The following is a 133,931-nucleotide window of genomic DNA, read 5'->3' as shown; positions in this document are numbered from 1 at the left end:
CACCCCGACTGCCGCTTCAACAGTTCCAACGTCTGCGGGGATCCGGATCAAACACGGCCTTGTCCTGCCCAAAACAGCTTCTTTCCCGCCCGATCTGCGTCTTTTTCCACCACAAAGAAAGCCAGATAAAGGAGGCGTACACCCACGGCGCAAACAAGCCATCAATTGGCACGCCCGCCTCTCGTATTCCACCCCTTTTAGGAATCCCAGCTCCCGGCTCCCAGCTCCTAGCTCCCTCGTTTTGGTGGTGTTTGCCAGTCCCGCCGACCCGCCGCTTCTGCCTCCGCCCTCTTCACCCCACCCCGCCATTTTAGACCGTCGCCTTCTCCGTTGAAGACACAGCGTCAGCCCCAACCCAAAGACCACCGAGCTTGACCAAGGGAACCAAGACAGGAAAAGACAAGGCCAAACCCGCCCGCAGCTTGCTTCTCGAGCCCCTCCTTCTCCCGCCGCTACAGGTTCCCATCCGACCCAAAGCTCCCTTCTTCCTGCTCTCGCTCGTGTCTCCCAACGCTCTCCGCCAGGCCACACGCACACACACTCGGGACAAGATGGCGGATCTGCAAGGACGCAAGGTCTTCAAGGTCTTCAACCAGGACTTTATCGTCGACGACCGCTACACCGTGACCAAGGAGCTCGGCCAGGGCGCCTACGGTATCGTCTGGTACGTCGAAAGCGAAAGGGGAAACCCCGCGACACGCAGACGCAGAAGCAAACCGCATTTCAGCCCTGCGTGTTTCGCGATCCGCCCAACCTTTGACAAACCGCCTGACTGACGCTCTTCTCCCCCCCCCTAAATACAGTGCCGCCGTCAACAACAAGACGAACGAGGGCGTCGCCGTCAAAAAGGTCACCAATGTCTTCAGCAAGAAGATCCTCGCCAAGCGCGCCCTGCGCGAGATCAAGCTGCTGCAGCACTTTCGCGGCCACCGAAATGTAAGCGCCCGCCGCAACCACGCGCCGCCCTGCCCGGCTCCCTACGAACAAGACACACCACCACGAAGGCGATCAACGGCTCGCATCATAGCACAACAGAACAAATGCTGACCTTTTTTCTCTTTTTGCCCGCGTGGCTAGATCACCTGTCTGTACGACATGGACATCCCCAGACCAGAGAACTTCAACGAGACGTACCTCTACGAAGGTAGACATTACCCCCCTCCACAGCGACGCAAAGAACAAAGAGAAAAGAGACAGAAAAAGCTAACGCACAACCTCTGCCCGCACCGACAGAGCTCATGGAATGCGACCTGGCGGCCATCATCCGCTCCGGCCAGCCCCTGACCGACGCCCACTTCCAGTCCTTCATCTACCAGATCCTCTGCGGCCTCAAGTACATCCACTCGGCCAACGTCCTGCACCGCGACCTCAAGCCCGGCAACCTGCTCGTCAACGCCGACTGCGAGCTCAAGATCTGCGACTTTGGCCTCGCCCGCGGCTTCTCCATCGACCCGGAGGAGAACGCCGGCTACATGACCGAGTACGTCGCCACGAGGTGGTACCGCGCCCCCGAGATCATGCTGAGCTTCCAGAGCTACACCAAAGCTAGTACGTCGCCGCTACTGTTGTAACATCTCTCCCCTCCCCGTACTTTTCCACAATACTAACCCGTTCGGCCACCCCCCCCCAACAACAGTCGACGTCTGGTCCGTAGGCTGCATCCTCGCCGAGCTCCTCGGCGGCAGGCCCTTCTTCAAGGGCCGCGACTACGTCGACCAGCTCAACCAGATCCTGCACATCCTCGGCACGCCCAACGAGGAGACGCTGTCGCGCATCGGCTCGCCCCGCGCGCAGGAGTACGTCCGCAACCTGCCCTTCATGGCCAAGAAGCCCTTCCCGCAGCTCTTCCCCAACGCCAACCCGGACGCCCTCGACCTGCTCGACCGCATGCTCGCCTTTGACCCCTCGAGCCGCATCTCGGTCGAGCAGGCCCTCGAGCACCCCTACCTGCAGATCTGGCACGACGCCTCGGACGAGCCCGACTGCCCGACCACCTTCAACTTTGACTTTGAGGTCATCGACGACGTCGGCGAGATGCGCAACATGATCCTCGACGAGGTCTACCGCTTCCGGCAGCTCGTGCGCACGGCGCCCGGCAGCGGCGGCGGCGGTGCGGCGGGCGCGGCGGCGGCGGGCCAGCACGGGTCCGGCGGCGCGCAGGTGCCGCTGCCGACGGCGGCGGCCAACGGCGGCGCGGCGGGCCAGCAGTGGAAGGCCGAGGACCCCAGGCCGCAGGAGTATGTGGGCCAGCAGGGCGGGCTGGAGCAGGAGCTCGCGGGCGGGCTGGACGCGAGGAGGTAAAGGAAGAGGAGTGTTGGGATATCATATATATTAAAAGCGGGAGTGAGTGAGTGAGTGAGTGAGTGAGTGGAAGGGAGACAGGAGAGAGAGAGAGTGAGTGAGATAGGGGGTTGTGATGTTTCCGGTTCCCTGTTTATGAATGACCTGGGGGATTAGGGGGGGATGATATCTTCTCTCTCGCAAAGGAGGAGAGGGAAGACAGGCGAGAGAGAGAGATTTACAGACACCTTTTTTTCCATATCATGTTGGCTTTTTGTTTTTTCACAATCCCCCCTGATGACCAGAATACAGCACGCACGATAATGAGAATGCCTTTTTCTTTCTTTTCCATTCAAGATATGATATCTTCTTGGTGGCTAACTAATCTGTGCTGTTGAACCGTCTTAGAGACCTTGTTCTCGACTTAATTCCACCTTGCGGATTCGAGGGACGGAACCCCATGACGCCAGCCAGAGGTCGGCAGTGACGTGACTCGGCAGTGCTAAAGCACGACGGGTATCACGGCATTGTGTAAGCGCTGCCACTGTGGCGGGGGGACACACACTAGTCTCTCGTGTCTTGGAGTTCCTGTCTTGAGCAGTCTGTCTAGGTAGGTACTCTTCTTAAGCGCGAAGGATGGTGGCCTTCTTCTGCTCTCATCTCTGGGCACATGGTCCGGCAATGGTGAGTGGTGGACATGTCGATGGTGTCTGCCCGGCACTGCCTTTCCGACCCCCCCTCCCGGCGTCAAGGACCTACGTGTACGGAGTAGGTCGGTCCCTCGTGACGGCGGTGGAGATGTTTCAGGCACAGCCAGTCAGGTGGAGCAGAACTGTCGCCCTCGTCGAGGTCAAACTTCCCCGTCTTGCTCCAAACAAACGGAAAGGGCCAGGCATGACATTCAGCAAGAGGCACGGAGAAGGTGTACGCAACACTTGGTAGTCGGACAATGAAAATTATTGATATCACTACTCCCACTGGAACAATATGACATAACCTGCTCTAAGATGCAGACAGATGACCCCAAAGTTATGCAGCTCTCCCAAGTTTGATCCGTCGTGCCCATACATTATCATCACCATCACACTCCCAAAGGAATCAAACAGACCAAGACAACGTCAACAACAAGGTAAATCTTCTTTTCTCCTCTTAAGACGTCTCGCCTCGTACGGGTGGGGGATCCAGCAGGTAAAAAACGAAAAAAAAAAACAATATGTACAAATACACCCGAAACCCTGGGACAAGAGAGAGAAACATACGTGTATCTCTCCCTTTGTATAGACAATCAATCCCGGAAAGATGTCTTCCAACACACCAATAAAAATAAGAAAATGCTTCCCAAATGCAGGTCTGATCCACCACCTTGTACCAATAAACCTTCCTCCCTTTTCTCTTCTTCTCTCTCATTCGTGTCTTCCAGTCAATGATAAAGGGTCATCGACAAGCCAAATAAGTCTATGCAGATGCAAAGAACCCCATTAAAGTTATCCAAGCAGCTCCCCAATACCAGCGTACACGTGCAATCGTCAAACTCTCGCCATCTAAGCGTAGAACCAGTAGAAAGCAGTGTACGGCACGCTGCCGGCGCCAGGGGCGCCCGACACGCTGCACGCCTGCGGGTTGCCGCCGGCCGTGATGACGCGGTAGACCAGCGTGATGCCCTTGCTGTTGCCGTTGTTCTTGAGCTGCAGCCAGTCGACGGCGCCCGTAGACAGGATACCCTTGTCGGCTGTGGCGGGTGCCGCGACGCCGCCCGTCTTGGCCACCTTGCCGAGCAAGCCGGGTGCCGAAAGGTCAAAGGTCGGCACGCCCGCGGTGTCAAAGAAGTGGTGGCCGAGGAAGGGCATGGGGCCGACGCTGCCGAGCGTCAGGTCCGACGGTGCGGGAAACGGGTCCTTGGTGGCGCCGTACTGGGCCTCGGGCAGCACGTTGGGCGCGTCCGGGGTGCCGGGCCCCTTGGCGGCGCCGTTCTCGAGGTTCAGCGGGATGTCGGTCGTCCAGAGGGCCGTGGTGGTCAGGGCGTTGAAGCCTTCCTGGGTCAGGCCCTTGGGCTGGCCGGGGAAGAAGCTGGTGACGTCGTAGAGGACGGCCAGGGCGCCGAATAAGCTGGGCTTGGACGTGGTCTCGTTACCGCAGGTGTAGTTCTGAATGCCGTGGCCGAGAGCGACGTGCAATAGCTTGAGCGAAGGGTCCGGGTTGGGCAGGTCGGAGGCTATTTTTAGAACAGTTAGCGATGTGCTCCCAAAAAGGGAAAAAAGAGGTCCTCTATAGAGGGGAAAAGTGCGAATTTTGCACGTAAAAAAACACACGTACCACCAGTGCTTGGAAGAGTAGGAACGCCAGGGATGGGCGGCGAGGTAGGGTCGGTAGGGCCCCCCGTGGTGGAAGCCGGAGGAGGAGCGCCGGTGTTGGACGGTCTTGGCTTGCACGGGCCCGCAGAGGCGAGAGCCAGCAGGCCGGCGACGACAAAGGACTTGGAGAGCATCGTGACTGAGGGACGACGACGAAAGAAAAAGGGATCAAGACGAGAGAAGAGGAAAGGAATTCGAGAAGATGTCGGGAATAAAGAGCCTGGAGATATCTTGTAGTAGATTACGTGGTGGTTGGTGGTAATCTACTGTAAGCGCCGAGCTTGCTTCAGAGGCGGACACGGGAACGGGCCAGGCGAAATGAGTATTGGTGAAAGCTGCCAGAGCTTCGAGGGTGAGACCACACAAGAGCAGACAAAACTTATTTTCGTGTTTTGAGAGGGTTTCGAAGAAACGAAGCAACTGTCGAATGCCGCAGAGGCCAGAAGGCAAGCAAGGAAATACGAGAGGACAAAAAGGGAAAAGAAGAGAGACCTCGAGTCCTTGGCTGGTGTTGTTGAAGCTGGATGGGGGGACAGGAACAGACGAGACTGAAGCAAGAGGAATGATTGGGGGTTTATATCTCGGGGCTTTCAGGTTCCCAAAGAGAAGGACGACGGTAGACTGGATTCAGTTTAACCTGACAAGGAGAAGTGTTGGTCTCTTGCTTGGGACGAAGGATGCGAATCGTTGAACGTCTGGGTGGAGAACGGGGTCATGAAGGAGGAGGACGGGGGCTTCTTGTAAGTCCAAGAACTGCAACCTCGAGATCCTAAGCAAAGCTCGGACAGCTAGGCGAGACGAGGGGGGCTACAAGGCTAACGGCTAGACAAGAAGGAGGGAGAACGGGCAAGCTGACGGCGAGCAAGGAAAATACCTACTAACAGCTCTGGCCGCCATGTCTTGGATCATGTAGCTACCCTCCCCTGGCGCATGTATCCCGTACCATGGATGCACACATGGAGCTGCACCCTACTGCACTGCACTGACAAGGGTGTCCGGGAAGGACGAAAAGGAAGAGGCAAGAATCACAAAAGCAACGGGCGGCGGAACAAAAAAAAACAGAGGCCGGAAAAGCAACGGTGATGGAGCCAAAAAAGGGCCTGAGCTGCGGCGCTGATGGGAAAGCGAGGCTGGTGGGGGAGGGTGTGCCCGCGTAGCGCAACGCAACAGCGGGAGGCGTAGTCTAGCGCAGCTTGGATGTAACTGTGTATGAGCAGTGGTGCCCTCTTTTGCCCTAGTGGGAAAGTGGGAGACAGTGGGCAAAGGAATAATGAAGGAGGGGGCACAAAAGAGAGAGAGAGAGACCTGAGGGACACAGAGCAGAGCGGCGAGGAAGGCTGCGTCTAGAGATGCGACAGGGATGCTTCAAGATGGTGTGGACAGGGGTGGAATGGCTGGCTCTTGCAGGGTTCTTGGGGACTGTGTTACCGCAGCGCAGTAGCGTAGAAAGACCAAAAAAGAGGCTGGACGGGGATGTGGCCGTTTGCAAGCGATTTGTCGCAGGGGTCTGGTCCTAGTCCAGGCTGGTTGAGAGGCATGGGCATGTGTGCTGACGAGCCCGTTGCCCGTTTGAATTTTCACATCTCGCCAGCTCGCTCTCCTCGCCAACACACCACCCCGCTCCTCTCTGACTTACAGTAGCGCTTCCTGACAGAGGGCTAAGACCCCAGTGGCAGTCCAGTCTGTCAATGTCAGCTCGCTTTCCCCTCATTGCCATTTCCATTGCCGCCGTGCTGCGCCTATCCGGGGAGGATGATATCCGACAGGAAGGATCTGGCGCCGGCCGTCTTCTGGAAGACGTCTTTTCTTCTCCCACCGCCATCGAGGGATTCTGTTGTAAGCGCTACTAACATGGCGATGCGTATCCTGGGTTCGTAGTCATGCTCCCAGAAAATCCGCACCCAGACGGATACGAAGAGTGAGATGTACTCGGTACACACATCCACCACCAGAGACAGGGCTCTCGGTCCGGGGGCGGAACCAAGGGTAGGTGCTTAGCGCAGCGTGGGTAAAACGGCTTCCGTCTCCACAGAATCCCCCTTTGAGGCCCTCGCGCTCAGACCAAGTCGTTCTTGTCCGTGTTTGTGGTTTCTTCCCAGCACCGACACTCGGGTTCAGGGTCGGTATGTTGGATCCAGATGGTGGTATTCCAGGAGGCCGTCGTTTCGTATTGCTGCATAGACCTGGCACAGATCGATCTGGAGCAGGCAATATTGGCCTCCGGAGTATGTGCGGCGGGCCATTTGCCATTGTACCGTTCCATCACTAGAATCCCTAGGGGACGCGGGACGAAAGTGGAGGGCAATGGAGGTTCTGGCCTCCGCCACCACGGGGAGAGCGAGCACAGGCCGCATTGCGCACGCTTTGGTTGCAACGACGAGAGTAACTACGGAGTAGTAGTCATGGTCGTGAAAACGTGGCTCTCAGAAAGCTGGAGGGCCCCATTGGCACGCGGAATCCTTGTGTTGGCCCTGGCCGGAGGCAGTCCCCAGAAGACGCTCCCAAGCCTGATAACCCCCGCTCCCGCGCGTCTAAAGTCTTGGTCATTGCAGTATTATTTGGTGCTGCTTCTAGTTAGAGGCGGGCTTGAGGCCGTAATGCAGCACCTGGCCGCTGGGAGCGGCCGCTGGGAGCGGGTGGCTGATTAGGCGATCCTTGGTGCTGAAGCAGCGCACCACCAGAATCAGGCCATGTGTCGTGCGTCTCGATGGAGGGGATCCTTCGGACCACGAGGTTGACTGACTGCTTCTCACGTTGACGGATAGAGAGCATGCAGCTGAGTGTTCGGCTCCGACTTGATAGTAAACGTGAACTTGAATGCCAGTGAAGATGGAAGCAAAGATGAGAGGGGACCGGTCCCTTGCTAGTGTTTGAGGATAGCTTGTCTGGCAAATGTTTCGTTTCCTCGCTTCGGCCCCTGGGACGTCAGCACTGACCTTTCCCAATCCAGCAAAGCATCTCTTTCCGGTAGCAACAACGACCGTGCACTCTCTCTCTCTCTTTCCTTCTTGGTACTTGCACTCACTGTGACGACCTGCTCTGTACAATACGGACAATGCCAACCCGGTCGACCAGTGTTTGATCTTCGAAACATCATCTGAACTTATTTTTCTCCTGGCTAGCGTCAGTGCGAACACTGCCAACAGCAACCGGGACAGCCTAAGAGGGCGCAAATCCCCACTCTCATGCACATGGCACGGGGATCTCGTTGACGTTTTCGTCTCAGGTTGATCTGTGTTTCCGAACGCGATGTGATGATGATGATGTGACCGTACGAACCCTGTCGTCGATAACAGCACTCGAGCCCGGACACGAGGGAGGCGTCGGGCGTCGCGTCGGGCGTCGGCATCGATCGCCGGTGCAGCTGAATTACATCCGGTGGGCTGCAGATTCGTCACCAATCATCCGACGTGTTCCTCCTTTCTACTGCATATGCAGGGCGTCTTTCTGACGAAAGTCGTCCTCGTCCTTGAGTACGGCCACTTGCTTCAGCACCAGCCACCGGACGATAACTACCCACCCCAATTTCATCGAGACAGAGGCAGTCGCACAAGCTGCAACCACCTGTTGCCTGTCCACGATGCGCCATAACGCCATCACGACGATTGTTCAGGCTGCCGTCCCGAAGGGCCGGGTTAGCAGTACCTACCAAAGCCCCCAGTGATTTTCATGGCGAGTGCTGGGTAGGGCTAGCAAGGCCTGCAGATCTAACACTCGGCAAGCTTTGTTCGGATCCTCCCTCTCTTTAGTGGCAGGGTCTGCCTGTCGCTCTGGGTATGTACAAGTGTACAAAAACATCCTCGTCGAGCACTCCCTGCATTTCCACCAGACCAAAGCCCTTGCGAAATGAGACGGTTGCACTGCTTCTGGGGGTTGGGACCGGCCCTGTAAGGCTAGTCTGTACAGACTTTCCAGGGCATGATATCCGTACGTATCATCCCAGAATCCCCCGTGCAATCCCTGTAGGTGATTCTCCGCCCGCTATCAGACCCCACTGAGGCCGTCAAGTCCTCCGCGCAGAGCCGGAGACTGTTCCTGCTACCAACACCGCTTCGATTAGATGAATCTGGAGCCAAAGGCGAATACACCCACCTTCAATCCTCTGTTTCACATCGTCTAGGATAGGCCATGCCTTCAGCCAACATGACTTCCCTCTAGGCTAGTTCTTGGGCAAGAGGATCATGGCCCAAGACAGTGGACTGATGACGGACTCAACGATGTCCACCCCGTCCTGGAAGTCTCCATGAACCGGATCACACAGCCTCTCAGGATGCCTATGCGCTGTGGGCTCGCCACTGACGTATCCGGAGGGTGCCCTGAAAGCTTGGAGTGCCGTTGTCAGGTCTTTCCGCGTCCCATTGTTGGTGTCTGAAGTCATTAACGCGGCCGCCATTTTCAAGTTGTGCTTCTCTCTCGATACCAACTGCCAGCTGCGAGACTACGCTGCATCCGATATTGGTCAGATCTTCTCTCCTACCTCCATGTCCTTCGTCTTGCGGGCATCCAAGCTGAGCCACCCCTCGAACGCCATGGACAACAGGCTCTGGTCGCTCTGGGCAGCTGTCTCGTGTGGCCAGACACATGCTTCCCAGCATCTGCTCGCGTGGGTGTCTTGGTATTGACCCTGAAGCTGTTATGCGTATGCTGACAAGTCTGCTTAGAGTACTACGAAATTGCTCCCACATGCGCTGTGCTAGGAAAGGTTGACAGAGCTCTGCCACAACTGGCTCCGTGCTCTACAAGTCCAAGTTGCTTGGTGTTCGCATAGACTGCCGGCTCTGTTGGCGGCATCACCTTCCCCCTTTATGCTTCGGGCAGCACTACCCACGCTTTACTCGCCTAGAATATGCGTCTCTCTTGTTTCGTCCTCATGTTTCTCGTGATACCGGTACACGAGCTCATGCGCACTCACCTGCCACCTGTCGACCAGCTCCGCTTCATCTGACCTGCCTCATCATGGTAACATTGTGCATCCTTTTCCTTGGACACTTAGCCGACTCCTCTTGACGGCCATGTTCTCTGCCAGCTTTGGCACTTTGACTGGCACAGCTACTGAGAGTTTTTGTTGGCCATTCGCGACAAGAGCACACGCTGGACGGCATTAGTTCTGTTTTCCTGCCCCCCCATGCTCCCCATCCTTTGCCTGCTCCGTTTTTGCAGGAGCTTACTGTAGAATGGAGGCCGGTAGCCATCTCTACTCAATCCCAGGTTTGAAGCCGTAGTGTTAGCGTAGTTTCAGGCTCTTCTTCAGCCCTCGAGAGCATTGTGTGTCAGTTGAGATCCTACGTGTCAGCCCTGGAACCAGCCCAATTGGTCTCTGCGCGCAAGTTACGCAGGATGCAGACCCGGGATTCTGGAAGCAGGACCAAAAAGCCCCGGTAATTAAACAAGCCTTGCCATGTGCCGTGCCGTGCCAACATCCGCGAGAAGCGAGGTTTTAGAAGTCAGTCTGACAGGATCGCATGAAGCTCCTACGCAGGAATACGCGAAAGGATTCCTCATGCTGCAGCGTACCACTGGCACTCAAGTTCTCTGGTAGTCAACCAGGCAAAGACCACTGTCAATGTCGGCAGCATCCACAATTTTGCCATGACCGTTTTACTACATCGGGCTGGCTAGCTTTGAGATTACTATCCCTATATCGTCATCTTGATGTGATATTTCCGAGTAATTTCGGACCCTCGAAGTGCGGACAAGTCTGCCAGGGTTCCTGATATCGACTGGACTCCTGGTTATTGTTTGCTACCTCCCCAATCCTAAATTGGAGATATCTCTTGGAGACGGGCGGGACCTTTCAAGCGCGTACAGAAGTGCACAATGGCGGCAAGTCGGAATTCGGCTCTGGCATGCAGCAAATTGGTCAAAAGTTCATCACGCGTAGATGCACGGCGTCACGAGGGTCACTTGCCATTCAACGTACATTGTGTGGTTGCAGCAATGAACCCAATATCACTCAATACGTCTGCCATCCACAAACTTGCCTTATTTCCGCTCAAGTGTGTAAAGTCGGTGTGTCAATAATTGCTTTCCCGGATGCTCCCCCGCCATCACGGCGTGTTTCCTCCCTTCAGCAGCTTTGTCGAGCTCCCCTTTCGAGCACCGTGCAGCTCATCAAGATGGTCAGATTCCACTAGACTAATGCAAGCCATGTCCTGACAGTCATCTAGAACCGGGCCTTACTCTTCTCTCGCACCTCTTGTACCATTGAGACCACGACGTGCCCGCTGCAAGTCGGAACGGCAACACCCACATTTGTCAGTACACAGCCACCACATGTTGTTACATTCATTGAGGGCAATCTAATTATGCGTCTGCTCGGCTGCACGGCGTCTCCAGCCCTCGCCCTCCTGTTGGTTCGACAGCCACCCATCTCCATTTATGGGCCGCCAGAAGCGGCCGCATGTCCAATAGTCGCTGCTCGCGTCGGTCGTTGGGCGCTTATCAGGCAATTTCTGCGTCTGCATGTCCAGGGGCCAACCGCATTCGGCATCCGCACGCATTTCCATCCTCGCTTGCATCTCGCATCTCCTCCTTGCATTGGAAAACTAGACCGATCAACGCTGGGTAGTTTTGCTTCTTTGCTTCCATCCTCAACATGAACACTCGCCATCTCATACCCTCCCTCACTCCACTCCCTTCCCGGCCCTTCACCCTTCCGTCTCATCAAGCCTCCTCCCACCCTTCCGCAGAGGCTTCATATCCTCCCCAAGCTCGTACAGAATGGGCACGCCCGTAGGCAGATCCAACCCCACAACCTCCTCGTCGCTCAGCCCGTCCAACTCCTTAATCAACCCCCGCAACGAGTTCCCGTGCGCCGCGACGAGCACCGTCCTGCCCGCCCGCAGGTCCGGCACGATCCCCTCGGTCCAGTAGGGCAGCATGCGCCGCACGACGATCTCGAGCGACTCGGCGCCGGGCGTCTCGACCCCGGCGTACCGCGGGTCCGCGTCCTGCGCCGCGCGCTCGGCCTCGCCAAGCGGCGGCGGCACGGCGGCGTACGACCGCCGCCAGACTCGGACCTGCGCCTCGCCGACGCGCGCCGCCGTCGCCGCCTTGTCGAGCCCCTGCAGCGCGCCGTAGTGCCGCTCGTTGAGCCGCCAGGTGCGCCGCACGGGCACCCAGTGGCGGTCCGCGGCGTCGAGGGCCGCGTCGGCGGTCGCGATGGCGCGCCGCAGCAGGGACGTGTGCACCACGTCCGGGAGGCGGGCCGACCGCTTGATCAGCTCGCCTGCGTGCCGGGCCTGGGCGAGGCCCAGCGCCGAGACGGGCACGTCGACCCAACCTGTGAACAGGTTCTGTTCGTTCCAGGTAGACTGGCCGTGGCGAAGGAGGACGAGGGTGTAGGGCATTGGGAGGGATGTTGTTGGGGGAGGCGGGGGGCGTGTAAGGTAAGGTTGGGTAAGGTTAAGGTAAGTTGCTCGAATGTAGAGTTTTCGTAGCGATGATTCTTGCTGGTGAGATGCGTCAGGATGAATTCGTAGAATGTCCACCTTGGTGGTCCGTATTTACCTCTCTTAGATATCCTTTGGAAGACTGCGTCATCAGACCACCTTCCTGACTCAAGACCGACAAGTCCGGCTCCAGTGTCTGTTGTCTACCACAAGCACACCAAAACTAGAGATCTTGTCACGCTGTGTCGGACACATCCCTCGGAGACAAATTGGTCTCAGAAGCTTACACCCTGTTGGACTTTAATTATACGCTAAAGCTCTATGTCCTCGGCCCCGAAATCTCCGGCGTGTGTACACGGACGAACCGGCCGGAAGATGCACCTCTCCCAGTGCCTCTCTAACTTTTGGCCGTCGGCTCTTGTCCCTCTCTGTCAGCATTCTCCTAAATGTGGTGAAGTAGCCATAACCCATACAATTACCCATCTACACAAGGCCATCTTTTTTATTGTCCTGGCGTCTGCCAGCAACGCACCTCGTTTTTTCTATTAATGAGTCTTGCATGCATCCATCCCACCTCATCTGTCAAGGTATTCTGTCAACGGTAACCGAATGCAAGCGGCTTACGCCCTCCTTTACACGCGGCATCGCAGATGCCTTCCCGACAAGGGAGTGCACTTAATTTGCACGCGCCTGCATATGCAATCTCTCGGGTTGGTTTACACTTTGCAGCATCTCATTCGATGCCGGATGGGTGTGGACCAGCCGGCCAAGATAATGATTTTATTTGCAGATGTGCACTTGGGCAGACGGTTACCATAGATTGTGAGTAGCTGAATGATTTCACCCGAAGACCCTGCTTGCATGACTGTTGTAGCTTTCTCAATGTCTCGATGTACCTTTGACATACCGAATACACACTGCACCCTCTCTCAATTTTGACAAGACTTGTTCTCGCAGCTAACAAGGGTTGCGCGTCGCGTTGTAGTCCACAACCCTACGCGCACTACTTCTCGATTCGGACACGTTTGAGCATGTAAACACTCGTTCACAGGAACTCTTGCATTGCGAAAGGCCAACCAAACCGCTTACCCAACCAGTTCAATGCTATGCGAGTCTGTGGTCGTCATACCCTCGTCTCCTGAATACCAGTCTAGACTTGGAGACTCTCTCGGCGGATAGGCTTCAGCGTTGATTGCCACCTGAGTACCGTGGATTCTGTATCACTGCAAGACGAGTAACATACATACCTGGTCACGAATCACCCTCTCCTGCTTGGTAAAAATAACGTGGGCCATTTGGCAAAGAGTAATTATAGATACAACTGCCCGTGCTCCAAAAGCGTTTAACCATTAACTTTCAAGTAACTCTAACGTCCAACGTTTCTAGTGAATAGAGGACACGAGTTCATGCTGGGTCGTGTCTAAGATAGATAACCACCTGCCTGATAAAACCTCCTGGCACCCGCATGCAAAGGAATTGAGGGCTTTGCCATCGCCACAGGGTCCAGCGGATACGACAGAGGGCTTCTCTCTGGCGGAATGTGGGCGTACTGAGCCTCAAGCTCGTGGCGACGCTCGACCAGACACCAGGTCAGCAGGTACGCGATATCCTCAGGCATGTCCTCCCGCACAATGATCAAGAAGTCTGAGAAGTCAATGGTCGGAATCTCTTGGGGGATGGTCTCCCAGAACCCAGCCCGGATTGAAGCTCGCCGAAAGCCTTCCTGGGCAATGAGCCTGGCGACGGCACCGTCCTCGCTGGGAATGGGTTCCAAGCTGTGGTTCTCCATCAGGTTCCTCCACCAAGGAGTCATAATTGCTTCCTGAAGCACGGCGTCGGCGTTGCCCACTCGCATGTTCTCGATGGCCTGCTCGGGCCGGGTCGTCAGGACGTACGAGCCGCCCCACGACTTCAGCGTCTCCTCCGTGACGCCGTGGGCCTCCATGTATCGCATAGCGACGTAACCGATAAAGTTGGTGCCGTCGTCCACAGATGTCGCGATCCTCAACGCGGGCTTCTTCCGCCTCAGCTCCGCCCACGACCGGATGCCCCATTTCGGATCGATGGCGAGCAGCATTCGGTCGCGCTGCGGCAAGACCGCCAGCGTGCGCAATGAGGGCATCGGCCCGGTGCGGGCAAACAGACCCGTCCCAGTCAGCGCCGTCTGCATGAGCTTGGCGGGCGTGGCGATGCAGAGGTCGGCCTCGCCGTCGTGGACGAGCTGCATGCCTTCAACGCCGCCGTCGCGCATGCTCCAGGTGGCCACTCGGGTGCGCGGGCCCGCACGGTCGCTGAACTGCTGGCTTAGGAAGGCACAGATTCTGTGGAAGTTTGCCATGCCCCAGTCTCCGATGAAGTGGAGGGTCACGGATCTGCCGATGGACGGCCCTGAAGATGACGTCTTCTCAGCCATCCTGATGATCACCGGCTGGGAGGATGCTGAGGGTGCAACTGTTCAAAGAGGTTCAAAACACTAAGATCAAAAATTGAGTATGCTGGTCCTCACGAGATGTAATGATTTGGTATGGACTGTCTTGCTCGTCTTTGTCTCGAAGGAAAACGAGGTTGGCATCCTCCCCACACTCAAGTAAGAGCAAACACCACCACATCCCGCAAGTCCCACTCGTCCCGCAATGCTTCATGTACTACTTCCTTCTTCCCCCAATAGTGGTGGCATCCACTGGCTTGCCACAGGACGGAAGGTATGCACCTAGATAGCGTGGGATTAATGCACGGCAGGTCCTTGGCAGAGGATGAGTGACCGCTGTTTTGTTTCCACCACGCTTGAGGAAATACCGTCTCGCCCCCTTTTGAAGTAACCCTAGATCTACCGGAAGTATCGCCTTCTGGACTGCGGAGTTAGTGTGCTTGCTCGATCTCATCAGAAAAGCTGGAGAAGGGAGTACTCTATCCTCCTTCCATTTTGAGGAGCTTTCGGCTTGAGGGTCGGACCAGATGCGACCAGTCAGTGCCCGCCAACGGCAACAGTGGGCAGGCTCGAGCTTCAAAGCAGCCCCCTTGCTCGACGGGACCTCGACGGGATCCCTCCGGATCGAGTACAGGAAACGGGGTGAGAGTCTGGCATGATCTGACGGTAAGTAACGAGCCAAACGACCTTATGTAGTCAAAACGGAACCAGCCGAACGGTGGCGGCGGGACAGTTCGTACCACTTCATAGCGGGGTTTACTCAAGCTGTTGCACAGCAACAAGTTATGATGACATTCTCATCTCTGGCTGGCAAACAAGACATCATCGCCACTGCCATCATCACACTCTCTTTCCTACACCCATGACCATGACTGCCGATATTAACGACACGGATTTACAAGAGGTGTATCGCACCTTCATCTCAGGATGCCATATTCTGCACCATCACGGTGTGCTCGACGCCTACGGCCATTTATCAGTGCGTCACCCGCACAAGTCCGACATCTTCATCATGAGCCGTTCCATCGCTCCTGCGACGGTGTCCTCCCCAGAAGATTTGATCGAATATTACATCTCCACGGCCGAGCCTGTCGACCCTAGTTCTGCCAAGGGGTACGCCGAACGTTGCATACACAGCGAATGCTACAAGCTTTATCCAAACATTCGGAGCATTGTCCATAGCCACTCTGAGGCTGTGGTGCCGTACACCGTCAGCGGTGTTCCGATGCGTCCCTGCTACCACATGGCAGGCTTCCTAGGCGCAGCAGTGCCCGTCTTCGATGTGAAGAATGTCTACCAGGAAGACGACAAGCGAGACATGCTTATTTCTAACACACGCCTGGGGAATGCGCTTGCCTTGAGCTTCTCTGGGCGAGGAGATGGGGAGACACTTGATCACTCGGTTGTTCTGATGAGGGGCCATGGATTCACGGTCGTGGGCGAGAGTATTCAAGACGCGGTGCTCCGTGCCATATTCACACAATCCAATGCGCGGATCCAGACAACAGCGCTTACCACAGCGGCTGCCACTTACGGGACAGGCAACTTTCACATCAAGTACTTGGAAGACGAAGAACTCGAGGATACGGAGGACGTGACCCGCTGGTCGGTGTCTCGGCCCTGGGGTCTCTGGGTGAAGGAGGTCGAGGCAGCTGGGTTGTATGTGAACAAAGCATGAGCAATAGAGCCTAGGGGGAGGTGTAATTATGTCTCGGTTCATTCCATTCGCCGACCCATGTTTTCGATGTTTGCTTTCCCTTTGTCCCTTGCTGCCACATGACGACTTCCGTCCAAGGTACCCACCACGCGTGTGCAAACATTCCTAGCTTCTACCGCAAGAAAAATCGACATTGAGATTCATCACAACTTGCAAGATGCCTCCTTGGTGCAGGCTCGGTGGTGGGTCCTGGTAAATCCCCCTTCAGACAATTCAAGGATCAACTTCATTCGGACCTACATGCCATCTTGGACGGGTAGCTTTCCTCCACACACCCCCGCACTATCATCCCTCGACAAGTCTCACCAATTAGAATTTAGGGAATGAGAGCAATTGGGGAATGGGGACCGGATCGTTGGTGCTCTTGTGTCCCCTCTTTGTTATGATCCTCTAATACCCCTCCCCATGCTTTGCAGGGTGGGTGGCGCGGTGTTCAGTAATTATGTCTTTCTATTTCTCTTGTTTTCCTTCTCACGGCTAGAGTATCACCAGCCAACCCAGCTAGCAGGTTGCCTTGGGGACACGAGTTTCGTTACTGCATGGCATTGGGCTTCAGGCTCATGCTGGTGGCGCTCTATCCTCTGATTTCCCTTTCTTTGCTACATCTGGTGGTCAGCATGACCGAACAAGTCTCCTACCAGCGGACCTATGAAGGACGCCCAATGCAAATCAATACCCGGCGTCATCGACCGCAAGAAAGGAAGTGCAGTTACTGTGGTCAAAAGTTCTCAAAAACCGAGCACCTGGCACGGCACGTGAGATCACATACGAAAGAAAAGCCCTTTGGATGTCAAGCCTGTAACAAGTCATACGGCCGACAGTACAGACTCTTGCCTCATTGCTCCACGGTGCATTGACAAGGCTAAATTGTTTTCATAGTGATTCGCTTTTGCGGCATATCCGCACACATTCTCTGCCAGAGGGTGCATCCGTTGCATCCTATATCGAAGTTAGCCAAGTTCCCTCGCCGTCGATTTCAGAGTCAGCAATTATCGTGGGGTCCGAAAAATCGCCGAGCAGCAACTCTGGTCACCCGGGTGGTCACTCCCCTCCTCGTTCTTGGGGTATAGACAATTCACGGGCATCGCCCTCACAAGTATTCGATGGCGAGCCGCTGACTGCATTGAATGGTGAGAGGGCGGCGGACACAGCACTCGGCTATTCCAACACAGGACCAGAGTCCACCTCCTGTATACCGCAGACCATCTCGCCGCAGCCCGCCGGAGGGGACCCATACATCAGCGGCGAAGTGAACTTCTTTGATACTCCTGCAGAAGCTGGTCTATGGGATATAAATCTGAGTTCACACCAGTCATTTTGGTTGCTCGGTGATGCCTTTGATATCAACGCGCTCAAAGATTCTATCTCTGCGAGTATCCCAGACTGGCAACAGGTTCACCACGCTATCCATGAAAGTCAGAGTCCCGACCCTACATTTCAACTTTCAGAGGAGACTAGACTGCTATCTCCCAGCGGGTATCACTCCACAATTCAAGAGATCTGGTATACCAGAATCAGTCACGATGTCGCAAGTCAAGACGGTCCTACAAGGTTCGATCAGGAACAGGTGGACGAAGCTTACAGGGCCAACCTCTCGAGCCGGCTTCGTCCGCATTTGAGCGATGATTTACTCCCATCTGCGGACTTTCTGGTGAGTGGTGACTAAGCCCTTCGTCCAGCATTTGCTTGCATCGCTATCAAGACCGACACTAAGCTTTACTAGAATCTGTGTATAAAGCTCTACTTTGCACGATTTAACCAATTCTTACCCCTTATCCATGCCCCGTCATTTCGACCATCATCTGAAAACGCTCTATTACTGCTCTCAATATGCTCCATCGGCGCACTATTCGTCGGTTCGGCGCCTGCTGTCGCACAGGGCAAGAAGATTTATAAGAGGCTTAACAAGGCGATCTTGACATCGGTGAGTAGTTCGAGCATGGATCCTCACTTCAATAAGGACCACGCTTATCATAGTGGTAGTGGGAGACTTCAATACGATGCGGCGGCCAGGAAGCGCTGTCGATGGTGCAGGCGGCCACCCTGGGACAGACATTCGGCATGCTGAGCGGGAACGCCAGCGATCTTCTTATGACCGAATGCTTCCATGGCACCGTTATAGCATGGGCCCGCCGCGATGGCATGTTCAACTGCGTCGACCCTCTCCAGCTCCAAGGGCTCAGTAACTCTGCGTGTGCCGAAGATGCTTGGAAACTCTGGATCAAAGCCGAGGAAACAGCTCGTATTGCAATAGTGTTGCACATTCATGACTGCGAGCTGGCTAGCATCTTCCACCATGAGCCACTTCTGCGACATAGTGGCAATGCTCTTCCACTTTGCTGTTCCGAGGAGGTATTCACTGCGACGACTGCCTCACAGTGGCAAGAGCTGGTGAAGGATAGAATGGAAAGCAGCCACAGAACCAGCATAGGGGGTGCAATGCACTCCTCGCAGACATGCTCACACATGCATGCCTACGGGTTGTTAGCCTCCATTATTGCCTCCACATTTGAGGTCAGGAACTCTCCCATCGACCTAGCGACGGCGCAGAAGACCAGAGCTGCATTGATGGATTGGTTTAATGCCTACTCTAAAGCTGGGGCAGAGTCGACAGAAGATCCTCACTGCCTTATGGCATTGTGGCACGAGGCATTCCTGTACCTCTACGCTGACTTTGACCTCCTGGAACGCCTTATTGGGAGGGACGGCCCTGGCATTGCAGAGGATAGCCTCGAAGCCGGCCGGAAATGGGCTGCAACTTCGGAAGCCCGGCGCTGCGTACTTCACGCCTTGCTGATCCAACGCCACATGGAGGTCCCACAGACGAGTATGCAACCAGCTATACACGTAGCCAAGGCCTTGTTCTATTCCGGTATGGTAATCTACTGCTATGTCAAATACCAGCCGAGACGAGAAGCTACCACGTCACTCCTTGACGAGGGAAGCTGCCAGGAGTTCCAGATCTCCGAACCCAGATCTAGCTCTTCCCGTCGGGCTTGGAGGGCCCGCTCATTGCTGTTCTGTTCAGTTGACGCCAGCGCCCTGTGCAACGCGGTTGATCTTCTGCGCCGCGTGGGTCCCTGGGAGATATCTCGGAAGTTTGCCAGCATACTAGAGAATCTTGTGAATGACCTTGCTAATCCCTTCTCGAATGGGGATTCCTAGTCTATCAACTATACTAGATCAACTCTTGTGGGTTTTTGGAAAGAGGAAACATGAACCGGTTCCAGCAGGTCCCGACACACACCGGACATTGCGATACCCGAAATGTCCTCGAGTGGTGACCACGAACCTCAATCTTGGACGCCCCTCATGTTACCCGAGGTTCTTTAGCCTAGTCAAGGGTATATTCCACCTTGGTATACAAATCAAACAGACACAACCAATGTAAACCTCTACAGAAGACCAGAATTGACGGTGGTACTGGAAGATATTAAAAAGTACTACTTTGCGAGGCAACCTACATCACTCAGGCACATAGCCATCCCTGTTCGGTAAGAAACCCTCAACACCCAGGCCAAATCCCTCCCACCCGTCAAACTCGGTGATGTACTTGATTGCCGCCTTAAGGTAGTATCCATCCTTCTCACCGTAAGTCTCCGCAAAAGCCTTGAGCGCGCGCATTACCTTGAAAAAGTGATCGTCGAGCGCCCACTTGTGTTTGAGCGCCTTCTCCGTGACCCAGGTCCAGTCGCGGCCTTCAGTGGGGATCGAATCGACGGCGCTCTTGTCGAATGGCAAACGGAACTGAAGAATGTAGATGAAGATTGCGTACATGGCGTACTGGCGCAGTATGCATTCCCGGCGGTCTTCTGGTAGGTGGTGAAAGAGGATGCGGAGCGCGTGACAGACCGTCATGACGTGGGCGTAGAAGAAGTCGTATTTCTTCTCCCGGTCGCCGGTGCTAATGGCGACCAGCACGGACATGTCGCAGATGTGTTCAAGCGCTTTGGCAGGAGACCCGACCTTCCAGGCATTCCAGTGCTCCAAGGCTTCCTGGAACCGCTTCCCAAGGATGATACCAAAGCCAACTGTGCCCGGATGCTCAATCAATCCGTCGAAGCGCTTATCGAGCTGTACTCGCCTGAGCACCTCGGCAAGCGAGTCTGTCTGATATGTCGAGGTGTCTGGTGGGTATTGATCCAGAAGCCCATGAAGCGGAGCATACTCGGTGCAGAAGAGGCTCAATGCCTGCGATGCAACCTCGGGGATGTTGAACTCGTAGGCATAGGCAAGATGAATGAACGGATGAGCAACTAAATCTGATCAGCATTCTCGCGCCAACACGCTGGCTCCCACTTTGAGGAGAGAGACATACGCCCTCCGATACCTCCATTCACGATCGGCTCTGGTCCTGAGAAGAGGTAGTTCTGTACCACCTTGTTCCAATCTCCGTCATTCTTCTTGATCTCCTCGTCGAAAAAGTCAACATAGGCCATAGTATACCTGTTGTTTATTAGCAATAATAATACTGCAGAACACATCATATATCAGCTGGCCTCATTCGCTTACTTCTTGACCGTGAGCGAGTCTCTCCAGTTCTCGGCTGTAACCTGGTCGCCTCGGGGGAACGAGTCGTCAACTGCGACCAGAGTCTTGATGTCGTGCTCATAGGTACGCTTTAGCTGGTCCTTGTCGGCACCGAGGGCATAGGCCGAGCCCAAAAGCTAGTGGCGAGTCAGAATGGCTATTGACACGCCCGCCCTGGCTCTCTCTTTCGGTGAAGGGAGCGTCCGAAGAGCTGCACTTACGTGTGGCAAGTGACTGTGAAGGATCAAGCTCGGGTTTCGAAGCGGTGCAACGGCTTGATGACCCTCTTCTAGCAAATGACGCAGTGCTTGGGTACGGTCATCCTTGAGCACGTTCACGTCATACTTGGGGGCAGGGTCCAGCGTAGTATTCCCAGTAGGCTCCGGGAGGCGGACAGAGTAGTCAGTGGTTGATGCCATGGCCTAATCCTGCCTTTGGAGCATTGATCGACAGAAGATACTGTATGATACTGTTGGAGTGATTAAATATCACTCTGCCTTCGCTGATACTTCTTAGTCGCAGCCTAGGAACTGAGCAAGTAGCGTGGCCGTCAGGGGAAGACTCAGTGAATATGCGGCTATTCGTAATTCATGGGGGAATCGCAGTGCCCCTCTAAAACAAACCTTTCCACCTTTATTTGATCTTTGGATCTCTCTGAACTGGTCCCTCCCCGGAAGCGGCTGCCTTTGTTGTCATGGTAGAATTCCACAGCTCTGGTCCCGCAAAGTCTGTTGGTGGCGGGAACCCTCCCCACACCCCACAGTTTTGCCAGGGGTTCCTGAAGGTGTTGCCCACACAGGATTAATCAACAAAGCTGCTGGTTTGACCAGTCAGAGTAAACGCTTTAGAGCGGGCTGCAAGATGCTATATAGCTTAAGACTCAAGGCACTGCCTCAACTCCCCAGGTATCATGCTATATCAGGCTCTCCCAAAAAGTGCGTGTTCGTATGGTTGTCGATCACAACTTGTCCATTTTCAGAGAGGCAAAGTCAGTTATCAACTACAACATCTCTAGAAGACGAGTGATAAAATACAAGGACTAGAGAGAGAGAAAAGACCGAACTGAGAAAACAGAAACCATGTCACGAATGGAGCGGCCTACTAGTATAGCACTTTTAGGGGCCACTGGGAAAACTGGGCGAGAAGTCCTACGCGGTTTGCTCAAGAGTACTATCGCAGAACTAAACATCTACGCACGGTCATCCGAAAAATTACTCAAGATGTTTCCCACCCTTCGATCTGACTCTAGGGTGAATCTACATATCGGCAGTATTCATGACGAAGAACTAATCAAGAGGTGTCTCTCCGACGCGCAAGTCATCATCTGCACCACAGGATCCAATGGGATGAGCCCCAGCACCATCATTCAAGATTCAGCTTCCGCCATCTCCGCGGCCTTGCAATCGCTCAAGCGGTCGGCCAACTCGTGGCAACCACCTCGAGTTCTTCTCTTATCTTCATCAACAAAAAATGAGCGCCTTGCCGCGGCCCGTCCACGGTTTGTGCATTGGATGATCACAACGGCATTCCGGATGGGTTACGTTGATCTCGACGCCGCTCAGGCTATTCTGTCCCAGGATCCATCTCTCCTGTCACTCCTGTCGGTGCAGCCCAATGTTCTCGTTGAAGAACCCGGGTCTGGTTTCGAGTTTTCGTCGGATTCTGTCAAACTAGGTTGCTCGTACGAAGACCTCGGCGCGTCTTTCGTACAGTTGGCCTTGAATACAGAGTACAAGGAGCTGTCCAGGATCGGTGTCTCGAGCAAAGAAGGAGATAGGGGCATCGTCTATGCTCCCATCATACTCTTCCGGATATCTCGAGGCTTCTTTGTCAATTACTTTCCGCTGGGCGTACATTTGAACCGGCTTTTCGAGCGAGCCATGCCGCAATTTGCGTAGGATAGATAGATCGGGAATTCCAATAGCATGACCAATCCCATTCACCAGACAAGACTGGCTAGATGTTGTCTTTTTCCACACCCATGCTTTCCTAGCTAGACCAAGCTGCAAGAGTCCTCCTGAGAACATAGAAGCCAAGGCCAACAGCCCATACAAGAGCCAAGACACCGAACAACAACGGCTCAAATGTAGCACCTCTGACCACAATGAACAGACTAACAAACGCGAAGAGCAGGGGTATCACGATGAACGGCTTGTATGGTCGATCAAGTGAGGGATCTCGGAACCGGAGGACCAAAGCCCCAAGCACCGTGAGAAAGAAGAACGAATATTCGCCCATCCCGTTGAAGGTCAAGAGGGACCTGAAATTGCCAAAGGCAATGTAGACGGCTGACAAGATGGTGGACAAGATCAAGGCATAGACAGGGGCGTCGGATTTGGAGTCGTCAACAGGCACTCCTGGCTCTTCTGGTGATGAAACGTCCTCAGAGGGTGAGGAACGCAGTGTGAAGTCACCATAGCCGATCCGTCCGAAGATCTCGGGGAGCCAGCCGCGCCGTGCAGCGGCAACGGCCATCCGCCCAGCGACGAACGAGTTGCCAAGCAAGGATCCGGCGACTACAAGGCAGACCACAACAGCGGCAATTATGCCGAAGGCACGGCCGAGCAAGCGGGTGATCGCGGTCTGGGAAAACTGTCAATGAACGAAATCGGGAACATGGTGGGGAAACTTACAACTGCGACACTATCTGTAATTGAGATCATGTTCCACGGAAGAAGGACGTAGTAGGCAGCATTGGCTGCGACGAAACCAACTACGACTGTCGGTATAGAAGAGTTAATAGCCAATGGCAATTGCCGCGCCGGCGCAGAGAGCTCAGCTGTAATGTAAATAGCCTGCTCTGTAATTAGCCTTTATCTCTCAAGGTGAGCCGTGCTTTTTCTCTTGCCTTGTCCCAACCAGAGTATGCCCAAAGAGAAGCATATATTGCTGTCGAAAAGTGGCCGAGTATTTCCCATACGTGTAGATCTCCCCAGACGATCCGAGAGCCGTCCGGGTTAAAGCTATCTCGATTTTCGAACCATGATCTGCGGAACCAGTCTTTGCCCCCGTTCTTCGCATCACGTCCGAGAGAATGGGCAATTACAACTCCCAAGCCAGCAGCCATGACGGCCAGAATACCGATGAATTTCGTCACCACGAAGAAATTGTTCAGCCGGGTACTGGCCTTCGTGCTGATTGCATTGGAGGTGTTGGTCACGACCAGGATGGCGATCGATAAAAGTTTATGCTTCAAACTTCCAGCCTCACTCGCAACTCCAGCGGCAGATAAGATACTGTCCACAAAGACAATGCTCAAGATCGCGAGCGTCGCCGGCATGACGGCCACCACCCAAGTCCAAGCTGCCAGAAAGCCAAAGACGTCGCCAAAGATGTACTGTAGGTAGGCCTGCACGCCGCCCTCGCCTGGTATGGCGGTGCCGAGCTCAGCAAGAGTGGTAGCACCCGTCCACGCGAGGGCCCCTCCGATCAGCCACGTCAGCAATGCCGCGCCGGGTGATGGGACATTCTGGTCGATGGCCCCAGGGGAGGTAAAGATGCCGCTCCCGACGACGATGCTGATGATGATGGCGAAGGCCTCAATAGTGCCTAGGTTGCGCTTGAAGACACCTTGTTGTTCCTCTTCCGACAGAGCTGCATGCGTCTCGGCCGTGCCGTACGCTGTCGGCTCCTCTGCCGCCGCATCTGTGTCGCCGAGGAGGGGAGTCTGAGAGGCAGCATCTGGCTCTCGCATCGATGCCATTGTATGACTCGTATGGGAGGGTTTTTGAGGTGAGTATGGTATGAATGATATTGAAGCTTTGACTTGTCCTGAGTATTTTGCCGGAGGTGAAAAACACCACACGTATCTATCTGCCGCCTCGCAATGCGTGTAAATAATTACAACGTTGTTCAATAGGTGGTGCGAGATTGGCGTGAAATCACGCACGCACCGCTAATTTATGATGATGACTAAGGAGGGGCGTGCTGGATGATAGACATACCCGGATTACTATATGTACACACCTCAAGAACAAGTCACCAATGTGTACTTTCGTCAGATGAGAAGGGTCATCATGTTCGCTGCTGTTTTATCACTAACCCTTATTAGGTGTGGATTAACTTGCTGTCACCTATGAGAATTGCAGAGGGTCCCCGGCATCCTGGGATCAGAATGAATGCTGACAATTTCAAAGCTACGATTGAGTGATACGTAAGAGGGTTATCTGAGGATTTAACAGGCTCAAGAACTACTGGCGCCGAAATGACTACCCTGTACAGTAATAACATAATCTTGCAAATCAGAAAATGAGAATGAAGCAATGATTTGACGCTTTGGCGGTAGAGTGGAAGTGTGCATCAGAGTCTTCAACCAAGTTGAGCAGTGAAACAAATCAGGAGCACAAGAACTTCTGGAAGATCAGTCTCTTCGGGACAGTGGGCGGCTCCAGGTGCCAGACAGATGACTTGTGCCACGGTGAATCCTTGGAATAATTCTGTGTCCAGATAGCTTGCAGGGCGTTGGGTGTTGGCCAAGCTAGCTCTTCGTTCCTGAGCCACATGCGCATGATATGCCTCTGTTTCTTTGCAGAGTCCATGAAGGCATCGCGAGCGTGGAGGATAGCGAGGTTGTTCACGAGAATGATGTCTCCTCGCTCGGCCTGTATCGCAAGCTGGTGCCTTGTAGCCGTGAAGTGCACTGCATCGAGAGCTTCAGCCTGTCTTTGTGTCATCCTGGGTACTCCTGGTGTCCAGGGCGCGACAGGTGAACCGGTAAGTGGGCGGCGCGAGAATTGAAAGCTGGGCCCATGAACGGGACCAAAGTTGAAGAGCACAGGGCGACTTTCCCACGATGGTGTTGTAGTAGAAAACCTGAGAATCTATGAGTCGAATCACTATCCGGTGTATGAGTCTGATAGGGCTTACTTGTTGAAGATCCAATCCTTTGACAACATATGTATCAAATCTGGTCGGTGTCGTGCGATCTCGTTGTACACTTTCCCAGAGGAGGCAATCTTGAAGTGCCCTCCGTCTGCAGCTGTCTCTTGCACGTACATGGCAAGTATATCGCAAACATCACTGTGAAAGGGCTACTTGAGGTGAGATAACTAGACAATCGCAATCCAAATCAGTCATTAAGAACCGTAGCTTACCTGAGCAACATTGGAATATGGAGCTTGCCGCATTTCGGCACCCTCAAATGTACGCCCACGATCCTTGATGTGAACTGCGATGCGTGTCAGTGACGGCTACCTCTCGCAGAAACTGCTCAATCGCGTACTGATCTTGCTCCCGCCTGAATCTTGACAAGCTCGGGTGTTGCCAATGTAGGAAGTGATGCCAGCGTACGCAATGACGCGCTCAAGTGGCGAAAAGGCGTGAGGATCTAGACCACGGATAACGCAAAACCCAGCTCCTCCGTGGATCGTCTTTGTCAAGTCTCTGAGCTTGGACTCAAGCTTTGGCAGTCTGAATGTTTCAGGGCAGACCTCATCGACGTGGGGATTGTCTGATCGAGCTGAACGAGCCATTGATCAGTTTTCATGAAGGAACTCCACTCGAACCATATGCTACGGACCAAGAAAATGTGTGACTGCGGCAGAAATCTCTTCCAGATCATGCGCTTCCAATTTGTGAGTGTAAGCCATGTCATCCTCAAAGTCAGCCCCGGACCAGACACGCCCAGATTCAATGACTTTGGGGTAACCCGAAGGAAGAGTTGTTGGCAGGTCTTGGTTTAGATCTGCGAGATTCTTGGACCGTTCGAGGTGTGCATCCAAGGAAGGATTCCATGCGATATCGTAACACGGACTGTCGGCCCATGTTTCCTGCTCGCTAGTCTGCAAGTCGTGTCGTTCTAGGAATTCCTTCAAGGTCTTCTGGCCGTTGAGGGAGAAGGTTCCCGTGGTGTGTGAACCAGCGGCAGGGAGCTGTTGTGTAATAGTCATGGCCATCTCGAAATGCTGACTAGGTGGTTGGCCTTGACATAGAATGAAAAGAAGAACATACTCAGACAACGAATAAGGCTACAGAAAGAGAATACACACATATATATATACACTTGCCGAGTTCAGCGCAACAGAGGGAATCACTGCACGGGCGAAACGGCCCGCGATGAGGCTCAACTTCCTGAACAGCTGGTCTCTACCCCCACCCGCTGCCACCAAAGGAGGGTGGTCGCGAACACTGATTAGCCTGCTAGGGTGGCGCAGGTTGGAAATTCGAGCGGGCTGCACACCATCTCGCATGTATGAGCGGCTTGATTCACCCAATTAAGTGTGATCACATGGTGCCGATCCTGGGCTGCAAAAGGCCCTAATTGATGCAATCTTATCACACTGAGAACATTTCACTAGTGATCCATGTGGTGTGTACCAAGTTCAAGAGCATTCCAGACGGGGTCGAGGATTTGTAAACGTATGTCTGTTTGATGCATAACTCCTCGTTGTCGTGATTCGTGGACGACCGAATCGATCTCACCTCTAGACCACCAAGTCATGTTTCTCTTCACTAACGTAACTTGAGAAGAAGAAAGTCTCTTGCCTGGATCAAGAGTTTCTAGCTGTTGTCAATGCTCATCATTTGCAGTGTTGTCACAAGTGTTCTGTCCATCTCGGAAGGCCCCAGGCATGCTCAGCAGCCAGCCAAAACCTTTGGTGAATCCTATTCGTTCCGTCCGCCTCCCATTGCGCCTTCACTCCGTAGGCATCAACAAAACGGACGAAGTTGTTGACACATTGTCGTCTTGTCTCCTGGGTCCCAGATGAAGAAAACGTGATATGTAATTTCCGCTCTCTGCGGGCCCCGTCTGGCATCAAGACTATCCGGTGATCCTCGAATTGCCATCTAACCATGCCAAGATATATGGGCGTCAAGCCTCTCGCCGTGGGAATAACATCGCTAGATAAATAGCCAATCAGCTTTGTTCCCACCAGAAGCCTAGGTCGTAGCGAGAGAGCGCCTATAGTCCTCAACCAGGCCAACGCCTCGGGACCTTGGTTTGAAAGAACTACTCACCGGAAGTAACATAGAGCCATTGCCTTACGCGCCACATCTTCGAGGCAAGTACCCATTGCTTGCCACGTCTGAATTGAGCGTGATGCCTGCCCTTGGCTCTCAAATCTAGAAACATTACCATGCTCCCTCCACCGTCCCGTCACTCCCAAACGGCGGCTCTCCCATGTCGCATTGAGTGGCTGAATAGCTGCTCCATTATAGTCGGAATCAATCAACACTCCCGTACTTTCGCAGCGGGCCACACGGTGCCTTCCAGCAAGATCAAAGTACCGGAATTGAAAGACATAAGGGTATGCTGTTTCCAATCGATTCGCTACCTTCACGGCGAAAGAGGTGCATCTGCCGGTCTGCAAGCACCATGTGTCTCTGAAGGGCCCGTTGAAACAGTCCTCTTCTGTGAATGCCTCCTTGGACCACTTGCCGAGTTCTCCCGGTGCCTCGACGAGATCCTTATCGCTGAGATCAAGTGATTCTCTCAACCTATCTATCATGAGATAAGTACTATGAGGCCCTTCTTTGAACGCGTCTGACCACGCGTCCAGGGCAGGTTGCAACGGATCGAAAGGGATGTCCGGTCCGCCTGCGTTGGCCATGGCGAGGGGTAAGCCAGACCACGGAACGGGTCGCTTGGGTGTCGCAGGATTACTTAGTATGCTCGGGAGACAAGGGCGCAAGACGGCGCACCCATGTGCAAGCCCTCAAACCACGAGCGACCACGACTGGGAGTAGCGTACGTTCATTAGTGACGTCGCTCGTGTCGGTTCTTGCCAAGCAGGTACGAGAATCACCTCTGCTCACGGTCGGGTAGGAATTGCAAGGTGCAATGAGGCGGTACATCTTTGATAGGATGTCGGTTAAATGTGTGCCTTCTTGCCGAAACACGCTGATTGGACTGGATAGGAGGGGTGGCAAGGCTGATTATGCAACTATGGGCATGAGGCGCCTCTTTCGGGCTCAGATGGTGGGCGGGGTCAGCTGGGCTGATCTGACACAATTGGGTCACAGGGCTGGGAATCAGGCTCAACTTCACTTTGCCAACATCAGACCAAGGTTTGGATACTGGACTAACTGGCCCTGCTAGTACAGCTCGCTGCAGCTACATGAACGTCATCACACCCGTGTTAGGCCTGGGTGCCTGATTTCCGCTTGAAGCAACTCTGTTGGCCCTCTGACCGGACTGGATCTGCGCCCCTGAGCCTAGGAGGTAGCACTCTTCGGGGAAGGGATCGAGCAGCCATCCGCTCTGTATCTGATCCTAAGCCTGCTCTACCACATCTGGAAGTTCTCTGGATCTATCTTGAATCAAGCCGATGTTAGTTTTGTTTTCCTACATCAGGGATGTGTCCGGCCGCCACCACATGGGAATACCCGGATGTGAGCAACGTGGCCACTAGCTCATGGTATCAGAATGTCCAGGTCTCGGGATATGCAACCCAGCCTCAGGGTTATTCATACGAATATGGTGAAAGCACGCCTAGAACCACGGTTCCAGCGGATCGACACACCTCACGGAGGACAAAGGAACCTAAATACTACCGGGACGAGAAACCGGGAGCCTATCGGACCTCTTCCAAAGTCCACTCCGTGAATCACGATGATAGACGCGATAAAGGGACAGAGAAGCGTTTCTCATCCACACCAGTGGCGGAGACGAGTCGTTCCGCGGACACGCCAGTGTTGTCGACACCTTTGGCCTCGTCTCCCGTGCAAGGAGATTTGCCATTACGAACAAATTCTATGGTGCTCAACTCTGGGATCTCATCTATTCCGACTGTCGTTCAGCCGGCGAGAAACAGTCTGCAAGAATTAGAAGACCTCTTCGATCTCGCGACGGCCGAGCTTGATGCGCACCCATCCAAGAGTACGTCCAGTCATGAACCCCAGCCTCTGTACGATATCTAATCATCTAACTACTCTGCCATCTTGAAAGAGCCTCCGTGGGGTAGGGTTGGGGCTTTGCTTCCACAGGATGCAGCCAAAGTCATCTATGAAGCGGAGGGCGCCCATAGCAAGAACCTTGGGAAGCTGACCTTGGACAAGTTGAAGAGAGCAGCACACAAGGTGTCAAGTCAGGTGACGAGAAGAACAAAGCCCTCCGAAAGGAAGCCATCCCCTCGAGGCGAAGCCAGGAAGTCGAAACGTGACTCTGAGAAGACGTCACACAAGGAATCCAAGAGCAAGTCCATATTTCGGTGATCTGGCTTGGAATTCGAGGGTACACATCACATGGCCATTTGGCAGATAGAGGCCAAATATTTTAGTTATACTTGGGATGAGCATTTGTATGAGGCAGCTGTCGGACTCGACAGACGGGGTTAGTGGCATATGTGACGATTATGTTTCCTATCATGGATGTCTCTTATCCTTTCATATTTCCTTGGTTTCTCTTCCGTGCTACTCCCTTATCAAGTTCTCATGGCAAAGAATGCTTATTCGTCTTGAAGAATTCTTGCACAAACCCAATAATCGAATTTCAACCGTAGGAACATTCTTCTAGACATGCAAATACAAAGGTAGCCTATGACCGGATATCTGTAAAAAGTCAAGCTTGGAATGCCAGAAAATACTAAAGGGGGTATCTACGACTTCTAGGAATGAACAGTAGCTTTCTAACACTGTTTCTGCCCTATGTCTTAGGGTGATCTATGCCAAACTGCATCGACGTGTCGAATCCTCCCCCCATGGTATCCCACCACGGTGATACGTGATCTCCCTTCCAACAGCCACCTCTCCCAGTCATGTCCTTCGTACGATTGGGGCCAGTGAGTCGTCTTCTCCTCGGCAACTATGTGTTCTCGTCTGATCCAGCATAGGCACCTCATCCCCGCAATCCAGACTCTCCACCGTCTTCTGTATGGAATTCCTCTAGGATCCCCATGGCTACCTGCGGCGATACTCCCTCGGCTTTCCTTGCTGCAAATCCGCGATCGTTAGCCTCTACGAGAACTGACTCGCCATAAAGCGAACATGGGACGCTAAGACAACCACATACCTGACCATGGAAATGCCGTCACGGCTTCTTCTCGTCTCATGGAGCCCACCTCTTCCCAAGCTTGGTCGAAGAGATCACCCAAACCTGTGTCTGGACGCGTCTCTTCTGTCCCACCACCTGGTGTGTGCACCACCTTCTTTTGCCTCTCTTCTCCTGTAATACATCGGTATGGGCTGCTGTCGCGTGAGCTGGGACGCTTCTGTCGACGAGGGCCACGCTCGTCGCAATCGTGCGTCTGGTCTTCGTCTTCGCGCGGCTCTGGGGGTGCTTCGCAATCGAATCAGCAATTGATGCGGCTCTGCTTTGTGGGGTGCTGCCGACCGGCTGTCGCGCTGCGGTAGTCGATGCATGCGGCTCGCTGGTGGTCAAGGCAGACTTTTCGGGCGCATGGGAAGGCGGACGGTGTGGAGCATCGTCGATGCGACAGCTTGGTTCGCGCACTATGCGGAAGACGACACGTCTCAGGATCCAGACTCACATCTTGAACGGGCGTACAGCCACAGCGCTGCTGCTATCGCCGCGAAGAGGACGAAGTAGCGACTCATTGTCGGCGTGCCTCGGGTTCTGGCAGACTCCTCCGGAAAACTATCATCGCGAACAGCACGGGCAATACACGATGCGCGCTGCGGTTCGTTTTGTCGAAGTTCGCCAGAGCAAGGCCAAGCGCCGCGGGCGCAAACTTGATCCCTGGATCCCTGAAATGATTAAGTTGGGGTTACAATGTAGCGGCGGGGGGCTGAGTGTCGCGTCCGTCCCGGCACAGGAAATTGATGAGCAGTTGGCCCCCTTGCCGCCCCCTTGTGATGGATGCCAATAGCTCTAAAACGAGGCGTTCTCGTCGGGATGATCTTTGGCGAGTACTGCTCAGTGTTTTGACGACTGGACAAGGAGAGATCTCAACAGAAAAAGCAACAGCCAAATAAAAAGCAAGGGTTTGCATTCTCGGCGAAAACGGACGCAAGTTTGTGCGCAGCAGAGGACTGCCAGTGGCCACGCTGGCGCTGTGGAATGCGGGAAGGGGCATGTTTGGCCCTCATGTCCCCATGGACTACCAATCGAATTCAGGACTGCTCCCAACGCTGCTACGGCATGTTTGGCTGTGGTAGTCTTGGGTTGATGCAGTCATACCTTAGGATTGCGGGTATCGACACATCATGGTCTCTACCTTTGTCCGTTGCATTGGGCATTGCGAAACACTGCTTGATTCAAATTGTGATATATTGCCTAACGATTTACCCAGTGAAGGAAGAACAGCAAGTCTCAAGCTCAAATTCAACGTGTAGTATCAAATCATCATTCGTAAGCAGCACGGAAGCATTCGCTCCCTGAGTAAGCCGTCTTTTACCTGACCAGGGCTGCATTCCCAAACTTCGGTAATCCCATGTCACATTCGGTCTACAAGTAATTAGATGGGGAACCCTTGACGGCTTTTGGTCACCTTGACTGACCGATACCCCCGAACCGGGTTAAGCTCCGGCTCGCCATGTGGTGTAGGTGGACCAACAAGGACCAGGGTTGATATCGCCTCGTAATCATCATGTCTTTGAAGGAGGATCATCCCTGTCAGGGGATAAGGAAACTTCAGATAAGGCTCGAGCTTTGGCTGTCTCGGGGTGATTTTCACCCAATACCACTGGCAGATCATCAAGAGGTTTCTTCAAGAACGATTGTGCTGCCTCGGGATCGCCTTGCTCCAGGGCCAGGCGAGCAGATGCGACTTGCAGCATCAAGGAAATGGGGCTGTCCTGTGCTACCACATCTGCAGACTGTGCCGCTGATTCCAGGGTCTTCTTTGCCTCATGCAGCCAGCCAGCACTGATCTGACCGTCGGCCAGTGCGATGCGTGTGGAAAGGTGCATCACGAAAGCCTTGGGCGAAGTTTTTAACTGAGAGGCTAACAGATCGCCCAAAGTCTCAACGGCAGCGTCGAATTTGCCAGACTTTGTCTGAAGGATCCCTATCTCCTGCTGACATTCAAGGACCGAAGGGGCATCTAGGCCATGGTGGCGGCGTTCCGCAGCGAGGGCTCTCGCAAGGCAGTCTGCGGCCTCATCGTAGCGGCCCTCTTCCCGATTGAGGACTCCAATATTCAGCAGGGTTCGCAGCTGTGACGTCTCGTCCGGCGCAAATCCCAAGGCTTCCTGTCCTCGCCATGCCTCCTCCAGTAGGCTCCTCGCCTGGGTCAAACGTCCGAGGTAGCAACACATGCGACCCAAAGCGTTGGCACTGCGTAATGTCTCAGGATGACTGCGCCCTAGGATACTCTTACGCTCCGAGTATGCCTCCTGCATAGCTGTCGTTGCATCTGTCCACTTGCCCATATCATGAAGAATGATAGCTCGGCGGTGTTTCAGGGTCAACAAGTCGGCCATGTCACCATCTTCGCCAGTGGCATCTGCCAGTGCCTTGTCGAGTAGAGCCACTGCTTCTTGGAAACGACCTTTTTGACGATACAAGAGCGCAAGTGAGGAAGATGCTTCCCTACCGTGCTTCCCGAGTGTGCCGCACGGCTGAGTATCATGCTCTATAACGCTAAGAAGACGGGGCTCGGCTTTCTCAAATCGGTAACATCGTCGATACACCATACCCAGAGCAGCCTCGGCCGCGAGTGTGTCTGGGTGACTCTCGCCACACGACTTTGCTAAGAGCAATTGGACATGTTCTAGAAGCTCTTCCGCTTCTTCGTACCGAGACTCGAGTATCAGGAGCTCGCCCAGCCACCGGCTCGAGTTCAGTGTGAGTAAAGATGAGGGCACACTTTGAACCGAGCTTAGAGCTTCGAATATGAGTTTCGCATGTCGAATGCTTCCAGACGTTTTCATCAAAACGCCTATCTGGTAAAAAGAGCGGATTGCGATCGGGTTTGCCAAGATTGATGGCATAACGTGCCCCGTTGGATGCTCACAAATTAGATCCATGCATGTTTGCGCGTGCGGGAGCAGTTTGAACAGCGAGGAGGATAAGGTTGCGGCCTGACTTTCGATGATTTGCCCAATAATTATCATGGCACGGATGTTGGTCCTCATACATTCCGCAGGACCAAGTCTCTGTCGTGCCCAAGCATGCACCAGCGGGTGGAGATTGATGAATCCATCAGCGCTGCGCTTCGCTAAAGAGGACACGAACAGGTTTCGAAACGCCTCTGTCAGTTGGAAAGGTCTTTCACGGGCCTCCTGTAGCCATTGGAGGTCTTGTGGAAGGAGAAAAGGCTTGTTTTGCTCAGTCGACTTGGCCAGAAACATTGCCTCCCAAATCATCTGCCTGTCGGAGAAGCCGAGGACCTGGAGCAGCTCCGCAGCTGCTTGGTTCTTTCGTACGAGGCGCTCAAAAGAGATCTCCCACGTCCTGAAGACAGATATCTTCGGTCCCCAGCTCTTGCTAAAGCTTAACATGTCGCGAGGATGGCTTTTCAATTTGGGTAGGTACTCGGACAGTGCGATCTGCGTTTCGCTAATGAAAGCGCCGGCGTTCTCCAGAGCCAGAGGCAAGTACCCTAGTTCTTTTGCTATGGCCATAGCGTCCCTTGTATCTACTAAATGATCAGCTCTGATCGTACTTAGCATAGCGGTCAAAGAATTCTTACCTGTGTCAGTCTTCCTTCGATAAGGGGCATTTTCCACTATGATTTTGGCTGCCTCGTTCTCGTCAATGACATCTACTGGTATACTGAAGCCGAGATTAGCTGCCGTGGTGAGGCGGCTGGTGATAATGATACGGCCTGCTGGGCTTTGTGGCATGTATCTCTTAGCTGGATACTGGGCATCGTCGACATTGTCCAGTATCAACAGCCACGTAAAGTTCCCATCGTCTGTCGAGAGGAAATCCAGCACTGCCTGGGCTATCTTCGGCAACACTCTGCTGTCGGTAGATAGTTGGTACGCACTTGAAAGATAGTCACCGATCCTAAGTCGCGTCGTAAGCGCCTGGTATCCCTCTAAATCGCCAGATGCAACGACAGCGCTTACGTAGCGCTGAGCAAAGCTCCGTAGAGACAATAGGGTATTCGTCTCGTTTGACCCATCCACCCACACAACAGCGGAGAAACTCCCCTTACATTGTGCGGCGAAGGTGGATGCAGCGCATGTCTTGCCCACGCCGCCCATGCCGTTGAGGACAAGGATTCGGGTGGACTGCGCGGTATGCTCCACCTCATCGGGAACTGGAAACATGTAGGACATCATAGCAGTCAGTAGCTTCTCCCTTCCGAAAAAGCAGCCCGGCTGATGCTGATCTTCCATCCATAATGGGGCATTGGGCAGTGGGCTCAGTGGCATGGTGAAGGTAGTCAGCGAGGTAGCGAGTGTAGTGGCTAAATTGAACACTGCTTGTGAGCTTCGCGATCCGGAATTCATCCAGGCTTTATCGCTTACCTCTTGATAGCGGTTGAGGTTGTGTCACTGGCACATTCCAATCACTGCACGCGCCGGATTTAGCGGCCAATGACTGGTCCAACATCTGCTGCAGGTGGTACAGGATGCTTTGGTAGTTTTCGTCTTTTTCGTGGTCGAAACGGATTAAATCCTGGTGGTCTCGAGGCCACGACAACGATTTGCCACGTGCGTGACCAGGGATGACTGCAGATGTGGATGGGACAATCTTGAGTCGTGTTTTTCACAGTCAACACTCGGATCCATTAAGATGACTTTGTCATTAATTTGTAATGAAACGGTGATCTTACCAAAATACTCTTGAAGGGAAGAACCTTGGTCTTCCTTGTTTCACAAACGAAGATCAAATCAATGTTCGGGCTGACCCTGCGAAAAGGATGGTCCTGGGCGCGCAGTAGCTCCGAATCTGCTCGCAGATGTCGAATAATTCGTGTGTTGGTGTTCACAAAGCACGAGAGCAACTTGAGGAAGAAATTTCCCCAGAACGCAATCCTGCTGCCGGAATGGGGTGTGCCAAAGAACACCACGCCAAGGGTTGAGCTCTTTATCAAGGACTTAGCAGAACTACACTGGCTTGAACGTATTATCATCTGCGACACGAGTTAGGACAACCTCGCACGACAACTTGTGAGACTGTGGTGCTCATCAGCTTGTACCTCCTTCACCAAGAGTCCACCCAAACTGTGAGCCAAAAAGATGATCGGATGGCGTTCCGTCTGCGAACAAACTTGTCAGTTGTTCTTGTTCGAGATCTCCATAGCAACGAAGAGCATGGGACTAACCTTGGTTCTCTCTCGGAACTCTTGAAGCTTGGCGAGGAAGTCTTCGGCGTGTTCATGAAAGAATTCCACATTCGACCCTCCTTTCCCTCCATGCGTTCGTACGTTATATCCGTACGAAAGTACGCGTGCGCTTGGTATGTCGTCTGGAAGCAGGTCGGACAGCCAGTTTCTGCCAGACGAGCTTGAAGTCCAGGATCTTTCCCAATGGCCGTTGAGACCATGTACGGCAACGATGCTGGGACAGTGTGAGCACTCTACATTTCCATACTTGCCAAGTAGATTTGGCTGACATGTGGATACAGGGAAAAGAACATAGACATACTCAATTGATGCTTCAGACCCTGCTGCATCGGTCGGGCTGCTGGCAGACCTAACTAACTTCACACCCCAGTCTCCAGCATGCTGCCCTGGCACACACCTTGCGGGCAGGAGGATGTCCGGCTTCTCCATGGGCTTAACTCTTTCCCGCCCATGTCCTAAGTGTGATGAGCGGGTACTTCCTGACCTCCGGATGGCGATGCTTCGTGATGTCTGCCGGCGGTGAGTAGTGGTGAGGAATTTTCCCCGCCCAAGATCTGGGAATGGGCAATCTGCCTAAGACCACATCAAGGTAAGGCATCCTGGCTCAGCCTGATTGACCGTATTCACTCTGCAGACAATAAAGGGACCGAGGCGCGCCCTCGAGTGCCCAAGATGGGTGGTGCCCGCATGGTACGATTCGAGAGGCAGACCACCCCACGTTTTTGAAGTGGACATGCAGCAAATGGCTGCAAGAGCAAGATGCACACATTCTAGACCACCAATCAGCTCAAATCCAGATTCCTCCGCTACAGCAAGCTAATGTAAGATGGTCGAGAGACGTGGCATTATTCATGGAGGCTGCGTAGATTTTATTTGTCAGTGTGGGCGGAGTTCATCCTGACCGAAACCACTTCCAACCTATCACACTCGACCGTGAAGACACTTCACACACGTATAGACACAAGGTGGTATGCAACTTTTCGAGTTTGAATATTACCAGTAACCCCAGAGGTAGGTTAGACAGAATTATGATGTATTTCAGATACTGATTTATGAGAATCAATTCATCTCCGAAACATCTTAGTCGGACCATTGGTCAACCAAATCATCAAGGTTGGCTCCCCATGCCAGTTGCCTTAAATTGAGGCGGGTACTGAGTCCCTGATACTGAGAGCCCGACTTATGTAAATAACCCCCGCCTTGGGCCATGATATCTGAACTAGCCTCCTTCTCAAAAAGCTAATGTGAGAAGAGAGGTGGCTGTACTGTGAGGTAGGTCAGTAGCTCTAGCCTTATCTAGCCCTGATGTTGAATTCTCTATGAGTATAGTCCATCATATCAGTTATAAAGCATTAAGTCCTAACCTGTGGTGAAGGTCTCTAAAGTAAATATATACAGCAGCTTATATACATCAGCTCGACTAACTACATACCCTTGAGTTAAAAGCGTGCTCTTAAGAATCGTAAATAAATCTAGAGTGTATGAACACGTTATCAACGAGCCAGATACCAGCCCGAAATTCTTGGGGCCAATAGTGGAGGACCATGAGCGTAGCTGAACTTGATATCATAGAGTTGCTCGATATTTGAGTTATCACGGAGAACAAACAATGGCCAATAAGACAGTTAGAGCTCATCGGAATGCCCGCTACCTGGGTTACTCCCTCCTTCAAAATAGCATCCTTCTCGCGCTCTCCTATAGGCTATTGATTTTTTTCAGCTTCAATGCTGAACTAATTGTGCTTGGAAGATAGCCTAAGCATTACATGACTGATCACAATGAGGCTGACAACCCACATGAACCATTCCAGTTTTGCTTGATGACTACCATTGAGCTTCAACGATCCCATTCTCTTTTCTCACTCCTGGAAGCATGCTTACTGAGCGCGCTGACGCCCCCTACATTCGTATTCCATGTTCAGACATGAATTACAGCCAAACGCTGACTCATATGCGTACTTACTGCTGGAATCTGGGCGTCTTTGGATAGGTTATTACACACACCATTGGCAAAGTGTGGTGACAAGTCTGTGTGATTTCGTAGATACAGGGCCTATTATCTACTACGCTTTCGCTCGAGGAGATGAACAGTATTATTCTTCTTCGCTTTGACCTTCTTTATTCTACCAAACCAGAAACCCCAAATAATTCCAACTTTTCAAAAGTGTCATACAGAACGAATCACTATGGCGGACAATAGCAAACTCAAGAAGTTCCTTGACGATATCAGCAAGGGTTCCCTCAACTACTTTCCCCCCGATTCAGAGGCTGTCGGCTTCGACTCGGGTCCCAGAGCAAGGGTTGCAGCCAAGCTCTTTCGCGACATTCTGGGCGCTTTGAAAGCACTAGGCGTACACGACGAGTGGATCCCAGGCACTCTTGACCACTTCAACGACTCGCTCCTTATCCAGGGCATCTCCTTCGTCATCTGGCGGTACAGCCAGGAGGACCCGGACGATGCCGTCGAGAGGTACAATAAATTCGTCCTTCGCATGAACACGTACTACCAGAGCTTGGTTGCGCCGACGGCCAAGAGCACCGCCAAGCTCAGCAAGGAGGAGAAAGAGGACGTGGACAACTACTATAAGAACTTCAAGTACGTCGCCCACCTGGCGACGGATAACAGTCCCTATTGGAAACACATCACCAAGAAGCCCAAGCAGCGGCGGGAGATCATGGAGCTTGCTGTTACGGTGACCTCGACCATGCATGGGCAAAACTCGCCGTTCCATGACGACTCGCAGAGAGTGTGGGAGGAAAGAATGCCGGTGGAGGACGAAGAATAAGGCGGCTTGGGGAGAGAGTCGGCTCTTGTTAGCAGTGAAATCGAGACCTGTATACGTGTGGCGGGTTTGTTGGATCGAGTCAAAATAGTCACCAGTCTGTGGATCAACAACAACTAACTCCTAGCCCGGTCTTGAATCACTCGTCAATTTAATTTTGCATTGTTCTTCAAGAAACTTCAAGCCTGGCATTTGATCCGAATCTAATTCATCGTTTCGTTCGGGCGCATCACTTGGTTTAGTTGTATTAGCTGTTGTATGTCCCCAAAGTTCCATTCACACATGCCTGTCACTTGCTCAGTCTCCTCAGGCTCGGCTCAGGAGCTGGCCAGCAGATATTCAGCATATGACTGAATTTAGGTTAGTTATATCGTCCCTTAAAAAGAGTCAAGTTTTACTGATATTTAATAAAGGGTATTTTTAGATGTTATATCTTGCCTAAGGGCCTATCTATTAATCTAAAGTTTTATCTATAAAGATCAATCTATTAAGAGTATCTTTAATATTTAATATAACAAGCACTACTTTGATATCAACCTCTACCTATATAAGACAGTCTTCTATAAGACCAACTATAGCATTAACCCTACCATTATCAACAGGTTTACTAAGTGGTAGACAGAGCACAGGTTCAGCAGCTAAGAGCTCTGTAAGTAGTGATTGATAACTTTATAGAATGACGCATCTGATGGTATCAGGCGCATGTGATGATTACGTGTATTTAGGATCGCATCCTTTGTGCGGAAGCAGGCCTGGAATTGCCGTACTGTGCTGGGCATGGCATTGTCTTGCAACAGAATTCAGCCGCGCGAGTTATGATTAATATACCCCATCCTCGACTTTCTTAATACTGGCATGAAGGCTCCATCCTGTCTGGCTTGCTCGGGCGGTGACATTACGCATTGACGAGTATGCAGCTCAACTTCTAGGAACGTGACCATTCTTAGGACTGATGGACTCTCGATTTGGCTACATCAGTCGAGAATCGGTGTTTTCGCCCCTGTGAAGATGCCTAGTGCAAGTGTACCCCGAGTTGAACTCGTAAATGATGTTGCCAGGTCTTTGAGCGCACTAGGGAGAGCGGTTGACGATGGGTGTTCCGGGTGCATAAGCATTGATGATCAGGAGAACACCCGCCTTCTTTGATATGTTCTATAACTACATACCCCAATAGACCCACGATGAGAGAGCCTCGATTTATGTCGACCCCGGCACTAGGCCGCGAAAGGCAGGCCGTTGCGTCAACCCCATACGACGCCTACTTTTGGTAAATACTATGTCCAAGTATATTGGTTTTCCTGCGGCCTTGGCGCCGTGTGTCTGTGCATGTCGGAGTGGCGATTTTGGGGAACGTTGCAGGTTCAGATAAGGCCAGTGACTCATCCGGAACGGCATTCGGAGTTCGCGGCCACGTCAGCCGGGGTTGCGGCATGACCTTATGTGAGGGCGAGGGCTCTAGTGCATATCGGCCGCTGGCTTACTGATTTTATGTATCTCTTTCTTTGAGTCAATTGAAACCCGTTTGGGAAGAAACAGTTGGCAAGCTTTGATTCACTAATTCTAGTTGATGTTCATATTCATTGACCTCTCTATCAGCATACCACGAAACAGAGTATCAATCGAAGAGAACCCCATGAATCGCGGTGATTATGCGAGATCGCCGGGGGCCGTCGCCCTCGGTGATTGGAATAAGCTCCTCATACGTTCTTGCTAGCTCAAAAAGCACTGCTTCGGCGTCTTCAACGGCTCGAAGGAGAGCCTGTGCAAGTCGGCTCGCGGGATTGCTAAAATCCACTGGTTCAACAGCCGCGCCCTCAGGGACCAATGCCGCAAGAAGAAGAAGGAGTCTCTGTTCGGCACGGGACACCGATGGCCATAGGGGCAGAAGCTGAGCAACCTGGCTCACAACAGCGTCTCGAACCTCCAGTCCGACAGGCCCACCAGAGCGCAACTCATAGCCCCAAAAGTCAGCCAGATCTTGCTGACAGCCGGCCATGAACAAGGTGTAAAGCAGGTCAAGGCGTCGTTTTCCCGAAAGCTGGGGGTCTGAGGCGATCTTGGCTAGGAACCTCATCGCTGGGGCTGTCGCGCTGTAGATGCTTTCCTGGTGGGTAACCGATCCGGAAAGTTGTGAGTTTGCTTCGTCCCAGCAATCGTTGTTTGAGGCAAGCGTACGCAGCATATCAGGAACATCTGTCGCCTCGCCGTAGGCATGCTCGAGGGCAGCCCAATTGACGTCGTCCACTCCTTCCAGACGGATTGGCTGGCCAGGGCTATCGGGCAGATCCTCATCCACATCGAGCTTCATTGCCACACGCTCAGAGGCGCGTGCTGGACAGGATCCCAGGGTCTCTAGTCGACGTGTAGAAGCAGTGACCGCGTCCAATCTATACAACAAGCCATCTTTGTTGAACTGCTGGAGACAGGCTCTTGTGTTTGGGATGTGATACCGCCAACAACTTACGTCACCACCGTGATGTCGCGCAAGGTTTCTTAATGCCTTCTCCTCCATGGCCACCCACCACTCATGGTCTTTGTCAGGCTCTGGACCATTGACCAGCGAGAACACGTCCCACAGGCGCTTAGGCTTGGAAACTCTTTGTGATTCCTTCACACCCCTAGTTTCAGATCCTCTTCCCAACTGGCCAGCCTCGCGGGCTGCAATTAGTCGATGGCCACGGTTTGCAAGCGCGAGAGCGACATCCTCTGCCTTGCTTTTGCTGGGAACCGTGATCTTGTATTCCTCCGCCAAGGGCCGCCTACACACCATGGCGTTGCTTTCCATTTTGACACGGGAGGAAGTGATTGGAAAGGTATAATGATATCAAGGAAGAGGAGAGATGATTAAAATGCAGTGCGACATTGGTTGAAGGGGCCCCTGGATACGGTCACAAGGCAAGGTCTTGAAAGAAAGTGGATTAACGTAGCAATCGAAGAAGCGAGGTAAGCTGGCCTATTAATGCACCCCGCACCAGCAATTCCCCCGCAAGGCCCAGAAAGCAAAGTCTTGGCACTTCACATCTGCCCACCAGCCACCGCCAGCCTTCTTGAAACCAGGGTACTTCTCGGCGTTGTAGTCAAACCAATTGGTGCCGTTGACGGAGAGGTCGCCGTAGACAGGGCAGGCAAGAGCTCTAATCACGGGCTTGATAGCTGTTCGACCCAATCGAGATCCGTGATTGTATTGATGGACTTATCCTCCTTTCTGTTTTCTTAGGAGTCTATATCTAGGGGGATCTAGTCTAGAATAGGCCTAGCGTATTTTTGAACCTGTTTTGATGATCCCCTTAATGGCGGAAAGTCGGCTTTTTAGTACTTGAGTGGCACCTACTAGGGTTCTATCAAATAAGAGGCTCTGAAATGCTCAGAGTGGCAAAAGAATCACTTCAGAATACAAGTGCTTCTCAGCCCTGTTGATGATCTATTCAATGATCTAGGTTTATCACCAATCAGGCCTACAGTCGCTGGGATTAGCCAGGGGTTTATCAGGGCTTGGCCAGGGTTGTTAGGTGATCGGTGTTGATCTTTTTGTAGATACCTGTATTTTGAAAGATACCAAAAAGCCGCCTTTCCGCCATTAAGGGGATATGAGGCTTGTTATGCAGAGACAACACTCATTTATGAATTCTGCACAATTCCTTCGCATAAGCCAAATCCATATGCCACCCGGAGTCCGGTCTAACAGCTGCTCTAAAGGCAACGCTGAGATGAAGAGTTATCGTTCATTAAAGGTGTCATCGCGGATAACGTCACTAATCGGTTCAAGTGTCTCAAAGATGTGGAAAGTCTTGATCAGGCCTCTTCACTGCATCTTTCAAGTCTTACTAGCCCTCATTCTTGGCTGTCGACGATCTACCCAGGCAGGCAGTCGGGGCCATAAAGAGATACAATAGCCAGTCCAGTCTTGGTGGAGGAAGTATGGCGAATTGCCAGAGTGCCTCTCGTGACAAGAGTGTCGTCCATGCCATTGAGTAGCCCCACGCTCGTGAAGGGCCTAAAACCAGAGACTGTATTAGGTAATGGCAAGGCACACCCTGGATGCTCCCTTGCAAAGAGCCGAGAAGAGGGACGACATTATGTCATATGGTAGTACATAAAGTACAAGCTAATAAGTCAGAGGACGCCCTCAGACGATGAGAAGTGGACACCAAACTTGGAAGCCGTACGCGCGACGATACGATTTGCAATGACTACAGGTCGACTAGATGAGAACTAAACAGTTAGACCATACACCACCTAGAATAATAGCAGGTGCCGCTTCAGCCGCTGGGGATAGGATACTGAACACTTGGAGAATAGCCTCCAAGCCAGCTAGCTAGTAACAAAACCAAACCACGGGAATCCGCAATGATAAGACAATTGAAGTGACAGAAGCGAGAAGTGGAGGATGCATGGGCTTTCGAAATGTATATGTGTTATTCATAGTTGCCCTTTCGGGTCAGTCCGTAATAAATTGTGCGTTTGTATGTAGCTAGAGGCGCAGGTACTGGATATTAAAGGTACTTGGAGGTACAGGGCTACAGCCACTTACATTTGTAGAAATCCATTAATGACCAGTGATTTCTGTTAGAGATGAGATATGTATGCCAGAAGGTTAAGAACGTATTTCTTGAGGAGGTTCCGGGCGCTACCAGCTAACACTTAGCTTAGGGAATAAGCCGACCATATCTACAGATGAATCTTATGTAACCACCCTCACCCTTTTCATCCCGGTCGTTTCTAACGTCTCTGTGAAATACTGATAGTCAATGTTCGGCCCGTTTCAATCCCTAAGCAATCTGCACTCTTGTTGGCCTTCCCCAGCGACACCTTCTTCACCTCCCAAGCCTTAACCATCGCCCTGTTGGCCCAAGATTTTGGTTTGATGCTAGGCTTCCAGTCGATTACAAAGCCATCGGAACCCTCTAATGATTTTACCTTCCCACTCCTCTGGTATTATAGCTTTCTCTGCTTCCTCTAACGTTACTGTTGGAATGTCTGACTCTGTGCTTTTCCTTGTTATAATGGGTGCTGCTTCATGCACAGGCTCCCTGTGGATTGGAATACCTTGTAAAGCCCTTTGCTGCTGTATGAACATGCTACCAGATAATGGAAGGTGATTCACCTGTCGACAGTCTCAGGAGAAAGGGATTCCTTTTCTAGCAACTTTAATGAAAGAGAATGGCCGCAACAGTTGGCCGCGGTGCATGGACCCCCTTTCTCTAAGTTGAATGCTGCTAATGCAACCGGAGTGTCACGGAGCGTGAGGGAAGGTTCCAGAATCCAATCAGCAGGCACGCTCTATCCCTGTCCAGATCCTGTCTGGGATACTCCTGCTCTGTCCTAAATCTCCCCTAAGTAGGCTTTGTTCAGACAGTCTATAGCAGTCTTAAATTACAATCATGTCAGCTTCACTGATAAGACTAAACTCAGTCGTGTCACGAAACCAACCGCCGTTACCACGGTGCACCACCCCGGGCGGTCAGAAAGATAAGATAGGCAGAAAACGCACGAACCCCAGGATCACTGTCTGAGCTAGTGATCCCTCACCATGGATCACTACGCTCTGTAGTGAGGACTCGCGAAGGATCACCGTGATCCAAAGTGATCCGTAATCTATATATACGGACGTACACCTACCCTTAGACACCTACCCTAGATAGCTCTCCAGTATTCAAAGTATCTCATTCAATAAAGCACCTTTGAGTGAAGCTATCTTAGCTACGATCAAGTCAACCACCATTGCTCAGCGTCGCCTATCACTTACTGCTTACATAAACCCACACGCCTCCGGTCCTACGAAGTAGTCTTACCTCTTGGGATCAAGGATCGTCACAAGTGGTTTGCTTCTGTATGATATAATTACTATTTTAATGTTTTCTATAATATCATCCTATTTACTAAAGGAAAAAGTGATTAACGAGCTAGAGATATTAGCAAGATAGCATGGGCTTAGTCGGTTAAAAAAAGGCTGCCTTATTCTTGCAATAGAACTTAAATGTGCTAAATTTGTTGGCGTACCGGGTAGAGGGGCATAATGTCTGACATTCCATGCTCACATAAAGGAACTAATAGGTGGAACGCTACTTGTCTGCCTATGTGGTGGTGGGCAACTTATTCTGAACTGTGGGAATGACCTCTAAGAGGTCTTAAAATGTATATAGACAGAAGAGAGCTCGGGCTGAAAGAGTGGTCACTGGCTCCGCCTGTAATACTAAGCAGATCTTCTATCACATAAGGACAAGATAAAGAAATGCAGTAATGCTTAATAGTCACAGATAGATAAGAATTGCAGCTCACCAGTAAGAGGTATAAGCTACTCAGAAAAAAGAAAAATCACAGAAGATCAGTTAAGACCTGTTTAATGATAGAACTACTGCCATGCAGCAAGAAACTGGTTCAGACAGTTAGGAAGACATTCTCAGGATGGTTGGTATTAATGCCACCATGGGTCGATGATGCGGGTCTAATAAGCCAACAGTATTCATTGTCCGTTGACTGTCCTTGGACTTTCTTTTTAAAAGGAAACAAAAAAAATGATATCAATGGACTTGACACAATTTTTAAACACAGTTGGCCCTACATCGAGGTCCCACCGTAAAAAACCGTACTCAAGCGAACAAGAGCCGGATGAAAAAACCAGCAGAGACATAGGGCATGGTAACACTTTGACTGGTATATTGTCACACCGTACTCCAAGGGACGAGCTCTCTCGGAGCCCTTACGGTTAAGCCCGAAGAAACTCTCCCACGTGCCGTGCGGTTAGGCTGGCAATTGGCTGCGCGTAAGGATCCCTGAAGAGTGCCCTGAAAACACTGTGTTGGAGACACTGTAGTTCTCTGGTGACCCAAGAGTAACTGGGATCCGACAGGACTCAGTAAGACTTGGGTGTGATCGCAGTGGGTTTGAACCCACGGTCGGGGCAATTGAGGTTTTGCGACGACAATCACAGGCGCTCACCACTGCGCCATGCGACCCTTGCAGGAACCCTTGTAGGATAGTACCTATCTACCTTATTTCGCGAATCTTACGTCGAGAGTTTATATGCCACCAAGTCATGACCAATACGGACAGCAGAGCAGTGATGAGGAAATAAAGCCAGACCCAGTCAGAGACCGGCTTCTTGCCTCCTTCGGGCTGAAAGTTAAAAAACGTGGTACTGAAGAACGTCTATCGACAAGTGCTGTGTCTTAGTCTGAGTACCCGACGTGATACCCCTGCGAGAACACGGGACTTACTGCGGTAAAGGTCGCAGGTAGAAAAACAGTTGTTATGATCGAGATCATCCGCATGGCTGCTCCGTCTCGCGTGGCTGCCAACGCAATCCGCTTCTGGTCCTCGGAAATGGCCTTGAGAGCGATGTTGTCTTTAAGAGCTATCGCGTTATCCCTTTGCGCGATTAGACTGTATATCTACCAAGACAAGTCCAGTCAGTGCTTGGGGCCACTAATCATGACCAGGCAGATCCAGCGAGCTTACAGTCTGCACCTGAGCCTGCGCCCTTTTGGACAGATAGTCTGCTCTTGTGCGTGTCCCCTCAAGTGAACTGCGCAGAAAGTTGCGCTCCCGACGAAGGCGTAGCTCAGACTCCCTTAGCCTTTTCGTGCAATCGGCTTCTTTTCCTGAGAACTCCTCAATTACTCGCCTATCGATCGAATCAAGAGTTTCAAGCATTGGCGTGTGTGTATGACACGAAAGGTCAACAAAGGCCAGCTTCGAAACGAGACTGGTCAGGTCTGAGGTGACCCGGTTCAAGTTGACGCCATCACCCTGCGAGTGAAGGTAGTGGCTCTCCTGGGAGTCGCAACAAGCCAGCTTCGGGTGCCATCTTGTATTGACTCCGGTCTGCTGCTCCAGTCTGATGATTTCTTTGTGACTTTCTCCGACTTTATCTATTGCTGATCGTGTCCGATAAGTCAGTAGAATGAATGGTAACAGGGTAGGAAGAGCAAGATCGCCACGGCGAGCCAGTAATTCATCGGACAGGGTGGCAATTTCTGAGTCCAGTAGGCCGTGGATGAAAGCCTTTGTTAAGCGCCGCTCAGGATCATAGCTAAGGCTGGCACTGAAGCGATATGTCGAAGTGAAGCTGTTTTGCATCGAGATCTCTGAGGCAAGAGGTCAGTACGAACAATGAGCTGTGAGGAATCACAATATCTCAGCTTACTCTGGAGCTTGGTCCCCGACTCACTGCCGCCATCCCCCTCATCGAGCAGCATAGTTGTCCCATCCCTATGCATACGGACGTGTGTTGGGGGGAGAGCGAAGGCAGAAGCTATTGTCTCAAATGTGGATTTCTGTATGGTCATGGGTGGTATCAAGGCCCGCGAGGTGAGTATTCCCCGGTCGAGGTATGATCCCTTTCCTCCAGAGAACCTGTTCTAACAATAAGCACGAATTCTCCAGCTTGAATTGACAATTAGGAACTGACAAGACAACCAATCCTTCAGTCGCCTGCTCAGCATGTTCGAGGGTCTAGAGGCCACTCTCAGCGTGTGTCTTCAAAGTGGGTTCATGTAGTATTGAGTACACTTTCTAAAAAGGTTTCAAGTCGTTTTAAGCTGGGCGTGAATGAGTATGACTGCCTTTGGTGATCCTACACACACACCTTTAATGTGAGAAAAGAGGTTATGTTGAATGAAGGCTTGAGGCCCACGCACCTCAGAGTTCCATATGACAAGAGCAGAAAGATGGTCTGAGGAGGTGAAAACATCGTCGTTATCTGAACAAAGATTGGACATCGTGGATTGCCGACGGGGTAAGAGAAGTGAAGATGTTCCTGACTGTCAAAAATCTGTGTGAGTGCATTGGGGTTAGAACAATACAAAGCAGCTACATCAGGGCTTTTTTGTCTTATGTGGCAATGCTAGGCAGACATGGAGATGCCCGCTCACAAGCGCTGCTAAGTATGAACTGGCCATTCACTTGCCTTGAAGGCAACCTTGCATGAGCTAAACATGCATGTGAGGGAAGTTGGGTAGCGGAGCATGACATCATAGGCTTGAACCACCCATAATGAATGAAACGACATCTAATTGAAGATAAACTCCCTTGTCTTGTAGAAGGAAATCACCCAAGTTCCCTACCTAGGTAATACCAGAATGATAACTCAGAGGTTTTGACCTGAATTTGGATACTTGACACTTTGCTCCACGCGATAGGTGGGGGCAACTCAAGCATTTTCAGCGGGATGATTAGTGGGCAGCAGCGGCAGCCTAGCGCCATTGCGGCCCTGATGGTTTTCCTGGCTTGCCTGGTCAGCACGCACATGGGCTATTTTAGTGGCTGTCGCATTCCACCCGCCCACTAGTTCGGGCGGGTACTTCTCCGGCCACGCGGAATGCCATGATCGGAAAAGTACCTCAAAGGTGGGCTGGCTTGACCGCCTTTGGTTTGCTGGCTTCATCATCACCATCCCTCACTTCTCACGACGCGCCCTCATCTTCACATGAAAGCTCGCCCGGCCTGTCAGGTCAGATAACAATTCTAGCAGCAGTTCCAGCGCTATATTTCCTGGGAATCATAATTTCCACCCGCCCGCCATGCAGGTCCCTCTGATTCGCCTCCAGTGCGGAGTCAACTCCTACGATTGGGGCAAGAAGGGAAGCGATTCTGCCGCCGCCCAGTTTGCTGCCACCACCGCGCCAGCAGACTTCTCCATCCAGGCCGACAAGCCATATGCAGAGGTATATATCACTAGTCTCTCGCCTGCCTGTTTTGCTGTCTCGCATGCTGACGAAAGGGTATCAAGCTATGGATGGGCACTCACCCCTCAAACCCCTCCAAAGACGTCACCACGGGCCGGCCCCTCTTGGACCTGGTCAAGGACAACAAGGCCCTGCTCGGCCACGCCATCGCTGCCAAGTACAGCAACAAGCTGCCATTCCTGTTCAAGGTGCTCTCCATCAACAAGGCCCTGTCCATTCAGGCCCACCCGAACAAGAAGCTTGCCGAGCAGCTGCACGCCCGGGACCCAAAGAACTATCCAGATGACAACCATAAGCCTGAGATGGCCATTGCCATCACTCCTTTCGAGGGTCTCTGCGGCTTCCGACCCCTGGCTGAGATCGCCTACTTCTTGACAAACGTCCCGGCACTGCGTCAGCTGGTCTCCGATGCCGAGGCTGACGAGTTCATCTCAGCTGTTAAGGGCCACGAGACGGACGATTCGGCGGAGACTACCACTAGGAACAAGAAGGCGCTTCAAAAAGTCTTCAAGGCGCTGCTTACCGCCTCCAAAGAATCTCTGGAGTCGGCCACCAAGGTTCTTGTGCAGGCCGCCTCATCAGAAGGCAAGGAGTTTGCCAAGGGCGGCGTCGAGTCCACTTCCGGCGCTATCCTCTCCGAGCTCGTTACCCGTTGCCATGGCGAGTTCGGTGCCGACATTGGCCTGTTTGTCCTGTTCTTCCTCAACTTCGTCACCCTCAAGCCCGGCGAGGCTCTGTTCCTCCAGGCTGACGACATCCATGCCTACGTGTCCGGCGACATTATCGAGTGCATGGCCTCGTCCGACAACGTCGTCCGCGCCGGCTTCACCCCAAAATTCCAGGACGTGCCCACCCTTGTCACCATGCTGACCTACAGCTACGCTCCCATCGACGAGCAGAAGATGCAACCCGTCGACTACCCCTACGCCACGCTGAACCGCGAGGCCTACAGCTCCGGTTCCGAGGCCATTCTATACGACCCTCCTATCGAAGAGTTCGCCGTCGTTCGCTCGGCTCTCAAGTCCAATGGCTCCAAGGCCACCTTTGATCCGCTGGCCGGACCTAGCATTGTCATTTGTACTAGCGGTAAGGGCAAGATCTCCGTCGGCCCCACGGTGCAGGACATCGAGGCTGGCAATGTCTACTTTGTCGGCGCCACCGCGGAGCTCGTGATGGAGGCCCAGGGTCTAGGCGAGGACGAGGAGTTCGTTGCGTTCAAGGCTTTCTGTGAGATTGACGATCACAGCAACGGAGAGAAGCTGTGAAGAGTGACAGACGATGAAAACAGTGGATTCATGACGCAAAAGGAGTTACAAGGTCTCTTAAAGAAGACCGTCTATCCAAAATAAACTTAATGGTGGATTATACCAAGAGTGAAGCCCTTGTATGGTCCTCGGAATGTTTGGCTCGTGTCATCTTAACCCGTACTCTGACAGCTTCCTATCTTCTGGTCTAATCATGAGCTCTGCAACCTCGCACCGTTCATTGGTAGCGTGATAGCCTTAGTCTTGCCGTCATCTCCCATCTCAAAGATGAACCGCTCAGCGACGTCGGGGCCCAGCGCGCCGACGTCCTGCCAGGTGATGCAGGTCGGCGTGCCCATGTCCACCGGCGCGCTCCTGTCCTGAAACACGGCCACAAACTGCCGCAACCGCCCCGTGGCGACGTTGCTGGGGTACACCCGGAAGTCGAGGTTCTCCAGCTTGATGCCAGCCTTGCCCGCGACCTGCGCCCGCAGGTCCACGCCGCCGACACGCAGGACGGGGACCACGAGCCCAGGCCCGTCGCGCGAGGTGTTGAACACGGCGACGTCGTCGCCGGATACAAACTTGCCTGCGTACCGCGCGGCGGCCTCCTTGGCCGCCAGACCCTGCAGCTGGGTGATGGCGAGGGAGACGACGTCGGCGTACACGTTGAGGTCGGGCGCCACGCCGTTGCCGCTGCTGTCGTGCGCGAGGATGGCGAAGCCGGCGCCAAAGTCGGGCGCGAGGCCGAAGTAGCTGCTGTAGGCCCCCGCCACGGAGCCCGTCTTGGTGTACACGTCGAGCACGGACGAGTTGGCGTACCGGCCCGCGTGGTAGATCTCCCAGGGCCGGCCGACGGCGTTGCGCAGGTTCGAGGTCGATGCTACGGGGTGCAGCCAGCGGCGAGTCGTCGCCGCGGGGACGAGGCGCGAGGAGAGCATGGCGTGGCCTAGGCGGGCGAGGTCGTTGCCTGTGGAGAGGAGGGAGAGGGCGCTGGTGGTGGTGGTGGTTAGTTGAATGTGTATTTGTTTCGACGTGGGCTTGGAGGATAAAGCATACGCTGGCTCGCCTAGCTCGGAGGAGTTCATGCCCTTGCCAAAGACAGTGGCTTCGTTTTCGGGCGTCAGGAGGGCCGTGTGGGTCGTGTTGAGGGACTGGAGCAGGGTCGACGAGAAGATGTCGCCTGTGCCACGCTTGCACTTTGGGTTGCCGCTGCGGTCGAGGGCGAAGGCGAGCAGCTGGAAGGCGGCGTTGGAGACGACTGGGGTTGTATCTGGCAGGAATACTGGTGGCCGGGTAGCGAACTTTTGGACGAAAGCTGACAGGCGTGAAGTTTCTTAGCATGGCATACAGCGATAAGCAGTGACATAGCCGATGACTTACTATCATAGTCGCAGGGCTTTCCGAGCTCGCAGGCGTATGCTATGGCTCATTAGTCAAGGTCATGGAGATTCCGTACGAGGGTACCCCATAACTCACAGTCGCGAGCAATGCCAGACAACTGGCCTGCCAGGGCACCGATCGTCACATCCTCCCAAGGTACAACAAGACCATCAGAGGAGCCATTGCCGGCAGTCGACAGCTCCGGAAGAAACTTGGTGATGGGGCTGTCCCACTCCTTGTCCCCCATCTTGGTCAGCCATGCATAGACCGTGAAGAGCTGGGTCATGCCTCCGAGAGGGAAGACCATGTCGAGCGTGACGTTGCTATGGTCACTCGCCGCCGCGGGTGCCGTGTGGTGGTACTCGACAAACACACACTCTTCGGCAGCGCCATTGGCGCCGGAGAAGAGCACGACCGAGAAGCTCGTCGTATTAGGCGTGATCTCGCCAAAGTCCTCGCTGCCGCCGTTAGCAATGAGCTGGTCGAAGAGGCCGGTGAACTGCTTCGAGAAGGCCTTGATTGCGTCAGAGTTCCTGTCAATCGTTGGAACCGGGTAGTATGCTCCAATTAGGGGGCATGGCTGGTAAGGAAAGTTGTCTATCGACGCCGCCACCAGCAGGTGGGTGGAAGCGATTGAGAGCGGGATAGCCGCTTTAGTGAGCAGGGTATACATGGTGAGAAAGATTAGACAAGTGAGCGTAGTGATGGATGCAGGCGAGCGATCAAGCATGTCTGGATATGGAGAGATAATACTTTCTCGACGCACGCGACGTCCTTTTTTATATATTCATAACACACCTTCAGATTAGGCACTGCCTCACCCTGGAGAGCCTGGACCAGGACCACAGGGTCATCCTCCCCAGGGGCCTCGTAGGGATAGAGCTAGTCGATGTCAAAAATACGCGTAAATCCAAAGTCTTTTCTAATTTCGGCTTCGTGAACTACCGATGTCAGCCCCATAGTATGGGGCTGTCGATGGCATCGAAAGGAGTTGAGGTTGATGGGAGACCCGCCGCATGTCCGTGTCCGTGTCCGTGTCCGTGTCCGACTCCGCGTCCACGTCCGTATTGCATCTCAGTGATGCCTGCCGAGCCTCAAGAACGCAACAAATTCCTGCACTGCCACGATCTAGGATTCTAATGGTTAAAGTTCTAGCCAATTTTCATTGGAAGCCGAAATTCCCGAAGTCCATGTATGATCCGAAGCTCATCCCTTGTACGTCAGTGGTGAAGAGGTCCATCACCGAGAAGTCACCCAGATCATTGATGTCGGCATTCTGAGCCAGACCCATAATTTCCGACTCAGCCATGATCGGCGTGACGCCTGCTCGACTTGTTGTTTGCGTGGATGGCGCCTGCATGCTGCTATGAGGAGAGGCTGAGCTACTCTGTGTTGCCGGGCTAGTGAGGTGGGATATGCCAGGCTGCCGGAGATACCAAGATTCTATCGCCTTTGCTCGCGACAGAAGCTGTGAGAATGTGTCGGGGTCCCCGGTTTCGTCCTTCTCCTCGCTAGCTACTGACTGAAGGCGGAAGATGATTTGCCTCAGCGAGTGGCGCATATCAAGAAAGCGCAAGAGGTGCTGAGTCATATGAGCAATCCGGGCATCCCTAGCCAGGACGTCCAGCCTGACGGCGAGCGAAAGGCCACAGCTCAGCATGATCCATCCAATATTCGTCATGGCAAACTCCTCGCCAGCTGTCATGGACAGTAAGAAGACGATAAGTGACTTGGATGCCGAGATGCTCTCAAAAAGACAATTGACAAGCTGGTTGCTGTCTTGAATTGCTCTCTGCTGCTGGGATAGTCCGAAGGGAAACCCGGGAAGGAGTACTAGGCTAATGAATAGCTCGAGTGTACTCAGTTGTAATGATAAGATGGCTAGGCTAGAGGTCAGCGCCAGTCTATCGGTCTTTGATTGCCGGTTGACTTACGACAATACCTCAACGAGAAGGTCAGAGTTGATTTGAACTCGTCTACACGACTTCTCACATTTGATATTTGCTCATTCACGTCCTCAATAGAGGTCATGTTTGTAGTAGATGTGACAATGACATCCAACTCCTCCGACAGCCCTTGTATATCAACGATGTGTCGAAGGTATTGGTCTGTCGGCTGATCGCCAAAATGAGTGAGCTTCTGAGTACTTTCTTGGATGAAAAGAGTCAAAGGGAAATGTCGAAGCTTCTGTAGGATAATGGACGAGCTTCTCCTTGTTAGTGGATGAACAGCAAAGGCGCAAATGCGATTATCATACCTGGAACACAGGAAATAAGTCCCTATCAATGCCCTAAGCTCCTCGATACCCCAGTCGCTGTCTGGACTAAGGTCATCTTTCTCGATGTTCCACAGCCGTGGGTTCTTGGGACGATCCAACCGTAGATCTGATATAATGCTGACAGCAAGGTGAAGATGCTGCGAATACCTCTTTGGCCTTGGTTGATAATGTGCCCTTTGCCTGTCATCAGTATCAAACAATGTACAGGTGGGTGAGAAGTCATCTCTTACCAGGCCAGATGGACCAAGAGCCCCTGAAGGAGGTCGAACGTAGCAAAGTTACTCCACGCCAACCGTGACGCAACGAGGGTGTTGAACGAGCGGCCAAGCTTTCGCTGCAGACGAAAGTCATGGAAGCTGGCGGCGGCAAATATCGCGTTGATGAGACAAGTTCGATCTTGACGCATTGACAGTGCGGTCATGCCCTCTGGGACTATGACAAACGGGAAATGAGGCGTCATTTTTCGTTTGTAGACATCCAGAAGGTCTTCCGCCTCTTGACTGCTTATCACGCCCCCTATCACAGGGTCTGACAGAACGCCGTCATTGCTTGCCGGAACTATCGCCGTGGCACTCGAGTTCATTTCGTCTGGTGCATCTGCTCTTTTATGCCGCGGAGCTGTTGAATTCTTGATCACCGCACCCGGGCTCGGAGTCCGGGACCCGGCGATCTGGTCCAGCCTGGCCTCGAGCCGGTCGATGCGGTTCCGCGGCGGCGGGGCATTGCGACGACGCGTCGGCAGGAAGACGCACTCCTTGTCTAGGCGGAGACAGCGATCGCAAGAGCCAGATTCTAGCGTGCGGTCGCAACGAATTTTGGCACGGAAACACGTCTGACATGTCTTGTTCAGCTCGACACTGGCACCAACCCCCTGCCGGAGTGGTGGAGCGCCGGCAGTTGCGCGGGTCCGATGTCTCCTCTCCATGAGCCAGTATTCGCATGGGATCCTTCAAGAGATAGATAGGATGGGTCAAACAGCTTTTAGGAGATTGGTTTCGTCTGCTCTGTTGGTATTCTTTGGTCCCCAAAACTCCACATTTCTGGTGCTGATGTGGGAAAAATACCATGAGCCAGATCCATCTTTAGTCAGCACCTCATTTTCCGTCCCCTGACCGAGGCCTAGACTGGCATGTCCACTCAGCGATCTTCGAAAAAAAGCTTCTCCCCCTGTCCCTTGCCCTCTTCCGGATCTTGGAAGTCCTTCAGGATGCCCTCAAGACCACCCGTTCCGATCCGATGCTGGTACGGTCTCACCAGTCCCTAGAAATGGCGACAGAACTACATTGGGCACTTAAGGTAGGATCTTACACCAAAGAAGAACAGCAAGCAAGCAAACTCAAGGAGAGTTACTCAAGGAGAGCTACTCGAGGAATAATATACATGTCGATACACGAACTGGCCTTTGCAAATAGTTCCTCGGCCATGCTGTAGAACATCTTGCCAAACTTGAAGTACTCCTTGTTGCCCGGCATCTGCTGTCTCAATTTATTGGTACCCTATAACATTTGATGCATGTTTGGACTCTACAAATATCCCTAATGGCTTCATATCTGACACACATATTATCTAATCATCTACAACATCGTGTTTTTCACTTTACGCCTTCACCTTAATCCGTTGCAGTCATCTACGCAAACATTGTTCCTGCACTTGAACTGTTTTGAGAACTACGAGACTATCATTTAGCTAAAGAGACGTCCGTGATCAAACGATTTGAGCCACAAAGTCCCTGCTGTCCCGCAAGAATGGTTTTGGCGTCCTGCTGCAAGCAGCTGGGGAGATTGACAACGTTGGGCAAGTCACCGTGACGGAGAGAGTAATCGAGGCTGAGGGAGAGCCAGAGATAGCACTGATGAGGATGGACACCATCCTGGCAGTGTTTATCATCTGGCCAACACTGAGAACCTGACACAGATCGAGCTACAAGGTCGATCTGGTTACTGCCAGTGGCTTTTGGGGTTTGGCGTCTGAAGAGACTGTCGGTGATCTTGGCCGACCTGGCGAACCCGACGAGCCGATCGACACATTGCAGGAAATGGTCGGCATTTGCATAGAGATTGCGAAATATGTCCATGAGGAACACGATGGTCCGCAGGCCGGCCATCATCTCGCTGCTGGAGTGGACACATGGCCTGATCACTTCCGCGCCCAGCGTGTACCACACGAATGCGAAGGCTGCCAGGGCAATACTATGTTATACAATTCCTTCCGTCAGCAGGCCAGGATACCCCATTTTGAATTGTTTGTGATTGTGAATTCGCTCACAATGTGTTTGGAAGGTATTGAACCAGGCCCCGCTGCTCTAGTTCAGAGATGCTTCGCGTGACGCAACGGAATGACTTGTTGAGTTCAGTCTGAACCCAGTGCTGGGTTACTTGCCCATCGCTGTCCCCGAAGTCACAGCTTTCGACCGAAACAAGAATCATATGATTGAGGAGGGATGTTCTCGCCGAGCTAAAGGAGCGAGAAATCGTCAGCAACACTTTGACCCTCAAGTGCTTGACCATCATCACCGCCGCAAGCTCACGAGGAGCCATCAGAGCTTCATTTTCGGGCTGTGTCGCGCTTGACTCACTGGTAGTAAATAAACATAGCGTTACTCAATAATTTGACAGAATCTCGGTCATTTTCGAAGCCGGATGTGTGGAGATGAACATTCATTCGAGCTGCATCGCACCACATATCCAACTCTGCCATGGTGAGTTTTGCCTTCTTGCAATCGCCCTGCAGACGAGATTCTTCTCGCATAGTTGCATCCTCCTCTGAGCCATAGAGAAGCTCGAGCGCATCTTTAAGGATGACTCCAAGCTTACAGAGGGTCACAAAGAGCCTCACCAGGACCTGTTTTTCATCTGGCTTGCAGACATGCGAATTCCAGATCTCGCTCTCAAAATCGGCTTCTGTTGGTGGAAGTCGACTATAGCCTGTCTCCCCTGAAGGTCTTATAATAAGCCGCCGGCGCAGTCCAAGAGACATGATATTATCCCGTAGGATACAGCACCACCACAGGCGCTGGAGTATCTTCTCACTTTGAGTCATGGTGGACGTATGATCCTGAGGCTGATCGGCGCCGGCTTCCCTTGCAAAGTGGATGGCAGTATCTAGCCAGTAGGTGCTAATGAGCTCATTCGGGTGGTTCGAGTGATAGGTTAACATGATCGCGCCTTGGGCCCTTGAGATATTGTCCTGGCAGCAATTGGCATCAAACAAGGCCTACAACGCACAGTCAGCACGTTAACCAGCTACTAAGAAGCGTATGTTATAGCTATTGATCAGTAGGACGACAATTCCCCTACCTTGGCTCTGAAATAAAATGTCGCTCTCGCTCTTCGGACAGACGCCAGCCCTAGGGAGGATAATGTCGAGACCGAGACAAACTTCGATGTATGGTGTTAGAGACAACAATACGGCTCGAAGTCATACGTAGGTCCTCTGAGGTGGGAAAGATGGCTCACCGGACACGACATGAATAGCATCGCTTGAATAAGAAATAGTGAATATTTCCGTTGGCCTTTTGAAAAAGCGCCTCCTTGGGCACCATATGCGCTCCAGAACTCGCCTTCGTCGACCAAGGGTAGGAATGGATGCACGTATAGAAAGTACTGCTTCATAAACTCATCCATTGCAGCCTTGGACGGTAGGTGAAGGCAGCCTTGTTCCTCCATGGCCGATGTCGTGGGGGATGATGACGACAACAGACTAGGAATATCCGCAGACACAAAATTGTAGAATACGAACAGTGAAAACTCTCCCTTTACTATTTTGCAGGGTTTGTTATCTTGTTTGTTGAGGTCGAGGACATTTCTTTCGAGCGTCTCTGTGATAGATGAATATTAAGTCAATTAGAGACATGATCATTAGTCCAAATGGTGGGTAGTAAGAGGAGTAAAGGTATAATATTCGTAAAGAGAATGCGTTCCATACCTACGCTTTCGGCCCCTTCCCCGGACAGTGGCGAGTGATTGATACACTCTGACGATGCAAACGAGATCCTGTCATTGTCCAAGAAATATGGCTCGTCACCATTTGGCTCCACTGCAGAACTGTTCCGTGGCGGGCATAACCCGTCGTCCTGCAAGGTTGTAAAAAGACGCTCTAGATCGATCTCGTCGGTGGACTGATGGGATGCACCCATGTTCCAGTCGGTCCCAGTAACGGGTTCCATTCTTGTTGTTTCATCCCCTTCGGCCTGGCCTGAGGAAAGGTCCTGCGATCCTTCATTGAGAAGTGCAGGCTTGCCTGAAGCCCAAGCCATAAACGGGGACCGTTCTATCAATGGATGCCTGGTCTGCCGTTCAGAATATGGTATTATTCTGGAAGAGTGATTGCTCACTTGCGGCCCTTCCTTCGCTGTACAGCACACTCATATTCCATGGCATCGAGCTTACAGTTCGTGCATGGCGTCCCTGTAACCATGACATCGCAGCGGACCTTTCTGGATCTACACGTAAGACAAGCGTATCTCGCACGCTGTTTACGTGTCAGGGTCCGTCCCTTCTGTCTTGACTGTCTGGTATCACCGTCGGCCTTGCTGTTGTCTTCTGTGGCACCTTCGGCTTCTCCGGAGATCGACGACTGAGACTCAGTGAGGACGGCGGAATCTGCTTCTAGCATCTTCTCAGTTGTGACATTAGATATCATCGAGCTGTAGTGACAGCAATCTTAAGGTTTGTATGAGAGGAATGGTGCTATCCAAGCAAAGAACGATACGAATATGGATTCGTGTAGCTTTTGCAGTACGAGACACACTTATTTGTCTTATCTAATTCCCTTTTACCGGTTGATCGAAAACACAGGAAGCATGATGTGACGCCACAGGTGCTGCGGGTTGATAGCCGAGGCGTTGCGTATAACTTAGCCAGCGGCTAGACCAGCACCCGGCATGTCGGCCCGAGGAGTAGACATCGCCCCGGTTATCAAACTGCAGGCTCGAAAATCAATCCACATCACCAATACGTGAACAACGTTCCAGAATTCCACAGCCTATCCATCAATAAGTAATTGCATAGACTAGTCTAGGTCTCGATCAAAGCTTCGTGGTCGTCCTGGCCGCCTTCAAATCGTCCGTAGGTAAGTCTCGGTAGTTCTCGTAGAGCTTGAGGGACTCGGGATTGGCCACAGTGCCACCAACTGAAATCCTACGGCCACAAACGATATTCTTGACGTTTATCTCGCACTTTTTGCCCGTCAGGGTGTAGGGAATATCCGCCACTTGGAATATGTACTTGGGCACGTGCCTTGCCGAGTACTTGTCTTTGATCCGAATCTTGATCTCAGTCACCAAATCCTCGGTCAACTCGAGTCCAGCTTTGAGCTTCACAAAAAGCAACACCCTCTCATCCGAGTCTATGCTTCTTCGCTGCCCGACGCAAATGCTGTCTGCAATCTCGGAGATTGACTCGACGACTGCGTAGATCTCAGATGAGCCAAATCTGACGCCGGAAGGATTAAGGACGCCGTCGCTATAGGGAAACCTGGGTGTTAGCAAGCCCGTTGGGGATGAAGTACTGGGCTAACAAGGATAAAAACTCACGATCTCCCTAGAAATACGAAGCCACCTGTATCAGAGAAGCGCTGGACGTAATCCCCTTGACACCATACACCCACCCCGTACCGCCCAAAGTATGCGTCATGGTACTTTCTAGACCCGTCTCTGCCAACAAACCGGAGAGGTTGGCTAGGGAAAGGCTTGGTACACACCAGCTCCCCAGGCCGCTCCTGGCCTTCAATGGATACGTGTTCGCTCCTCTCGCTATCAAAAATATTGACTGCCATGCCTAAAGCCTTGACTTGCATCTCGCCACAGTACACAGGCAAAAGCGGGGTACCACCAACGACTAGTTTATCATCAGCATGAACTCTTCTGGGCTGTCTCTGTGGGAGTATCTTGGGTAAGATTCGAATAGAGTGGTTGTCGGACTTACATGATCCTGCAATATCCGTTCCTCCGCTCATCGAGATTAAGTGGACTCTTTCTGGAAATGCTACTTTGTAGAACCAGTTGTAGAGCTCAGGTGGGAGAACAGCTCCTGTGGATGTCACAACTCTTAGTTCACTCAAATTTAATTGACGTCCTATACAAAGTGAGGGATATCACGATTAGTCACAATAAATTCCTAAAGACAATTATCAGCAGTAGGAAAGGCTACGTACGTGGGCGAATCCCGCGAGCCCGTATCTCGGATAAATATCTCGGTGACGTCCCGAATATGCTGACGCTAAAGTGCTGCGTCAACAGGTGACTAAGGGAGGACTAGCAACGGATATTCACCTACCCGACCTGCTCTGCAAGCTCTAACAGTATAGTAGGCTTGGGATGGAATGGTGAACCGTCGTATAGTAGTATAGAGCGGGCAGCACTGATGTTGACAAAGTTCAACACCCACATGACCCACGACGTCTGTAGGAAGACATTGTATGTGTCAGTCTCAGCCCTGCTGGTCCAAAGTGGTTTCAACAACCCAGAGAAGACATACGGTCGTATATTGGAACATGATATCTGAATCCCGGGCGTCGTGTTGGATGATTGTGTCAGTTTTAACTTTGAGTAATACACCCTAATAGGAGGAAGTTTTAGTCGTGGCGATTGATAAATATAGATTAGCCACGAAACGTAGAATAGAAGTACTTACTCCCGCGGAGTGGACAATGCATTTTGGAGGCCCTGTCTTTTATTTCACGTTGATTAGATTCAATTGTACACATCCTACAGTTTGAATAGAATTGCCAGGAATCTTACCGTTCCAGAAGAATACAGAATAAAGGCGGGATGAGAGAATGGAAACATCTCAAACTCAAGTTTCCTGCCTATGCCTCTTTGAAGAAAGGTATCGTAATGGATCCCTCGGTAGATTACTGAAAGATCGGGGTTGGTACTCAGGTAAGGGAGGACGACAACGTTCATCATTGCTGGTGCCTTCTTTCCCAGTTCACGAGCCCATTCGACAGTTTTCAGCTGGATATCAACAGTTTTGCCGGCGTAAACGTAGCCATCATCAGTGAAGATGATCTTAGGGTTGACTTGGCTGAAACGGTCCAGAATTGCGTTTGCACCGAGGTCGGGGGATGCTGAGGACCAGACTGCTCCGATGGACAGGCAAGCCAGCGCCAAGACGACTGAGTAGACAGAGTTAGATACGATAGCTGCAACCGTGTCACCACTGTTGACCCCGGTGCTTATCATAGCATCGCGAACGTTCCTCGTTTCTCTCCTGAGTCTTTCCCATGTCACCTTCTCCACGCCTGGAACGCCCTCCCGGGCAAAATATATGGCCACGTCGTTTGGCTTGCCCTTTCGTAGCAGATGCTCGGCGATATTAAGTCTCTGGTCGGGGAAGAAATTCGGGGGTGGAAACAGATCTGGGGTCGACTTTTTCTGCGTCTGACGTTGCAGAAATCAGTACACTGATCAGTGTTTGTCGAGTGCCATTCTGTGGATGGAGAACTTGTTTCGGGCTATGAAGGCATCGAGTCCTCACCTGAGGCTGCAACTTGTGATGGGTTTTTGCTGTCCCGGGGGGAGCGAGCTCCAACCAGTCATATGCAGCCCTCCAAAACTCCTCAGATGAAGGACCTATGGACCACTGGTAAAGGTCTTCGTACGATGTTAGATGCAGATGATGTCGATGGTTGACAAATGACATGAATACAGTAGCATTAGCTGTGTCTGGGTCTTGTGGCTGCCACAAAGGCCGCTTCATTCCCTTTTCGTCCATCTTTTCCTGGATCACCAAATGGTTGGGAACTTCGTGTCGACAAAGAAGAGAATGGCTACTCGGAAAATGATTGCTAAACAATAGAAAGATGTATGAGAATAATCTGACTCTAGGTAATGTTACCGATTCCCCATGAAAAGCTGGGCATATCCCCACATCCGGCTGGAAACTGAATGCATGCCCTCGGTAGAAACCAACATACATACGGCAGTTAACGGATAGTAATAGAATTAGTTTACCGTGGTCCTACTGGAGCAATTAACTCTCTCTAATCCTATTTTTATTTCCATTTGATTTAAATATTTGCGGGGTTTAGGTAGATATCGCGTCTGCTATTTTGATACAAGCCCTATGTTGTGAAGACTGGACAGTGAAGAGCGAATCACCAACGCCGTGTATTGGAAAGTTGACTCTCAATGACTACTGACAGATGCTCCCTAGCCGAGGCAGTAGCAGCACCCTGAGCTCGATGGGTTTGCTCTTGTTTCCCATGACCTCGGCCCCCGCATACATTATTCGCAAGCAGCAGCAAGGGGCGCGTGATGATTGGTTCTATGCTTTTCCAACCTCCTTGTCGATTCTGCTCGTAGGCTGTAATGTCACTGACCCCCCATTGAGCGCCGGGTTATGTACATATCAGGACTTTTAGACCATCGTCAATTCACTTCCACACCCCAGCTACCACGCGATCTGCGAGTTCTTGTTTTGAAGTCCTCGGCTATATGCAAGTAGACCCGCATCGGCGTTTTGAGACCAGGAAGTAGGGTGTGAGTGCTCTGCAAGATGATTAATGTGCTTCCTTCAACTTCAACACCTTTGCAACAGATATCCAAGTGGAAATTTACTAGGACTGAACGGAGGCCGTAGACTGCACTCTGCAGTGCAGCCAATGGAACACCTTGGCATACTTTCCGAGGTCCCCCCACCCAGGGGCACAGGAATTTAGCACCACAACATCTTGCCTGCTGCTTTATCACCCCAGATTCTTGGCGTCGGATCCTTGAAGGTTCATCCCAACCCCAGGCTTTACTCAGGCCAGCCCCGGCGCCGCACGGTGTACTTCTATGAGCACCTCGACAATAGTGAAGACGCTGCAAAAACAGGATATGCGGTCTGATTTAAGACATAAAGACGGCGCCGATCTCAATGGCAGCAAGGCTTGGAAAGGAAGTGAAGCAACTGAAAGAATCCAATATTCTAATTTGTGTCTGTTCTTCTGTTGTAGAATTCTGAATATCGCATTCTCGGACTGCCCGCCATGTCAATCAATGACCTTAAGGAGGCCCCAGAGTTGGTGGGAGAAGGATATCTACACACACTTGATATTGAGGCCCACAGAAAGGAGAAGAGGATATTGTGTAAGACAGATCTTTATATTCTTCCTATGCTCTATATACTCTATTCTATCTCGTAGATTGATCGTCTGACTATTAGTACTGCTAAGGTTGTAGGAATGGCTAGGGACCTCTAGCTTATGAGCAACTAGTACTTAATTGTCTTGCTCATTTTCTTCCTGACCTATGTCATGGCCAAGTTACCAGCCAACATTATTGCAAAGAGGGTTGGAGCCCGGAAGTACCTGGGTTTCTTGGCCCTGTTCTGGGGGGTCGCTGCTATGTCCTAGGGCTTTGTCCAGACACATGGTCAGCTGTACGCTGTCAGGGTCATTCTTGGCCTCTTTGAAGGGGGTCTTAATGTGAGTCTAGGTACGCATCTTGATTCTGATGCTCGGGGTATTTGGACTAACTGACCCCAACTACCAAGCCCGTCTGTGCATTCATCGTCACCTCTTGGTACCGAACATTTGAGGTACAGCAACGCCTCTCCATCTGGTTTATCACTGGGGTTACCGTAGCTGGGTTCAACGGCCTCCTTTCCTACGGTATCAGCCATATGGACGGTGCGGGAGGGTATCGCGACCTAGAGCCTGCAAGTCATGTAGCAAGAGCAAGAGCAAGTGTGACCACAAACTACCTTGCTCGCGTTGCGTGAAGAGGCTTGGAATTTGTGAGTACGATGCCAAGTTCACCGGCGTACCAACTCCGATACTTGATTGCGGTGCTGCTCGGTCAAACTTTGCCGAGGCTGCTTCGTCTATGCCACAGGATGATGATCGCTTGATACCTCCCAGCATGGCAATGTTCACGACTGATGATCTCTCAAATGAGCTGGATACTTATACGGCATCGGTTGCTGACAAGACTGATACTTTCTTGTCTCTACTAACATCAAGTATAGACGAGGAGTCCTCAACTTCGTTGCAGCATTTGGACCAGGGCTTAATTCAAATAGGACTCAGCACATCATTCCTTCCGTTCGAGTCTTCGCTATGTCTGTACCAGCCAGCAGCTCTTATAGCGTTGGAACCCAACGATGCCGATGGGCTCATACGCTGTCACGCAGAGATGCCTGGTGGTATGCTTGCCGAAGGTTGTCTCCGCCTCATCACGACATTCATTACCTCGTACCCTCGCATGATGACCACGGTGGACACCCTGCCCCCGTTCGTCCACCCTCTCGGGTGCGGACTGCACTTCGACGGCCGCCAGGAGGGCGACATCATCGAGTCGATGGCCTTTGCGCCCCTGGAGCCACTGGCAGCCTCCATCGGAATCGCACAAGTGTTCTCCTCGCGGACAGAGAACACGGATCCGTTTCTGTGGCGCTCAATGGAGAGCGAGCACCACCGACATATAGCTAAGGTGAGCATTGGGCCCTCACTCTGCCGTTGTCCCGGGCCTGTCTTAGACTGACTGCAAGTGTTGCATAGATGGAACAGTTCTCTACGGGCGAAGGGCTGGCGACCTTGCAAGCCATGCTGGTATATATCATCATTCAGCTTACCACTCGGGGCCGCAGCTCGTTCGCCGGTGACCAGTGCAAGTACAGAACCATGAATGTAAGTCAGCCTCTTCGTCCCGTGGCCCTGCCCGTGTGCTAGTAGAAGATCGCTCTGCTGACCTGTCTATAGAAACTGTTACGCAGATGCATCGAAGCCTCACCCGGGACTTGTCAGCCCGTGCAGCTACAGCCGACACGACCAACCTGGGAACAGTGGATCTTTGAAAGGACTCGTCGGAGGTCAGTATTACCCCTATTTCCTATTTCCTAGAGTCCAGAAGTTTCCTATCATTTGTGCACACAAGAAGGTGTGCTGACTTGTAGCGGGACAACACGAACAGGGTTCTCGTAGCCTGCTGGCTCGTCGCCATCGCCATCAACCCTGGCGGCGCCAACCCGGTCAACCGGCCGCACAACATCCCGCTGCCCAGCAGCCGCAGCCTCTGGGAAGCGAGGAGCAGGGGAGAATGGGAGCGCGCGTACAGCACAGAGCAGGCGGGCCGCGGGGAGAGAGATGTGTCGACGATCGGGGAGCTGACGGCTGCGCTGCACGGCGGCAAGGGTGCCAGCACGGGCTTGAGCGGAGCGTCGTATCACTTGTCTCAGAGTGCAGGACTAGATAGATGGCAGGCTGGTCTGGACAGTCTTGGGACGATGCTGACTGCCGTGCTAGCGGCGTGAAATCGGGAAATCGGGTATCCCGGTGGACTGTGCCTTTCAAGTCGACCCAGGAGTTGGAGCTCCGAGGACTACGGTTCCTGCATCGTATCACGCTTGCCAAGCAGTTCCACCACGTGTTTCTTGTGTCTTATGTGTGTGTCCCTTTGTGGATATCTAACGAACCATTGTGGATTGAGGGCGAGTAAGGCCCCTTTTGCGAAAAGTCGCGGTTGGGGGACAAGGTGAAGACGATTCGTGATAGCATCTAGCATCAGACAAACAGGCGCGGGCATTGAAAGCTACTCAGTAGCATTGAATAGGTAGCTGTCTCCAGGCTTGCCGGCCTCCATCGGACGGACGGGTAGGCCGGGTGCCTGGCGCTTGAGGGATTAAGCACTTTCGTGGGCGCGACTCGCGAGTCATTAAGCATCGAAGCGGCACTGCCTAGCTGTGGCTGCCATGCGTATAGCACCACTTTTGCTGTCACATTGCGATAGGTATAGCGCAAAAGGATTTTACAGAAAGTCTCACCAGTGAGCAGGAGAAACAGAACAGCCGGCTTGTCTGGGTGGTGTATGTGTATGCCAGATTAGTCCGGGTTGCAACCCTCATTTTGCTGTGGTGTTGCATTTTCCACAGTGGTTTCCAATCAATTGCCAGTGCTCCCAGAGGCTACCGCTGCAGCTTACGCCGATCACTTACTTGAGGTTGATTCGGGGGGCGGCAGAGATACTCTTACACCAGGGTATCGTCATCTTGAAGCACAGAGTAAGGGAAGAAAGTCTTGAGCTGCCGAAGGTTGCCGTCAGAGTGTCGTCTCTTCGTCTCAGACATAGAACAGAATCCTCGTGGCCGTACCTAGCTCTCCCCCGCCAGCGCGAGGAATGAGACAAGTGCATGAGTCGGGGGCATTCGCGTGGTGTGAGTGACAGGACAACAGCAGCAGTGTGTGAGAGGGGCCTCGACTTGACAGGTCCATTGTGGAGTGCAAAAGGACGCCGCCAAGCCGTGACGAGCCTAGCACCCATCCTCCCTGCCTGTACGAAGTTTTAGCGCTGCTACGTACATTACCTTCTAGAAAGTCCACCCGAAGCAAACAGGCGGGCCCTGGAGGCTCTTGGTGAGAGCAGCATGAAGCCACGCGATTCGACGGCAGGTAATGCCTTGATGCAGTTGAGTGAGTGAGCAAGTGAGGGCGACGGACCTATCACGAACGAGGGGCATGACCGTCTCCCGGGAAGAGTATTGGCGGTCGCCGTCAGGTTGCTTTCGATCGCTCCGTCGGCTCTGGTTACGTAAATCTCGCGCCACAGCTCCTTGGTGGGCGGGCAGTAAAGGGCCTGGTAAGACGAAGACATTGGCCGGTTCGAGAAGAAGGTGTCTACCAATTGCTACGAATCAGCAGCCCGTTGGTGCAGGCGAAGGAAAAGCAGCCTTCCTGTCGTGCAAGCCCAGAGAGGATAAAAAACTTGGCAGCTTGGCAGGATTGATAGCAATTGATTGATGAAGCTGGCGTGCCCGATAACAGTGAACCCCTCCCGATCTCTTCGATTACTGGCAGGTAGGCCCGGCGAGCTGGGGTGAAATGCAGCTTCCAGTCCTGTGACCCGGGTGAGGATCCCTGCCTGCAGATATCTTGCAGACGGGCTGAGAAAGCGGTGACGGGTAAGGGGAGCTTGGGGAGAAACGTGTGCCCAACGGCTTGCGAGCGTGTCTGGCCTGAACGGTTGCTGGAGCTGCCGAGCAGTGCCCAGGTTTCGTAGATCAAATCAATCACTCTTAGCCGAAGTACAAGATCACTGGCATGGTGGGTGGTTGCAACGGCGTATGAAGTCATAGGTGGCGCATTGCTTTTGCGAGGAAACGAAACTTGGGGGCTTGTAAGTGTGGAAACAGCGGGATCCCAGCAAGCACATGGTCCTCACAGCCTGTCAATCTGTCAATCATGGCATCAGTCAAAGACGGTTGCGTTGTCAAGTCGAGACAGAACCATGCGCCGCCAGAGAAATGGAAGGAGCATGATCTTCTTTACAGATTCCCCAGAAATATAAACGGAGAGAACGCTGCAGGTACGGCATCCGAGAGGTTGCTTTCATGTCCCAAATACGTAAGACGGTGTCGATCAAGACGGATCCCCATCGAACATCCATGTTGATACCCTGGCTCCCGTTCCCGGCGGCCGGAGCAGACGTCCGGTTCATCTGGGGAAGTTTGGGCGTTTGATCCATGTCCATGCTTGCCTGGCACTTCTGGGTGCGTTTCACGGAAGTCGGCTACGTGATCTGCCAAAAGGCGGTCGTAGCAATCGTCGATGACGAGGGACAAGCGCTGGGGTTTGGCGAGCACAGGGAGGGCAAAACGCCTAGCCACGCAACCGCTGCAAGCACCAGGTCGTCGAAAGCTTCTCCGTCTCTACAAGTAGAACGTGATGACGGTGCCCCTCGCTAACGAGCGGGAGAGGGGGTTTCGAAATGCCCAATGCGGCAGGATCCGTCGATGGACAATGCCCATGCCAGGTAGCCACTCAAGCCGCTGTAGCTAATCAGACTGATACGTGATCCTGGAGGTTGCGTGATAGCTGGCCTGACTGACCAAGCCCGCTGGTGTCCAAGGAACCCGTGTGAGCAACACAGTGCGAGTGCCAAGCTAGGTGTGGCTGAGGTGACGAAATGGGCATTCTGGCCCCTCCACAGCACAGAGACAAGTTCCAACCAAAGGTTTGATCATGTTGGGGTTGCTGACGATGACAGCGCATTGGCGTGAAGTGACTATTGGACCGGTGCCAGTCGCGATGCCTTGCCTAGGCCTCGCCATGCCTTTGCTGCTGTTGACCGGTCCATGCTAGCATGCTGATTGCATCCCTTGCCAGCAAAGTAGGGTGTCCCAAAATGCTGGAATTGCGTTTTAGCGGCCCATCGTCGAGTGGACCGCCTGATGAGTGCCAGCAGGCAGATCCTGGGGAGGTGTGGCTGCGCGACGTCACATCTGTCTCTTGGACTCTCTTGGACTCTCTTGGTCTCTTGGACACAGTGCGCAGGGACAGACGGTGGGTGGAATAACCAACGCTGGCCTTGGTGCTCTGTGTGTGGCTGCGGGCGGTGACACACCGTGGAGGCCCACCGTTTCTTCCTCGATCGTTGAAACCGCAGCCAGATCGGGAGATTCCCATCTCGCTGGACGGGGGATGGATGATGGGGAAGCTGTCACTGCCTTGGAAGTCTGCCCCAACGGAACACACAAAATGGATTGTCGTTATCTCTAAATCGCTCATGACATATAAGAAGAGCCGCGCAAAACAAAAGTATGCTGGTTCGATTAAACTCTTGTGGCTCTTAGTAACTGCATCACGTCTATTCTGTTTTGACTTCAAACGCCTAAGAGATATTTTTGGTGCATCTGCCGTCCACACAAGCAGGTAACGTTATCGTGCACAGAAGAACTGCCCAACGGAGCAGTTCTCCCCGAGAAACGCCCTTTTGACATTCACCACTTTCTGGCCGGTGCCGAGACGAAGCAACCTCCTCCAAAAGTGCAATTATTCAGTCGATACCACTCGACAGCCATTTCATTCTGTGCCACTGGCTGACAGCAACCCTCCATCTCCATCATATTTCTGCGTCAATATTACGGAGTAACCACTGGAGATTGACGGCATTATCCAGGCGGGCCATACCATACCGCCACCATCAAAACGAGTCGAGCCATCCAGCGAGACAGGTAGTGTTGGCGCTTATCCGGATAGAGTTGCATCAGTCTGGAAGCGTGCTCCTCCCCCTCCCGAGTCGCGACCGACTACTCCCCTTTTGGGCGTCTCGCAGCGCTGCTCAAAGGTTCTGGACTTCCCAGGCCAGCTCTTGGTAGCGCCAGTTGAAGGACTTGGCGGATCCAAAGTCTATTTTGGAGCCGGTCTTGTCTCTGCGGTGGATCGGCCCAGCTAGCAAAGGGCCAAGCACCGAACCAGACCAGACCAGAAACACCCCATCCACTGCCTGTCACGACTCGACGTTGACAGTACTGGTCCTGCTGCACGACGGTTGTACCTATTGTCAACGACTTCTTGCTGGTCGTCCTGTCTGTCTGGTTTAAATATCACCATCTACCCCTTCGGTTATCTTTGCCTGCTCTACGACCGAAGCAGGCAATTCACGGCATACCCTGTCCTGCTGCACTTTGCAGACCTGCATCCTCTTTTACCGGGACCCAGCCCGCCGAGACATCTCCCGTCCGGCGCTCGTCCGGTATCACCCATCGTATCTTACGATCCCGGGTTGTCTCTTACAAGATCGCGACCGACACAATCCGCACCACCACCACCACCACACACCACCACCAGGTCCAATTGGCCCTCCCGCCGCCACTCCCGCAGAGTTTTGGCTTCGCGCCATCACGGAAGGTCTCTTTTTTCGATTTGCTTCACAGAGGTGTGATGGGACTGAACACTGTCTCGCCTCTTCTCGCCTCTATTACATACCACAAATTCACTATCCCCGCTTTCCAGGGATTTCCAGCTACTGCACCCCATACACATTACCTGCCTATTCCCTCGGACCAGCAACGGAACGCACTCACGCAATTCCAGCCCTCCTGGCGCCATTCCCATCCGGCAGTGCCTCAATTCCTCTCAGCGTGACTACTGCTGTTCCTCATTAGCGACAACCCTGTGGGAATAACGCCCGCTACGAGGACTGTAATCTCCACAACTTTCCCCTCTTGCCGCTGTCCCCTGGTCCACCCATCCATCCATCAAACCCCTGGATAGCCCGGGTCCTCCTTGATAAGTTTGTTATATCACCTTATCTCTACCCCGGAGCTCCCCCTACCTACCTGCCTGCCTACCTTTCCAATTTCTACTCCTCTATCATTTCAAGGAACCGAGATTACAAGTCGAACAATCTCTCGAACTTAGTCTCAAGACCACTCGAGTTCTACCAACACAACAGCATTCACGATCAATACATTCCCAAAGGATCACAATAGACAGACAACCAAGTTGCCAGGTTCACCAAGCCTCCCAACTCCTACTCGGTTCAGATTGTCCGGCTCCCAACCACGAGCCTGGTAGAGACAGAGTAAAAAAAGGGTTTCGATCCCGTACATATCCGCTCAAGACCATCCGATGGTCTCGACAATACTCGCAACCGCACCGCACACTCTGCAAACGCGATTACCAAAACCGTTGGCAACAATGGACTCACCGACGTCGTACATGCTGCCGGACCCCCTGACGGACCTGCACCACAACACCAACCTGGCCCTCCGCAAGTACCTCCTGCTCCGCGAGCAGCACGAGTCCCTGCAGCAGCACCTCGAGCAGCTCCGGCCCCTCGGCGCCTGCTGCTCCCCGACCGCCGTCACGACGACTGGCTCCAGCTCCCTCGCCGGCTCGCCGACCCGCGGCTCCTTCTCCGCCTCTCCGCCCGACCTGCCCGCCCCCTACAGCACATCTCCCGCCATGCCCTCGGCCACGACGCCGGCGGCGACGCGGACGCGCAACCACCAGCGGCGGCGGTCCTCGCTGCCCGCGCCCAAGGCCGTGGTCGGCGGTCCCGGCGGCGTGTGCCTGCACCGGTCGTCGACGGCGGCGGGGGTGTTGGACGAGGCGACGCTGCAGGAGGTCGCGGACGAGGAGGCGCGGCTGTTTGACGTCAACGAGGGCATCAAGCGCACGCTGACGGAGCTGCTCAACTGCGAGACGGTGCGCAACGACCGCTGCTTCCGGATGTGGGTGCAGTGCCGGCTCATGGACACGGAGAAGGAGCTGCGCGTGAACCGGCGGCGGAGGAGCTCGTGATCCGGAGAGGAGACGGCGAGGATTGAGAGGTGAAAGGAGGAAGAGCAAAATGCCGGAGCAAAAGCCACCAAAGTGGGATCAGGAACCTACCGAGTTTAGCGGTCATCATTTGGATCCGGACTGGGATTGGAATAACAAGCTTCTGCTTCGCCCTGGCTCACGCTGTGGGCCGAGGGCAAGAGACGGAAGCAGTAAGTTGGCATTGTAAGATACACAGCGCGGGCAACCACTGTCTTTTGTACGCCTACCTGGATGGCGCTGGTTTGGGAAAACTGGGATCACTGATGATCATGAGATGATGACATTATCCATACATAATATTGAAATTAATCCATCACTATTCTTCTTCAGAATCTGCCTCCGTCTATTAAACATGAGTGAAAATAAAATACAGTCCAGGCGGCTTCAAGATTCAATGTAATCCATGGATCCCCTGGAAGGCACCCGATAAGCACAATCTTTGACCGTTTCGCCCCACTAAACCCGGCCCCAAAAACTCCCAACCTCGCCAACTGACATCACCTGCAGAGCCTCAGTCGCGACTTTTCACCACCACCAAGCTCGACGACGCAAAACATCACCAATACTGCGACGGGGCAGCAAGGCAGTCTCAGCTTGGTTCCTCTGTTCTCCCAAGGCGCCAAGATGTCTGTCCTCCTCGAGACCAGCGCGGGTGACATTGTCATCGACCTGCTGGTCGACTACGCGCCCAAACTTTGCGAAAAGTACGTCCTGTCTATAACCCATCCAGCCATATCAACTTACCCATGCTAACCTGTAGCCGAAAACAGCTTCCTCAAGCTATGCAAGGTCAAATACTACAACTTCTCCCCCATCCACACCGTCCAAAAGTCCTTCTCCTTCCAGACCGGCGACCCCCTCGGGCCCCTCTCCGCCGAGTCCGACGGCGGCTCCAGTATCTGGGGCCTCCTCTCCTCCGACCCGGCCAAGCGCACCTTCCCGGCCTTCTTCCACCCGAAGCTCAAGCACCTCGAGCGCGGCACCGTGAGCATGGCCACGGCGCCGCACCCGTCCGACCCGGACACCCGCCTCGCCGGGTCCCAGTTCATCGTCACCCTCGGCGACAACACCGACTACCTCGACGGCCGCGCCGCCATCTTCGGCAAGGTCGTCGAGGGCTTCGACGCCCTCGAGAAGATCAACGACGCCATCGTCGACCCCCAGGGCCACCCGCTCGTCGACATCCGCATCAAGCACACCGTCGTCCTCGACGACCCCTACCCGGACCCGGACGGCCTGCGCGAGCCCGACGCCTCCCCCCCGCCCTCCAAGGCGCAGCTCGCGACGGTGCGCATCGCCGAGGACGAGGGCGAGAGGCTGGGCGAGGACGAGGGCGACGAGGAGGCCGGCGACAAGGCGGAGCGGGATCGCCGCGAGCGCGAGGCCCGCGCCCAGGCCCTGACGCTCGAGATGATGGGCGACCTGCCCTTCGCCGAGGTCAAGCCGCCCGAGAACGTGCTCTTCGTGTGCAAGCTCAACCCCGTCACGCAGGACGCCGACCTCGAGCTCATCTTCAGCCGCTTCGGCAAGATCCTGTCGTGCGAGGTCATCCGCGACGCCAAGACGGGCGACAGCCTGCAGTACGCCTTTGTCGAGTACGAGGACAAGGCCGCCTGCGAGCAGGCCTACTTCAAGATGCAAGGCGTGCTGATCGACGACCGCCGCATCCACGTCGACTTCAGCCAGAGCGTGAGCAAGCTGAGCGACGCGTGGCGGAGCGACACCAACAGCAAGCGCAGGCGGCAGGCGAACGGTGGGAAGGGCAAGGGCGGGTGGGGGGGCGTCAGGGAGCTGGAGAAGTGGCGCAAATATCGGGAGGAGGACGACGAGGGCGACGGCGACAGGCGCGGGGACTACGATATGGTGTACGGCGCGGAGGAGATGCGGGGGCGGCACGAGCGGAGCGGGCCTGCGCCGGCGGCGCGGAGGGAAGAGGAAAGAGGGGGTGACGGCGGGCGGGGCGGGATTGAGCGCGGCGGGAAGGATGGGGGTCGCGCCGGAGACGAGCGGAATGGGAGGAGGGGAGACGACAGGTGGGAAGGCGGGAAGGACCGGCCTAGAGACAGAGACTGGGACCACCGTGACAGGAGGCGGAGCCGGAGTCCGAGGAGGGACAGGGATCGATACTGGGATGACCGGCCACGCGGTGGTGGAGGGGGCCGAGATCGGGACAGACGGGACCGCGATCGCGATGGGGGCCGGGACAGAGGCCGGCAGGATGATTATAGACGGAGGTGACGGCACCGCTGGGGCTGTGCTATTAGATACCCATTGCAAAATGATACAAAATCATGTTGCATGTCTTGTTTTTCATCACTTGCTTCACTACTCTTTGGTTCATTGCATCTTTCTGCTCTCCTCTTACACGGATCCCCAGGAATGCTGCCTTCAGGTCCATAGCGACCTTAGAAAGGATCTTCTCGGTGCTGCTCCATCCAGTCCTGATCACCATGTTTACTCGGACCAGACACGGAACCCTAAACCCTTCTGCCCTTTCCATCCCATTCCTTTCAACTAACAACATCCTACCTGGGAAGCTTGATTCGCGGACAGCATGGCCGAACACCCTTGGCTGTACGTTCCTGCAGACAGCCAAACTTCGATGCCTTGCGTGACCGCCGTCGCTTCATCCTGCACGAAGCCTCCCTCTATGCCGTTTTCGCCTCATCCATGCTCACAAGACGGGTAAGTTTGTCAATCGTATTCATCCTTGTCGACCTCGTTGGCTACTAGGATATCGATCGTCACCGGACCTCGACAGGGGTCAGAAAGCGGAATTCAAAGGCACGTGGCTCCTGCAACGATCCTTGAAGCCGCAAGCCGCCGTCAGAGAGGCCTGTTGAAAGTCGCCAGCCGCGGTTCGCCCCTTGAACGTGTCCACCCGGCCTGGTTGAGACCTCCGTCCAAGGGGCCATTGGTTTGCTGCTTCCTTCTTATTGTGCAAGCCAGGCAACTCGACCCGGTTGCATTTGTGTCTCTGCTCTCAACAAGTTTGTCTCAGACCCTCTCTCCGGCATAATGTCATTTATGACAGAAATCCGAGAAAAGTTTCCTCGTTCAGGGATGTGTTTCAGGATGCGGCTTCCTTGTAAAGTGGCTTTTTGCTTCCGACGGCCATGTCCGGCACATGTGCAGACGCAGCCGGGTCACCTCTGTATAGGACACAGCATGGAAGGAGTGGACTGCATATTACATGCAGCGGAAAGGTCCCTCACCCGGCGTGGACCTAGTTTGGCGTGCAGTCTATTGCGGAAAGTTCCTTGGGAACACGGTGTGACCGGGGACGGATAGCAGTTTCTGCGAGGTATCGGGATAGTGTTCTTTTATCGTACATTGGGCAACATTGAAGACCATGCCATCATCAGATTGACATTCAACCCTTCCCATTGGTCATGATCTACACCACCGTTTTGATAAGGACTAAACGGGCCAAGTACAAGTGAGACAGTGCCGCAAAGGACGCTCTCCCGTCATCTTCGAGGATGGACGGTGTGAAATGTTGACAATTTTCCACGAAATGCTTGTCACTGTGTGACATGCAGTGACCTCATTGACGAATGACGCCGGCGAGCTCCGATAATCTTGGGGTCCTTGAACACTTCTGCTGGGCCATTCCTCTCTGTGGGCGGTCTGTTCGCGGCCTACTCCTACTCTAATCGACAAATTGCATATGATGTGGAGGGATTTGGGAGGGCTGCCGTCATCCCCGTCCTGCAAGCCGGGTAAGAAACGACTACGGACATCCATGCAATCGTCTAGAAGCATACAAGGGAACGATCTCGATGGAGGAGGGGTAAACAACGAGGTGCTGCAGCTCTCCCCCAAGGGTCCCATGCCTCGAATCCGAGGGCCGCCCAATGAAATATCGCGTAGCCACCGAATTATTTGACAGCGGGCGGTGGGCCGTGTGACTTTTCTTCTGCAAGTAGCCGCAGTGGGCGAGTTGTGTCCGTAAATCTCCGTCGAGACGCTCCCTCTGCTTGACAAAGCCACTCTTCCTTTTGCCACCTGTGCTCTTCGAGAGCACGGGCGCACCTGTTCAACATCCTCAACACTTTGAGGACAGTGGGGGGGGGGGGGGGGGGGGGGGGGATTTCAGAGAGCACAGTCTCGATCTCGAAACATAATCGTCCTTTTAGTTCCCGTGATCTACAACTCCAGATGTCATTGAGGGCAACATCTTGTGCCCAGCGTCGCACGTCACCCATGGGGCCAACCTTGATGGTCAAGTACGAAGTAGCAGTATTCATGGCTGACGGAACAGTCTCCCTGGGCACTTCTGCGTAGTTCGGAACGAGAACACACGCCTCTGCAACTTGACACGCACGCATCCTGTGTAGGGGCCCATAATCGTACATCCGCCGGGGAAGCGTGAGCCGGCCCCTAGGCCTGTAAGACAAACTCAATCGCTCACATACAGGCGTCGGATACTGCTTTCTTTTCTTTCGGCTAGTCCTGCTTATGGCTATGACCTTGACCGGCCCGAGCTGATGGGCCCGGGTCACCATCTGGGCCAATTACCCATCCCGGTCAACGCGATGCAGGCAGGGCGTTCGTATTGTGAGCCTAGTTTTTGGGCATGTCTAAGGCTGCCCACATGTCTTCAATATTCACAAATTTTCATTCCAAGACAAACAGACCAGGGTTGTGGCCGATCCTTACGGCTGGGGCCAATATTCGATTGTGGAGGGCTCAGTCTCGACTTGCAAGCAATCCTGGTCAAACACGCCTCGACCGAACTAAGGGGCGGGAAGCAGATCGATCATTTTAGGTATCCCAAGATCCAACCAAGATCTTGGACAAGAATATGACAGCGGATACCATGGCATTCCTCATGGAGGGGAGCTTGCTGACAAGGCTGGGGGGCGCCATCCGGCCAGCTCATGCTCGGTGGCTGACTGTGACAGGGATCTTTCTTCAGCAAACAGCCGAAATCGTTCAGCTGCAGATTTTTCTTATTTCATGGTCTTGCATGCCGACAAATGGCAAGGTGCCTTACTGCAGGCATTTTCATCGAACCCTGTTCGACATTCGTCACTGCACTACTCCGTAAGCTTTCCTTCAGGAAAGGTCAAGCAGGCACGGAGAATGCCTCCGGGATTTTGACGACGATCCAGCACCTCCCAAGACTGTCTCTCATGAAGGAGCATCATCTCCCTGAGCCCGGGTCCACCTCAAGGTTGGTTGGAACACGAGCAAGTGCGCTGTCGTGCCACACGAGCTGCGGAGCTGCCCATACAGAGAGCCATTTGCAGAGCTGTTCTGTCTAGGATGTGGTCTCACCGGGGCACATTGGGCCTCTGTCCGGTTTGTCCTCCAACCTCTTTTGGCCTCCATCTCAGCAGGCAAATCATGCACGACCTGCAGCCCACAGCAAGCAGCCAGGACCAGGGCGTGTCTCCAGTATGTATCTGAGCGCCGATTGTTCTCGAACTCTGGCATGGTGGAGACATCTTTTCCTGGTTTGTTCCTTCTTCTTGGCCAGGCAGCTTTTGCTCTTCCGTACAGTCCCTCAGTACTCCATCTTCAGAACCCTATTGTGAGCGTTGAGCTGGTCGTTGACTTGCAGCATCAAGACAATGAGCAAACAAGCGCCCCTTGTCTGAACCCCAGGTCACACTAAAGCAGCACATTGTCCCCCGCTAGAGGGTTTGCTGATGTCGCACTTTCGATGGACGAAATGGACCCGTCAGCCCCCAATCCCAGCCTAACATCCCTTTCAGAAGCTACTGCCTCTGTCTCGAAATGACATATTCCCTGGCCGAGTGCCCACAGCATCTGTGATCAACGTAGTAAAAGGGCCGTCCGACCTTACCCTTGGAGGATGGGCATGCCAAACTCATGTTTGCTGTGCTGCCTGCTCTCCACTATTTCTGTCTTTTGTCATTTTCTGTCACTTCTGTCATCATGCTCCTCGCTTGTCCCCTTGCCGTCCACGATGTGCTGTGCTGCAATGGGGCGGTTCTTCAACTGCCGGCCCCAGTCCTATTTGCCTGGCCTGTTGGTGGAGATCTAGGCCGGCGGTGGATCTGTGGCGACGTCCCAGGCGGCCATGCGTATCTTGATCTCAACCTGCAGAGCCTGATCGCTGAGACAAGGGGGGCTGGTTCCCCTCTGGGCTCAGGATCGCCGTCACAAAGCCGGCCAATGCGAGAGCAGAGTTCCTGTCGGTGTGACTCTGGAGTTTGATGAGATGCCAAGTCTGCTGAAGAAGTGTTTGTCCACAGAGCTCTTCCTTAGTAGTTGTGACTGTTGGCATCTCCATTGCGCTTGCAAGACAGTCTCGGGCAAATAGTTCTGCCATGCCGTACCTTTGATGAAGGCCATAGTCATGTCCTCGTATCAGGTACTGATGCTTATCTACGATGCCAGCTATGAATCTGGAGCTGATTCGCCCTTCTCGACCTGCAATACCGCCGCCGCCCCAGACTCTGATCTTCAGGCGTCCGAAAACCCGGTCAACATGTGGGACCCATTTTGTTCATCCCGATCCACCCATTTGGATGCAGGCCAGAACAATTTGGCCTTACAGCAGCCTGGCATGTGAGGTGGTTTAGTCTTGTCTTCTTCATGCAGCTATCCGGTACCCCCACTCGGTCTTGCGCAGCACGAGAGCTACTTCTGCTGGCTTGTAGAACAGGAAAGAATCAGAGCTGCCCAGGTCCTGAAACTGGACAAATAGTCCTCCTAGGAGATTTCCTGTAATTGTTACTCCGAGAAGGTACCTACCTACCTGTATGTCCAGGATTAGGACAGCTACGTAAGGGGCAGAGCCAGCAGGCCATGGTAGATACACCTGAGTCAAAAAGTAACACAAAATCCTATAACACCAGACATCATGGTGGCAGCCACTCCCACCCTCATCCCCTTTAATTCTACGACCAATCGTCCTCCTACCCTACTCGAAAGGACCTGTCCTCATAGCAAGCTCTTAGGCATTGCGGTCCACTGAGTTCCCGATCTGATTTCAACCGACTCCTATACAACCAAAGGTCTTACAAAAAGAGGAGCGAGTCACAGCTCAGCCTCCCATCGAAAAGCCTGGGTATCCAGGACAGTGATATTCAGCACTTGCCGAGCTTGTCCCCGTCGAGCTCCCTTCTCGTACCTGATTTGTGGATTGACCAACATCCATCTTCAGTGTTTGCGTTACGCCGAGCCTCTTCACGAGACACAAATAGCACTGATCTGATCAACACTTGTTGTCTCGCCTTGTCTAGTTCAGCTAGCAAACCAAACTACGAGCTCTCTCTCTTTCTTTCGATTACGCTTGCTCCCTTTCGACCCCAGATATCGAGGGGCTCACGGTCAACGAAATGGTCACCCACACCTTCCCCATGGCTGGCGATGGCCGGCGATATAGAAATGGATGTAGCCCCTACAATTACGCCTTCCATGACCATCGCCGACCCATACCCGCCCACGACACCCGCACAATGACAATGACGGACCCGCAATCCGAGTCCGACCAGGCCCAGCCGAGAAAGCGCATACCTGTTGCTGTGAGTCCGAACGTTTCCTCCCTTCTCTCTCCTTGGGCGCATAGCGCGCGTGGCCTGCCTCATATATGGATCCCTTGTTGACCTCAGTCTGCGCCAAACTCAGTGTGGTCGGTGTCGCAAGCGCAAGATCCGATGCAGCGGTGATCCCGGAGCCGGAGAGCCGTGCTCCAATTGCAGAATTGCTGGCGTGGATCAGTGCTTATTCTTACGGGTAAGTGATGTCTTGTTTAATAAATGGGACCGCCCAGTGTGGTGCGTCCGCCGATCGCTGCAAGAATGATCTGACCAAGGGCCCGACGCCTTGCTGCTTTACCAGGTCTCCTCGCAAGAATGGCGTGTCCGTGGCGATGCCGACTTTGGATACAACCTCGACTCCGCAAGAGTCCATGCCCAGCGCAGCACTTCGGCTTCTGAGGCCAGCTCTCCGTACACCGCTCACGAGGTCGGGCCTGTCAGCGGCGACATGATGCCTTCCTACCGAGGTGCCAGCGGCAGTCAGTATCCTTATGCTTCTAGCAATAAAAGCTACTATCCGTCCATGGCTGTCTGGAGCAACAATTACACAGACGAACCCACCGTGGACTATTCAGGTCTGGGTTGCAATGCCTACGGCATGTACTCGCAGGAAGCCAGCTCGCTGATGCCCTATCCATCATGGGGTCCGAGGAAGCCAGCGACATTGCCATCCAGCAGCAACATCTACATGGATGCTGCTGACACCAGCTACACTTATGGCACCGCGGCGCCGAATATGATGCCACAGCAGCGACCAGCCGCCTCGAGTGAGTCGCAGAGTTTCTCCGTATCGAGCATCGCCGCAAATCTGCCGTCGAGCGGCAACGAGCGCCTTCTTCCCACACCTAATTCGAGCGCTCGCTCTGTATCTAGCTCTGCCGGGCCGGCTTATCGTACGGATGGTCTTCCTAGTCTATATAGCAAGTCGTCCATCTCATCCACGTCCTCTATCGCTGCGTCGCCTGTCAGCACCGTCACAACGGAGACAGCAGCTACCACATATGACGGCGTGCCTTTGGCACCATACACAGCAACCGGAAGCACCACATCGGTGCTGCCTTATCACAAGCCACCACAGAGGGAACCAGGCGGCGCCGTCGGATACTCGGGCCTCTCGACCCTGAGCGACGCCATCTTTAGCGAGCACCAGCGCAGCATCGGCAGCCAGGGCTCCGGCGTCGACCTCACTTCTTACACCTACGGCAGCGACGCGGGTTCTTCGTCGTCGGCCTTGCGCCGCAGCTCTGCCGACTACTCGAGAGCAGGCAGCACCATCGGCAGCAACTCCCGCTACACACCCCACACAAGCTCCCACCACGGATACGGCCAAGGCGTCTACGGCCCGAGCGACGGGTCCACGACGACGCACGGCCACCACGCTGCGGCTGCTGCTACTGCGGTGTCTTCTGCCACGACAGAGCCACCGAGCTATGAGGCAGATGCAGATGCGGCTGCCTCTAGCGTTGCGGACAGTAACGCCAACAGCACCGTTGGCGGCGGAGGTGGATCGGCGACGCAAGGACAGCACGCTGCTGTTGCCACCCGTCACTAACGGGCCGCCTCCTCTCACCTTACAGCTCTGGCTTCGATGGATGGTGAGTCCTGAGGGTGTGCTCGTGTCGTGGGGTCCTGGGCAGGTTTACGCCCCGACCCTCGTTTTCGTGGGGAGGTGGCATTGCCTCTGGCAGCCTGCGAATGACTTGCAGGCGGCCGTGCTGTGTGCTGCTCCGGCGTGTGTGTTGCCCCCTCCATCGGTGCCACGACAGAGGTACCTGTTGGGCCAGGCCTGGTTGGACGGACAGTGTCAAACCCGGCCTGGGGACGTTGTTTGCATTGGTCAACTGAGTGTGCTGTGTGTGTTTCTCTTTGCAATGGCGGCGTCGATGGCCTGCTCGGCTGGATCAGCAGGTCTCGAGTTCACTTCGGCCTGTCGGGTGTGTTATTGTTCACCGAATTTCCATCACTGTTTTCTATCCCTTCCTTTTCCTGCACATCCATTCTCTTCTTTCTTTCTTTAGGTCCCCCCTCATCGGATAGCCACATCGGCCGTTATATCATCGACCACGCGGGCTGAGGGGTCAGAGGGAAAGGCTGCCACCGACTGGCCCTCGACGGCTCTGACAAGCATGGCTGCGCCTCCACCACCAGGACGCCACAATCAATCTGGAACAGGCACAGTTTTCTTGACACCTGACACCGTCTCGGAAAGGTCCTTTTTCCTTGGGGCTTGTTTCTCTGCCCCCCGCAGTTGTCAACGTGTCCCTCCCGACAGGGTCGGGCATGTACCCGGGCATATGTGCAGTTTATCTTTAGAATTATACTGCTGCATATTTGCTTTGGTACATTGCGTTTCGACACTTTCAAGTCCCCTCCCCAGCTCGGTGCTTGAAGCCCCTTCGATAGCTGGCTCTCTGCGCCTCCTCGGATCGCCTCCTTCTTCTAGACACTGTCGTGCCGGTGTCCTCGTGTTGATCTTCGGGATGCGGTACACCAGCATGTCTTCGCTTTTCCCAATACGAGCTTCCTCGGCTTCCCCTATCACAGTTGCGGCATGTCATTCACCGGTCCATGGGTTCCGATCCAGGATCGAGAATACATTCGTATCGTCGTCAACGCCTGCACTACGTGCATCGTCATAGCTGAGCGCCGCTCGTGCTCGTCGACGACTGTCATTCATTCTCTTGTTTGAATTGCTTTGTTCATCCCACATCGGAGCAACATTACGAACCAGCCCTCTCAGCATAATGTCCAGGAGGGGGGTCCTCGCCTTTGCACCCCCTGGCTGTTCGGGGCTTTTCCGGGTCTCATTTCCAAACGGTCATCGGCGCCAGAAAAGTATACCCATTAGACACGAGATGGATACGGAAAAAGAAAGATTGTCTTGCATCACAGTCTCGGGCAGTACAGTATCCTCCTCCCATCGCCCGGGGGACAAGGTCTGGGTGTGCTGGCCTGGGGCTGTCACACAGCGCGTTCTGTTCTTGTTTGCTTTCTCGGTCAAACCAGTGTGCAACTATTTGTAGTCTTTAGTATCTTTGGCCTGTCGTGGTTTCTGCCCACAAGGGAGAATCAAAAACCACAACGCGCTCTCGAGGACATTCCTCAGGAGCCGCAGGGCGCGATGATCCACATCCGGATTGCGCACGCGCCGACCTCTGGGTCGCCTGCACTCTAATAAACATATAAAACCGATACGGAGATGTCTTTGCGTGAGAATTGCTAAACGTTTCTTCACATGCTGTACGCAGATCTTGATGCTGGCAGTGGCAGTCACACACGAAACAGACATGTCTTGAGTTTCTGGCTTTGTCACCGCCGATTCCTGAAACATGACGTCGGCGCTTTTGCCGGGCCTAAGAAAGACAACGCCGAGTGGGACGGCGGTCGGTATGCCCATTGTCTCGTCCGGAATGTCGCGCCAGGGGCATCGGCAGAGTGACGGTGACTGACGGTGTTGGCGCGCGGAGCAAGACAACATGTCCCGGCAGATAAATGCAGTGCATTCAATGTGACTTCACTCGCAGTGGGCAGCAATTGATGCACCTGTCCCAGCTCCAATCGACTGAAGAGGCAGCTGGTGGCGTGCTCCAACCCTATTGCTCGCTTTACCAACCTGGATGGGACAGGCTTCGGCCTTACCAATGCTCGAATCCCGGCGCCGGCTGCTTTCCCTGCTCCATAAGCCTCTTAGCACACGCCGGGATGGCGTCATCTGCGGTAGAGTGGAACCACACCAAGAACTCGCCGTAGCAGTACCAGAGTACCGAAGTCACAAAGTGACTTGACCGCGAAGATGCTCCCATAACACCGCCCGTTCAGTATTTTCTACCGCACGTTGGATACAACTCTGGAGGGGATGGCACCAGAGCCAGCCGTTTCCGCGTGCTCGGTAGCTTGTCCTCTTGTTTTCCCCTCAGCTCGCAGATCTGATCCCATCTGGGAACAAAAGCTGGCACAGATGCATGTTAGCGTGAAGAACCCCCCACGCACACAAGCTCATGAACCCACTCCAGATGACATCTTCCTTTTTCTGTCCTGGGTTGCCCTGTTTGCGGGCCAGTAGGTCCTGGATGTCTCGTTGCGCACTGCGCGGGAGATCTGCATTTATATCGATGTACCTGCTCAGTCAGCATGTCTTCTTCTTCTTCTTTCTGGACTCGATGACCCTGTGAACCTTGGTTCGGAGTGCAGTGACATCGCATTTTAGTGGTACGACCAAGCAGCCAGAGATTCGCGAACGGTTAATCTGCTCTGCGTGCTACCTGCCCACTAAAAGGATCTCACTTCGCAGTTGCTTGTTCGGCCCCCAAATCTTTCCTGCAATCTTGATCCACCGAGATTCCCCGTACTTTAGCCTGCCGATCCGTCATGGCCGAATCACCGGAGCATGAAAAGACGGCCTTGCCGCAGGACGCCAGCGGCGCCGGCGACGGCAAAGGCGCCGCAGACGAGGCGCGCCTCGGAGACTCGGTCGCCGTCGGCTACGACGACATCGCCATCATCCCCAAGGGGCAGATCGACCCGGTCTACGAGGCTAAAGCGCGCGTCCTCAACCGCGCCATCCAGGAGATGGGCATGGGCTGGTACCAGTGGCAGCTCTTCATCGTCGTCGGCTTCGGCTGGGCCAGCGACAATCTGTGGCCCATCGTCACGTCCCTCATCCTGACTCCGGTCGGCAATGAGTTCCGCCCGACCCGCCTGCCGCTCCTCACCCTGTCGCAGAACATCGGCCTGCTCGCCGGCGCCATCTTCTGGGGCTTCGGCTGCGACATCTTCGGCCGTAGGTGGGCCTTCAACCTGACCCTCGGCCTCACCGCCCTCTGGGGCCTCGTGGCGGCCGGTTCGCCCAGCTTTGCGGCGATAGGCGTGTTCGACGCCTTCTGGTCCTTTGGCGTTGGGGGCAACCTCCCCGTCGACTCTGCCATATTTCTCGAGTTCCTACCGCAATCGCACCAGTTCCTACTCACCATCTTGTCCCTCGACTGGTCCTTGGCGCAGGTCATCGCCACCCTGGTCGCCTGGCCCCTGCTCGGCAACCTGACCTGCCAGCAGACCGACAAGAACTGCACCAAAGGCGAGAACATGGGCTGGCGCTACTTCCTGATTGCCATGGGCGGCCTGACGCTCGTCATGTTCTTCATCCGCTTCGTGCTCTTCAAGATCTACGAGTCGCCCAAGTACCTGGTCGGCAAGGGCCTGGACGAGAAGGCCGTCGAGGTCGTGCACAAGGTCGCCAAGCTGAACAACAAGACGACAACGCTCACGATAGAGGATCTCAGGGCCTGCGAGCCGGATGGCTACGTGTTTGAGGGCAGCAACGCCACCGACGCTATCAAGCGGCATCTAGAGGACCTCAAGTTCGATCGCGTCAAGGCGCTCTTCGCTACGGGCCGTCTGGCCCTCTCGACGGGCATGATCATGGCTGTCTGGGCGCTCATCGGCCTTGCGTATCCCCTATACAACGCCTTCATCCCATATATCCAGGCGAGCCGCGGCGTTAGCTTTGGTGACGGCTCGACGTATATCACATACCGGAACTCCCTCATCATAGCCGTTCTCGGCGTGCCTGGTGCGTTGCTGGGAGGGTTCTTGGTGGAGCTGCCTCGCCTGGGTAGGAAGGGCACGCTGTCGCTTTCGACTGTCATCACGGGCGTGTTTTTGTATGGTTCGACGACGGCAAAAACCTCCAATGCGCTGCTGGGTTGGAACTGCGCTTTCAACTTTACCAGCAATATCATGTACGCTGTGTTGTATGGTTTTACGCCGGAGTTGTTCCCTACGCCGCAAAGAGGCACTGGCAATGCCCTGACGGCGACCTGCAATCGCGTGTTTGGTATCATGGCGGTAAGTCAATCTAGTATATCTATAAATGGCAGAATGGAAGCTAATCAGGACCTGCTGTCATCAGCCGATTGTGGCCATGTTTGCGGATTTGTCGACCTCTTCGCCTGTTTATGCGAGTGGTGCCCTATTCATCGCCGCAGGTTTGTTTGTGCTCATCCTTCCTTTTGAGTCTCGAGGAAAAGCAGCCTTGTAGAGTTTATTGGAAATCCTGGAACGGAAGTTCAGATAAGAAGAGGTCTGGAAGAATGAGACATTCACGTGGGAAAACTACCTGTTTCGGCCCTCGATTTCATTTGGGAGAAGCATAAAGGTCAACCGGACTTCCGTACTTGAACTAGGATCGGATATTGTCCGAGTTGCACTCAAGGGAATGCACACATCAACCTCTTCGCTCTGCTCGAGCTTCCATGCTCTGAAGCGCAACTGGGTGGATGATAGACAGATAAAGCCACTGCTGTTGTTGCCAGTGCAGGTTCAGGGTGTATGCTGGCAAGAGTAGGGGCTTGCAATTTGTGCAGCTATCATCAACAAGATCAGAACCTCGCCTTAGATCTGCATCTCGAAGGCATTTTGAATACCCATGAAACAAATCACTTTGCCATTCACAGTACTGCAGATGAGGTGGCGGTGCAGCTGCCGAGGGATTGGTCAGGACAATGGATATCTTCAGCTGTACGGAAACCAGCAAATGACAGTCCGTAGCCGGGCTCCACAAAGTTTCCTTATGTCAGTAAGGCAGATTGGCTTTCTTGGATTTTCCTTGTCATTGGGGGGAAATAACCCATTCCAGTCTGGATACCGGTGTTCGATGATCTCCAGACTCCTCCTCACTTCGGGCACCCGACAACATCAAGCTTCATTGTATACACCATAGATCTGCGATATCGTCTACAAGATCCCGTAACCATGACGACGGACAGCTCGCCAAAAACCGACCCAAGACGAGTCAATACTCTCTGTTCCCAATGCTCCAAGGTGGATTTCCGTATCCTGTTTCAGCCTGATTTCAAATCCTTTAAGCTCGGCACTTTGTCTTCTATCGCCCAGAACAAGACATGCCCACTCTGCAGCCTCGTTTTAAAGGCTGTCAATACGTATTGGAGACAATGGGCTGCTGATAAGGTAGACTTCAACAGCTGTACACACATCAACTTTTGTATCAAGACCAATTTTTGGGCGCACGCTGCTACGCCATACGAGGTGAGAAAGTGTTCCCTTGGCTTGGGCAACATACAGCTCCTACAATCAAGGCTTTTCCGATTCAGACCAGTCCTGGGAACGGACTGGATACCAGACGAACGCCTGCGCAGTTATAGGTCCAGCCCTATCTATACTCTCTGCAGTTTGGACAGGGTGCCCACCGGAGAGTTCAGCACGTTTCCCAGTGATCCGGGGACAGATAGGACTCAAACCCTGCAGAGACGCCTAATCCCAGAAGTGGTCAATATCCCTCTCATCCAAGCTTGGATCCGCGAGTGTTGCCAACGCCACGGGCATTACAAGGACAGAGCCGCGTCCCAGTCAGAACTGCGGGCAACTGGAAAATTTCGTGTCATCGACGTAGTCAACTCCTGTCTTATAGAGCCGACTCAGCTCATAGATTACATTGCCCTCTCATATGTATGGGGGGACTCTGCAGCAAGACGCAAGGCTGTCAACCCCACCGGGTGGTGGAATAGTTTCTTTGCAGAAATCGGCAGTTTGAACAACACTCCCAGATTTCGCCGCCTACGCCTTGGTCGACTCGGCAATCGGAAAAACACGCCCCAAGTTCGACGCTTACGCCTTGATCAACTCCCAGTCACTATTCGTGATGCCATTGACCTAGTCAGATCTCTGGATTGGAGATATGTATGGGCTGATATGCTGTGTATTCGACAAGACGACGCGCTTGACCAGGAAGTCTTAGTCAAGAAGATGCATCATGTCTACGAGGGGGCTTCCTTCACAGTGGTGGCGGCTGGAGGAGATAATGCCGAGAGTCCACTTCCTGGTCTCCGCAAGGGCACAAGAATTCCAGAGTCAGCGCATGATATCCCAACAAACCATGGCGTACTGAAACTAGCATTGGCCACCCGAGATCTGAAATCCATATTGTCGTCACTGCCCTGGAACACTCGCGCTTGGACTTTTCAAGAAGACCTGCTCTCTGCTTGCTGTTTGTTCTTCTCCCCGGGCGAGGTCTTTTATTCATGTCAACACAACTCTCGACAACATGAACTGCCGCCGGTCCACTTCTACAAAGGCTTCGTGAAGGGCCGTTTCAGCGAATACAGAGAAAGTTACGTGCTGGAAACAAGGGACACCCTCACCGCCTACCAATGCGCATCGCCTTGGCACGATATGTGGATTAAGGGTCCGACTTATGGCCTACGGTCCGAAGCGAAAATTATCTGCCCGCCATCACGAGATGATCAGGGCACTGAGAACCAATATGTACTTAACCCTTTCGATTTTGCACCTCCGCCACCGTCCGCCGTTGACTTCAGGGAATACGCATCATTCGTTCGCGAATATACGAGGCGTCGTCTGACGCACCACAGCGACACCGTCCAGGCGTTCATAGGCATCCTGAGCAAGTTTGGCGCGGAGAGCCAGCTAGGGCTAGATGCAGAATTCCACGGCCTGTTAGAGGCCCAATTTGAAATGGCTCTACTATGGACCTCTAACTTGGATGTTTCCCTCGTCCGAAGACGTATCTCGGCAACCAACGGCGCGGTCATAAGGCGATATTCGCAATTTCCCAGTTGGGCGTGGGCTGGCTGGGACGGCCCTGTCGAATACCTTGTGGATAGGGATCCAATGAGTGAACCGCTGGTTGGTCCTTCAGCTTCATCACATCACAGCCACGACCACCGCTGGGTTTTCTGGCCAGGTATGTGCTTCCTCTCCATCTCTCTCCTTCCAAGCTAATGAAACTGCGGTTAGTGACATTTCTGCCTAAAAGCGGCTCCTTGAAAATGACTCGATCATTCAGATTCAGCAGCACCAACAATGATGGCCGACTTGTATGCTGGCTTTTGGAGGTCGAAGACCGGGCCGGCCAGGTCCCTAATAGGCCCAGCACACCGAGGGATTCTCTTGTGTTGACAATCTTCACATATGTTGCGAAAGTGCGGCTGGAGTCGGGAAACAGCTTCGTGGCCAGGGAATATGATAACAGGTATGGTGTTCCCTGTGTAAAGATCCACTCTTCCGAGGGCTCCCGCGGAACGGCAGCCCTGTTAGACTCACGGTCCTTGATCGAACATTCACTCGACGACCCCGATATGTACAGGCTGGTTGCCGTCGGGCGGGGCCATCGACGTCCGCCTGCTAATGCGCCGGTCGAATGGGTTGTCCTTGTGGTCAAGCGGCAAGGAGACTGCTGGGAACGGATCGGACTGACTACCATCCGCGATGATTCATTTACTAGAGACTTACAGTGGATCAACCTCGCGTAAAGCTAAATTCAGCATTAGAAATACAACTTGATTGCAAGCTCATGGCTTTGTCATGCGATCCACAGGTAGTTGACAGAAGTTCATCAGAAGACAATTCAATGATAACAATGCGTATCCTTCCTCTAGCGCACACAAGCACAGTATCCCACTACCTGAAATCTAGAGGCCGGATAGATAGCTAATCCACCGAACTCACAAGAGCTATCCTACCTCGAAACGATGTATATGATAGGCAAGTCAAGTACTCCCGCCAACTCTGCTGCTGAAGCAGCCTGACAATTGCTATATCGAGACATATTGATATCCCCTGGTACAGTGATGTACATTATTCAATACCCCTTAATCTATCCACTTCTGGTTGTCTGGACTCAAGGAGATCGTGGGCCCCAGCTCGTCCATGGCCCACAGCCTCCTGACTATGCCTGGCCACACACAAGAGTCGCGTTGGTGGATGCGCCTGATGTCGTGTGGACGCAGGCATGAAGGTGGTGTAGAAAATGTCTGCCATTTCCAATCTAAAGGAGAATGACCGTCGCCAATCTGGTGGTAAGACACGATAGTGACATGCAATATCTCCTCGTCGGATGCGCGGGTGTCTGGCGTGCGTAGTTTGACAGTAGTGATGTAGTCCGTCAGGCAGATCTCACAAGACCCAGGCTCGTTGTGCAGAAGCTCCGCATAAACAGGATCCCCGAGAAAACATGAATCCTGGGTTATAAGGGTGAGCTTGGTCGGTAGCTCAGCCCCCCGCTCCGCGGGGTGGGCGAGATATTGATGGGTGGTCATGTGGTGACAGATGTAGTGTTGGAATCCCTTCTTGAGAGCCATACGTATACGGTGTCGTTTGTCATGTTGATAAAGTTCATGTGCGACTCTCAGAAACAATTCGCCTTGCACAATCTTGGCCAAAGAGCTGACTCTCCAGCCAGCCGGGTGTGACGTGGAACCGGTCCCTGACTTGAGGACAGCTTCGAGTTGGCTCAACAGTAGTCCATTCCCGAGTCCAAATAGACGTGCATTCCTGGCCAGACGGACATGATGAAATCCGATACACAGATTTTCGGGTCTGAACTTGACGAGTCTGTGTCCGCATTGGGGCTCCCGCACAGTCTGTCCCGAAGGACCGGGGGATATGAGCAACGGCTTGAACCCATGGAGCTTCGTGCAGGCGTGGCAGAAGAACAGGTCGCGGGCTAGGTTCATTTCTAGGAGAAGTAGAAGGGCTTCTCGGCTTTGGTGGTCAAGACGGCTCCTCGCGGCCGGGAAGGACTCCTGGAAAGCCGCCTTGCAAGTCAACGCTACGGCGACCAGAGACTCTGGAGGGAGAAAGTCAAAAATTGCGAGACATGTGGTGGAAGGGAACCGGGCGAGCGAGAGAGGAAGCTGGCCATGTCGACAACTCCTTGTAGGTCAGGATGATTGGAGAGATTGAACGGACAGGAGTATGAGAGGTACTAGTCGAAAAGAGAAAGGTTTGAGTGCATTATCTAGATACATATACGTGAAACCTGGCCAAATTCAAAAGTTCTCTTCCCCTTCTGGCCCGGAGGGCGTGGCTGGGCGTGGTTCCAAACATCCACCACATCCACTTGAGGATGGTTGGATGGACGAGAGAAAGAGCCAATTAGCAACCGCCGTGGCCCGATTATGCACTCCCGTAGTGGCAAGTCATATCCTCCCTGTACCAGGCCGTACCAGACCTATTGGTTGCCATCTGCTTCAAATCCTTTGGTCGGCCAGAGAACTTGGGCCTTTTTTTTGTTTCTCTCTCTTCTACCCCATCGGACCCAGGGAAAAAGCGAACTCAGAACTGAGAACCTTCATGTTAGAGCTGCCCATAATATGCGCTCGCTCGCTCGCGCGCGCGCGGACTGATTCCCCGCCCCTTCCGTGGCCACATAAGTACTCAGTTTATTTACCTGCCTACCTACCTACGGAGTACTAAAGAACCACCTATCTGTGTTTGGATCTCGCGCGCCTTGACTGAACCTGGTTCTACCTCATTCCTCTCTTTCGTTGTTGACATCACCACCACCGCCGGCATCGCTTTCCTCGCTTGGGCTTTCCCCCACCTTCCCAGATTAGAGATCAAATCCCTCCGCACCAGCAGGCAGTCAACCTTGGAGGGCGCTTTCCCTTTCCAACCTTCACGCTTGCTCTGCTCTGAATCAAAAGTCGCTTCCTTTCGCCAAACCTTTGGGAAAGAGAAAGACTGGCTGCGCTCATCAATTTTGCTCTCTCGATCTCGCTTTTCTCTCTCCCTCGTAAGTCATCCATCTGTCAATCCCAATTCTATCGCCCATTCAGGATTTTTGGCTTCTGCTTCTTCGCTTTTTGGACGATCCAATCCACACACGGAATCAAGTCATCCATCACTTGAATCATTCACACGCGTACTTTACTTTACACACTTACACATTGATCGATCACCTCTCCCCCCCGCACATCCGCTCGCTTCCTCGTTAGAGTCGCCTGGTACATCCCAGCTTGGGTCTGCGACGCTAGGCACGCTATCGCTTCGCTCGCATTCTTGCCTGCATTTCATTACCAGCAGCCAGCTCCAGCTGTTGCAGCTACAGCTTGCCCGTCCCTCCGTCGTTGGCCCCGCCGCCCCAGATCGGCTGGTGGAATCCGCCCTTTTTAGAGCTATGGACCCGGGCATTCCTGTGCACGCACCGTCCCTTTTCCTCTTCTCTTCTTTCTCCTCGTCCAGCCTTTCCTGGGCCCAAGACCATGGCTGACAAGGCGACCGACAAGCAATTGAAGCATCTTAAGAGCGACTTCGGCTCCTACTGGCACAAAGTTGGGTCACGACGCACCGATTCGAGGGACTCGGTCTCTAGCAGCGACAGAAGTGCCGACGTCACCCCAGCGCCCGGCGCGTCCTCTCCGCCCCGGGGCAGGTCCGCTTCCTCTGGACATAAGCATAGCCGTAGCCACGGCGGCAGCCAGAGCCAACAGGCCCGGAACCAACACTCGCAGCACCGGCGCAATAACAGCAGCACCGACAAGACACGCGCCACAACGCGTGGCAACGACAGTCCCGGCCCCTCGCCCATCCGATCTTCAGTAACGAGCAACCCCCGCCGGCAAAAGGGCGCAGCAGAGCCGTCTCCGACCCTCTACGAACCAGAACCGGAAGCAGCCCCTGCAGCTGCTTCTGCACCCACCTCGGCTCCAGCCTCGGCTTCGGTGACGCCAGCACAGCCTCCGGCCGAGGAAGAATCCGCAGCGGACGAGGACCAGGCACTTGGCGGACCTCCATTAGACACCGAAGAAGCGTCCGAGGACAACGACGACGACGACGACGACGACGACGACGACGACATCCCACCACAGTTGCCATCTACTGGGAAGGATAAAGGGAAAGGAAAAGGGAAAGTCAAAGAAAAGGCAGTTGCTCCCTCGACCAACATGTCGCAACGCGGACGAAGTCAGCGAGGGCCTAATCGCAACAGCGGCCTGACGGAGGAACAGGCCTTGTGGCAGAACATACAAGAAGGAGTCCGCACCGTTGTCGATGAGTGCAACGCGAACAATGACAATCTGCGCTCCCTCGTCGCGCAGGACGAGTACATGGCCAAGAACAAGGACACCATGGACGCCGAGGAAGAGGAGAAGAAGTACGAGACCCAGATCAGGGGGGGCCTCAAGGCCAACGAGACACTCCTGGACAGTCTAAAGCAGACGATTGAGCGGGTGCAAATATTGTCTGCGCTGCAAAAGGCCAAGGAGCAAAAGGAGGCCGAGTCGAGAGGCACGCTCGGCAGCTCGCGCTCAGGCAGCGCCCTGCTCTCGGGCTCTGGTGGGAGGAGCGCGAGCAGGGCGGGTACGCGCGAGCGTGGCGAGAAGGGCGAAAAGGAAAAGGACAAGGACCCCTCATCGCTGTACGACTTCGACGGCGCGGGCGACTCGCCTGTGCCGTCCCCCATCGGCGGACACACTCGCAAGCTCGGCGGGAGCGGCGGCGGCGGCGGCGGCGGTCCGTCGAGCGACCGGTCAGGGAACCGGGACAGCGTGCCCCCCCGCGGCGGGGATCGCGACACGCCGGCCAAGGCGGACAGCGTCGAGCCCCAGGTGCCCGGTAGCGCGGCGCAGCGCTCGCGCATGAACTTTGTCAAGGGCCAGGATGTGGCGTTCAAGGCCAAACCGGCCAACGCGGACAACTACGACTGGTTCCTGGGCAAGGTGCAGCAAGTGCTGGGCGAGGGCAAGTCCCGACGGTACAAGGTCAAGGACGAGGACCCGGACATACCGACGGAGCAGAGGCAGGAGTACCGGACGAGTGCGAGTAGCATGATTCCCATCCCACCGGTGGGCCAGGAACTGACGGACCTCGACAAGGGCAAAACGGTGCTGGCTCTGTACCCGGACAGCACGACGTTCTACAAGGCGGAGGTCATGGGTACGGATAAGGACACGGGCAAGGTCAGTCTGCGGTTTGAAGGGGAAGAGACGACGGGAACGCTGCAGCTGGTGGAGAGGAGGTTTGTCCTCGAGTACAGGAGCTAGATTGATGTTTGTCCTCTTCTTGTTTGTATTCCTCGAGAGGCTCAGCGTCGGTGTCATCGGGTCATGGGTTTTTACAAGCTGTTTGTGATGGGGAACGCGGCGTTAAGGGGCATTGTACGGGCATCGTACTGGATGGGAATCCATGGCGGCGGATAGCGGGTGGCAAGACTGGTCCGGTGGACAACCTGGAAGGAGTCATGCACGTTGCAACAGCTAGCGATTGCTTGGGGTAGAGATATGACTGGTCAAACACACTATAGCCATTACTTGTAGAAGCAGTCGTGGCCTTGAGATGGTCAAGTATCCACTCATGGTATATGAGATAAAGTGGCTTAGCTTGCATGCTGAATGTTGGTGACTGCATGTGATGATGGTCTGCCTCGAGACCAGTCGACTCTGTCCTTCTGTCATCGAGCCACGGGCCACTGTCTCAATTTGGACAAGAGATTTGGTGCCTTGCAGGATCCGAGCAAAACCACTTCGGCACTAATCAGGAACAAGACACTCTAAAAACCGGGCGTGCGGGCACTTTCAAATTACCCCTGGATTTCTGGACGTGTTCCAAGGCCGCTATTGGCTCCGGTGGAGGGCGCTGGGACACCCCGCTAAGATGGGCATTTTAGGGGCGGGCATTTTCTTCCTCACCGCCTGGAGCGAAAGAGCTGGAGGTGTCAAAGCCCAAGTTTGGTTTGGTTTGCTTGCCAAATTTGACGCTGCCGAGTTCAGGGGTTGGCATGTTCTTTTTTGGGGGGTAATGGAGGGTCGGTGCTGCCCGAATTTCTGGATGGGACATTTCCCATTGCGGGTTTTTGGCTGCAGGGGAGGAAGAAACACGCTCACACACACTGAAGCGAAACAAGTGCTTCTCTACTTGTACTCTTCTCCACAATCACCACCACCACGAGGCAGCAGCACCAGCCAGAAACAAGCACTACCTAGGTCCAGACGAGCTAGGCGTGTCTCTCTCCAGACGGAAAGAAGCAAATCTCCCTTTTTTTTCCCTCCTCCGGGTTTCAACGAGTGAAAGTCTTGGCTCCTCCTTGCCTCCTAATCAGTCAACCGGCAGCTCTCACCTCTCTCCTCCCAGCAGCACATCGCATTGTCTGCCTGCACCGCCTGTGTGCATGCTTGCATTGTGAAAGAGGTAAAATAAGGCGGCTTAGGCAAAGCAGTATCCGTGCTCCCAGTACCCCCCGGTCGATCACTCGTCTTGTGTTTCGCCGTTCCCTATTTCACCTCTTCCAATCTTGTTATTTTTAACCTCTTCGGCTCGCCTCGACCTGCCCGCACCCCGAACGAAACGAACCAGATCGCTCGAGACGGGAGAGAGAGAGAGAGAAATTCGATCGCGTGCCCTGAAACTCGACATACCGACCTGACTGGACATACTCCCTGCGACAAACCTCCTCCCCTTTGCGCCTGGAAAGCCCACCGAAAGATCAACACAAAGGCGCTCACAAAGAGATCTCCCGAACACTACACAGAGACACAAACAAACCCCTTTTTTTACTTTCCTCCGGAAAACACACACACACACACACACACACGACATCCTCAACACAGAATTACGTCAGTGTCAAAATGGGGGGCCAACTCTCCAAGATGATGGGCAAGATCTTCGGATCCAAGGAGATGCGCCTGCTGATGCTGGGCCTCGACGCCGCCGGCAAGACGACCATCCTGTACAAGCTCAAGCTGGGCCAGGACGTCACGACCATCCCCACCGTCGGCTTCAACGTCGAGACCGTCACCTACAAGAACGTCAAGTTCAACGTCTGGGACGTCGGCGGCCAGGACAAGATCCGCCCGCTGTGGAGGCATTACTTTAGCGGTGAGCACAACCCACCTACCTACAAACCCTCATATTGAGGAATAGAGAGAGAGAGAGAGAGAGAGAGAGAGAGAGCGCATTCAGGGGACTAGGAAGAAGACTGTCTGATCGGTATGGTATGCTGACGCGATATACAAAACACCAGGCACCCAGGGCCTCATCTTCGTCATCGACTCGTCGGACCGCGCCCGCATGGACGAGGCGCGGCAGGAGCTGCACCGCATCATCAACGACCGCGAGATGAAGGACAGCCTGCTGCTCGTCTTTGCCAACAAGCAGGACCTCGACAATGGTATGTTTAGCCATTCTTCCTCCAGGCTCTGTCAGAAATATGGGAGAACCCCCTTTGGCTGACTATATGCGTGATGTCAAAAAACAGCCATGAAGCCCCAAGAAGTCACCGAGGCCCTGCAGCTGTCCAAGCTCAAGGACAAGATCTGGTACGTCGTGCCCTCCTGCGCTACCACCGGGGAGGGCCTGCTCGAGGGTCTGGCCTGGCTGTCCAACAACGTCAAGGCGCCGCCGGCCCCGGCCAAGAAGTAAGATAAGGAGAGAGTTGTGGAACCTTTCCCCTTTTCGAGCTGCCGTGTCAAGGAAGACAAGTGGGACCCGCACGAGGTTGAAGAAGATCCGAGAGTTGTAGTTTGAAGAAAGAGCCCACCCGGCGCATTGGTCTGCCAGGTCCGCTGCCCGAACAATACCAAGAGGCGGGCGAGACAGAGAGGACACCCGAGTGATTGCTCCAGAGTGGGAACTGCGCTGCAGAGGGCAGAGGGCAGAGGGAGTCAAAATACAGAGAGAAGAGGGAGGAGGGGAATAACCTGCTTCGCACCACCCTGTATTATCACGCGCTCACGACATGTTTTATTCCGTTTCTTGCTTCTTCCCCCCCCTTTTTTTTTCGTTTCAAACTGTGCTCTTATGTTGGCCTCGCGTTAGGGCGATTTTCAGGTACGAGTGGAGAGAGGTTTTGGGACCGAGGAGAGAGAGAAGAGAGGCGAATACCCAGACCGAGAGACAGGAGGGGCCAGAGAGAAGGACGACCTAGACCGTTATATGCATACCCCCGTTTTGTTTTTGCTTTTCTGAGCAGCAGCAGCAGCAGCAGCAGCAGTGTGTCCTTGCATTTTCAAATGACGAAAAAGAATAGGTACCTAGGGTTGGGCACGCATAATGAAGGGAGGACAATCAGGGGGCAACGTTTGTCAGGATAGAGATATTGTAATCAAAACACGACCATTTCGCTTCTCCTTGGTAGGAAAAAGGTCTATCATACTCGAGTAAATCAACACGCACAAGTCGCTATGCTATGCAAATACAATCCTAACCGTGGCAGTCAAGAGTCCCGGCCTTCATAATACCCAAAAGAACGCCTCATGCATGGATGAACGTCATCACATCCAGTAAGCCCAGTCCCAGTTCAGGTCTCACGCTTTATCATGTCCAGCCCCTCCAACAACGAGGAGTCGCCTTTACATCCTTACCGACCATATAGTCAATTCTCCTTGACTCTCTTGCCAGGTCTGATCAACGAGTCGTCCGGCAGCCCGCTCCGTTTCGTACCGGGGAGGCTGCTCGTCCGGATATCGTTGTCATCCTGGCTCACCCTGCGGTGAGGGTACTCCATCTTCAGGCCCTCGAAGCAGTTGACGTTGACCTTGTCACCGGTCGAGAAGAAAGGGTGCTGGAGCGCCTTCTCCGCTGTCAGCCGCTTCTCCGGGTCGTACTCCAGCAGGCCCGACAGCAGCTTGAAGCCCTCGGCGCCGAGCGACTTGAGGCCCTCGCTGCTGTGCTGCGAGGAGGGGTTCGACGTGACGCCCTGGTTGATGGTGCTGTTGTACCACTTCTCCAAGTTGCTACCGCCGCCACCGGTATTCCTACTGTGGTGGTGCTGGTGATGGTGCGAGTGGTGGTGGGAACCAGACAGAGGGGGCTGCAGTGTGTTGAGCTGCGGGTACTCGGGCATGCTGGGGAGCAGAGGCCATTTGTCCTTGGTCGGCAGGCCCATGATGTCGACAATCTTTTGCATCTGGTTGCGCTGGAACGGCACCGTCTTCTTACTGTCCATCTTGGCCTCTTCACCCTTAAAGATGGGCCGGAGCGAGAGTAGCTCGGCAAAGATGCACCCGATAGCCCACATGTCGATGGCGGGCGTGTAGTGGCGCGAGCCAAGCAGTAGTTCCGGAGCCCTGTACCATATAGTCACGACGACCTTGTCACCGCTGAAAAGTGAGTGCAACGGCTTTTGGAACAGCCGAGCCAGACCCAGATCGCCAATCTTGACCTCGCCGGCAGAGGTCACCATGATATTGGCCGGTTTCAGGTCGCGATGCAGCACCCAGTTCGTGTGGAGGTATTGGCACCCGTTGAGCAGCTGGAACATGATACTCTTGATCGTGGTGGGCGGGATCGGGTGGCGGGGGTTCTGGGTGTGGTGGTGGATGATCTGCAGCAGGTCGTGCTCGGCGTACTCGAAGACCATGAAGATGCACTTGTCCTCGAGGATGATTTCGATGAGCTTGATGACGTTGGGGTGGGACAGCTCGCTGCACAGTGCCATCTCGCGGATGGCCGACTGCGAGATGCCCGTGTAGGTGATCTGCTCGCCCTCCTTGTCGGGCTTGAACTTCTTGATGGCAAACTCGCCCGTCTGGCCCTGGCGGCCGAGGGCCTTGTAGACGCGGCCATAGGTACCGCTGCTTATAAAACCGATGACCCTGTACTTGTCGGTGACGCGGACCTTGCTCTGGTACCCTATCGGGCCGGTGCCGCGGTCGGCGGGATCTGTCGAAGCGTTAACCGGCGAGTTCTGTCGGGAGTGCCAAGCCAAGAGACCATCACGCGGTGCCCATAGCGAGCGCCTCGTAGGCCAAGACATGCCGGGAGGCACGTATGGTCTTGGGTTTTCCCAAGTGACCATGAAGAGCCGCTAGCTCATGAGACAAAGCAGAGACCGGAAGAATGCAGCAGAAGAGGAGGAGGAGGAGGGGGTGCTGAACAACGAGAAGAGTATTGCGACCCAGTAGATCTCATGGCTACTCTTCTTACTAAAAAGAAAAACAAATGACTGCGCTTCGTCAACCAGCAACAGAACGCAAAAAGCCCGAGACCGGGATCTGCCCGGGGATTGTTGAGGGGTTGAGAAAAGGGCTTGCTTCAGCCTATGACATGGCCGACCACTGACGGACAAGATAGAAGAGCTCGTGAGCAGTCGGGGTATGGGCGCTCTTATCGAGGATAACGAAATGGAATAATCCGCTTTCTCGTAAGAAATTACTTGTAAGAAAAATCCGGCCCACCTTCAAATGCAGCCTGGACACTCCGCTTCAGGGTCTGGTGTGTCCTTGCGGAGCCGGGCGCCGATGCTCCCGACGGCGGATTTGTCAAGCTCATCGCTTGAACAAGAGGACGGATTCAGTGAGATGAGGGGCGGGACGATTACTGTGACGGCGATCGGCTCTGGTGGTGAAAACTCCGCTTCTGGGGAGATTTGGAGGAGAGCTGTGGGTCGGGGCGGACACTGGCTCAACTGGATGGGTGGATGGGTAACTGGAAACGGGTACTGCTGTGGCCCTGAGAGGGCTGCTGATGGTTGCTGACGTGCGTACGTGCGTACGTACGTGTGGCTGCTGGGGAGGGGGGTCGTTCCCGACTGGACCTGGACTGGCGTCTCGTCTGGTTTGGTCTGGTCTGGTCTGGCGGATGGATGCGCTCACTCCCTCCACCTCGTCGTAGATCGCGACGGGGAGTGGCGTGGGCGGCGAGCGAGAGTTGCCGAGATAAGCACCACTGCCTGCTGGATACCGACACAGCGCAAGCGAGAGTGGATTCTGGGCGGGCACGCGCCGTCGGCTACATGGCTGGCTGGCCGGGCGAGAAGAAAGGAAATAAGTTGCGCCGTAGACAGCGAGGATGGTTGAGAGCAATGAAGGATGTGTGGAAGAAGACACGAAGTTGAAGAAGCAGAAGTCAGTCAGTCGTGTCTGAAGACGGACGGCAGGAGTCAGTCGAGGTTGGTCAATTGGGCACACGCCTTGCTCCAAGGCTGGCCGGGCAGGCTCGATCTAGCAGCCGCCCTGGACTCGCGCGCGGGCCACACACACCATCTGTGGCCGCTACGGTGTCTAGGTGCCTCTCGCTGCTACGGAGTCATTGATTGGCCAGCGCCAGGTGTGATCTAAGGTATCGAGAAGGAGGTAGTTTCAAGTTGAGCTAACTGACTTCAGCTCTTCCTATAGGTATTGAAAGTTTTTGGAGGCACTTTGATCACGGCGGTTGGTTTTGAAATACAATCCGGACTGAGCATATTTGTTCGCTGAGCACAATAGTTACGGGTTCACTTTGTAGAGGCACCACTGTGAGCCGCGCAGCTCATACACCATACACACTCACCCTGCATGCATGTCGATACTTCAAACCTAATATTATCCCAACAGGATAAAACAAAATAAAAACAATTTTGACCTTTGGCTACCTTACCTCTACCAAAAGAAAAAAAACAACCCCGAATCCCCCATCACCCACCCGAATCCTCCCTCCATCTATCGAGGACCCAGCTTCTCCAGCACCCGCGGGCCCTGCTCCTCCCATTCCTCCTTGCTGATCCACATGCTGTCCTTGTCCGCCATGATGTTGGCCAGCACCGCGCCACCAAGGAACACCATGTGCCGCCGGCGCGGCGGGTCCTCTATCCTGACCTTAAACTTGCTCAGCCGCTCCGGGTTGCCGCCCAGCACCCGCGTCAGCCACAGCTGCTTGAGCTCCTTCTCCAGCCGCGACGGCAGGCCCGGGTACATGCTGCTGCCGCCCGACAGCACGATCGCCTTGAACAGCGACGCCCGCACGTCCACGTCGGCCGCCTGGATCGTGTTGAAGAGGAACTCGGCGATGCCCGGCTGCTCGCAGTCCACCAGGTGCGGCTGGAACAGGCACTCGGGCGCCTCGAACCGCTCGCTGCCCACCCGGATCACCCGCCCGTCCGGCAGCGTGTAGCTCTCCACCAGTACCGTCGTGTCCTCGCTCAGCCGCTTGTCCAGCTCCAGGTCGTACGACACGTAGCAGAGCTTCTCTTTGATCTGCCGCACCGTCTCAAAGTCGGCAGTTCGGTTGAGCGCGTAGCCCCTGCGCAGCAGCAGGGCGATCAGGTTGCGCGTCACGTCGCGGCCCGCCACGTCCAGTCGGCGGGTGAGGTGGTTAAGGACGACGCTCTCGTACACGGGGACGATGTGGGTGACACCGTCTCCGGAGTCAACAACAACACCGCTAGAGAGACCTAATACGAGGCAAACATAACCGATGCCCGTCAGTTGCCAAAACCCAGAAAAAAACACTCATCCCGGTTCGCCCCCTCAAAGTGTAGACTCACCCTGCGCATACAGCGCGAGCACGGCCTGGATGGCCACGTAGACGCCGCCGAACCCGTACCTGTCAAACATGACCTCGCACATCTGCTCCCGGTTCTTGAGCGGGTTCATCGGCGGCTCGGTGAGCAGGATCTTGCGGCCGCGCGGGTCGACCTTCATCTTCTCGAAAAAGGTGTAGTCCCAAAGGTGCTGCATGTCGTCCCACTTCTTGACGATGCCGTTCTCCATCGGGTAGCTGATCTGCAGCATCGTGCGGGCCGCCGCCGCCTCGTCGCCGCACATGATGTCCTTGATCACCATGTCGTTGTCGCCCTTCTCCTCCGTACGCAGGATCGGCCGGCCGACGATGGACGGGTACTGGAACTCGGGGAAGTTTTGCGCGGCGTAGCCGACCTTGAGAAAGCCGGTGCCGCCATCGAGGACTGTCGATTTACGCGAGGGCCGGTTAGCGATGCGGCTCTCCTTGTGGTGGTGCCTGGGTGTCCGACCGCGGGAGCATGTCGGCTGGGAGAGAGGCGGTGATGTCACGGGGGAGCTTACCAATGGGCGGAGGGTTGGCCATGATGGTCTGAAGAGTGTGCGCCCGGACAAGCGCAGATCAATCGTTCGCAGATTGGGGTGACGGGCGAGACGAGCTGCGATGTGTATCTTGTCGTGTGCGTTGCTGTGTGTGTGAACGAATGGCTGGGCTCGGGAGGTAGGGGAGAAGCGACGTCGATGGTGGGGTTTGCCAGAGTTGGCACAGCAGTCGTCAGCGTGCTGGAGCTTGCAGTCCAGGCAGCGTGGCTTTCCACCGTCCGCTGTGGGTGGTGGCTGAGCTCTAGAAATGTGGGGTACCAAATTGTCTTCCTAATGCGCTACCCCGCGGTTGCAGCACTGTCACCAGCCTGGCCCTCATTGGATGCATGTAAGTCGTCTCGCAGAGAGATGGTCACGTTTCTTGGAGTGGGAAGAGAATTATCTTGCATTCAATGTCTTGATGTTTCTTTTCTATTCAAATTTGTTCTCACAAGCAGACGTTCCTCTTTGAAGTAGGGTCAAGATGACGACCAACTTGCTTCGGAGGAGCTTCAGAGTCCTCCTCCTCAATCCAAACTCGTCCCACTCCATGACCAAGGGCATGGAAAAGGCAGTACGGCATCTGGATTTGCCTGATGTAAGCCGTATTTTAAAGAAGAAAACATCATGCTCCATCGATATGGTTGAGCTAATGCGGCCCCCAGTCGCTCGAGCTGTATACATACACCGCGCCAGAGCCAAGCCCGGCCAGCATCAACGACGACAATGACATGAAACTCAGCGCAGAAGTCGTGGTTTCTGACCTCGCCAAACATAATCATGCAGACCAATACGATGCTATCCTTGTGGCTTGCTACAGCGTTCACCCACTCGTCGAAGAGTTGTCACATCTCCACCCAAACATCATCGTCATGGGCATCTTTGAGGCCAGCGTCCTCTCGTCATCGTCACTCATGAAGCCATACGGCGAATCATGGGGCATCGTCACCACCGGGAAATTCTGGGAAGACCATCTCACAAAGGGTGTGCTTGCGTACTCAGGGCAGCAAGAGCACGAACCCGGCAATGCCAAGTTCGCAGGCGTGTTCTCCACGGGCCTCAATGCTGGAGACTTTCACGGCGACATCCCGCCCGAGTTCATCAGGGACAAGCTCAGGGAAGCTACCGGGAAGCTGCTGAGTAAATCGAGGGTCAGCTGCGTCGTCATGGGCTGTGCCGGCATGGCAGGGCTCGAGGAGATCATCAGGAGCACTGCCGTGGAGAAATTTGGCGAGGAAAAGGGCAACAGTCTGTACGTCATAGACGGCGTCAAGGCAGGAGTCGGTCTGGTCCTGGAAGCTTTGAGGAGCAAACGCCTGTTTCAAGGCCATTGACTTGAACAAAATTTATGATCGCTTAATGTCGACAACTCGCTTATAAGGCTGAGTCTGTGGTTCTGCCATAATTCCCAAAGAAAAAAAAGAGACAAATCGATGTTCTTTGCACAAAAACAAAATATGAACCGCATGCCTAATGTTCCAAAACGCCACTCAGTCAACCCAACCGTCAGTCAATGCGCCTGGTCCGGCCCCAGACTTCGTCGGCATCCTTCTTGCCCTTCGTCTCCGGTACAAAGGCAGACACAAAAAGGCCAAATCCGGCAGCGAAGGCGGCAAACAGAAAGTACACCCAGCCTGCACCACCGAAGCGATGATTCAGCGCCACGTTGATGATGGGGAAGAACTGCGCTACGAGGAAGGTAGCCGCGTAGTTGGCACCCAACGCCCACGACTGCGTCGCTCCGACGGCCTCTTGGCCGACCAGCTCAGATGCCATCATGAAAGGCACGGGGCCAAGACCGACAGCGAAGAAGGCGACAAAGAACAGGACGGAGACGGCCGAGAGGATCTTGACGCCGAATCGGATAGACAGAGCCAACGCAAGGGAGCTCGTGCCCTGGCCCGCAATCGACAGCAGGATGCATGTCTTGCGCCCGAGTCTGTCGGGGAGAGGCGAGCAAGCGATGGTCGTGACCAAGTTGATGCCAGAGATAATGATTGTCAATAGCGCAGAGCTCATCGGGAGCAGGTCCTCAAGCAGAGACACTGAGTACATGATGATCGAGTTGACACCGCAGAGCTGGTGCACTTGTTAGCATGCGCAACGAAGAAAATACATATCGATTTTGAGACTTACTTGCTGAGCAAACATGATGCCGACCACGGCAATGATGGCTGGCCGGTACAACGGATCGCCAAGAACCTGCCAAAACCCCACCGATCGAACACTGCTCTTGCTGCCAGAGATACTCCTAGGCGTCGTAGGAACCTCTAGAGCGTCCTCGGAGCCTAGCAGTCCCTGCTCCTCCGCAGGTGCAACAGCTGAGGCCCCGTCTTCACCGTCCCAGGCCGCAACTTCACTGTCGAGACTCACGTCCTTGCCACGAATGCGCTGGAGGATCCTCCGGCCTCGCAGCACCTCGCCCTTCTGGCAAGCCAGCCATGCCGGGCTTTCAGGAACAACCAGCAAGCCCGTGCCCTGGGCGGCAGCGATGATGACGCCAGTTCCCAGAATCCACCGCCAGGCAGAGCCATAGCTCAGGAAGTAACCCAATGTCTGCGTCAAGAGGATGCCCACGTTGACACTGATCTGCGTGAAGAACCCGAAGAAACCGCGCTCTGCCGGCGGCGCAATCTCGCTAATGTAGAGAGGCACAATGACGGTGGACGCCCCAGCTCCGACGCCAGTCAACGTCCTGCCAACGGCCATGATGGGCACAGATGTCGCGATCGTCTCGATGCCAGACCCAATCAAGTACACAATCGCCGTGAGGCGCATGGCCGGCAGTCTACCACGGCTGCTGCAGAAAGGGCCGGCCGCCAACGCACCTACCAGCCCTCCCAGTGTGAAAATAGACGACACGGTAGCAAAGGCGGCCTCGGTCATGGGGATGCAGTCGGGGATCTCGGGAGCCGCGCGGCCGGGGAACTTGCTCAGCATCTTGGTCGCGGCGGTGATGGTCTTCTTTCGGCAGGTGAGGACATCTTGCGGCGCGTTCAGAGCAGCCTGTGCGGACATTCAGCAACAGCAGGGAGAAAAATAGAGCCAGAGTTCAACGCACCAAATGGTAGCCGAATTGAAGGGGTCCCAGAGTGACGACAAGCATCAGCGTGATCAGGTATGGCGTCACATCGTGCATGCACTGTCTAAGGCCCGTAGGGGCCATCTTGACGAGGCAGAAGCGGTGGCCCGCGATCAATACTGAGTTTGTATAGATTATGAAAGCCAAAAACAGCTCAACACATGAAGGCGGTTGTGATGATGGTGGTGGATGGACGATGAATGCTTGAAGATCTGGCCAAGGAAAAGCAATAGCGGGTAGTGATTTATTAGCCTCCACGGATGGTTCCTAGCTCTGTTGTGGGGGAAGGATCAATCCCCCCCGCACACCCATCTCCAGGGCTGATCCATTGGCTCAAATGGCGACAGTCGATGCAAGACACGTCGAGGAACGAACATGAGTTTCAAGTACTCAAATCTCCTCGAAGTCAACGGTTATGCAGTCACTGTTCAATACCAAATGATATAAGCAAGGCAATGGAAGAAACCAAGGTCTCTTATTAGGAATTACATGCTCACAGTCACAAGCACTTCAGCTGGATCCTGGCTCAGTCCTTGCCGCCATGGAGAGCTCTTCGGACAGCCGTTTCCAGGCTTTCGGCCTCCTTATCGAAGCCGATCAGCTCGTTGTCGTTCTTCTCGTACAGAGTTCCACCCTCGGCCCAAATGCGTCGCAACGTCGCTGCGGTGGCCGCGGGGGCGCCCTTGTCCCACAGCTCGGTCTCGTACATGCGCAGTTTGTCCAGGGGCGTATACTTGACCTGGAACTTGGAACCCGTCTGCTTCTCGTACTCGGCCAGAATCTGGTTCGGAGTCACAATGAAGGACTGCACCTTGAGAGCCTTGCCAAAGGAAACTTCGGGGTGTCTCAGGGCGGCCACGAGAGACGTGCCAACGCTGTTTGTCGTGTTAGCAACGCAGTTGGTGAGATGTGAAAGACGGCAGCTGGCTTACTCTTTCATGGTGCAGAAGCCGATCTTCCCCTCGCCATCCTCGATGAGGACGGCCTCCTTCTTGTCGACGTTGAAGCCGCCGATCTCCTCCGCCTCGCCGAGCTGGTTGACCCACATGTCAAAGTAAGGGCCCGTCACGAGGTAGGTGATCTTGAGGTTCTTGATATTGTCCCGGATGTGCTTGCGGACAGCCAGCTTCTTCTGATGGGGCTTCTCGTTGGGGCTCTTGGCATTGTGCTCGATGTCAGTGCCGTATTCGGAGGGGAAGAACCACTTGACGGTGCCTGACTGATCCGCCAGGGTGATGAGATCGACCTGCACGTCAATCGCACCTCTGCCGACGGCGGAGACGACGGTGTCGGCCTTTGTCGCCCTGAAGGCTTCAGCGACGTCCTTGGGGTTGCCCACATCGCCGACTGTCACTTGCAAGCCGGCAGCCTTCCAGCCCTTCAGCAGATCCACCTTGGTGTCGACCGTCTTTTGGGATGTGAACAAGGTGACGCTCTCAAAGGCGGGCTTGGCGCGGAGGATCGCCTTGGTGATGTACTGGCCGATGTTGCCAGTGCCGCCAAAGATGAGCAGTCGGGACGGAGTGAAGGCCATGATGTCAACGATATCCAGGACGATAGAGAGTGTGTAATGTGTACACGGGTGCTGTATGATGGTCAAAGTTGATGTGACCGTCCTGGGTTTATTGTATGACAAATAAGTAGAACAAGCTTGGGATACAGGAGGGAAGTTTATTGGAACACGGCTTATGGCCAGAATATTGCGACTACAATGTCGTCTGGTGCGAGCGGAGCGGCAACGGCGCCGGCAGCTCTCCTCTTTCAGACCCCACCATCGACGAAAGCTAACACCGACGGCGCCCCGAAGGGCGTATGCAGTGTTCGTTGTTGAATTGAAAGGGCGCCGGCTTTTGAACTGGCGTACCGAAATCGGCATGAGCTCTTTTCCTCACCTTACCCGACAGGACTACTTTGAGGCTGTTCTGGTGCAAACGCTAAGGTATGCCGTCGTCCTCGTCGCCGAATGCTCTCATCCTCATCGGAGCTGGAGCGAGCTTGCGGGGAGCTATTTGGCAGAATTTGGCTGCTGAGGGGTCGTCGTAGGGCGGTCAACCCGCTACAGACTCCGTGTAGTGACCCCAATGTCGGGACTGAAGTCCCTGAACCATCCGACCACTGGGTCGGATGTGGGAGCGAAGCAGATCCATGGCCCCACTCCCAATGGGCAGAATTCTGACCGCCAAAAATTTTCGAGATTGTGCTTCAATTCCCAGCGATTTCAATTGGAACCGCCTATTTCGCAATCAATCGCAGCAGCCATGCCAGCTGTTCTGTTGCAAAACACATCCTCTCTACCCACCATGGCCGGCCACAAATCAGAAGAGAAGCGCTCCAAGAAGCAGAAGAAGTCGGACGAGAAGAAGAGGCCCCGCGACGAAGATGAGGACGACAAGCATCGCAAGCACAAGCGCTCCAAGAGCGACGCTGTCGTCGACGATGGTGCCCAAGACAAAAAGAAGAAGAAATCAAAGAGGGTCGACGATGCCGATATTGATGGTGGCCAAGAAGTTGAGGCCAGCATAAAGAAGGAGAAAAAGAAGAAGTCAAAAAAGCAGAGGCAGGATGCTGCCGGAAACACCGAGGTCGAGGCCTCAGACGACGCCAAGGAGAAGAAGAAGCGGAAGAAGGAGGCCAAGAAGGCCAAGGCAGCAGCAGAGGTATCTGAGGATGGTCAAGACGAGCCAGACCGCATCCTCCAGGACCAGATACGCGAATCGATGGACATCGACTCACCGCCCACCACAAACTCAAAAAGCACTTCCTTCCAGCCTCTCGATACCCCCTCCGATCCCAAGTTCCCCTTCTTCACACAGGTCATCTCGCTCTACGTACCTCTATACCCAATCGGCTTTGACAAGCCCATCTCCAGCGTCGGCGAGCAACACCTGGCACCGATGCTCAATCACTACTCCCCGCTGCTCGGCGGTGTTCTCCTCGCCTACCGCAACGTCGGGCTGTCCGAGAGGGCAATAAGGCCGGACCCCAAGAACCCGCCGACAGACAAGACGCCCGCCGTCCTCGCTTCGATAGATGAGTACGCCGTCGGCTTCGGGTGGCTGACGGCCGACGTCGACCTCTTCGTGCCGAGCCGCGGCGCCTGGCTGGAGGGCAACGTCAACCTGCAGACCGAGGGCCACATCGGCGTCGTCTGCTGGGACAAGTTCAACGCCAGTATAGAGGCCAAGCGCATGCCGCGCGGGTGGAGGTTCATCGATCTTGTCGGCGGCCAGCAGGAGGCGGCGGCACCAGATGCAGCAGCCGAGCAAGACCCCTTTGAGGACGAGGAGAACGGCGAACCCGAGGTCGAACAGATGCACGCCACGGGCTACTGGGTCGACGCCGCGGGCCGCCGCATCAAGGGCAAGCTGCGCTTCCGCATCAAGAACTTTGACGTGGGCATCGCCGGCGACCACGGCTACCTCAGCATCGAGGGCACGATGCTGACCGAGGACGAGGAGCGGGATCTGGCGGCGGAGGAGAGGGAGGCGGAGCGGCGGCGCAAGCTCAAGACCGGCGGCCCTAAGAGGGAAGCGAGGCGGGCGCCGGCGTTCAGCGTCACCAACTTTGGCCGGGAGGACCAGCAGGAGGACAGCATGCAGAAGCAAGAGGTGTACAAGGGCAGCAGACCGGGTACGCCGGACGACTAATGTGTTGCGGGTAATAGTGAGTGCTTGGGGGACTGGATACGGCGTTTATGGACAGCATCAAGTAGCATTCTGATACCGAAACCTTTTCTGCTATTTACCCCACTGAACCGAATTCCGTCCCTTGCTTGCATACAATGTGAGGTTGCCTTGGTCTACCAGTATCCCACGTTCGAGTAATTGTGAAACCAAACCGGTGTTAGACCTAACGATAAGATTGACATTCCGAAGCTGTTGTAACCACGGTGTTGCGTGAAAGCCCAGATGTCCCTGACTAATCTAGAAATCGTGGATGATGGTTGGTTAGGATTATAATCTGAGCGGCACAGCTCTACACCGATGGATACTATGTTATAGATCGGTTGAGGTTTTTCTCGTCCGTCATAGTCGAAGATAGGGCTCGAAGAACGAGTCTCCCACAGTAAACTCGTGAAGCATTCATCTCTTAGTGTATAACGAGCCTGCCGGTGTTATTCTGTCTATACTGTTAGACGCTTCCAGAAACTTACATTGAAGAATTTTCGTCAGAACTCCTGGAATAGAATGGTTATGTATCATCACGAGTTTGGTTCTTTCTGCTCAAGTTGGCGTGAGCACTTGTCGTTGATACTTCAGATAAATATCAGGTCCCATTCCCGAGTCTCGTCTTTGCAAGGTACTCGCTTCTGTGGATAGCCTGTTTAATAACTCAATGCTGATTATTAAGTATTACACTTAGTACTGCTTGTTGTAATGCTATAATCCCCAATAACACCGATTCCCTAGGAAGCTCGCTAATAACACACCAAACACACATGGGCAACGTTCATGCAACCAGCCAGACAACCGAAACTCAGGTCACGGGAGCCCCTCCAGCAACTCAACAGCGCCTTCACGGGCAACGGTGATGCCAACATCTCCCAGAATCTTGCTGCTGAAGCCAGCTTCGCAATAACAGAAGTAGTACTATCGAGATGAATTAGCATCTGAACTGTAATTACTCGGGTGGGACCGAAGGTAACTCACCTCCCACTTCCGCCGGAAGATGTCCAAGTCCGCCCTGGTCATCTCCGGGAAGCTCTTCCGCAGACCAGGCGCGATCTCGGACTCGAAATTCGCCTGGAACTTTTCGTTCCAGCACCGCAGCGCCTTGGAGTAGTGCCCGCCAAAGCTCTTGATCTCGTCGACGACGAGCTTGCCCCGGGACGCGCGGTCGATGCTCCCGACCAGCCCGCTATTGGTTGGCAGGTGCCCTCCGGGGAAGATGTACTTCTTGATAAAGTCCTGGCCCTTGAGGTACTCGGCATACCGCGCCTCGGGGATGGTGATGCACTGGAAGTAGGCGATGCCGCCGTCCCGCTTCAGGTACCGGTCCATGCACGCAAAATACGTGTCCAGGTAGCGGTGGCCCACGTGCTCGATCATCTCGATGCTGACGATCTTGTCGAAGGGCCTCTCCGGCCTGAGCTCGCGGTAGTCGGCGAGCAGCACCTCGATCCGGTCCGACAGCCCCGCCTCGGCGATGTGCTCCTCGGCCAGCTTCTTCTGCTCCCTGCTCGGCGTGATGGTCGTCACCCTGCACCCCGTGGTCCTGGCGGCGAGGATGGAGAAGCTGCCCCAGCCCGTGCCGACCTCGAGCACGTGGTCCGCGGCCTTAATGTGCGTCTGGTCGATGGCGTACTGCAGCTTCCGCATCTGGGCCTCCTCGAGCGTGTCCCGCGCCGCTCCGGGGTCCGAGGCGGGCAGCCACAGCGGCGCCGAGTACGTCATGTCCGGGCTCAGGAAGGCGGCGAACATGTCGTTGCTCAGGGAGTAGTGCGAGTTGGCGTTGAGCTTGGCCGTGGCGATGTTGTTGGTCGCGCCGGCGACGCTGCGTATGGCGCGGTCCACGACCCAGGCCGTGCCGTACGTGGTCGCCGAGCTCATGGAGCTGCCGTTGCGGATGAAGAAGGCAAAGAGGGCAGTGAGGTCCGGCGAGCTGATCTCGTGCAGCATGTAGCTCTGCGCGAAGCCGATGTCGCCGGACAGCAGGATGCGGACCCAGAAGAAGTCATCGTGGATGGTGAGGGAAGCGAGAGAGTCGTTTTGTCCTATACTGCCCACAGTCGTCGTCTTCTCGCTCCTGGACGGTTCATGTATGTGCAGAGTGCCTGACTCGCAACTGGAGAGCGTCGCCAGCACGAGGGACCGGGCGATGTCTTGGACATATCCCAGGGTCCTGCGAGATACGCTTTGTAGCTGCGAGTAGAGTCCGGAGCCGCTCGGTTCCGGACCGTCATTCCTTGCCGGTACCTTTGACATGGTGGTGGTGGTGGTGGCGGCGGCGCTGTGACGTCGGCTGGCTACGTCCTGCGGGCGTTGGTTGGGGGCGGTTTTGTGTCAGAGGAACGGAATGTGGTAGCACGGCAAGATTGACAGGTCAGCTAGTGTCGCCTGCCGGGCATGATCTGCATGGTAGCACGATCGTGATTCACCCAAGACGGACACACGGACACACGGACACCCTGAGCGAGTAAGGCTCCTTCCCGCCCGATTCACCACGGTTGATCAGGACGCCGGGACTGCCGATGTAACTACCGTTTCGCCGGAGAGAGCGCTGCGTAATGCTCAGTTTGCACAGGCGGGGAATTCCAAACCGAGCTATGGATACAAGGATCTGTGCTGAGACATTGAACCACGGAGCTGCGGGGGGACATTGAAGCCGATCGTGAAGGATTTGCGTTGCGTTGATCCAGAACCTCCGCCGGGGCCGGTGCCAGCTTAAGATCGTCTGACGGCACCTACCTCACATAAGAAGAGGATGTGCATGTGGTGCTTATTGATCCAAGGTCACGGTTCGTGGTTTCTGCACTTCTGCACTTCTGCATTTCTGCATGAAGCTAGGGGAGCTACCACACACCACCACTGCTACGGTGCAACCAGCCCGGATCCACCTGCGCTTGCTCTGGTGGTCGATAATCTCCGCGGGCGGTTCTTTTAACTTGACAGGTCCGATCCGGCCCTCGAGGCCTGTCATCCTGCCCGTCTCCTAGCGCTGACGCGCTAAGAACGGTACGGAGTAGTATCTGCTGCGTTTGAGCCGGGGAGGTGCATATGGAGCTGCGAGCTGGAGAAAGATGCCACCGGAAAGGAAAAAGCGGACGTACAAGTCGAGCATCAGAATGGTGGGTTCGAAATGGACTAGAGAAATCTAAAGCAAGGACAGGTACAAGCACGCTAGGTTCATCAGGGCCTGCAGTCCAGTCGTCGCGATCATTAGGGGACACACCCCGGAATGTATTCCGTAATTAGCCAAGTTCCGCGCTTGCATCGAGCAGCATACACTTTCCTATTCCAGCTACCAGTAGCCAGCCAGTCCAGTCTCGTCATATTCACGTGTAAGATCGACAAGTCCCTAGGTTCCTACCGCCATTGGCTCCGCAGCGAGACCAGGGTGCCGTTGCCGTTGTAGAAGGAGACGGCCGCGGCCTCCCGGAATGGCCGGCTGTCGCTGCTCTCGATAGCCGAGAAGTTCTGCAGCAGCCGCACAATGACATACGCGAGCTGGGCCTGCGCCATTTGCTGGCCCATGCAGATGCGCGGGCCGGACCCAAAGGGCATGAAGAAGTGGCTGCATCTGCCCTCCAGCTCTTCCCATCTTTCGGGTCGAAACTCGGCCCAGTCCGTCCCGTAGTGCTTGGGGGACCGGTTCAGTGCGTACGTGCTCCAGATGATCGTCGTTCCCTTTGCGATGGTGACCGGGCCGAGACCGTCGCTTCCGCCGCCGCGCGGAAGGGTTGTGTCGACCAGGGCGCGTCTGGAGTGCGAGGTGACTGGGGAGTAGAGGCGGAGAGCTGTACAAGTTAGATTGATTCGGCGCACATGTCAGCAGGGTTACGGTGCGAGTGGGGAAAACGACAAATGGAAGGGTAATCTCGTTTAATTGTTTGCGCCCAGAGTGCTGGGACTGGGAACCCGACGGTGCCGGACAAGGGCCTGTGTGAGGGGTTCGTTCACGTACCTTCGAGAATGACATAGCGCAGGTATCGCACTTTAGCCAGGTCGTTCCTCCCGGGGGCTTGGTCGCCAAGGTGCGCAATTTCGTCGCGGAGGCGCTGCTGGATGGCAGGTCTCGATGCCAGAATCTCGACGACGTTGGAGAGCAGCGCCGTGGAGGTGTCGAAGCTGGCAAAGTAGATGTTTTTCAGCTCGGCCTGGATCTGTGCCACAGGCACGCCGATGGTCTTCATCATGCGGAAGCACGAGGTGCCGGACGATGATTGGACGCAGCCGGTCCCGTCCGACGAGATGATGGCATCGAGCCGGTTGGCGAAGAAGCTCTTCATCCCGTTTACCACGCGGATCAGCCGCCGATACGAGGGGAGCAGCTCGATCCAGGCCAGCGCGCCGACGGCCATGAACATGCCGGACGGCGGCTCAAACGCCTTGATGCAGGCGAGGAAATGCTCTGCTTCCGACGAGTCGACCCCTGCGTCAAGACAGCCCGTCGAGCTTCCGAACAGGAAGTCGCTCACGGTGTCGAGCATGAAGCCGGCCGCCAGATCCTGGAAGTCCACCTGCCTGCCCCCGTGCGACCGGATGGTCGCCGCCAGCTGCTGGAAGTGAGGCTCCACGAGGACCGGATCTCCAAAGGTCGAGTGAGCAAAGATGGGCTTGAGCAGCGTCTTGGACTGCTTCCACGCCTCGCCCTGGTTGAGGAGGATGCCGGCGCCGACATGCTTGGACGCCTCGCCGACCCATGATGATTTGCCAAAATCCTCAAACTGGCTCGTAGTGATGGTCCGGATGTTCTCCGGGTCGATCGTGTAGACGCAGGGGGATCCCAGCTCGGTCGTGATGAACGTCTCGCCGTACCGTTCGTGCCGCCGCCTCATGCCCTCGGCGAGCTGGCCCCTGTGAAAATCCCTCCATACCTGCAGCAGCAGATCGATGCCGAAGAGCGTGTCGACGTGCGGGTATCTCCTGGTGAAACCGCTGTTCTGAAGCCTCTGCCGACCCGCGTAGGCCTTGGACACCACGAACAGGAGCCAGATTCCCGTTCCGATCAGGGCGAGTCCTTTCAGCATATTTTCCCCTCGCTCTTTCTCTTTCTCTCTCTCTCTCTCTCACTTTTTGCGGTCTGTACAAAGTAAAGATCGGTGTGCGTCGCTGTTGTGCGTACAAAACTCTGTGCAAGTGCCCGGTCTCACGGCATGATGGCCTGTATTAGTGGGCACCCGGCGGCGATGGTGTAAGACACGCAGGTGGCAGGCGGCATTTGCGCAAACCCTTGCATCCTGTCTATCTACGAGTACTTGTATCGTGGCAGCGCGAAGGAGGATCCCGGCAGCCAGACCTTTTGCGCAACAGATTGGCGTGGTCGTAGATAAAAGACCCTCGAGGGTGGGCGAGCGGGAGTGCCCATATCGCGTGAGGGAAAGGGGGTGGTGGATCTTGCGAGTTTGAGCCTAGCCGATGCGAGCATAGAGCATGTTTTTTTAGTCGAAAATGTCGCGGAGTTTAGTTCCGCATTCGACCTGCAAAAGTGACCAGGACAAGGGTTCGTTCAGCTGACAACTGGAACCCCCCCTGTTTTTTTTTATGTGTGTTTCTGTTCTTCGCTTCCTTCTACAAGTACACGGGGTTTGAGCGCAATATCCGATTTGTAGAGGACGGTACGTAAGTAGGTAGGTAGGTAGCTTCAATTGTGTGTGCTCTTGATACCGGAACTCGGGGACCTAGATACCTCCAGGAACTGTAGGCTTGAGCTCCACGCAATGCCGATCTTCCCAGTTCAAGGCCCGATGCACACACCAGGTTCTTGGCCGACATGAGACGAATAGCAATGTGAAGAGTATGCTACATGCTCGCTTGAATGGAAGTTGACAGCGCTGGAGGGAGGGTTGGGAAACGCGGGGCACGCTGCCGCGCCAAGAAACTTGAAGAAGTGTCAACAGGATCTCATGGGCACGAAACGGCGCCTCGCGCAAAACGGCCCTTCTTTCCTGACGCCATGTTGGTGGCGGTGTGTTGATGGACGACGATGGCCACGATGGCTATAGTAGAGAGGGATCTATCCACCTGGTGCCATGTGAAACACTTTAAAAGTCAAAGAACTCTTTAAACTTTGGCTAGTCGACATGCGTTCGCCTTATGTCTCGCCACGCAACTTAGCACTCACGTCTTAGCTCACGAAATAGATGGCACAGAATTCTAGGCCGGACGATAAAACGATCTTATCAAGCTTCAGTTCGTACATGAATGAGCCTCGAATGGGCAAATTAGTACTACTGTGAAAGACCATTTGCCCTCAAAACCGTGGCTACATCTCAATCCAGCATCCTGTCTCAGTTCGATGACTGCCGCTTGCGAGGAGCATAGAGTCCATCTACCACCATTGCCATTTTCGAAACAAAATTCAGAATATGGTGCAAATATGGAAGCAAAAGTTCCTCCGCCTTATCCCTCGTGGCTTCGACGCGTTCCCATAGTACTCTTGATTTCTACACCGTATTAGGTCAGAGCTTTGTCAGGACACATCTGAAAAGAAGGCTTACCCGCTCAGTTACGAACCAATGTACAACATCCATTCCCATGTCATTTCAGGTTGGCTCCCGGCCTAGCAAAGCATGGGCCCGTTCTAAACAAGCCGGCAGCCGAAGACAACATCAATCCGGGGTCCCGGAAGCGAGTAGTCGCGAGAAGGCCTGATGAAAATCTCACTTATAACCGCTCCATCGGGGAGCTCGCTCAACGAGTTCTCGTAGAGTTCCCGCAGATCCTCCACCATGACGGCCTGGTTGGGAATAATTCCCGGGAAGCAGGCCAACTCAGGCTTTGGAGAGCTAGGGAACATGGAGCTCACGGCCAGCCAGTGTTCAGGCGATCGACGCAGGAATGCCGCGAGGTCTCCAGATGGGTCATTGAAAGTTCGGATGTCAATGGTCACAATCTCTCCGTGAGACGACATGGTGATAGAATTGCGGTTCGCCTCCGTCAATTGCATAGCCGTCTTCCTTGGTAGTGTTCAAGGTGGATGGATCTTCAAATGCGATAGGCTGCAAGGTGAGCAGATCGTGACGATGGCGATCTTGAGGCCGAATTAGCCAAAAGGTTTTGATTCAAGTCTGAAGCTTGAAAGCACCAGATCCGTTTTAAGAGGCCAGCTGTCTTGATGATTGCCAAATCCTTCTCTTTCAGACCCAGCCAGAAAGAACAGACAGACAGATGGCTGCTTTATCTCACCAATGGGTGAGGCGATCTCAATTATGTTGTCAATCCTGCCAGAGGAGCGAGGCTAAAGTCACTTCAACCCTCATCCCGTTGACAGATGAGTGTACGTTACCGTTTCAACACCCAATGGTTACTGGGGTCGCGTTCGGTTGGTCACTTGAATAAGGGCCCTGTCGACGGTATTCATACGATGATCAGAGTAGGAATCACACTTGTCCTGTTCATGTCCCGTCCTAGACGGGAGGCCTTTCAACTTCCATGCCGCGATGGACAAGCATTCTAGCCGGATGCCAGCTGCGGATTGCCACTAGACGATGAAGAGCCTCGTGCCTAAAACAGTGACCATTGCTATACCCGCCAACATCATTGCACAATGGCAATGGCCAAACTAGCACACGCCCCCTAGTTAATCAAATTGGGTTTTATTTGTATCTCAACAAACACTCTTGGTGGTGGCTCCTGATCTTGGCTTTTACAAGTCGAGAAAGTCATGATCTGAAGCTTCTTGTCGCCGTCTCACCCACTGCTGTTCAAGAATTGATTCAATTGGCCTACAATCCTTGAAACTTTCCTTTTGCGGCACGGACTGCACTATCGCGCATTTCCCACTTGGACTGTACTTCAGTATCGTGCACCAATCATAACTGTCGGGCGCTGAAGGCTCGCACACTAACGATTCGTGCGAGACTGATGATTTGAAGACAAGGAATTATCACATCATATCAAAGATATTTTTCTATGTATAAGTTTCAAAATGTGCTAGTATTTCGTTGATGATCGATGAGCATGTCACAGCATTAGGTTGAGACGTATCACATGACTTAGAACGGGCAAATGGACTCACTGAAAATATGCTCCTCCGCTTGGATGTCACAACAAACATCACCACCACCTTGGCATCAGAACTGGGTGGATCAAGACTGTAGCGGAAGGCCGTTGCCGCGACAAGAATCTCGATTGAATAGAACGGCCGGACCATGCCGGCACCAGCAGAATGACACAACCCGCCGGACCAGATCCACAAGTTGATCTCTTTTGCCATCAATATCTCCAGCTTGAGAAGGACTTGGACTATCCGGGTGAAGAACTATTACGCAAGGAAGAAACGCAAGATGATCTCTACAGCCGATTGTTCTCAGGCACAGCCTTATCGCATCCGCCGCCTGTGCGCTATCAACTTCGCGTTCTCAAGGAGCTGGTGGCAAGGATAGAGTCAAGCATCGACGACTGGGAGCAGCATGTGAGTGACTCGCCTTTCCAAAAAACCGATTTCCACGCTAACCTGGCCGTCTTGCAGGGCATACATGACGGACTCATGGAGAGGATGACGATTTTGCTTGCTCAGCCGCTGCCTTCAGAGGCGGTGGCAGCCCAACAGAAGAGCTACGTGTCTTACTACCTGTCAGGTCTCGAGATGCCCGACAACCACGCGCAGCCTGAAATTACCATCTTGGAGTCTCGCTTTCTGATATCCGCCGGCGGGACCACCGGTCTGCGGACGTGGGAGGCGGCTCTCCACCTAGGGCAATATCTCTGCTCGCGGCCAGACATCGTCAAATCAAAACGCGTGCTCGAGCTTGGAGCCGGAACAGGATACCTTTCGATCTTATGCGCCAAATACCTAGGTGCCCAGCATGTCTTGGCATCAGACGGATCAGAGGATGTGGTCAACAATCTACCCGAGAGCTTCTATCTCAATGGCCTTCAGGGGTCAGAAGCGGTGATGGCGACAGAGCTGCTCTGGGGACACGCGCTCCTAGGGACTGAGGAGGCCGAATGGAATGGCGGGAGGCCAGTAGATGTGGTCCTGGGTGCGGACATTACATACGATGGCAGCGTGATACCCTCGCTGGTGGCTACATTGGAAGAGCTGGTCAGTCTCCACCCGCGCGTCGACATCATCATCTCGGCGACGGAGAGGAACAGGGAGACCTTTGAGACGTTCAAAGGGGTGACGGCCAAGGCTGGATTCGCCGTCGAGACTGTCGACTTTCCGATCACGCCGCGGAAGGAGCAGAGGGGACCGTTCTACAGTGATAGCGTGCCGATTCACATATGCAGACTGAGGCGTCAGGGGTAGTGAGTTGAGTGATTCTTTCCTGTAGGTAGCGAGACCAATCAGATACCATGCGATCGAGAATTGAGCGATTTCCAATGAAGAAATGGCAAGGAAGCATAGCGGGAGCAGGTCAGACTACAAAATAATGCAAGTGACTTTGAGCTTTGGGAGACGACACTGAGAAGAAGCTCTGCTGGGGATGCGATTCCTCAGACGGTTGTGAGTGCTGGTGTGGAGGTCATCCCTTGTCGCACGCTTGCCTCCACCCGCCACCAGCTGGCGCGAGTGATCTCCACTGTTGCTCGCTCCCACTAGAATTTCGAGTCCTTGGCCGGTGCAGTCGGTCATCACGTGCACCACCACCAATCGCTGGTAAACATTAGGGTTTTGGCCCGGATCAAGCGAAAAGCGGGTCCGGAATTTTCTACCCTCCACCCAATTTGGCGGCCGCCCTAGGCAAAAAACACCAAGGCGAAAAATCGTACTGAACGATCTCGCACATCCCATCTGTCTCGTCTCCACGTCCAACCTTTCGACAGATCTCGACAGCAAAACATCGACAAGATGGCGGACGCCGACACTCCCGTTACCCTGCGAACTCGCAAGTTCATCCGCAACCCTCTCCTGGGTCGCAAGCAGATGGTCGTGTGAGTACACCGCTCCTCCCCCTCACTTTGTCGTCGTCGTCATTGCGAATGGAGCTCGAAGAAAAGGGTCTGCTCTCGGCGCTGCCTCATTCCACCCCCGAGAGACCAAAAGCAAGAGCCAGGAAGGCCCGGAAACGGGCAGGATCAATGAGATTGGCAGCGTCGTGGGCAGGCTCTTGGGCAGCACGCATTTGATCGGGATCGGATGAGATATCGATGGCTTTCTGGACCGGCTTGCTGACCAGCGTTGGAAAAACAGTGACATCCTGCACCCCGGCCGTGCCAACATCTCCAAGGAGGAGCTCCGCGAGAAGCTGTCCGGCATGTACAAGGCCACCAAGGACCAAGTCTCCGTCTTTGGTCTGCGCACCCAGTTCGGTGGCGGCAAGACCACTGGCTTTGCCCTCGTCTACGACTCCCCCGAGGCTATGAAGAAGTTCGAGCCCCACTACAGGCTGGTCCGTGTCGGCATGGCCACCAAGATCGAGAAGGCGAGCAGACAACAGCGTACGTCACACCTCGAATTTTCCCTACGGACGGCGTTGGATTGGAAGCTGGCAGGTTCACTGCTTCGCTGGCTCACACCCACGATGCATCGGGCTGTTGGAACCAAGAAGATGTTGTGCCCATCCTGTGGAGAGAACCTTGTACTGACTTTGGTGTGTCAACAGGCAAGCAGCGCAAGAACCGACAGAAGACTCTCCGGGGTACGGCGAAGACCAAGGGTGCCAAGGCGAAGAAGGAGAAATAAACGGCTGGCGTTCGATCACTTCCTTTTCGGTTCGTCTTCCTCTGGTCGAGTTGGGGTTTTGGCATGGCTGTGGTCTCTTGCTCTGTGCATTATTTCAAAAATGGCATGTGATGATCGAGCTGGACGACGCAGCAACACCGGAAACAATCATGGAGGCGTGATGGATTTGGCTTCGATGGTTATTTCAGCATAGCATACAAATATGAACTGTGTGCAAGTCAAGATGCTGGGCTCCGTGGACGTGATGTGTGTGACGATGCGGGCTGGGACTTTGAAATCACTTGTCTGGGTGTTGCCAAAACAGCCGGCAAGACAGCAGCGCCATTTTCCTTGGGTATCATAACTGACTGCTACACTGACGAAAGAAATTGCAGAAACAATCCACGCTCCCTTTCAACCATGGCAGTGTCACTGCGCACTCTTCTCGAAACCGACCAAACGCCCAGACCATGCAAATTTCCAATCTTATGCCTGCCTCCGGAGCCACGCGACAACCCAAATTCCCATCGCTGCCCAATTCTGCGGATCTACCGCATGATGTCGAAGGCAATAATCACCACCGTGGCGATTACCGCTAGCGCGGCCTTGTGCCAAACGCACACCTGGCCGGCATCGGCACCGCTCGACGCGTCCAGGATGGGCTCGTGCCATCCGCAGTGGGAGTAGCTGCCCACGGTGACGCAGGTGTAGTAGGTCGTCTGGATGAAGTTGTTGCCCGCCTGGTCCAGCATGTCCACCGTGGCCGGCGCCGGTGTGATGGCCGGGTCCGCTGGTGGGGGTCCTGCGGCGGTGGGGTCGGCCGGGCCCGATGGGGGAGGAGCCTCGGTCTCGCGGCTTGCTGCCGCCGCCTCGAATGGTGCGGACGGCGGCTGCAGCGTGGTTGGCTTTGCGGCGCCGCTGTCGGCGGCGGGGTCTGTGAAGAGCTTTCCGTCGGCGGCGACCATGGTCAGCGGCTCTGGGATGCGCGGGGCGAGGCCAGCTGCGGCCGCGGCGTTGGCCGTGATCGACCAGGTGAGGAGGATCACGGCGAGGAGGAGGAATCGAGGGGCGGCGATGGCCTGCATCGTTGGCTTATTCTTCCTTTTTCGGTGAAAATGCAGATGAATATTGTATTGGTAATCCTGAAAGAGAGAAGAAGAGGCAGAAAGTAAGCTCATGCCCATGACATCGTGGATTTTATATAGCACGGTAGAAGTCCGGCGAGGCTTGATGCCCAGCGCTGCAAACACCAGGTTCAGGCAGGAGGCTTGCAAAAAGAAACGAAAGGAAAGGAAAGGAAAGGGAAGCCGTTTGCTGGACAACTACTCCCTGCGATTGCTGGCGATGGACCTATTCATATGGAAAATAAAGTACAGTCACAAGTCTGATCAAACCAAACCTCTTTGCTCATGATCCGACTCAGCCAGCGTCATTGTGCACACCCACCGAACAGACATCCCGTCTCCCTCTGCAATTTCCGTCTGCTGGATGGAAGGGAGAGCTGCCCGGTTTGCTCAGAGGCGCAGAAGGGCACATCTTGGCGCATTCGTCGAGCACACATGGTCTGCGAATCAACGCCTCCACGCGCTCCGCAATGCGCCTTATCACCCGCGATTCTCTTCACCCACCGCCTGTGACTGGTAGCCACGTCGTCTTGGCTGGCTGCGTGAGCCTACGGTGGTGGATGGTGGGGTTGTCGCATGTGTTAGACGTGGTGGTGATGCCCCCCCCCAGCTTGATTGGCCGGGTGTTTCATGCAGGGTCCGTTTGCCTGTTTCTTCACTGAGGCCCCCATGACCAATGCCTCTTGCTCGATTTGATCTGCAAGCTGAATGTCGTCACGGCTTCACAGGCAGCAAGGAAGCTTCTTCAGACGCGTTAGACACGAGCTTTAAGCTCTTTTGATTAGTGGTAATGGGTATCTAGTACCAAGCAGATCGCTACCGCCATGCTGTATTAAGCCACATTCGTGGCAGTACCTATGGATGTTGAAAATCACCGCTTTATCCCTGTCCCCAACGTGTCCCCGTAGTCCTTTGTAGCGTGCCCAAACAGTCCCTACGCCACCCCTGACCACACTCAAAACCTTGCAGACATCTTCCTCCTAGCGCTGAGGACACTCAGAGCAGACATCTGGCCCTGCGACGAGGAAATGGGCCTCTTAGATCCAGCCCTGCCGCCCTGACTGCTCGGCGTCAAGCTGACCCGCTTCATCCTCTGCCTCTTAGGGCCTTGTTTCGCTGCCTTAACGGCAGATGGCTTGGTCACTGAGTACGTCTCGTCAACACTATCGTCGGCATAGTCCTCTGTAAATTCAGGCTCCGGCTCCGGCTCAGGGCTCGAGGACAAAAGCGAAATAACTTGCGATCCCGCCGGGATCTCGTTGACTTGGGAACTTGCTGCGACCTTCTGTCCTCTTGTCTGGGGCAGCATTGGCGGCGGCGTTGCAGACTTCTTGATCTCGGCTGGCGAGACATCTTTGTGACCCTTGTCCTCATCGTTCCTGGCTGAATCCTGAGTGCTGCGAGACTGCGAAGCCGACAGCCAGACTTCCGAAAGCGATGGTAGCGAACCAGGAGAGGAAACGCCGGAACGCAGGCCGGATTGTGCATTCTTCGCATCGAGGGTAGGGGTCCGGCTGCCATCCTCCTGCTGTCCAGGTAGAGGCGTCTTGCTGCCCGAGATGCTGAGCATAGGGCCAGCGGATTGCAGAGACTCGGGCTCTGCATCAAGTGGCAAGTCGGGATCAGGTTGCCTGCCGCTGTTGAGGCTGTCTGCCGAAGCAACCGGAGTGTCAAGGCTACCGTTTGGGAGACCATTGTTCCTCTTGTCATTCTCTGTATCTTTGCCAGATAGCACATTCGTCGTCTCATCAGTGTTGGCAGTCTCGTCGAGAAGGGGTTCGTGGGAAGCACGCTCCGACACCCAGGCCTGGGATGTCTCTTCCAATTGCTGCGAAGGGCTGTCCAGGTCAGGATCCTCGTCGCGGGCACCAGACAGGTTTGGGGAGTCACCCGTGTCAGGGTTGAGATGGTCGTGGTCTTGAGACAGGAAGGCGTCAGAGGTCTGCTGGGCAGGCTGTGTCGAGTTAGATTTTGAAACTTCGTCGTGATATGTCTCTGGGATGAAACCTTCTGCAGACGGAGCGCTCGTCGCCGAGACCTTGTTTTTGTCCTGCTCCCACACCTCGATCGCATGGCTGAAATTGACAGCGTCGCTATGAAGGCTTTGCAAACCATTCACGTCTGTATCGTTGCATTGCTGAGTCTCCTCGATGACCTCCGAATGCGGGACCACCTTCTCCGCGGTCGTATCGGCAGGCGCCTGCCGAAGGATGCGAGGCTCCACGAGTTCGGCAAACGGAAGTTCACGAAGTCCGTCGTCCTCTTGATCCTCGTCATCTGCATCGAGAGCTTCATGTCGATCGTACACACGTTCTCCAGTCTCCTCGTTGTACGTCTTCTGCTCGCGATCGCGCATCGCAAGACGGACGTGAAGCTGCGCGCCATCATCCTGGATTTGGAGAATCAGGGCAGTCAGGTCGACTACCTTCGGTTCCCAGTTTGTCGCTTTGGAGAGAAGAAGTTGTTTCCATGTGATGATCATGTCAGGCTTGGCGGCGCCCTGCTCGAGGCCGGGAAGCGAAGAGACATCGGCAGGAAGACAGGGTAGATCCCCTGCTGTGTTATGCTGATCTTCCTTGGTGGGCTCCTCGTCATCGTAGTTCAGGGTGACATCGGCATCCAACTGTATCGAATCATCAAAGCCAGCAAACTCCGAGCTTGCTTCGTAGTCAGCATAGCCAGAGGTTTTCTGCTTTTTGGGTCCCCTCGAGTCGTCATCCTCGTAAAAGTGTGACTGATTCCTCTGCTGCCGCTTCCCTTTGCCCCGTTTTCCCTGCCATGAGTATTGCTGCTGCGGATCCCATCGCTGAACGAACGGGAACGGCGGCTCGCTAAGTTCAATACCCTCCTGGCAACACTCGACCGCGCTGTAGTTGATCTTGCTGCGCCAAGCCTCAGGATCATCATTGTCCTCGACGACCTCGGCTGCTGCTGCTGGTTCCTGAGATTTCGTTGACGCATGTGGACGGACATCCTTCATCAGATCAGAGCGTAGTTTGTCCTCGTCGGCCTTGGACTTGGGATTCCGTAAGCCGAGAGCACCAAAGAGCATCCTACGTCCAGCGCCCACGTCAAGGCGCATGCGGCGTCGGGGCGTGTCGGCATCATCTGCTTTATCTATCGACATGCCTTCTTCGGCGACTTTGGGCGTGTTGCTGGGGGCGTCTGCGGACGGCGCGGGAGGTTCGTCTGCTTTGGGAGCATCTGCTACTTGCTCAGCCTGTATTGGCTCTTTCCCGGCCTCACCTAGGCTGGCCAGAAGAGCAGCTTTGCGGGCCTGAAAGTCTGCATCGTCAACGTCCTTTGACACGTTTACAGGTGCGTTCCCCTGGGGTACACCATCCAGCCCAAGCTTTTTCACTCGCTGGGCTGCTCGTCTCCTAGCATTTCGCAGCTTCGTCCGGAGCGTCCCCTGACCCGGCGCCATCTCCGTATGCTTGTTGGAATTGTCTTCTAGCCCTTGATCTTGAGCGACGCTGGCGGATTGAGTATGGCTTGTGCTTCGTGATTCGGTGTTTGACTTCTCAGGGCTTGGCTGTGTCGGAGCCTTCTTGGAAGAAGTCTCCTCAGGGGCCGAATCGGAACTGGAATCATCAGAGCTATCGTCAGAGCTAGAATCAGAACTGCTATCTGAGCTCCCAGACAAGCTTTTGTTGTCGGCGCTGTCTGACCTCTCATCACCGGACGAGCTGCTGCCGCTGCTGGAAGTGCCGAAGTCCTCATCGCTGTCCGCATCGCTGTCACTGCTCTCACCGCCACTGCTGTGCGCCTCCTCAGAGTTGTCATCACTGCTGTCTGACCCCGAATCAGAGCTTGAGTCGCTGGTGGAATCCGAGCGCTTGTCACTCTCAGTAGTTGCAGGTTGTCCAGAAGCCTTGTGCACGGTCGATTCATTCGCCGGATCATCGTCCAAGTCTAGCCTCTTGACCCTAGACACCAGCGGTTGACCAGCAGGCCCATTCCTAACTGCAGCCATAAAATCAAGAGCAGTGCCGTTGGCGATCGATCCTGGCGGAAGGCCGTGCCGGTCGAAATGACGGACGAGCGAGTCGGCGTCATCCTCATCGTCCTCTTCATCGTCCTCTTCGTCAACATCTCGGTCATCATCCGCTCGGCCTTCCCGATAATCCTCGTCATGATCCTCAGCTTCATTGTCCTCATTGTCTTCATCCACATCATCTTGGTCATCAAACCGGACCTGCGATTCCTCTCGCAAAGATTTCATGTACAGTAGCATGTCTTCCAAATCGATTTCGGCGTCATGTGATCTGGCAAGATCTCTGTAAGCCTTGACTTCGTTGTTTCGATGTTTTTGGAGCATGCGCTCGCATTGACTGGTGGCGCACGATGGAAACGCTTCCTTCAATGCGGTGATCTTGTCCAGAGTCGACAAATCGACATATGCCTTGAGATGTGATTCGCTTGTTTTGCTTGCCTTCTCTCGTGAGTCCTCGGTATCCATCGCATCGCCATCGCCAGCCAGATCGTCCTGCAGAGCCTGGAGTTCATCCTCCTCAATTCCGGAGGCAAGGTCTTCATGATCCTCCTCATCACTACTACCATACTCTGAATCGTCGTCGTCAGCTTCGCCGTCAAAATCACCATCCCCTTCTTCAGGGTCCAAGGCATCCGCATCGTCAAATGTAGATGTGAATCGTACAACAGACGGATCATCTGAATCAGCGAACTCTCCATACTGCGTCAGAAGGAGAGGCTCTTCTCCCTCGTCCTGGTCGTCCTCTTCTTCATCGTCGCCATATGTCAATCTCGCTCTCTTGCGAGGCTCAATTCGAACAGGCGGGCGCCTTCTCGCCCTCTTCAACAATGGTCGTCCGAAGGGCACGCCGTCGATGAGGTGCTTGCCGTCGCTCGTTATCTGAAGCCGGCCGCTAACACGCCTTCGCTTGATATCGTCGGTGAGAAGCGGGCGAATGACGACCTCCTCATCTTTCTCGATCACAGTGCGCACGGGCTGGAAGTGCAGGCACTCAAAGCCGCCGGGAAGCTCGACGGCATAGTCCTCCAGACCCCAGTCGGCGCTTTCGAGAGGTACGGTGTCATTGACGAGCTCAAGGAGCTTGCTGACGGTGGGGTCGCCTTCAAGCGGTAGAATGAAGACGATCTTGACCTCTGGAAGGCCGTGGCGGCGCACCGCGAGGCGGAGGCGCAGGCTACTGTCCGACATGGCATGCAGCCCCTGAAGCCGGTATTGTGCGTGTAATGACCGTGATCACTGCTCCATGGGTATTCGAGACTGGCGATCTGGAGACGAGGAGCGGGGCGGAAGAATAGAGGCTTTTGCAGGCGTTGAGCGAGAAGTCAAGGGCGAGGTAACGCCGACAGGATCGTGGAAATGACGAGACTGGAGGAGGAGCGTGTCGCTAGGCAGAAAAAAAGTTGGAGAGCTGGTAGGCACCGATAAGCAGCCCAGAAGGTGCGATAAGCGTTTTTTTAGGCGTGCTCTCGGAGCACAGGTCCACTGAAAGATTGGCCTAAGCCAGCACGAAAGCATCCGCCTCCATTTCACCAGTCCTTCAGTAAGGTTGAAGGTACAAGTGCCTCCTGCCCCTTACAACGTCCTTTCTCTTTGTCCCAGTATTCACAGGGTTCCAACAGCGCCGCGTTCGTCCGGGAGCGTCATTGAGTCTGAGGCAATTTCTGGAGACAAAGGATCTCCATTCAACAAACCTTGCGTCAATTCCTCGATTGATCTTGCCGAGTCCCACGCCGCCATATCCGACGACCTTGGGGTTTGCAGCCCCGCGAGCCTTAACTACCTACCTATGCCCTGTAAGTGAAGCGAGACGGTGAATTTCAGTCCCTCCCCGCTTGAGAAAGGCTCGACATACACAGGCATCACACTCGGCCTTCCCGTGGCCTGTCCAATGGTGGAATTGCATACGGTGGATGACATACAAACAACACTTCGTAGACAGGTAGCAATGAAGCCCTAAACGCAAAAGAAATAGGCTTAGTCCAGATGTCTTCAAAGCTACCAGGTGTGCTCTCCGGTTTGATTCATCCGTATGAACGTGACAGTTCACTTCTATTGTGCAAGTAAGAAACCAAGGCTAATGCCACCCCTCGACTGTCCGATTGGTCACGGATCCCATATGCTCCTCTAGTATGACATATATGCGAAATATACTGGCTTCCCTTGCGTCCGTCATGACAGTGAACCCATGTCGAGCATGTGTCCCATCTTTTCGATCTGCAGGATTATCAATAGTCAGTCATAGGTCAAGTCAGAGGTCAAGTCAGGGGTTCGGTGAAACGTGAGATCTCTTACCTTTGTCTTGAGGTAACCCTCCACCTCCCGGCTGCGGAAACCCCCACGACCCCTCCACGACAGCGGCACCATAGCCACCCGCTCCGTGACGACGATCTCCCGGTTGGGCCCCTCCACAGCACGGATCTTGTCCGGGTTGTTGGTCAGCAGCCTGACCTCCCGCTGGTCCAGATCCAACAGCATGGCCGTGGCGAGGCCGTAGCTCCGCGCATCGGCGGGGTGTCGCAGCAACAGATTCGCCTCGACCGTGTCGGACCCGAGATCTTGGAGGTTGTATGCCTTGAGCTTCTCGCCGAGCCCGATGCCACGACCTTCTTGCCGCAGGTAGATGATGATGCCACCCGCCTTGTTGCTCGGGAGCGCCATGAGCCGCGCCGCCTCATCGAGCTGCTCGCCGCAGTCGCATCGGGACGACCGCACAGTCTCGCCGGTGTAGCACTCGCTGTGGATGCGTACTAGGGGCGGCCCATTGTCTGCTGTAGATGCTTGTGGCTGGCTGCTGCCATCAATCTGCTGGGAGCCTGCCGCCGCGCCGTCCGAGACAGCCCGGCTCGAGGTCCGACCTGGGTACAGCGTGCCCGTGTAAGCGCCACGAATCATGCGGTCCATCTCCGTCTCCCCTTCCCGCGGCGCGTCCAAGCTCTTGCTCCTGATGTTTCCACCAAACACGATCGCCAGGTGCTCCTTGTTGTCCACGTCGTTCTGGTAGAGGTGCAGGAACATTTCCGAACCGTCGACGGTGGGGATGCGCGCCCGCACGATGCACTCAACGTTGGGTAACCGCTCGAGCAGCTGAGGCTTCTTAGTGCCGCAGCCGCCGGCAGGATCGCTGCTGTCCACGGGGACGCTGCGCGGTTCGTCTCGTGAGTGGGAGGAGAAAGGGCCTGATGATGTCGGAGTTGCGGTGCCGGGAGTCACTGGAGGGGTGAAGGCGGGAGAGAGGAGGGACGGAGGTGGCGGTTGTACGGGGAGGGAGGCAGGGGTCGATGTCTGCGTAGAAGTTGCGCGACTGTCGTCGCGATCTGATCGGCTGCTGGCCGAGGCTTGTGGTTGTGACTGCGACTCGGACTCGGTGCCGGGTTGCGGGGCAGAGATGTCGTAGGCTTCTACATCGCTGTTGGTGGCGTCGCCTTCGGCCGGACGGGTACGCGGGGAGTAGAACGAGGGCAATTGGTTGCCCTGCTGCCAATTCTGGCCCCCCTTGCCCTCCATATTTGACGATAGATCGGGCATCGGGTCTGTTGTCGACGTTGGCCAGCGAGGCCGAGGAGAGAGCGGGCGGGGGATTCGGCAATGCGAATGCAGGGTCTAGATAGAGGGGTAAAACAGCGCCGACTTGGAAAGCAGTGGTAAATCAATTGAGCCACAGAACAGTGGTTTCAGCAGCAGCATGTATCGTCAAGAGGAAACTTTAAAGCGACATCGGGAGGAGACACATGAATTGGGGGTGACACTGGAGCCAAAAGTCCTCGATGTCGTGCGGGCATGATTAATGCTTGATCATGGCCATGCCAAGCATTAGTCATCGCTCCGGGTTTTCAGTTCAGTGTTCTTCAAGCTTCTCTGTGGTGTGCAACCCCGGATCCGAAAAGTGGGGAGTGCGTCTTCCGCCCCGCCCGGACAGACCCGACAGAATCTCGAGCCAACCTTGAATCAACTCCGCCCATCACTTCTACCTCTTCTGTGTCCAGAACAGATGCTTGCTTCTAAATTCTCCGAAATAAATGTGCGTAATCGAGCAGCTTCTTCCACTCCAGTCCAACTGGCCTTGCCATTCCTTCGCCCTGTCAACTGCATCTCTTATCCGTCACTAGACCAGCTGCCCCCCTGTGGCCAGATCTCAATCACTGGCTGTCGCTCAGTACAGTCTTCTCCCGGCCGGCTGTCCGTGCTTCGTCCTCCTTGCGTTCCAAAGCCCCAGGTTCGCTCGCATCAATGCCCGCCCTCATTGCTTCCATGACTTCGGCTGCCGGCCCAGTGAACCACTTGTGCGCCCAGACCACCCAGGTGCCGACGGACCCAACAGCAATAATGCCCACCGCCACTACCGTGTAGTTGAGTGTCTGGTCGGTCACCGGGTTCTGCGCTGGCAGGCAGAAGACGACGACAATGAGAGCAATCCACGTACAAGCAGCCGCGGCGATGGGGCGAGAGAGCATGCGCAAGTTGAAAGGCCCCTTCATGTTGACAAACGACTTGTGCCAGATCATTCCGATGAGAATAGGTAGGCCGTACGAGATGTAGAGGCCAATGGTCGCAATAGACGTAGCCGCCGCAAATGCAACCGAGGATCCGAGAGACGGCAGAGCTAGAATGAATGAGAGAGTTGCACCGAGCCAGACGGCCCGGATGGGAGACCGAAATCTCGCATCGACCTTGTGGAAGAAAGGGTGCTATACAGACATCAGAACCTGTAGAAGGACCCCGGATCACAGTTCAACTTACAATACCACCGTCACGAGCGAAAGCAAACATCATGCGGCTATTCGAGGTGAGCGAGAAGAGTCCGCAATGCCAAGTACAGACTGTAGTCGGTTGTGTCAGGTAGAGTGTTCTAACAAGTTTTGGCTCATACTGATGAATATTTACTCACCAATGATCAACGTAAACAACGCCAATGCGCCATCTTCTCCAAAGACATCAACGAGAATCTGCAACACGGGCTGTTGATAGGTCGAGTTGAGCGTCCCCTCAAAGTTCTGTATCGAAAACAGCATGGCCATCAGGACGAAGAAGCCGAAGAGCGCACTGAAGCCGACGCTCGAGACCACGCCAATCGGCGCGCTCCAACTCGCCTTCTTGGTCTCTTCGCTAAGATGGGCAGATGCGTCGAATCCTATCACCCACGTGTCAGGCCTCCAACTCCCCAAATAGATTCGCTCTGGAGACTGTGCATACCAGTCAAAGTATATTGAGACATCAGGGCGCCGCACATGACAACGTAGGCAGGGCTTGCACGAATGCTCCAGCCATCACTTCCGTCTGCGCCAGTACCATCGTGGAAGGTCCCAAACACAAACTTTGCCGGCTGGTGTGTGGGCGCCTTGGCCAGAATCGCGACACACAGCGCAGTAATGCCCGCCGAGTGCAGGATGATGGACGAGTTGTTCAAGTACCGCAGGACATGGACTCCAAAGGTGTTGATGAGGCCGTGAGACACAAGTACGGCTGCATAGATACCAATAGTCTTAGCCGGCGTCGGCACATAGTCGGGGTTCTTGACTGTGGCGATCGTCGCAATCAGCCCGGCGCAACCAAACGAGATACCCGTGGTGACGGCAACTTGACCCAGCAGATTGAACCAGCCAGTCACCCAAGCCGCGAATGGAGACCAACGCGCCGGGGCCAGCAAGGCCGCCCAGAAGTACGGGCCTCCCCTGAGATTGTGTTAGTGTTCAGTACGCTCCCTGGAAGTCGCGGAGGAACTTGCGAGGTCGGAATTGCCGAGACTACCTCCGCCATGGCTATGGCGACGAGTAGAGTAAAGAACGAAACAACGATCCAGCCGATGGACATTACTATCAAGAGGTCAACATGTCTTCAGTGCGATTATTCACAGCATAGCGACTTACCGGCCGGTCCTCCTGTGTTCAGCCTGCGCCGGAAATAGATCTATTAGCGACTGCAAGTTGTAATATAATTCATAACTTAGAACATACCCATAGGAGAAGAGAGTGGTGAGACCAGTGATGACGCTCTGAGGGTAGTTTGGGTTAGCCACTCGTTCAACGTGTCTGAGGATAGAGCGGCGAGACTCACGATGATGGAGAATGAAACGCCAAAGTTATGCGCCAATCCCCAGTCGCGACGGAGCTCTTGCTTGTAGCCAAACTGAGCCAGGCGGTTCTCATCCTGCTCATCGACAGTCCTCGGCTGTCCCCGTTCGGCAGGGATATCCGACATGTTGGAGAGTACACCTTGGTGATTGATTGTATGACGCTTAAATCGATCGGCCGGTGTCCCGCTGTTGCATGAAAATACATTGAATGGTTACAAAAAAGGAGGGGAAGGTGTTCGCAGCATGTGGCGGGCGTCACCTGCAGCTTGCCGGTTTATGAACAGACCGCATCGTACCATCGCTACCTGCAACCCTGGACAGATACGCATTGGTTTGGCCAATGAGCGATCATCCCATCGAGATCGCAAGATAAGACGACGGAGCTTCACCCAGAAACATCCCCCCGGCTCGCGCCATAAGGGACTAATGCCGAAAGCGTCAAGATTGAAAATAATGTTGGAGAAGGAAGAGCCAGATACCCAATAACAAAGCTGGATCTACGAGCAAAAAGCACTGGGGAAAAATCATTCTGGCGATTTTCAAAACCTCGGCTCAAACTGGGGTACGGGTTGCATCCTGTCCCGCAAGCTAGTTCAGTTCGCCAACTTGCAAGCAATCAGAAGTCCTTGCGTTGCACTCGAGATAAGCCTTCGATCCCCGCTTCTCCTCGTTGGGCAGTGGAGTTAAGCTCGAAATGGCATGCCCGGGTCGCGTGTCCTAACTAGGCACTCGTAATCATTTGTGATCGAGCGCGATCGTTCTGCATCTGCCCCGACAATCTCGAAAGGTTAAGCGGGTGCATGTCCTTCACGTCATCTTTGTGAGCGTCAGTCAAAGACGTTTCCATCATGCCAACTCTAATTACAAGAGGTTTCTCAAAAGCTCATTAGTGAGATGTAAAACTGCATATAAGGTGCGTATAAGCCGTCTTGACGGATGCATAGGTCTGGCTCTAATGAAAGTAAGAGAACACGCAGTGATGTCGTCCCAGTATCGCTGATTTTCCCTGGGACCTTTTTGCCAATAATTGACAGACCATGGGAAAATTCGGGTCTCTACATCGAACCTCGCCAAGGTGTGGTGGTCTATGGTAAATGGAAGGGGAACTCAGATGGGAACTGTAATATTGGTCAAAATACTGGACAGCTCACTAAAGACCAAAAAAGATGCGAAGTTCAAATATCTCATCTTAGCCGGGTGTGTCTTGCCCTTCCCCATAGCCGGGCACCCGGGTGCCAATGCAACCTGAACCCCAATAGATTGAGTATGATTCGCTCCGTGGAACTGGTACTACGCTGCGTTCAGAGTATCATCGCTGTAGCCTCCAATATTCGGATGAACTAAATCTTGCATGTACGAGCATAATTGGAAAAGCATAGCCTGTTTTACTTGCATCTACAACAGACTGTTGATGATAATTATTACGAAGCAAGTTCTGAAGGACCTTTCTTGCGGAAGCAGCACCTATATATAGATCGGAATGCCGTGGCTCGATCCCCAGGCGGGCTGAAGCGAGGTAGTCTCAGTGGATTGCCTATATGCAAGATACCGGCCCCAGAGACGAGAACCAGTCTAGCCCTTTGACATTTACGGGACAGAACAAGAGAGCCAGAGCATCCCTAAAAGGGATCCTACATTGCTGGTGCATTTCCAGACGACCATTTTGAATCTAATGCCTGCAAGGGATACGTCATGAACCAGAAATGAGCGAGTTCGTTCATTGTTCCAAGGCCATGTCTGCATCCGTGTGATGGTAAAGCCGGATTGTGTATACACAGGCAGGTGGGCTCAGAGGAGAATGTTCTGGGATGGAGGGCTTTTTCGATATAAGAATGCCACAGAGTCTGCTGTAGGACACGAGATTGATTGCCATATGTCCTAGAGTAGACAGATCTTCGTTTCGTTTCGTCAGTTTCCCCCCCAGATAAATTATATCACAATCAATATTGATAATGGCACATCACAGAAGGACAGTCTTCTTTATATGTCTAATATGGGCATTTCTCATACATGCAGTTATCTCTGATGTCTGCTCTACCCTGGCCAACCTCACCACCATTGATATGAGCTACCCTCTATCGTTGTCATATGCAACCGAGCAGTCCACTTACTGGTCGACATCCTGCTCTCTTCTCAAGCCTTCTTGCATCATACTCCCGCAAACAACCGAAGAAGTCATCACTGTTGTCTCTGCCCTACGTGCCCACAAAGAACCCTTTGCCATCAAGTCTGGTGGTCACAACCCTAATAATAACTTCGCTTCCGTTGACGGGGGTCCCCTTATATCTACGAAGAATCTTAATAGAAAGATTCTCCTGGACCCGAAGTCACGGACAGCACGCGTTGGTCCGGGTAACCGGTGGGACGACGTTGCCAAGGCGCTCGACGGGACCGGCCTCTCCGCCGTGGGCGGGCGGATCGGCGACGTCGGAGTGGGCGGGTTCTTGCTGGGCGGCGGCCTGAGCTTCATGAGCACCGAGCACGGCTGGGCTGCCAACTCGGTGCTCGAGTACGAGCTTGTGCTCGCCAACGCCTCGGCCGTCACCGTGACAGCAGACTCACACCCGGACCTCTTCCTCTCGCTTAAGGGCGGCGGCAATGCCCTCGGCATCGTGACCTCGTTCCTACTCCAGGTTTACCCGCAGGAGGAGAAAATCTGGGGCGGCACGTACACTTTTGACGCCACGCCGGCGACGGCGACAAAGCTGCTGGCCGCGGTACGGGACTTCACTACCGACTACCCCGACCCCAAGGCGGGGATCATCCTGACGCGGGAGACGACCGCCATCGGCACGGTGCAGATCTGGATCCTGTTCGTGTACTACAACGGCCGCGAGCCGCCGGCAGGTGTCTTTGACAAGTTTACGGCTGTCGGCCCGCTGCTCAGCACTTGCAAGACACAGAGCATGGCGTCTCTACTCACGGCCAACAACTTTGCCAACGTCAAGGGCAACGCCTTCACGATTGGCACGGAGACAATCCCCCTGCCGAGGGGCGATGAAGACGCCGGCCTACGGCTGCTGGAGGAGGTGCTGGACAACTGGCAGAACGTCACGAGCGGTGTTCTGGGCGTCACGGGCTTGATCTCCAGCATCGCCTTCCAGCCTATCCCGAGGGCGATGACGCAAATTGCAAGAGCTAAAGGTGGCGATCTATACGACCTCGACGATGACACGGACCGCATCGTCCTGGAGAACAACTATGCATACACTCTCCCGGTGGACAGAAATACCATTGACTCCGCGATGCAGAGAACCTACCAGGGGGTCCGAGAGCTGGTCGAACGTGGCACGCAGGCAGGCATCTTGACCGAGAGGTACCTGCCTCTTTTCATGAACGACGGGTATTACAGGCAGGACTATTTTGGGAGGCTGAGACCAGAGATGGCACAACTGGCGAGAAGGGTCAGGGATGGGGTGGACCCGGAGGGCTTGTGGAAGGACCGCACTGGCGGGTTCAAGCTGTGATTGATGTCAAACGTGAAGTCGGTAGAGAGATGGATATCGAATCAAGGGCTGGCATTGAAGACGAGGAAAAGAAATGATAAAAGGTTCGCGAATGTTTCACATTTTCTTAAGGAATGTCAGCACCATGCACGGCGGCGCCCAAAGTATGATGAAATCACACCTGCGAGGCAGGGACTGGACGAGAACATGCCACCGCCCACCAATTCTTCGGGGCCTGGTCACAGAAAACCTGCACTTTTGAAGATTATTTTTACTGTCAGATGTGCGTCGTGCATGAGGGCTGATCAACCGCTCACGGCCAATGAAGCACGACAGACCCGGGCGACCCAGGCGACTGGAGCCACGTCGTTGTCGTGCTGACCCCCAGATATGACGGCGCCTCCTGGTTGGGCGCGCTAAGCGCCTCAGGGTCGCCTGCAAGTGGGAGGTGGTGTGCACGAGTTCACTGGGCTTGGAGGGATATCTCCTGCTGCAGATGCAGGCGGTCACGGCGGCGCGGCCTCGTGCGGAGACGACCAATGTGGCTTTTACGTGGGTGTGCTGGCCGCGAACGCTTCAGACCGGGTCTTCAGCTTGAACCCTGGTGCAATGATTCTTCTCCAGATGGTTTGTTGATAACCTTCTTTTAAGCGCGAGCACGCGATGACCCCGGCGGCAACAGGGGCTTGGGCCGCTGGCAGGCCGAGCCGGGGAGATTCGATGGCAAAAGTTCAAGGAGCTCTGGGGACACACGCCCGGGCCTACTCCATACGAAGCTGGCTAGCAATCCGCCGCTCAACCTACGGCAGGGGTCGGGTGTGATTTCGAGCCCCGTCGAGGGAGATGTGCGTGTCTCACCCAATTCCGTTCCGGTAGCGGCCAATGGAGAGACAAAACGGCGGCCATCCCCGCGTCTGGTCGCAGAATGAGCATTCCAGCAGGCAGCAAATGGGAAAGTTGAACTGGACTGGGCGGGAATGGGAGCCTAGGTATGGGGAAGATGCAATTGGGGAATGAAGAAGGCTTCGTGAGTGAGACCAGCCACATGCTTGGGCAGACACGCACAGAGCTGATCATCAGGGCATGCATGCCGGAGGAGATGAGGCGAGGCACAACGAGGTACCTACACACACACACACCCACACGTTCTCAAATTGCTCTCATCGCGTGTGATGTGGGGGCCAAGAAGGGTTCTTTGAGTAGAGAAACGCGTTCTGGTCGCGCTTCTTCCCGCCCTAATCAAAGCACAAGCTGGGGCGGAGGAATGTAGAAAGTTGCGGTAGTGCGGCCCAAAGGCGGTCGGCGACTGGTTCTGTCTCATCCGTAGGTGAGTTCGATCTAGTCAAAGGGCCTCGTTCTTGATCATATCGATCCCTTCAGCCTTCTCAGTGCCGCTGCCTTTCCGCAACGCTGGTAAATGAGCAACTGCGAAACCTGGGGCAAGACAGGGGAGTACGGAGAGGCTGGAAGGGGCAAAATACCTAGTTGGGTAGACAAGAGACAAGAAAAGACAAGAAAAGAAACATGGAGTCTGCCGACCGGGCAATCCTGGAGAAGAGTCCCAGGGCCGCTGGCTGTTTGATGGGCAGCAAGGTCCAGGCTCAGAACTATGTGAACCGGGATCAGTGCTGGCATTGCGACCAGGTGTAACGAACGAGCTCATGGGCGAGGACAAGAAAACCCCACAGAAAAGCATCCGACTGCGATCCTCACTTTTGTCGCTGCAAACACACCAAGCACACACACACACACACACAGACACATTCCGCTTTGGGGTCGCTTTGGGGCGTGAGCTCAGGGGGCTGTCTCAGGTTGCCTTTTGGCGAGGGGCGAGCGTGTTTTGTACCTACGCAGGTATGTCTGGAGATAGTTATTTACGGTACAGAGCACAGCACTAGCATCCAGGCTGAGTCCGGGCTTGGATCCTTCAGGGGCGATCTGATCCGGAAACATCATGGCCTAGTCTGGCGACCACCCATGGTCCTCCCGAACTGGATGCTGTACGTTTCAATGCGACTTGCAAAAAGAGAGCACCATCAAGCGTTCAGGCACACCACCGAGACCAGCTTGGCTGTGAGGACAACTACTGGAACGGTCGCCCGATCGGCAGAGGTGGCAAGGGTGCGGCAATCGTGTGACAATGGATTGGCTGGCTGTGGAGAGAGGGGAGTCACCCCCTGCATGCATGCACTCTCTGTACTTGTAGTTACAAGGACCGAGTCCTAGTTCGGAGGCACGCCGCCACACGCAAAGACAAAGAGCAGAGCGTGAGTTTTGTCATTTCATCTCGAGACTCGTCTAACTCGTCGGTGTCAATGCAACGGAGCAGACGAGATGGAAGAACGAGCATCGCCAAGCATCTCTCTCAAGCTCCAAGAGGGAATCCTATGTTCTCACGCCCGTATCCAGCCCCAGCAAGGCAGCATCAGCTTAAGCATCGCTGAGGCTGAGTGGCTTGGGATCCCGTTCTGGGCTCATTTCCCCAAAGTCAGGATGTGCCCTGTTATGAAGGAGAATGACTATTCTTGCACCCCCCGACAGCTATTCTTGCACCCCTGCTAGCGCCAGACTAGTGCATATTTCTCAGCAACCAAAGCACATCTCTCTATAAAAGTTACACCATTCAAAAGCTCGG

General features: G+C 54.2%; 39 protein-coding genes across 39 annotated transcripts; 16 read left to right on the top strand and 23 right to left on the bottom strand.

The window, feature by feature from the left end:
* Positions 1-551: 551 nt before the first annotated feature.
* On the top strand, positions 552-2,301 carry E0L32_002222 (uncharacterized protein; the record flags this gene model as incomplete). Its single annotated transcript, XM_031136388.1, has 5 exons — positions 552-664; positions 804-936; positions 1,078-1,144; positions 1,234-1,548; positions 1,655-2,301. 5 exons carry the CDS (start codon positions 552-554, stop codon positions 2,299-2,301), a joined length of 1,275 nt encoding a protein of 424 aa, XP_030988437.1.
* Positions 2,302-3,821: 1,520 nt separating this feature from the next.
* On the bottom strand, positions 3,822-4,765 carry E0L32_002221 (uncharacterized protein; the record flags this gene model as incomplete). The annotated part of the gene is made up of 2 exons (XM_031136387.1): positions 3,822-4,492; positions 4,594-4,765. The coding sequence occupies 2 exons, from the start codon at positions 4,763-4,765 to the stop codon at positions 3,822-3,824; spliced, it is 843 nt and encodes a 280-aa protein (XP_030988436.1).
* A 6,513-nt stretch (positions 4,766-11,278) lies between these two features.
* Positions 11,279-11,980, bottom strand: E0L32_002220 (uncharacterized protein; the record flags this gene model as incomplete). The annotated part of the gene is made up of 1 exon (XM_031136385.1): positions 11,279-11,980. The coding sequence occupies one exon, from the start codon at positions 11,978-11,980 to the stop codon at positions 11,279-11,281; it is 702 nt and encodes a 233-aa protein (XP_030988435.1).
* A 1,462-nt stretch (positions 11,981-13,442) lies between these two features.
* E0L32_002219 (uncharacterized protein) lies at positions 13,443-14,435 on the bottom strand (the record flags this gene model as incomplete). The annotated part of the gene is made up of 1 exon (XM_031136384.1): positions 13,443-14,435. The coding sequence occupies one exon, from the start codon at positions 14,433-14,435 to the stop codon at positions 13,443-13,445; it is 993 nt and encodes a 330-aa protein (XP_030988434.1).
* An 883-nt stretch (positions 14,436-15,318) lies between these two features.
* On the top strand, positions 15,319-19,332 carry E0L32_002218 (uncharacterized protein; the record flags this gene model as incomplete). The annotated part of the gene is made up of 4 exons (XM_031136383.1): positions 15,319-16,109; positions 17,047-17,818; positions 17,891-18,091; positions 18,151-19,332. The coding sequence occupies 4 exons, from the start codon at positions 15,319-15,321 to the stop codon at positions 19,330-19,332; spliced, it is 2,946 nt and encodes a 981-aa protein (XP_030988433.1).
* A 300-nt stretch (positions 19,333-19,632) lies between these two features.
* On the bottom strand, positions 19,633-21,116 carry E0L32_002217 (uncharacterized protein; the record flags this gene model as incomplete). The annotated part of the gene is made up of 4 exons (XM_031136382.1): positions 19,633-20,423; positions 20,486-20,613; positions 20,680-20,834; positions 20,919-21,116. 4 exons carry the CDS (start codon positions 21,114-21,116, stop codon positions 19,633-19,635), a joined length of 1,272 nt encoding a protein of 423 aa, XP_030988432.1.
* Positions 21,117-21,776: 660 nt separating this feature from the next.
* E0L32_002216 (uncharacterized protein) lies at positions 21,777-22,595 on the top strand (the record flags this gene model as incomplete). The annotated part of the gene is made up of 1 exon (XM_031136381.1): positions 21,777-22,595. The coding sequence occupies one exon, from the start codon at positions 21,777-21,779 to the stop codon at positions 22,593-22,595; it is 819 nt and encodes a 272-aa protein (XP_030988431.1).
* Positions 22,596-22,686: 91 nt separating this feature from the next.
* Positions 22,687-24,400, bottom strand: E0L32_002215 (uncharacterized protein; the record flags this gene model as incomplete). Its single annotated transcript, XM_031136380.1, has 3 exons — positions 22,687-23,280; positions 23,331-23,492; positions 23,618-24,400. The coding sequence occupies 3 exons, from the start codon at positions 24,398-24,400 to the stop codon at positions 22,687-22,689; spliced, it is 1,539 nt and encodes a 512-aa protein (XP_030988430.1).
* Positions 24,401-25,031: 631 nt separating this feature from the next.
* On the bottom strand, positions 25,032-28,491 carry E0L32_002214 (uncharacterized protein; the record flags this gene model as incomplete). The annotated part of the gene is made up of 8 exons (XM_031136379.1): positions 25,032-25,509; positions 25,564-25,727; positions 25,791-25,864; positions 25,919-26,155; positions 26,216-26,567; positions 26,685-26,895; positions 27,655-28,280; positions 28,339-28,491. 8 exons carry the CDS (start codon positions 28,489-28,491, stop codon positions 25,032-25,034), a joined length of 2,295 nt encoding a protein of 764 aa, XP_030988429.1.
* Positions 28,492-32,181: 3,690 nt separating this feature from the next.
* Positions 32,182-34,920, bottom strand: E0L32_002213 (uncharacterized protein; the record flags this gene model as incomplete). The annotated part of the gene is made up of 2 exons (XM_031136378.1): positions 32,182-34,175; positions 34,230-34,920. 2 exons carry the CDS (start codon positions 34,918-34,920, stop codon positions 32,182-32,184), a joined length of 2,685 nt encoding a protein of 894 aa, XP_030988428.1.
* Positions 34,921-38,022: 3,102 nt separating this feature from the next.
* On the top strand, positions 38,023-38,622 carry E0L32_002212 (uncharacterized protein; the record flags this gene model as incomplete). Its single annotated transcript, XM_031136377.1, has 1 exon — positions 38,023-38,622. One exon carries the CDS (start codon positions 38,023-38,025, stop codon positions 38,620-38,622), a length of 600 nt encoding a protein of 199 aa, XP_030988427.1.
* A 1,612-nt stretch (positions 38,623-40,234) lies between these two features.
* On the bottom strand, positions 40,235-41,404 carry E0L32_002211 (uncharacterized protein; the record flags this gene model as incomplete). The annotated part of the gene is made up of 2 exons (XM_031136376.1): positions 40,235-41,035; positions 41,084-41,404. 2 exons carry the CDS (start codon positions 41,402-41,404, stop codon positions 40,235-40,237), a joined length of 1,122 nt encoding a protein of 373 aa, XP_030988426.1.
* A 4,202-nt stretch (positions 41,405-45,606) lies between these two features.
* On the bottom strand, positions 45,607-47,339 carry E0L32_002210 (uncharacterized protein; the record flags this gene model as incomplete). Its single annotated transcript, XM_031136374.1, has 6 exons — positions 45,607-45,735; positions 45,837-46,010; positions 46,078-46,706; positions 46,766-46,974; positions 47,030-47,073; positions 47,259-47,339. 6 exons carry the CDS (start codon positions 47,337-47,339, stop codon positions 45,607-45,609), a joined length of 1,266 nt encoding a protein of 421 aa, XP_030988425.1.
* Positions 47,340-48,140: 801 nt separating this feature from the next.
* Positions 48,141-49,570, top strand: E0L32_002209 (uncharacterized protein; the record flags this gene model as incomplete). The annotated part of the gene is made up of 2 exons (XM_031136373.1): positions 48,141-48,284; positions 48,341-49,570. The coding sequence occupies 2 exons, from the start codon at positions 48,141-48,143 to the stop codon at positions 49,568-49,570; spliced, it is 1,374 nt and encodes a 457-aa protein (XP_030988424.1).
* Positions 49,571-49,761: 191 nt separating this feature from the next.
* E0L32_002208 (uncharacterized protein) lies at positions 49,762-57,824 on the bottom strand (the record flags this gene model as incomplete). Its single annotated transcript, XM_031136372.1, has 15 exons — positions 49,762-50,867; positions 50,933-50,971; positions 51,029-51,446; positions 51,731-51,814; positions 52,152-52,813; positions 52,867-53,138; positions 53,190-53,384; positions 53,441-54,157; positions 54,591-54,706; positions 54,867-54,877; positions 54,933-55,324; positions 55,786-56,423; positions 56,666-57,027; positions 57,135-57,493; positions 57,544-57,824. The coding sequence occupies 15 exons, from the start codon at positions 57,822-57,824 to the stop codon at positions 49,762-49,764; spliced, it is 5,652 nt and encodes a 1,883-aa protein (XP_030988423.1).
* A 412-nt stretch (positions 57,825-58,236) lies between these two features.
* On the bottom strand, positions 58,237-60,925 carry E0L32_002207 (uncharacterized protein; the record flags this gene model as incomplete). The annotated part of the gene is made up of 8 exons (XM_031136371.1): positions 58,237-58,684; positions 58,744-59,047; positions 59,135-59,239; positions 59,364-59,428; positions 59,486-59,610; positions 59,687-59,767; positions 59,950-60,591; positions 60,689-60,925. The coding sequence occupies 8 exons, from the start codon at positions 60,923-60,925 to the stop codon at positions 58,237-58,239; spliced, it is 2,007 nt and encodes a 668-aa protein (XP_030988422.1).
* A 1,525-nt stretch (positions 60,926-62,450) lies between these two features.
* E0L32_002206 (uncharacterized protein) lies at positions 62,451-64,447 on the top strand (the record flags this gene model as incomplete). Its single annotated transcript, XM_031136370.1, has 7 exons — positions 62,451-62,486; positions 62,550-62,621; positions 62,690-62,734; positions 62,920-63,627; positions 63,696-63,824; positions 63,897-64,006; positions 64,108-64,447. The coding sequence occupies 7 exons, from the start codon at positions 62,451-62,453 to the stop codon at positions 64,445-64,447; spliced, it is 1,440 nt and encodes a 479-aa protein (XP_030988421.1).
* A 5,164-nt stretch (positions 64,448-69,611) lies between these two features.
* E0L32_002205 (uncharacterized protein) lies at positions 69,612-72,476 on the top strand (the record flags this gene model as incomplete). Its single annotated transcript, XM_031136369.1, has 3 exons — positions 69,612-70,190; positions 70,746-70,942; positions 71,009-72,476. The coding sequence occupies 3 exons, from the start codon at positions 69,612-69,614 to the stop codon at positions 72,474-72,476; spliced, it is 2,244 nt and encodes a 747-aa protein (XP_030988420.1).
* A 5,198-nt stretch (positions 72,477-77,674) lies between these two features.
* E0L32_002204 (uncharacterized protein) lies at positions 77,675-79,307 on the top strand (the record flags this gene model as incomplete). The annotated part of the gene is made up of 2 exons (XM_031136368.1): positions 77,675-77,740; positions 78,057-79,307. The coding sequence occupies 2 exons, from the start codon at positions 77,675-77,677 to the stop codon at positions 79,305-79,307; spliced, it is 1,317 nt and encodes a 438-aa protein (XP_030988419.1).
* A 2,816-nt stretch (positions 79,308-82,123) lies between these two features.
* E0L32_002203 (uncharacterized protein) lies at positions 82,124-87,042 on the top strand (the record flags this gene model as incomplete). Its single annotated transcript, XM_031136367.1, has 4 exons — positions 82,124-83,599; positions 83,664-83,739; positions 84,390-86,474; positions 86,528-87,042. The coding sequence occupies 4 exons, from the start codon at positions 82,124-82,126 to the stop codon at positions 87,040-87,042; spliced, it is 4,152 nt and encodes a 1,383-aa protein (XP_030988418.1).
* Positions 87,043-87,381: 339 nt separating this feature from the next.
* E0L32_002202 (uncharacterized protein) lies at positions 87,382-88,433 on the bottom strand (the record flags this gene model as incomplete). Its single annotated transcript, XM_031136366.1, has 2 exons — positions 87,382-88,358; positions 88,406-88,433. 2 exons carry the CDS (start codon positions 88,431-88,433, stop codon positions 87,382-87,384), a joined length of 1,005 nt encoding a protein of 334 aa, XP_030988417.1.
* Positions 88,434-89,775: 1,342 nt separating this feature from the next.
* E0L32_002201 (uncharacterized protein) lies at positions 89,776-91,554 on the top strand (the record flags this gene model as incomplete). Its single annotated transcript, XM_031136365.1, has 1 exon — positions 89,776-91,554. One exon carries the CDS (start codon positions 89,776-89,778, stop codon positions 91,552-91,554), a length of 1,779 nt encoding a protein of 592 aa, XP_030988416.1.
* Positions 91,555-93,135: 1,581 nt separating this feature from the next.
* E0L32_002200 (uncharacterized protein) lies at positions 93,136-93,928 on the top strand (the record flags this gene model as incomplete). Its single annotated transcript, XM_031136364.1, has 3 exons — positions 93,136-93,385; positions 93,531-93,677; positions 93,765-93,928. The coding sequence occupies 3 exons, from the start codon at positions 93,136-93,138 to the stop codon at positions 93,926-93,928; spliced, it is 561 nt and encodes a 186-aa protein (XP_030988415.1).
* Positions 93,929-94,880: 952 nt separating this feature from the next.
* E0L32_002199 (uncharacterized protein) lies at positions 94,881-96,263 on the bottom strand (the record flags this gene model as incomplete). Its single annotated transcript, XM_031136363.1, has 1 exon — positions 94,881-96,263. The coding sequence occupies one exon, from the start codon at positions 96,261-96,263 to the stop codon at positions 94,881-94,883; it is 1,383 nt and encodes a 460-aa protein (XP_030988414.1).
* A 1,663-nt stretch (positions 96,264-97,926) lies between these two features.
* On the bottom strand, positions 97,927-99,310 carry E0L32_002198 (uncharacterized protein; the record flags this gene model as incomplete). The annotated part of the gene is made up of 3 exons (XM_031136362.1): positions 97,927-98,657; positions 98,751-99,170; positions 99,289-99,310. The coding sequence occupies 3 exons, from the start codon at positions 99,308-99,310 to the stop codon at positions 97,927-97,929; spliced, it is 1,173 nt and encodes a 390-aa protein (XP_030988413.1).
* Positions 99,311-99,856: 546 nt separating this feature from the next.
* On the top strand, positions 99,857-100,640 carry E0L32_002197 (uncharacterized protein; the record flags this gene model as incomplete). The annotated part of the gene is made up of 2 exons (XM_031136361.1): positions 99,857-99,904; positions 99,972-100,640. The coding sequence occupies 2 exons, from the start codon at positions 99,857-99,859 to the stop codon at positions 100,638-100,640; spliced, it is 717 nt and encodes a 238-aa protein (XP_030988412.1).
* Positions 100,641-100,812: 172 nt separating this feature from the next.
* E0L32_002196 (uncharacterized protein) lies at positions 100,813-102,472 on the bottom strand (the record flags this gene model as incomplete). The annotated part of the gene is made up of 3 exons (XM_031136360.1): positions 100,813-101,385; positions 101,443-102,312; positions 102,368-102,472. 3 exons carry the CDS (start codon positions 102,470-102,472, stop codon positions 100,813-100,815), a joined length of 1,548 nt encoding a protein of 515 aa, XP_030988411.1.
* A 442-nt stretch (positions 102,473-102,914) lies between these two features.
* E0L32_002195 (uncharacterized protein) lies at positions 102,915-103,922 on the bottom strand (the record flags this gene model as incomplete). The annotated part of the gene is made up of 2 exons (XM_031136359.1): positions 102,915-103,263; positions 103,321-103,922. 2 exons carry the CDS (start codon positions 103,920-103,922, stop codon positions 102,915-102,917), a joined length of 951 nt encoding a protein of 316 aa, XP_030988410.1.
* A 766-nt stretch (positions 103,923-104,688) lies between these two features.
* E0L32_002194 (uncharacterized protein) lies at positions 104,689-106,035 on the top strand (the record flags this gene model as incomplete). Its single annotated transcript, XM_031136358.1, has 1 exon — positions 104,689-106,035. One exon carries the CDS (start codon positions 104,689-104,691, stop codon positions 106,033-106,035), a length of 1,347 nt encoding a protein of 448 aa, XP_030988409.1.
* An 834-nt stretch (positions 106,036-106,869) lies between these two features.
* On the bottom strand, positions 106,870-108,312 carry E0L32_002193 (uncharacterized protein; the record flags this gene model as incomplete). Its single annotated transcript, XM_031136357.1, has 2 exons — positions 106,870-106,977; positions 107,038-108,312. The coding sequence occupies 2 exons, from the start codon at positions 108,310-108,312 to the stop codon at positions 106,870-106,872; spliced, it is 1,383 nt and encodes a 460-aa protein (XP_030988408.1).
* Positions 108,313-109,413: 1,101 nt separating this feature from the next.
* Positions 109,414-111,077, bottom strand: E0L32_002192 (uncharacterized protein; the record flags this gene model as incomplete). Its single annotated transcript, XM_031136356.1, has 2 exons — positions 109,414-109,844; positions 110,012-111,077. The coding sequence occupies 2 exons, from the start codon at positions 111,075-111,077 to the stop codon at positions 109,414-109,416; spliced, it is 1,497 nt and encodes a 498-aa protein (XP_030988407.1).
* A 1,372-nt stretch (positions 111,078-112,449) lies between these two features.
* Positions 112,450-112,960, bottom strand: E0L32_002191 (uncharacterized protein; the record flags this gene model as incomplete). The annotated part of the gene is made up of 2 exons (XM_031136355.1): positions 112,450-112,493; positions 112,714-112,960. 2 exons carry the CDS (start codon positions 112,958-112,960, stop codon positions 112,450-112,452), a joined length of 291 nt encoding a protein of 96 aa, XP_030988406.1.
* A 1,257-nt stretch (positions 112,961-114,217) lies between these two features.
* E0L32_002190 (uncharacterized protein) lies at positions 114,218-115,303 on the top strand (the record flags this gene model as incomplete). The annotated part of the gene is made up of 1 exon (XM_031136352.1): positions 114,218-115,303. The coding sequence occupies one exon, from the start codon at positions 114,218-114,220 to the stop codon at positions 115,301-115,303; it is 1,086 nt and encodes a 361-aa protein (XP_030988405.1).
* Positions 115,304-115,846: 543 nt separating this feature from the next.
* E0L32_002189 (uncharacterized protein) lies at positions 115,847-116,680 on the top strand (the record flags this gene model as incomplete). The annotated part of the gene is made up of 3 exons (XM_031136351.1): positions 115,847-115,929; positions 116,189-116,436; positions 116,601-116,680. The coding sequence occupies 3 exons, from the start codon at positions 115,847-115,849 to the stop codon at positions 116,678-116,680; spliced, it is 411 nt and encodes a 136-aa protein (XP_030988404.1).
* Positions 116,681-117,207: 527 nt separating this feature from the next.
* E0L32_002188 (uncharacterized protein) lies at positions 117,208-117,744 on the bottom strand (the record flags this gene model as incomplete). The annotated part of the gene is made up of 1 exon (XM_031136350.1): positions 117,208-117,744. One exon carries the CDS (start codon positions 117,742-117,744, stop codon positions 117,208-117,210), a length of 537 nt encoding a protein of 178 aa, XP_030988403.1.
* A 994-nt stretch (positions 117,745-118,738) lies between these two features.
* Positions 118,739-122,968, bottom strand: E0L32_002187 (uncharacterized protein; the record flags this gene model as incomplete). Its single annotated transcript, XM_031136349.1, has 1 exon — positions 118,739-122,968. One exon carries the CDS (start codon positions 122,966-122,968, stop codon positions 118,739-118,741), a length of 4,230 nt encoding a protein of 1,409 aa, XP_030988402.1.
* Positions 122,969-123,949: 981 nt separating this feature from the next.
* On the bottom strand, positions 123,950-125,284 carry E0L32_002186 (uncharacterized protein; the record flags this gene model as incomplete). Its single annotated transcript, XM_031136348.1, has 2 exons — positions 123,950-123,994; positions 124,073-125,284. The coding sequence occupies 2 exons, from the start codon at positions 125,282-125,284 to the stop codon at positions 123,950-123,952; spliced, it is 1,257 nt and encodes a 418-aa protein (XP_030988401.1).
* A 632-nt stretch (positions 125,285-125,916) lies between these two features.
* Positions 125,917-127,975, bottom strand: E0L32_002185 (uncharacterized protein; the record flags this gene model as incomplete). Its single annotated transcript, XM_031136347.1, has 6 exons — positions 125,917-126,465; positions 126,518-126,597; positions 126,666-126,908; positions 126,971-127,449; positions 127,732-127,769; positions 127,832-127,975. The coding sequence occupies 6 exons, from the start codon at positions 127,973-127,975 to the stop codon at positions 125,917-125,919; spliced, it is 1,533 nt and encodes a 510-aa protein (XP_030988400.1).
* Positions 127,976-129,802: 1,827 nt separating this feature from the next.
* On the top strand, positions 129,803-131,317 carry E0L32_002184 (uncharacterized protein; the record flags this gene model as incomplete). Its single annotated transcript, XM_031136346.1, has 1 exon — positions 129,803-131,317. One exon carries the CDS (start codon positions 129,803-129,805, stop codon positions 131,315-131,317), a length of 1,515 nt encoding a protein of 504 aa, XP_030988399.1.
* Positions 131,318-133,931: the final 2,614 nt, after the last annotated feature.

This window comes from Thyridium curvatum (genome assembly GCF_004353045.1).
Source record: "Thyridium curvatum strain D216 chromosome Unknown NODE_9_length_649264_cov_80.371750, whole genome shotgun sequence".
Classification (NCBI taxonomy): domain Eukaryota; kingdom Fungi; phylum Ascomycota; class Sordariomycetes; order Thyridiales; family Thyridiaceae; genus Thyridium; species Thyridium curvatum.
This window is presented reverse-complemented; position numbering and strand designations above follow the sequence as displayed.